Raw genomic sequence first — 144,179 nt, 5'->3', positions numbered from 1 at the left:
CCTTCGTGGGCAAGCCTAGAAGGAAGCGACTGAGGGAAGCGACTGAAGTGAAGCACATGGAATATTTTCCTTTCTAACAGCTGATACTGTCAGGGAGACTTCAAGGGAGAAGCACAGATAGACCACGGTTAAAATCCTTATTCCCTTGAAATCAAAGGGATTTTTACCATTGACTGCAGAGGAACCAGGATACTTTGAAAAAGACTGCAGACAGCAGTTAACCCAGGTACCTTCACTGACTGCTGCTGCTTTACACGAGCCGAGAACCTGCTCCTCGGCATCCCTGGGAGGACAGCGCCATTCTGCTGCTGTGCTAGTGCTGGGCATAGAGAGGGGGCTTTAAACCCAGAGCTCTCAATCCAATGCCTTTCACCAGTGCGAGGTTCACATTTTGTTGTGTTGGTTTCATATGAGCTTACAGGAGAATGAAACTGATAAAACTTCCAGCCACTTGGATTGCAGGAGCACAGGATAATATAACAAGTTAAATGAAACATTAGGAGAAACAGAAAGCACTTTAGAAAACATGCTCTGCCTCTTTAACATTTCAAATTTTTCTTTTAACATAAAATTACAGTATAATATAAGAAAGGAATCCAGCATGATGCTTTATCACAATACTCGGGCAACTTTAACTCATCACAAGGGTTATTATAAGAAATAGAATTTACTGGTATGGACTTATATTCAATAGCACTCCTTCCCTTTTTAATGAAATGTCATTATTCCGATACAAATCCTTTCATTCTGCAACCCGCTCCCCCCTTCATCTCACTATATTTCATTTCCTGCAGTTACGTGATATTATTGCCTTTTTTTTCCACAGCTATTGATTTAGGTGTATATGGTTATTACAATGCAAAATAAAACAGTTCCCCCATCCATTCTACCTTGTACCATTGAACATTAACTTAATTTGTTTCAAATCTGCATTTGATTTGGCAAGGAAACCATTTATCTTTATGAAGAAAGCCCTCATAAAGTAAGGACTTCAGGAGATCACTGCTTTAAAAATTTAATAGCCTTGTGTCTTATACACTAGAAAAATGAATTAAACCTTCAAATATTATATGTCTCAATGTAACCTTTTTGCATTTCATACTATGTTTAATTTATTATACCTCAGGAAAAAAACTATATAAAACCTCACTAGATTTAGGACAATAGTTGGTTCTCAGTTTTGTTTTGGCTTGGGTTGGGTTTTTTTACGTTCTCTGACTAGAAGTCTATCAATACTGCACTAGCAGTTGGACATGGTTAGGCTGGAGGTGGTTATTACATATTTGATTGTGGTTTAGGTCTCCGCACTGGTGAGAATCATAAGCTCTGAAGCCAGCATCAAAACTGACCTTCTAACCTGTATGCAGGGTGCATTACCTTTAAGGATTATTTTTGTGGCATGAGCAAAGGATAAGCTTCCAGAGCCTAAAACAATCACAAACCAAATTAATTCTAAGTATTCTCATTGCAGATAAAATATGTAGATTGCAATCCAGTGTATGATGTCTTTTGCATGACTGGTGAAGGAATGAAGCAGGAAGAAGAAATATCCATGACTGCAATGGAAAAGTTCTGGTTTAGAGAAATAGCCACTGCATTACTAGGCTGGTGAACAACGTGAGCAACCAAGGGAAAATAATCAAGAGGGTTTGCAGGAGTGAAAATTGCTATAGGTATTTACGTCCCTTACTTCTTGGAAAAACTAGTATTTCACATTGCCACATAAATATAGTCACTCTGAATGTCTTTAAAAGAGTGGTTTTCCTTCTTTCAGCTTGTTTTTCCACTCTGAACAACAAGAGCTGTGCTAATCGCACTGATTCATTAATAATTCATGTTTGCATCATCACTGAAGACAACAAAACCGATTGCAGCCACACACCTAAACACCTTTCAGGACCTGGGCTGAAAGCCCCAGAATTACTGGCCATCTCTGCCGAGACAGAGTTAGATAAAGGTCTCCTTAAAACGCAGACCTGCTGGCCACTTGCACTGTAACCTCTATGTCAAACCTGCAGTAACTCATCAGCCAAACCTTGGAAGAGCTGCTGAACTTCAGCATGTGAATGCAACCATGCCCTAACGCAGTTCCTCCCCAGCTCTGCTTTTCCGTGTATTCAGAATTTACCTAGGGTCTTGAATCTCGAGCACAGGAGGCCAAATAAAGCGAGCCTACAATTCCCTACTCTTCTCTTCCACCCATTCTGCCCACTCATGCACCTCTTCTCCACCCTGCGCCCAGAACAAGCTTAGACAGAACGAAAATCAAGATTTTTGAGACTGGCTCCTAGGAAGGTCCGCTTCATGAATAAGATGCACAGTAAGAACAGGCATGGTGCACGCTATGAAGACAGGCAGCTAATGCGGCTTGGTCTGGTTGAGAATGACACTAAACGTAACTCTAAATTAGCAACGCAGAAATGCAACAAAAGGCTCTCTTTCAAATCAGGGACTAGAAGTCAGTGGAAGTGTTACAAAAATTAGACACTTAGAGGAGGAACTATAAAGGTAAATACCTACCTTTAGGCAGGCTGACCTTAGGAAACTGAGATGAAAGATACAGTCTTAAAATGCCATTCAAAATATAAATGTTTTACTACCATTCTGAAGGATTATTATCAAATGAATTTGTTTTATGTTAGGAGAACTGTCAGTAGTGAAAAAATGATAGTCATAAGATACCTAGAAACAGGAAACAGCTTCAAGCAGAAAGGCAGAAAGAACCAAAGAAAACAGAAGAAAAGTATCTCGAAGGACTCCTTAAGGACAGCAACGAAGTGAAGGGAAGGGGGCAGTAAAACAGCTAGAAGTTGTGTAAGTAAGGAAAGAAGGAAGTCCATAATGTTCGAATCTAAAATAAATTCACCATCAAGACAACCTCCATCAGCCTGTATCACTGTATTATTGAGCTATATTCTTTGATATACCTCAGTTTTATTGATTTTACAACTTTAAAGCAAACATCAGATACTAAAAATACATTGGATAAGTCTCATTACAAATCTCCCTATCTGTATCGTAGAACACTCTTAAGCTGCATTTAGCAGGCAACCTGGAGAGAGCCGATATCCTGTGTACACATACTAGAGACATGACTGTATCTGCCCATTTCTTCCCAGTAGATAAAAAAGGGCAATTTTTACTGGATGATCTCTAGAAACAGAATCAGAGCACAGCATTGTGCTTAGTCAGCTCTTACAAAGAATTCCCAGTTTCCGGAAGAATAAGTAGCATTCTAAGTTAGGGGGTCCAATTTGGCACTATATAAGAGGGGAGGGGTTTCCTTTCCATTTTCTCTTTAGACAACAGCAGTAAACTACAAAACTCTCTGCTAAAATGTATGATCTTTGGAGAATGCTAATTGACCTACTAAAGTTGGCTTATTTTATTCGATGAAATTTGCTTATCACAGGCCTCTAGGTGCTTTACATAAACAATATAAATGAAAATAATGAAGAGACCAAATACCTAAGTGACAATGGGGACTACATCAATAGCTGTCTGCCCAACTGAATACAGCTCAGAAGAAACTGTATTATAGCATCTGATCATCTCAGAAGAGGGAACTTCCCCCCCCTTCAGGGCTTTGTTTTATTTCTAAGCACAGGGGGATTTGTTAGTTTGAGGCAGATCAGGTCTATCCGCCCCTTGTAGACTGCAGAGCATGTTAGTTCTTTGTGAATATGAATTTGTGTAGAATCGATGCCATCCTGTGGGTGTGGGAGGCAGATATACAGGGAGAGCAGATTACTGGGATGAGAATGGTACATTGCCAGGATGGACTTCTCCACCGGGGTGGCTGCTTTGAGATTATATGAAGAGTAAAGCCATTGAGCTCACAGGTACCAAGATCTGTGGACTTCCTGCTCTTTCACAGGCACGTGGGGCAGGCAGACCAGCAGCGGCAGTTATCCCTGATCTAATGCATCTTCCAAAGTACAAAATTCCTCCCAAGATATCCTGAAATATATTGTTTCTTTTTTTTTGGGGGGGGGAGGGGGAGGGGGAGTTGTTTTGCTGTGCCTTAAGTCTGGGGAAAATTTTGCCCAGGATGAAGCTAAGACATCATCTTCTCATGGAAAAGCTCAGCCGGCACCGATTTTCCCTCTAGGTCACCCCAAGTCATAACAGAAGTCTTGGATGCAGGAACACCGGCAGGATCTGGGAGCAAGTCAGTCACCTGATGTGAGTCACAGTAACACTTGAGGGATATAAATTAGGAAATCGTAAATGCAATATTGACATAAGCAGACTAGACTTAGCTGGCTAGCCAGCCAGCAAAACAAAGTTCAGAACAACCTAATTCACCCAGTGGTTCAGGCAGTTTCACTGTTCACTCCGAGCCTGCCAGGTCCAGGCTGCTGGTGGGCTTACATCCAGGTTGCATGGGTCTACAGCCCCCTTGTCTCATGAGGGTAGTTCTGAAATACCAACTGCCAATGCTATGTCAGGTAAACAAAGGTAAGAGTATCTGCTGATTCTTTGGCCAGTGAAAACAAAGCAGAAACATGCTACAGAGGAAGATGACGCCTTCTGAGCAAGTCTGTAAAATAATGCCTGCTCTTTATATACTTCATACAGCTCGGGAGAAGGTACATGGGGTCAGAAACATACTTCTGCATGGATTTGAAACTCTGGATGGGCAGAAGCCTTATTCAATCTTCTGATAACACAATCTGAAACACTCACAGTTGTAATTTCCTGTGGCACCTAAAATGTTTCCTGTTAATATTTTCCATGTTGTTGCTGTTTTTACAAAAAAAATCCGTTAAATATTAGCATTTTCAGATGGCAGAAGGAAAAAGTGAACATAACTCTTAGAGACACAAGCATATAAATACAGAAATAGATCTAAAACCAGATTTCTCAGCACTCTTTAAATTCTGTCACAGGGAACAGAACAAAACTCCAGGTCCAGCCTTCTGCTTTTCCTCACCCAGGGTTCAGATGTTGTAATTTGACCTCATTTCTAGTGAGAAGACACGCATCATTGCTGCAGTGCAATACAGATCATGCCCCTTTATTTTCTCATTGTATCCATGCTAATTCTACAGCTGCTTCCTCCTCCTATTAGCATGGCAAATAATAATCATACTATTACCTATAATGCTTGGAAAAGGCTTAGATTCCTTCTCTTGGAGGACAAAGATGTCTTGAATACATAGAGAGAGCTACTCTGTGCTCCTGCTATTGAAAGTTTTTAACTCAACGGGAGGTTTGAATGACAGGACACAGCTAAAGCAATAAAGTTAGAAACTAGCCAAAACCAGAATAAAATGAAAAGACCTGGGTTTTAGTCCTATGGTGGTTCTTGGCTATCCTCACAGATCCCATTTTGAAAGATTTAATCATCACCCACTTGGTGAGCAGCTAAAGGATGGGGGATGCCTGTAAAGAGAAGAGACCAGAACTATGCCAGTACAAGCGGGCCCAGCTTTCGCTCGGAGTTTTATTGCCCCAGGAAAACTAGAAAATGCCTTACCCATGTAGACAGCAGCAGCATACCCAGGAAAACAACTTCTATTATTATGTTGCTCTTTCTTTGTCCATGTTGCCCAGAGGGGAGAACCAGCTCTGACAGTATCAGTATTTGTTCGGCTACCCTGACTGCCTGGCCTAATTATTCAGCAAAAACATCGGGCTGATTCCTCATCTGGTAACTGTAACTCATTGACTGCCAGCCTCAGTGCAATGAAGTTAGGTATATTTATACCAGCCTAGCTCTGCCTGCCTCCCTGCCTAGCTCAATATCCAGCACAGGGTAGAGGATTTATGGAATGTGTTTTCAAAAGGCTTCTCTGATTAAGCAAGAAAAATACCGAATTGTACTCATTTGCAAGGCTGTACAATTAGCTGCTGAATGGGGTGCACAAATTAACATTTGCTCATGTATTTACCTATTTATGAACACATTTTCAGTAATAATGTCTACAGCTGTGGCCATAATTTCTGTACTCAGAGACCATGAATACTGGCAATCAAATGTCCATTTTGTACCCACAGGTCAAGTAAAGATCTCACGTGGGATCAAGGGATGCCTTCTGAGAGCTTGCGTGAGTACTCACTTATTCCAATGGAGAAAACGGTGGGTTAGTTGCGGTTCTTGTCAGCAATGTTACCTGAAGACAAGCAAACAAGACCGAAGATACAAATGTTTAACTACTGACAAGATTTCATCTACCTCTAATTTCATAAGGTTTTGCTGCAAATTGACCTACCTGATCCACGTCTTACAGGAACAGTGAAAAACATTCACTCTTGCAGGACAGCAGTATTCAGGATCTACCATAGACACTGCTCAGCTGAGTCAGAAATAAAACTTTCAAAGATCTTTGCAAACTCTCTGGTTGAAATTAAAAACAAAATTATGCTTATCATTTCAAATAAGAAAGTTGCTTTTTCTTTTTTTCTCTCTGAGACCATGCATGCAATTTTGGCTGTGTCATAAATGAGTCTGTAAAATTTTTAGCCAGACTTTTTTTAACAAGTGAATAAAAATGCTTAGTACCGTGGCCGTCCTGTGCTGGAAATACAGTGGCTGAAAAAACACTGTTTTAACAGGAACAAGCTATGACCCCCTTAGGTCACTCTGAATTGCATTGTCCTCCACGTACAGGGTCAATTAAACCAACAACACTATTTGTAGGATACAAGTGAGTCTCTGAATCCATCCCAAAACAAGGGACTCTTAACTTGTCCACCTTTTTTCCATAGCCACCTGCAGGTGTTTCTGTCAGTCGGAAGCGTAGCAAACCATGGGGCCATGCCTATTTGTGGATCAGTTCCTTAGAGCGTTATTACTGGGCTTTTCATATTTGCTATCACACACCCAGACCTTGCTATTTGTATCTCTTCATATTTTGATTATTTAGATGCAAATCCATGGCACATAATAAATTCCCCCTCGCTCGAAATGCAATTGATTTTAAAAGCATGTAAGCAAAAAACTAAGCGCTCAGAGTCTTTGCAAGTGTCCATGACATGAAAGACTTTAAGTGACTGTAAGCTATTTTCCTTGCTGTCAAGCTGCCAGATGATTTTTCCTGCCATTAATACATGCCTATACAGGCCAAACTAATGCTTGCCTTTTTGGACATATGTGAGGAAATAAACGTAATTACGAGCAAGATGTAATCACTATTGCTTTACTATTAAAGCTGCCGTATGCTCTAACGGTTTAGTTAACAATACATGCAGAAGAGTAGAATTGCTTGATGTTCTCAGAAAAGGGAAAAGAGAGGAAAAAAAGATAAATATGGCCTCTTTCATATTATATCTGTGAAAACACAACATTTAAATGCAGAATTTGACTTTCCAAATATCACACCAAAAACCTTTTAACGAAAACAGCAGGGAGAGAAAGCTCTTTAAACCATGATATTCTATGAAGGATTATGAAAATAGAGGTCATTGCAAGAAACAGAATTGCAAATACAACTTGAAAAGCTTCTCACATTTGTAAATACATCGAGGAGAATTTATTCCTCTCTGGTTTTGCTACCAGAGGATATTTACAGGTTCCCAAGGAAAAAGGAAGAAAAAAAATGACATCAAATTTGATATACTCTGTGTGGTGCAACATGCTGATGTGTAGTAGTAACACTCAACTGAGCTTCAAAGGAAATGAGTTTTCTAGGCTGGAGTTACACATTATGGACCCAATCCTGACAACACACGGAGCATTTCCTGCGAGCTTTTGTGTGCTCTCAGCTCTCGCTAGATGTGGAGACAGCTTTGGCTTTCTTTAGGTGCTGGAAAATGATCAGAAGAAATGAGACAAAAATGTAATACGCTTCAAAACAAGAGCTGAAATTTCTCTTTTTACAGAGTCTATCATGCTGGGGCCCTGGTCCTTCATTAGGGCTCAGGAGTGATAAAATAATAATAGTTATGATAGTCATAATAAGAAAGTGAATCTTGGTTTGTCTAATCAAATAGTCCCACACTCTGTACAATGAAGTTTCTTGCCTACTTAGCACAAGAAGGAAATTTACTTGGGCCACATTCACAGGCTTTTTGGCATCTCGTTGACACAGAAGTGGTGAATACATTCCCCAGCCTTTGGCTGACAGAAGTTATTAGTTTTGAGTGTCCCCGTTCAGTGAGGTTAGATTTTCAGCAAACCCTGAGCACCCACACCCTGAAAGTCAGTCCTTCTTCAAAGTGTAGGCTTTCTTATTTCGAAATAACTAAAAGCACTGTCACGTGTAGATGACAGGCATGCAGCCTCTTCAGATTTGAGCCACAGGAAGCGCTGTTTTGTGACGGACCCAGCTTGCAGGTTTAGTTTTCTATTCATGAGTGACAAATGAGTCCCACAAAATTCCGAGGGTCAGTTCCACCAGTACCCGGACTCTCAGATGATCAAGGCATAAAACTCCTGCAGAGTTCAACTAGATTATCTGAAACATTGGACAAATCTACACTGAATGACATGGCACCATGAAAATAAACTGCAATAGAGTGACACAAACCAGAATCAGCTTTCCCTGCCCAAACTTTTGGTGGATCCAAATGCTGATAAAGATCTCTCTCTGAAGTCTGCGACACCCTACAGGTGATAGTTGCCCACACAGAAAAACCAGTCCAAACACTGCTGACCTCTGCAAAAGGCTGTATTTAAGTCTGCCTTTTCCTCTGGTCTCTGTCACTCAGGCTACACAGTTTTGCTCACATGTGATAGGTACTTTACAGCCATAAGGTGGAACTCTTAGCGACCGATAACAACAAAGCTCTCAGTAGTTTTAACAGAATCAGGATTTCAACTCATGATTTCCTTCTGTACAAAAAATCAAGCAAAGACACAGCTCAACTTTTTGGTGCCCAGACATCTGATACCAATAATGCTTTTTTACTCTGTCCAAAACTATATTTAAATTACATTTCTGGCAGGTTTTGAGATGTGTGATATAGATCTCCTGCTATCACATCAGATGTAGTTTCCTTCAGAACTGTTCAACCAGATGTAAAATGTGAGAGATGTGAAAAGTAAAATAAAAAACATGCTCAGAGTAAAGTGTTTCTGGCATGTGGCTATTATATATGGAGGTTTTAGATATATATCTACACTCCAGCCATTTAAGGAGGTACACAGTACCATAACTCTATTGGAGCTGATTAGTGCCAGCTACTTGTGATCAGTAGGAATTCAAAAACCAAAGGCTGCCAAACACTAACAATTTATAAACTGTATGCCAGCAATGTGCTGCAACTGAATACTCTGCAGTGCACTTAATTTCAAAGTAGAGCCATATTTAGAACACTGAGGGGGGAAAAAGAAGCTAATATATCACGTCAGTATTTGATTTTCAACACTTAGAGCTGTGCCTCTTCTATTTCTTCCTGACAAAGAGAACCGGAGGGGCAGAGTGAATGGGATTCTTGCTAGGATGTCAAGCATCAATACACTCGCACAGACAACAGATACAGCTGTAAAGTAATTCTCCCTTTTCAAGCACAAAATTGTCTTGTACAAATCTCAGCAGCAAACGTATGCAGGTATAGATCTGAGCTACAAAGGAAGAGCGGTGAACAAATACTTTGGCTGCACAGGTGAGTCGAAGCACAGTGACACCTAGGCAGAATCAGCTGCACTCGCGGCACATTAGTGCCCTGATTGCGTCTCCTTCCCACGGACCGCATGCTCACTCGCACGACACTCACCACCGTCCGAGGAGCAAAGGAATTTAACCAACTGCATGCTTCTAAGGCAGAAGGGCAATGATTCTTCTGTCACTAGTATTATATCTTTGCAATTCCTTTTCAGTCCAAGGAAATCACTCCTGATTTATTGTACTGAGAGGAGAATCAGGCTGTGCCTGTTTCATCACACACCCACAAGTCCTCCAAACAGGGATTCCCATCTCACTAGGGACCAGGATTTTGCCTTTCCCTTGTGATTATGTGTCTGTTAACATCTCAAAGATGCTATCCTGTTTAGCGTCTTCTGCTAGCTACTACAGCTTGGGCCACAGTAAAAACGAATATAATTGTGTTCAGTGGCCAAATCAAGAGAGAAAAAAAAAGCCACAAAGCCACTTCAATCAGTCATCTGGAATCAGAAAAGACTTTTAAGAAAAAGAGCTGCTGAGAAAAAATTCTGCCCGCAGGAGAAGGAAGGGGGCTTTGGTGGATGTAACACCCTGACAGTGGCTCGGAGACGCAGAGATGGACACTACTGACAAATGGGCACAAAGAATTGCATCTGCTACCAAGTATAGAAGGCTTCTTCTATCATTCTTGCTCATCAAAGATACCCAAGGGATCTCCCTCATTTTAACTATGAACAAAAGACTTCCACAGTTCATCAAGCCCGAAAGCCTTACTGAATTGAACTGAGTCGGAAGCAGTGTTAAAAAAAATTCATTCATAATTCTTGCAGTTAGTCTATCTACACAGTGTTTTCTATAAGCACCTAAATCCCCTTAAGTAAACACAATATACTGAAAACCCTATGCCTAGCCAAGCCCTGTCACTGGTACGAGCAAGTTTAGGAGTCCAAGGAGACAAAAATGGTAATGAGATCTTTGACAACCTCGCTTCCTGATGCAAGGCACAGGGCACAGGAACCAAGCGAGCTGCCCACGCATGACTGAAGAGCAAGGAATGTGATAATTCCTGTCCTTGCTGACTTCTGGCAAGTGCTGCTTGGATATTTTAATATCACTGTAATTTGTAATTGTTCAAATTGATGTCATTCCAGTTAATGGAGCTATAAAAATGTACATGAGCTGAGGCTCACGGCTGCAAGACATGCCTGTAGGATGGAGCATGGGGATTTCGGTAAGGGGAGTTAAAGCAGCCTCCATGCTAGATACGGACAGATTTAAATCAGATCATTGTGATAAAGGTCTGAAAACGCTCAGGTAAGGATTTATATAGCTCCAAAAGTCAGGAGTCTTTCACACTGTCATCAACAGGGCAACGTCAAGCCTTCTGCACTGCATCCTGGACATAGCTAATGGGGGAGAACATCCCCTGAGCAGCTCGCCCAGTGCATCCAACAGTGAGGTAGTGTACCGAAAACAAAGTAAAATCTAGGATAATTCATAACCAAAAGTATTGCACATTCTTTGGGAAGCATACCTCATCCTTTGTACTCAGGAACAGTCATGGTACAGCCTGATTTACCCAAAGGGCCTTAACAGAAGCTGTGGAGTGTTGGCACACGTAGAGATTTCTCAGTGTATGTTTTATTTTCTGATCCCGCACTGAATTACCGCACCCCATTCACACATGCAGAGAATCTCAGATATCGTAAATATTTCATTAATACGGAATCTAGCTGTTCTAGCATATTGTACTGGAAAAGATCAGAACCTTATAAATTATGTTCAGTAGATGCCAGTTATGATCATTCACCCACATTTTTTGAGAAATACTATAATTTAAAAAAAACACAGAATTGATTCTAATGGCAAGTGACATTTTAGTTCAGCCACAATTACAATCAACCTGACTTATTCTTTGCATTAGTAGCAGCATATGAGCCTTAAGTTCATACAGGGTTAAGTTTGTCATCCTTGGAGATTTCTTAATGACCCTTGTTATCTAAACCCTGATTCATAACGGTGGCTGTGTATTGCGTTTTCAATGCACATCTTCAGACATATTAGGACATGAAGTGAACCTGACAGGAAGAAGAATATTTTCTTTCTCCTCCGAAATGCCCCAAGAGGGTTTTCTGCAGGTGACCTGCTCAGACCTTGGCTCTACATTAGAGTTATTGTCCTGAGAGAAGATTCAGTTAAAACACCCAATTCATTTCATATAGTGCTCTTCAGTTTATTCTTAGTGGCAGCTAACTTGTAAAATTTTATTATGGATTCTTCTTTGGTTTCCTTGATGGAAAACAATTATTCTATCATCAGTTCTAAATGCAGTTGCATAAATCTCTGACATACCATGGCAGACCCCCAGCTATTTTCCTCCCATTACTATTATCTGATAAAATGTTAATTTCTGCTTAAAAAGAAGTTCAAAATGTCCTTCTTAACATGGTATTACCATTGTACTAATTTAGATCTCACACTTCTAAATGGCTATGTTCAAATAGGTCTGATCACCCTAAAATAAGCCCTAGACTTCTGAATGCAACTTGTTGACCAAAAGACAACTCCTACTATTATTATTATTATTATTATCACTATCATTATCACAGCAGTATGATGTTGTATCAAATAAAAGCAGAGCTCACTGTGGTAGGCAATATACTAATGCTTGGTAAGAGTTCATCTGTACCTGAAACTGCTTATACTAGTAGTAGATAGAAAGACATAGTGCAAAAGAGACCTACCCTACAAAGGGGAACCGCAGCATAGAAAAAGATGCAACTTTTGTGGAAATGAACAAGCTACCTGTGAACAAGTAAATTTGTCTGCATAGCCTTGCGTGGACACCAGCTCACATCCCAGGCTCAGTGTGGACCTGCCGGTACAGCAGTGTCCCCACATTACTCGCTCTGCTTTCTCAACCAGCTGATGCAGCTGTGCTGCTTATGGAGCCAGCCTACCTAGAAGCACCTCAGATATTTCTGAAGCACTCACTTAATTATAGAGAGTAGGTGTACCCCACACGACTCAATGCGTTTGAGAAGGACTATGCTGCCACCTAGAACCAAATCTACTAAATCCTAGCTGAGAACAGCACTTCTATGCTTTCTTGGGCACACGCTTTCTTATCCAGTGGAATTTGCTTCACAATACCTGGGGAAAAATGTCAATGACAAGAGAGCTAAGCCCATACAATTTACTTGCATGTGTGTTTTGAGAAGATCATAGGGCATACTTGACCTTGAAATGTACTGCTGTGCAGGGTGTTTGGCACTGGGCTATTCTTTTCACTATAATAAAATTTTCAATGCTGTGACCTCACCCTAGTTTCTTGATATCACCCTCATGCCCGCTCACCAGTGACAACCCATCAACTGAAGCACAAATCTAAAGCCATCGTTCTCTCTTCCCTTGACACTGTCTGTTCTCTAAGGTAAGACAAATAAAACTGGATAAGGAATATATCTGCAACCTTTTAAATCTTCGAAAAAAAGATTAAAGGATTAGAAAAAAGAACCCAACAACCTGCAAGCTACCTGAGGCACAGCTGCTCAGAACTAAAGGTATTTTCAGAAGCACAGGACTTTGAGTTGGATAGGCTTATAATCTGGGCCAAAAAAGAGCATTTTTTGTGAGTTGTTAGGTACCCTTTCTCTTTAATACCCCCACACACGTTACAAGACTGATACACATGCAGCCACAATGAAACATTTCCCCTGATCTCAGCAGACTTCAGATAAGACGGGTCAGTGCCCACAGGAGGTTGAACCCAAGATATCTGCAGTGTTATGCAGCCCGTATTTGTATCATGAATTCTTTTAAAACACTGGGAAATAAGCATTTAAATTTAGGTTCGCCTCTCTTTCCAGAAATTTGCGGTTTCAAAGTTGTTTCTAGTTGAATTTTCTCTTGCAAAACGATCTGCCATCTACTGAAAAAGTCACAGGTTCTTACAGAGCCACTATCCATATATTTGCTACATATCAAGTGAAAGATCCAAACTACCAGCAATATTATACAGTTTCTTCAGTGCACTGAGCAGTCAGATTGCTCTGATGAGATGGCAGATGCAACCTAGGAAATTAAAGTAAAGCTAGTGCTGCAGATTTGTATTTAGACTTTGGTCGAAGGCACAAGGAACATTTGAGGCAGCTCTGTGCAAACCCCATTCACAGAGATCAGTCTTGTTTTGTACAAAGTTATCACGGTGGGGTTAAAGTCTGCTCAAAAAGCTTTATCTCCTGAAGGAAAAGGTACAGAACCTTAATTTTATTTAAAGCTGAGTAAAAAGTCCTAGGACATCCTTCAGGGTTTTTCTCACGCTAGCATATACACTTGAACATCAATTTGCAGGCATGCAGAATTGTATGATCCCCTGGAAATTAACACAGTAATGAATATTAACATGACAATTAATAATATACTTGAATGTGTCATGCCGTTGAGTGAGCCAGGAATGAACCAAATGTATTGTAGCAACTAACCCCCCACAGTTACAAGACAGAAATGAACAGCATTTTGTAATTATACACAGTGACATATTTCCTCATATCTATTGCCAAAAAAAAAATCACTTTTTGGAATTAAAAGAGAGAGCAGCAAATAGAAACAGCTATGTCATCAGTAATTGCAAACACGTTTTCAGCTCCAGCTTCTGATAACTATCCAAAGACGTGCTTTTAATTGGTAAAATTGACAAGTGTCCAAAAATAAAGGAGTCCTTAAGGGCCCTGCTCATTCCTCACAATTCAGATAGAAGAGTCAAGAGTGCCAGAGAATTAGGAAGCTTTGCAAGGAGATGGGAAAGAGCAAACGATCAGCACAACCCAAAAGTGAATAGGGCTGCTTGTGAAGAGGCTTTTTAGATGTTGCAGGACTCTACTGCCTTTGGCCCATGGGGCCTGATCACTTGCCCAGGAGAGGTGGACAACAGATTGACTTACAGTGTTTAAAATATAACCTCTTCTCGTGGGAGCGCTAAGATGATTGCTTACGACAAGCTAGCCTGTCTTCTTAACACAAGGGCTCTCCAGCACACAGCAAGAACAAGCTGGTGAAATCCAAAACACGTTTCTAGCTCATACAGATTCAGTGAACTAGCTTCCAGAGCTTTATAACTAAAAGATGTTTTTGCAGGGCATTAGTCGTGGGCACAGGGGAGAGCTGAGCCCAAGACCGAGTTTCACGAGCCTCAACGGTGGAGGGAGATGCTGACGATCCTACATGCAAACCCCCGCCCCACTCGCAGGCAAACCAAATGATGTAAATAAAATAAGGTCGACAAAATCTTATAAAGCATCAAAGGGAGGCTCTGCCAGATCCTCTCTGCAGCAAAAGAGATATTTCACCAGCCTGATCATGTTCGAACATTAATCCTTACTTAGCAAGGATTATGGCTTGATAACATCACAGGCAAGCAGGAAAGCAAGGTCCCTGCTCTGAAGTTTCTTATCTAAAGAAAGTCTGTCTTCCAAGTAACATACCATGCCCAGGTTAAACAATGAAGCCAGAAGAGGACTGCAGATCCTAGTCTCTGTGGATTTAGCAGGAATTAGGAGCGTGGATGCCTGGAATATTCTGAGTCTAGGGAAGTCAGAAAATTCTAAGTTCCTAAAAACCCAAAATATTTGCAGGACACGTACCACTTACGTGTAAAAAGAAAACAAAATACAAAAAACAAAAGAAAGGAAGAAAGAAAGCTTTGGTGGTAATATCCTTACTGCAAATTCCAGCTGAAACCAACCCAGGGCAGTTCTCTGCCAAAGAAATTACTCTTTTTTTATTTCACCTGGTTGAACAACCAGCTACAAAAAGCCTGTATGATCTACAAATTTTTTTCCTCTCACCAGACAGGCATATTCCATACATCAGCAAATCCCGCATCAATGCCTTGCCATTTACTGCCGAGGGATGTGGGAAAAGCAAGTTACAGGTGACTTTACAGGTCCTAACCTTTAGGTTCAAAGGCATGCTCTTATTCCTGCTCCCATGAAAGGAAATTACTCCCTGTGTTTAGCTGCCTCCAGTCTGCTTGTGGTGATTAAGCTACTAAAAACACTACACCCAAGGAATGCTTAATAAAGCTTTTGGGGGCCCAAGAGTTGCCATGGAGATAGCTTTGTGTACATCTCAAAGTATGTGTAAATATGTATTTGGACAGTTGTTAAAAACATGTATAATTTTTCCCAAACACCACAGCTCTTTCCAAAGATTATAGTTTAATCGCATAATGCATATTTAAAGATTTTTTAATAGTCTGTTTTATTTATAGTTATTTACTCAATAGAGTACATCAAGCCTTCAAAACCTTCTCGGGCAATTGTGCAAATGAAGTAGGCATTCACCCAGTTTTTAAAAACATATGTCATTTACTTGGTGGATCGATCTGAAGAGGTCATTACAATCAGACAGTGCACTCGGAAAGAGCAAGGCTTGAACATTACCTAGGAGGAGCTACTGTGATGCTACTGCACCCGCAGGGGACAACTCTGCTTTCAAGTGTAAATCCAAATCATGTCCACTAAACCAGTGTTCTTACTCTGGGCTTTTCTTTTTGGTAAATAGGAGCATAATTCAACTCCTTCTGTTCTGAAACAATGGAAGTTACAGAGGCAGGCAGTATCCGCTATTAATAAGATCTCCTATAATTCAATTCAAAATATAGCGTGCACATTTAATAAAGGCTCTCAGAAAGTTCTGTTACTCTCCACTTTAGCTGTTCTCTTTCACGTAAAATTGAAATCTCCCTTCTCAACTTTTACCTTGTGCTCAATGCAAACGTGATAATACATGCTGATAAAGAAAGAATCCTGCAAGTAGCACACCACAAGTTCTTCGAGCATCATTTACTTTGAGACATGCTTCCCATTGAGTAGACCAGTCACAAAAATCTGATTACTATTTCAGCACTGTCACAGCCCTTTTGGTACTAATCAGGTCATTTCATAACATCATACCTCAGTTTTCTCTCGCTGTGAAGTCCTTCATAATCTATTTCAGGATGTAAGGGCTCTCTGAAAACTACAAATGGTTGCGATTGGTTTTGGCATTGTTACTGCTGCTAAGCAAAGTTCCTTAAATATTCAAGCCAGTCTTTTGTCCTGTGCAGATACTACAACAGTACATCAGATACTATGGCATCACAAACAAAACTGGAAAATATTCAGAGCACTTAATAGATTTGCAGAGACTCAGACCTAAGAGTGTAAAGTGCATCAAATGATTTACCACAGGCCTATCTATATATCACAGATATCAAATTCAACTTTGAATGTGAGAAGGGAAAAAATGAGAGAGCTGAAATTCATATACTGTAATTAAATGGAAAACACATGCAAACTGTAGCAGAAAAATAATAGAAACATGAATTGTGTATATTGCATCTGTCTGTTATTATGGTAGGAGTGGCAATGATTAGTAGAAATAGGGTTGCAAAATGATTTCTTACATATTATCACTTCCTGTGCCCACAGGGTAACTGTAATAAAGGACGACTCACCCTTAGGCAAGGGTAAAGTCAGAAATCACTGTCCTTTCTACTGCGAAAGAGAAGCACTCAGTTGCACAGAAGCCTTGCCAGCAAAAGGAGGTACTGATTTATCATCCTTTGAAGGTACCAGCAACCAGTTCTGGAACTCTAGGCATATTCATTTGAGAGGAAGATGTCATTGCCAAGGACCTACAGCCTAGATTACCCCAGCAGACAAGAATCTGCCTCAGAATCATCATGCACAAGGGAGTAATGCTAAGAATGCCCTATAAGCCTTAAAATGTTGGCGTTGCTTGACTTTTGTGGACAGTACTATGCAAATTCAATGATGCATAAATCTTGGCTTCTACATATACAAGCAGTCTTGGAACTTGCCATTATTTATGCATATGAATGGCCCCACTGAGTGCAGTGAGAATATTCCCGTACTCAGCACTATTCATGAGTGTTTTGCCATGCCTTTTGACTTCTCAACCTCAGTTAATGTACATAGAGACAACGGGTGTCTCTCACGAGTCCTAGCACATATATAACTTCAACAGGTAGCAATCAGCCATTAATATAAAATTGTAACATGTTACTCTTCTGCTTTAACAGTTTAACCCTGAGGTCTTCCAGAGGCAGAACTTAACACGTTGCCTAAGACCACAAGGTAAACCAGTGGCAAGCTTGAGCTGGGAATCTGGGTGGAGGATCTCCCCCTTCCACCCAAGCCTGACTCACTGCAGCTTGCTGCAGTGGAAATATGAGGGGCCAGATCTTTGCTGGTTGATGCAAGCAATCCGTCCGGCTGCCTTCAACAAATGCGGAAAGAAGGAACCTTTGCTGGGGACATCTGCAGTCTGCTGCACTGAAGGGCCGGGTTAGGGCCACTGTTCACAGGGCATGGGGGTGGGCTGCGGTACCTGCGAGGGCTGTTTATGTGGCCGCACTGATTCCCAAAGCAGTCTGAGGGAGAGGAAGCTAAGCTGGCTTAAAGACTTGTCTGCTCCCTCCTGGTTCGAAGACATGCATCGCTGAGACATACTGCTGCAATGCTCAGCTATTGCCCAGTCCTTACTGGGCACGGCCATTAGCTTGGCTGCATTAACTTTACCAATACATACCCTGCTAGATTTTTTAATCCATTCTGCTGGGCTTGGGAAAGTTGCAGGGAAGAGGGTATTTTTCTGCAAACAGAATTTTTCTTAGGAGAAAGTCGGCTTTTGCTACTACAAATACAAGAGTAATAACAATATTTACAGGTCTGAGCAATAATGGAGATTTTGACAGATATTTTTTCCCCTTCATAAGCACACGGGGCCTAAGGCAAGGTTTTTCTTCATTTAGCAAAGAAAACGGAAGTTTGGGAGAAAAATTTCTAAAACCTGCATTGCCTCTCAAATTACACAACCTGCTAAAATATTTAGAGTATTCTTCCCCACAAACATTTCAAATGGATGAGAAAGAGGTTTGCCTTCATGACAGTTCACATCCTCTTGTGGGCCAAACTGATTCCTTTGGAAGCTCACTGAAGTCAAGGATATAGCAGCAGGGTTAAGGATGCTTACAATACACATTTTAGTGGTACCCACCTACCGTTCCTATCAGCCAGCTCAAGACTAAGATGAAAATGAAGACGCTAAGGCTTAGGTTGAGGAGACAACTAAGACAGTTATGAGTAACAGTCTAAAATCTATGGCAGAGGTGTGTGTTTACTTCCACCAGCTGCCTAGCTAGTAGGAAAAGACTTGAACTAAACAACAGTAACTCACATCGTTTTTCAACATTTCCTTAGAATAACATGTATTTTTGTAGCCTTTTTTTTTCCCCAGGTGCAGTAGTGAATGGCAATCATGCACTCTCATTCCACGACTAGTTATCTTCCTGTAAAGAACAAAGTGGCAAGTACTTACACACGGGTAGTAATGGGTCACCTAGTAGATAGGTCCTTGCTTTGCAAATCATCAGTCCAAAACCACTTTCACTTTCCTTCAGAACACCAAGAAAACTGCCTTCTAAACTGGAAACGGGAAATTTGCTTTCAACAACAGGCCTCAAGCACAGTTATGCAGCCAATCTGAGTTCATTAGCAATTGAATTAGAAGTTCACCTCAAGTCCAACTGAAAACAACTAAACACTCACTAGATCAAGTAAAAATGAAAGCAAAGAAGAAGCCACAGACGCAATCAACCATCCAAAATTAACCTATCACCTCTCAGGAAAATAACTGCTCTGTTAAAAACTTTCTCATGTTAGACCACTTGCTCTTCATAGTAATTATCATACAATGCTTTAATAAAAGAGTTTCTTTTTTTATTCTCTGATAGTCAAGCTGACACTTGACTTGGGACTGTTCTCAATTAAGAACTGTTTCTGCTCTCCAAAATGCCTTCTTGAACGCTTCTGATGTTCTGCATCAGAAAGAGGAGGGGGAATAAACTGGCAAACCATACCAGAGATGTGAGAACTGTGCTTGGGGAACAAGCAGGAACCCCTGGGACCTGCACTCTGAGCTCAACCAAAGCCAAGCTGCGCCGCAACGTAGGAAGTTTGGCCAACTTCCTAAAACCTACCAGCATGTTTCTTATTTATAGTAATTATTTTGAGGAACGCATTGATTTCAAATGGAAAACACAATTTTTAAGACAAATTATCAAAAAAGCAACGTTTTCACCTCCAGCTTCCTGGTACGATCTACCACGCTGCACTTCCCACATCCAACCCAGCAGGAGTCGGATCCCAAAGTCACACAGGCACCCTTTGAAAATCCTCTCTCCGATGACGGCATTTTCACAGACACGTTATGCGCACAGTGAGAACAAGCACTGGGCCTGCACCAGGAGGAAGCCCGGGCGGCCGGGAGCCTCTCGGCAGCGTTGGGAACCTCTCGGCAGTGCGGCGGCGCGCGGTGCGCTCCCTCGCACCTCCTCTGCTGCTGCTGCTGCGCCAAGGGGAAAGGTGAGGACACGGCAATGGAGGAGCAACTGCTCTTCCTTGCTTCAAAACACAGAACAGCGCCACTAATCATTCTTCATGCTTAAGTAACAGCCTCTTGTTGAAAAAGTCATAGTTTTATAAATGGTAATTGAAGATGCCTTCTGGTGTGCCTGTGAAGGAAACATTATTTTTCTTCTCCACAAGGACCACATTTTTGTAAGTGGCTTTTGTTTAGAGGATCCAACCTTGAGTATAAAAGGCTTCACTTTCAGGAGGACAAGCAGCTACAGGTCATATTGTATAACCTTCTAGCAACGTCTCTTAATATCAGCTTAGCTAAAACATGATATTTTAAGCTGAAAACCTCCCAATCTTTCATTTTAGACACTTTCTGCACAGTGCTAATCAGCAATTTTGAAAGAGGGGCTGGACTCACATAGCAAAACATTGTAAAATCAGTTAATCATTTTTTAATATATATATAAAAAATCTTGCTTAGTCCCTCGACATTCACTGAGCAAACCTGCCAGCGATGAATGAAACCAGTATTCTGGCACTCACTAAGAGGGTTGTTCCTCTATTTCTACGTCTCTTTTTCTTTTCACTCTTTGAACCACCCAGGGCTTTTAGCACTCCTCACTTACCTTCTCCCCAAATTAAGCCTTCTCTGAGTGCTAGCTGGAAGTGAAAACTGGTGACAGTTACAGCCCTGCCCACTCCAAAAACCCAGCGCAACTTGGGTGAGCCATGAGACGCCAAGTCACCACTCTGTCTAATTATAAACCCGAGGCAGATTAACCTTTGATGACTAAATTAATCTTCTAAATAAAATGAATATGCATCAGCCGGCAAATTAGGATTAAATGCTTAGTAGAATCTTTATGTGATCAAGCAGGTTTTGTGGTGCAGATGTTAACCATTAACATGAAGTAATAAAATCATTCTTTTTTCTTATAATAACACCTAACAATTCTAGAGCCACCTTTCATCTGAGAGTCTCAAAGGGTTTCATAAACATAATTAATTAACCCCCTCAGCATCTGAGACAAAAGTATAATAATATCCCTGTTCAACAATTGAAGAAACAGAGGTGTAGAAAAGTTATAAACGACAGACCAGATCATGCGCTATGTGTAACGTGGTATTTTATGCTTGGGGAAAAAAAAAAAAAACAGCCAAGTTTACATCGGCATCACTTCTTCACCCATGTTGCACTTCCGCCAGGACTGGAAGAGCAGCTTCTCTCGAAAGGCTCAACTACTACCACACGCTCACGTCCCCATCACCAAAAGACAGAGTGAATACAAGTACCACGTGGTGAGAGGCCAGCAGAAGGATGCGGGATATTGGCATCACTTTTCTCTGTCGCCCTATCCAGTCTCTAAGGTCAGGGTCTCCCAAGAAAGGCAATGAAATACGATGTATTTGTGCATTGCCTAGCCGCACTCCAGGTTACCTGCTAGTGGAGCAGAAACATTCTTACGGACCAGAACATTTTTTACTATAAAAAGTAATTGGATTTGTCCCAGTATTGACAAAATCACTGCACTTTCTAATCTGCTATTTCATTCTGAAATAAATTCTCAGCTAAGTTCTAATAATGGGGAGAAAAAGGCTTCCAAATTTCTCACAGTGAAGAAGAGACAATTTATAGTCTAGAGTCACTGATGATTTGGGGAGGAAGATGGGAGGGATAATCTTTTCTGAAGAAAAGTCTGCTGCTTCTTGATCTTTTTCTTGGGCACTGGGAACTACTAGCCCATTAAAGTATCTGTTCCTTGCACATATCGGCTACAGCAATTTAGTCACAAGAAGACCCATACGACAGCAATCCCATCTCTTTTTGACTGCTGCGAGAACAGTGGCTCCTGAAATAGGATTCCTATGGCTACAGGGAGCAAAACATTTGCATGGGGGTACCACTTCCATCTGGATCCTGGCACGCAGGGGAGATGTGGCCACAGTTCCTCCAGGCTCTCCTGGGAGAGCAGATGGTTTCTGCTGTCCCTCTTCTCTGTTCTGTCTTACAATGGAATATTCTTTTTCCGAGTGTTTTACAATGAGGAATTCAGGCACATGCATAAATCATGACTTTTCAACCTTCCCACCCCAATTTTAATTTCATTAGTTTCAACCATTATGAGCAACTAAACTCTAAAATTAAGTTTTAATTTGATCTACTTGAATTAAAAGGAATGTAAAAGTGTTACTGAGCTACCAACAGGCATGTGGGAATTCATGTTCATGACAATCCAATTTGTTGACATGTTTTGCTACACAAACACAGCAGTTTCTCCTACTATGTAAGTTTTTCTCCTGATGCAAACTAATCTGATGGTGTTAAATGGCCATTATTGTTAAAATCAATGGGTTCAAAAGGAACCAATGGATTTCTATTCACTTAAAAGGGTAGTGGATAAGTTCTTATGATCCTATCATAGAAGTTTAAATTTCTTGGTTTCTGAAAGCAAGCTTAAACCAGAAATTTACAGTTATTTTAGTATATTCATAGCGCATACATAATTTTGGTACATAAGAAACCTCCAAATATTAGACATTTAAAGGTATTTGTTGTTTTCATACCAGGGCTGCTAAAATCTGTAGGAAAAAAAAAAAAAAGGACTTTAATAAGCTTTGGATCAGACACATTATTACTATGAATGTAATTCTTGATACCTGTAACATCCTTGATATCTTGCAACATCCCAGGCCATGTGAGAAACTTGGGAAAGGTAATAAACATTTCTTCATCAACTTTATATTTTAAATTTACCATTTAAGACTTTAACTCTCCATAAAACTGCTTAAACATACATAACTTCAGGTTATTTAAATGTTTTATGATCTTCCTGAAATGATCAGCTAATTAAAATCACTTACCTAATTCAGTACCCTAAATTTAGCTTCCTTTATTTGGGAGGGACTGTATTTAACGTACAGGTCTTGTTCATTTTCTAAGAAAACCTTAATTTAGAAGAAAAAGCATGACTGCACACTGAGGAGGGGGATGTCTTCTAGGCTCCAAAGTTAAACTAGTGGTAATCATCAGCTACCGTGTATGACATGGAAACTATAATTAAGAAATAGGATTATTACAGAAATTTGGAATTATCAATTAAAAAGTAGTCAGTGCAGTCCCAAAAGGTCCTGTATGATTACCTGCGTTATCTGGGCTGTCACTTCCAATGTTGGTTTGAATCGCAAAGACCTCTAAGGGGTGCTCCGTGTGTCAAGTTAAATAAGTGAGATAACCTTAGCGGAAAAATGCAATGATACAAGCAGGTGCAAACACAACTGTTTCTAAGGAGAACAAAGATGTCAGCTTCAACCTGAATGTTATTGGCAGACCGTTCTTCCTTCCTACTGTACTTCTGAACTGCCTGACAGGACAATTCAATTTGTGGCTTTACCACAGTCTGATTGGTTACAAGGAGCAGAACCTCGGGGGCAGGAGAGGACACTGCAGCCCATTACAGTTTTTTCTTACTTATTATCTTTGCAGGCTTTGATTTTTCCCTCTTCAGAGATTCCTCAAGTTTAAGGCCAGAAAAGACCATCAAATTATCTAGTGTAACCCTGTGTATATCACAGGATATTAAGCTATACCCACTGACCCATCCTCTGTTAAACCCCTTCTCCTCCTTCCTGAACAACCTGCCGTAATACTGATGTACAACGTATCTCTACCATGAGGCAGTAAGTCAGAGTAGAAAAAATAAACAGTTTCTCCGACTAGCCTGTCTCTCCAAAACCCCAGCCACACCACAACGATTCTGTTGCTCATTCTAAAATTGAATAAAAAATTTGGTGTGCTTTGACGAATCAGATTTTGTTTCTTGGGTTGGTTGTTTCACTTCTTTACTGCTCTGGGCTCTAGCTGGGACTGGAAATAGAATGAATAGAAAATGTCACCTCATCACATTTTTGACCCGATTGGGGTAGACAGACCTTAAATATTTTGTATTCAGCAACAGAGGCTGGTTAAACCCATGTATGAACTCAGATGCAACCCAGTTAAAACGTAAGCTCTTCATCCACAGGCTGAAATTAAAACCCTAGCACTTTTCTAGCACTACGTAACTACTTCAAACCAGTATACACCAAGAAACCCAATATCCTCTTTACATCTCCAGGATCTGTCTATGCAGGAAAAGTTCTGACATTTACCAAAAACGGAGAAAAGGAAAACAACAATCCAAAATTTTTGATGCTGTCATTTAGGATGCAACTTGAAGACTCTCTCTTGATGCTGAAACAAAGACTACCGTCGACATAAGAATACTCTCAGATAGTCATTGTCTCCTCTTTTAAACTATGCTGACAGCACCAACACCATTGTTCAGTCTGGTATTGAGGAGTGCCAGTAACAGTGAAATACCGCACTGCATCATGCCAAATACAGCATGCATGAAAATACAGCACATATGAAAAACTCCGTGTTTCCCTGGACTTGCCCCCACGAGCATTCCAAAATGTGCACAACAAAACCACATGAAACTCAGATGATTTCAGATCATGTTACAAAGTCAAAACACAGAACAGATTCACAGAAAGATTTGCTAAGGTTCACCAACCTGTTGAGTGAACCTGGGCCCAGTTCCAAGCAAGTCTGGATTGATTAATGTTTTCTTTAAATCAGCATCACCTGATGCTCTTTACTACTGATGTGACTCTCAGCTTTTTCCTTCCTCTTTGAAATTTAGGATCAGTTTAAGTATGGAGCTCAAAATAGAACGTGTGGAATTCAGTTCTATCTACCCAATAATAGAAGAGTATGTAGCATTAATTACTACAAAGCATTAAATTTTGCAAAACCAGTATCCCAGCTGCCATTTTACTATTAACCCCTTGGTGAAGGCTTTTTTCAAACTGTTCATGTGTTTAAAAACAAAACAGTAAAGGAGCTGTTTCTTCCTTTCGGACACGGGACCAAATTGAGATGTACTCAGCTACAAGGAAGAGAACCTCTCTTCACTAATGGACCCTCTAAAATCAATGGAACTACTTATGGAGTAACATGCCATTACCCACCATGAGTAAGAGCTACTGTAAATAAGCTTTGGAAACTATATTTCAACTACAGTTGTGTGTGGTGGCTTGTAATATTCCAGCAATTGCTAAATATAAATAAATGAAATAAAGTGGGAGATAGCGATACTCTGATTTCTGTTAGCACTGACTATACATTTGTTCCAAGTGTCTGAGCAATCAGAAGACTATATAAATACCTTGCCATGCCTGTGGAATCCCATGCTAAATTATAATCCATCACTGAAGTAGACAGCCGCTTTTGAAGACATGCTAAAGAATTTTTGAGGTTGCATGTAATTCATTGCTACATTCTCAGCTTGCATGTTTGCTTCATCTAGCAGGAAGAAGTGGCTACATGGGGAGCAGTTGCATGCTGTAAATTTCACTTGAAATTTGCATCATATTAAGCAACTATTGACCAAGGACTCTGCAATTTATTGGCTGATTTATTATCTCCTTTCTACAGGAACTCTTCGTCGCTAACTTTTACCTTCAATAACGCTACCTTGACAGACAGCTTATCTGTATTTGTATCATTACTTCAAATCTACAAGAGTCTGACCCGGGTAAAACCATTCAGATAAAACAGGAGTCAGCCTGAATATGCCCTTACTACGCGCAAACAGGAACATGCATGTGTTGTGTATGAAAAAAATATTGCTTATCACATGGTTGGTTTATTTTCTCCATTTCTGACTCCTGGTTTCAGAAAAACAAAAAACTAATCAAAAAGGTAAAAAATTGCCAAAGTTTTTGTTGGAATAGAAAAGGAAAGGTAATATTGTAAGACAGACTGTTCCCTCAATTTCTTCTGGCCAATTTGTAGTCCCACCGGATTTGCACAAACTTTGAACAAGCACAGAGGCCTGGTACTGCTGACATGATCTCAACTCCTTTAGTCTTGTGAAATTCAACCACTGCTAGTTCATAGTCAGCTTTAGGAAAATACAGAGAAGATCAACCGAAAAGGAAAAAAGATTTAAAATCAACCGGATTCTTAAAGAGAAGCTTCACTAGCAACTGAAAAAGCCCCCAACACTTCACCAGGGAACTTTCTAGCAGCTTCACTTTTCCATTACTTGTTTGCGTTGCACTGAAGTCCATCCCCAGTGTCCTGAGTTCCTGCTTTTCCCTGTTACTACAGATTTAGATGTTGGTGCCCAATAACAACCTAAAAAAGGAATCCTTAATGTTCAGGCTGTAAATATGCCACTGGGTCCCATGAGCCTAAGATATGTCAAAGGAATGAAATGATGACCATGAAAGGGAACTCTCCATCTGTGTCTGCTTCGCAGAAGAACTCCGCAGGACTGACCTATGCACTGATGTGGCTGTCTACTATGGCTTTCTGCAAACTGTTCAATAACAGCAGGACTGCTGTTTAATCCTCTTACCAACCACTGACGTTATTTCATGTTCTGCTAATGTCAACCCATTTGCAGAAGAAAAACTAGCCTCTCTGGTAAGCCAATACAGAGAGCCAAATATTCAAAAACGGGTTTCTAGACTGCAGCTATAATTTTCCATGTATAATTTAAGAATGAGATTTTTTTTTTTTTTTGCCAGGGGAACAGTTTTGCATACCCTTATAACCTGAGTCTCATCTCAGTTTCACTTTTGAAAGTCAGGAGTAAAGGTGATGCAAGTGGAGGATCAGAGCCCACAGCCCAATGAAACTGATTTTTGTGATAGAAATATACAAGGCTATTTTGAGAATATACATCCTAAAGTGTTTAGAGGCAAAAATCTAAGTTACTTGGCTTTTTCAAGAACAAAAACTACATTAAAAATAGAGAGACAAGTGTGAGTTTTGAGAAGCTTCAGAAGTCTCTATATTTCTGCTTTAAGAACTTCCTGGCTTGTTTGTGCAATGTCTTTCCCTTTCATGTGAGTTTCCCATGGAGAGTTCGTGGCAATCATCTAAACAGACATGAGCAGGCTTTTCATATGTTGATTCCCAATTCAAAGTTCAACACTATAACACTCAAGATTATTGAAAAGGAAAGGGGAAAATGATTTGTCAATAGTAATAAAGATTATCTCTCTTTGTGATTTGCCTATGTATTTCCAGTGGGTCACAAGCAATGCTTGATCTTGAAGGAGAAGGATTCAAGGGAGTGGAAACTTTTTGTCTTTGGAAGGAACTAACATTTTTAATGCTGTACAACCATTCTTACCTCCCTTTGTAACCTTTCTGGGGGGTCACAATCCGTCCATGGAGAACTGATCATTGAATGTAACCATATGAGCCTTGTGCTTCCATTTGGGTCATGTCACTGCCTTCCGCTGGAGAAGTGGGTCTGAAACCAAAGCAGACACGCAGTTTGAAAGAACTGCCAAAAAGTAGAATATTTCAAAATCTGGAAGACTGGTTAACACCAATGTCCTATTCAGAATATTACACATCCCAGAAACTGGTTGAGGAAAGAATGTTTCTATATACAATATATGCAGGCTCCCACTATCACTTAATCCCTCTTCCATCTATGCCAAATTCCAGCTGCAGTCCGTACTCGCCTCCAAAGAACCGGAGCTAATAACAAAGTAACAGTCTTATCTATTGGCTCTTTCACCAGCATTTCACAACAGATATCATATGATTAGGTGTTAAGTGGGACTATTTGCACTTTTGCTTATGGCACATATAATTATGTAATTTTGTATAATGCCAAAATGACTGTTTAAGTAGCAGCTGCACAAAACAGAGGCATTGGTTGGACAGCACAGAAAATACAATCTTAAATAAAACCCACACCGTAAAAAATACACACATACATACACACACACACACACACACACAAATATATATATACCTTTATGACTTCTTAACCTAGAATGTTTTTGCAATTCAATCTAATGAATGGTTCTCAGGCAGGATTCTGCCTCTGCTCTTGCCTATGAAAGTTTTGCCAAGGACTGGCCCCGAGTCCTTACATTACAATTACCATGCACAACTTGTGGTTTGACAGATCCTTAAAATCTAATGGATAAAATGCTTTGAGTTTATGATCTCATCCCATCGGCTGCCGCTGGTGTTTGTCACCGAGCAGGCTGGCACTAGATGGCTCTGTCGGTGTTTCAGGTGAGGGAGAGCAGCATGTAGTTGTGCTCCCAGTTTGCTAATTCTTTAAAGCTCTCTCTGGAGAGGGGCAGAGTGGGAGAGGCAGGTGTAGGCAAACCCAATATCTCTCCCTGCCATAAAATACAGGGAGGAAGGTACGCTTCAGTTATTTGTATTATTTTTCAGAGGAGATGTGCCTAATTTCATGCCACAGTAACAGAACTTCCATGAATTTTAATCAAAGTCATCACAAAGTAACACAGTTAGTTAGAAATGTTGCTATATTTTAATATATGTCCATCTAACTATATGAGTAAGGTGGTGACAATGATAAGAGTTCGCCACAGACGTGCTCTGTAGAGGTCAAAAGGAGATCACCATTTGTTTAATTTAAATAAATCAATTTGTTAAACAAGGAGCTGCTGATATTATACAGTTGGAAGGTGGAGAGTAATGAAAGAGAATTATTTTTGTTTGCATAAATCATTTTCTTATTACTTGGGGATCAGGGTGGCATTGTTTGGGTTTCAGAAAGGAGGGCAAAAGAAGATAAGTACATCAATTTGGTGATCAGGGTTACATGGGATTTTGCTGCTGGGGCTGGAGAAAGGAAGGAAGATCATTATTTTTATTTAAATAAATCAATTTGTTGCAATCAGAGATCACACAGGGTTGTGCTGTTTGCAAGGAAGACATAGGAAATTCTCTTTTTATGGACAGTTAGTCGTAGAACAAATGTTCAGACACTCCTCTTATCAAATGGAGAAAGGACAAAAAACTTCAAAAACCCCAAAGCTGTGTTTTGATTTCTTTCATTTGAAAGATACTGTCTTTATACTGGTGTGATGGTCTACCATCTTCCACTGGTGTCCAGTTCGAGCTAAAATAACAAGAGTTGTTAAACTTTTAACAAACTGAATTAAGATCATATATATGTATGTGCGTGTGTGTGTGTGTGAGTGCACGTGTGCATGCGTATACGTGTGTACAGAAAACATATACATAGGTAGATAATTAGACAGATAGATAGACAGATAAGAGCTAATAAGGCCTAACCCTGTAAAAAGGCTTGTAGTTTGAGCCAATGACTGCTGCAACTAATGGAAACACTCTGATTGCCTTCCAAGGACATCAGATCAGTCCTCCAGTGTGCAATATTATCGAAATCAATGGCAGTTCTGTGCACATACACTTCAAGGGCCTGATATTTGTTGCTTCTTTTCTGAGGCAATTAATGAAGCTCTGTCTGTAATTTTAAAAGCCCTTCATGAACTGACTAGAAATCTACAGTCCTGAACATCAGTGAACTCATATGCAAAACTAATAGCTTCAGTATCACTGCCAAAAATTGACTAAGCTCTCTTTGTGCCTGCAAATGGGGTTCTGTAGGCAGTATCCTTCTCTCTGCCTTCAAGGGATAATCTCCTCTTACAAATAAAACAATTGTTTTATTTGCTCGTTGCGGTGGTTGCATGAGACTGCAGAAATGAATCTCACTGGCTTTGAATATTCCAAAGTCAATCAAGCAAGGATTTGGGGAGTAGGGTTTTTTTCAATCAACATGTGTTGCTATTCGCAAAACTAGTTGAAAAATGTATTTTCACAGGTTTGGATGTGATTCATGCAAACTAATAAGCAAACCATGACCATTCTTCTCACTATACACTATAAAAATGGCTTAAATGTAGTGTAAAAGTCAAAAATCTGTATCTGCAGGATCCAGGTGTTACATGTAATCCATATATTAACTTGCAGTGAAAAGGAGTAAACTAGTTCGCTCTTCAACAAATGAAACAATGTTTAAGTAAATACAGAAAATAGTGGGCCCCAACCATCCCCCTGTATGGCTTCTCAGCCAGTGGTGCAGTCCAGGGGATTAATTCATGTTTGTAACAAGGCTGTTAAATCTAACCAAACATCTTTATTTTTACAGTACGTTAAAGGAGCATTTTTATTTAGTGCAGTCATATATCTCCACATTATTTTGAAGTATGCTCCTTTATTGCTTTTATGTCTTCAGAATTGCCTGAGGAAAGCATCCTTTTCTCCCCGTGTTTCATTGTTGTTACCCTTGTAGAGTATAACATGCACAAACTTGATTATGATTAATTGAGGGCTCTGGCAAATTATGTTTTTATTCCTTTCCATCTAAGTCTTCCATCTGCTCAAGGAAAAAAAAAAAGGATATTTTACATTATAAGGACACTTAGGGCTTTCTGGGTAAATCATCAGAACAACTTCTTCAGCAGTAATGGCTAAAAGTGAAGGAAGCCTTCCTTAACTGGCGTTCTTGCTCTTACATCATCAACACCTTAATGTATCTCCCTCCTACATGCAAGGCTAAGAGAAGATGATAATGAGTCGAACTGCATTTGATCCAAAATTTTGCTGTAGAGCTGTAGAGCTGGAATTTCAAACTGAATCAAACCAGTTCAGAAGATTGCTCAATTAGATCCTACCACCAAAGAACCACTTATAGCAGGTAAATCCTCAACCTGCAAATACAAACACCTGTGTCCTTCGGCATAATGCATGTAACATCAGGCACACTATTTATACAAGGCTCTGTTGAAGTTCTTACCCAAGGTGGTGCAGCTGCATCTAGCAGCCCCATTAAGCCTGGTGCACCACATCAGATAAGGCCTTTCCTTCAGGCTGTGTGATTCAGAGACGTTTGCTTGCCATCCCCTGGAAACTAGCAAGCGAGGTTGGACTTGGCAGTCTGATCTTTTCTTAATAGGATGAATGACAGAAACAAGAAGTCATGCTTAACTTGTACAAATGCGAGGAGGGAAAGGCAGGGTGGTTTTTTTTTCCCCCACTTAAAGACAGCCTTGTTCTCTAGCTTCCTTAGTGCGCAGCATAGAGTGGTGCCTTTGACAGGAAAGTAAAATCATCGAGGAATTTGCTCCTCTGGGACCAAAAGAGTTGAAATAACAAAAACACAAACAATTTTAGCAACCAGAATGCAGATACAACTCAGTCTTTAAAAGGCAGATCTGGATAGCTGGTGGCATAGGGGCAGAGGTTTCAAATTTCCAGCAAGGTCAACATCAGTGGCATTTTTCTTGCTCCATCAACAGTGTGAATTGAGCTACAGGCCTTGGTCCAGGCCCCTATGACTAACACTCCAACTGACTAACACTACCCCGCTCTTCTGAACAATGGCTGAAAAAGACAGGTTAACTCAACACACCTTTCACTGAAGCGAACAGGGAGTACCAGTGTTACCCGCTACTTTGAGTCAGCTGCAAGGGTGACTCCCGCAGAAGGGGTAATAATCATCACCAGAGACATTAGCCTGAGTCTAATTGCCTACAAAGATTACGTTTGAGAGCTAACATGAAAGTTACTGAAACGTCTCAGCAGTGCACTAAAGATTATATGCTCTGCTAGTATCAGAGTAGAAGAAGGAAACCACTTGGTCTAACAGACATGGTTTGCATAGCAAAATCACAGCTATCTTGTGAATTCTGTGGAAAAGGCAACATGGATCGAGGGTCCTCCATGGCAGAGTGAACGAAGGATAGTGCAGTAGACGAATGCTGCATGCTTGGTAGTAGTGTTATTGCTAGTGGCATAGGAAACAATGACCAGCAGTTACAGAGAAAGATGTTCTATTAGTTAAATGCAAGAGTTTTATTCCTAGTTGAGCCATACTTGATGCTAGTCAAGTCACTTACGCAGTCTGTTCTCCAGGCTCACAAATTTGAGAGGCTGCATTTACCCACCACTGCACACGGACCTTAGTAAGAATGGTTCACCAGAGAGTAAAATTTTCCAGTGATAGGTATCCCCATTTCCTCCCGCGCTGACGCAGTTGTGCTAGAAGTAACAGGTCTCTTGTGACTTAACCTCTCCAAGAAGTAATCCATAGTCCTCCTGGCCCCAGCAGATCACACTGGAGATCTGGGGAGGAATCTGGCAACCAAGCCACTGGTGTTTGGGGTCAGAAAGCCCTGGGAGCAGCACTGGCTTACTCGGGGACGATTCTCGCTGCAGTGACCCGCTGCTGTCCTCCGCTCCCCTGGCTGCTCGCACATCATGTACACACATGGCGCAGGACTTAATGCAGTCTGCTAGGGAAAGCTCCGCATGAAGCCTCTTTAATTGGGCTTTGTGCGAGTGTGTGAATACCATCCCAATTCTTTCAGGGTACTGAGGGAAACATTAGAATGGCAGCACTGCAGAAATGGAAAATGCATTATCATCCATTGGCAGCAAATAATTTATTTGATATCCGCCATCCCCTTTTTTCCCTGCTGGCTGTATTTGTGACTGTATGTGAAATTAATTTTTGAAGAGCTTAGCTAATAATTATTGGTGAGAAGATCCTGTCAGTCTCTTAAGAGCAACAGGAAATGGTTACCGCTGACAGAGATCACGTCACATGACTATCCTATTTTTCTGATTTAATAAATATCAAACTTTATGCCTTTTAAGAGCATTGTGCAATATTTTTTATCTTCTGATTTAATATGGGAAATGATTGGTACGTGCCAAAACTATTCCTATTATATAAAAAGGCAAATTTTTCTCATTTCTTTTCAAGACAAGACTTTTTCAAATTAAAATTAATATGTGCACAGATTACATCTTCTCTTACACAAATCTATGCAAGATGCTATTTAGGGTGTGCCTTTTTTCCCAACCGCAAATTCTTCTAACATCAGATAAAAGAAATTTACTACCATATTCCTATTTTGTGTTCTTTTTGCCTGGTGGGAAAGTGTAAAGCAGACAGGTGACCCCCAAAAAACCTGCAGGAAATGGCCTTACATCAAGACACTTGGCAGCAACTCAGAAGACCTCTTGGCCCTCGCCAACTTTGCCAAAGATTTTCCTCACTGCCTTGAGCATATTTGCTTTCCTTCTTTGTGCCTCAGTTTCCTAACTGCAAAGCAAAAGGGACGGAAGGGTATAATGCTTCTTTCCCTCGCCTTTTTCTGTCTTGTCTGTTCATATTGCAAACTCTTTTGAGGCAAGTGTGATTATGCATTTAGCAGATGGGGGCTCCAAACTCAGCTGGAGCCTTTAGGCATTACTATAGTATAAATAACAATAATGATGATGGAGTGTTAAAATAGACAGAACTTGTTCTTTGTTCCCCCTAGTGTGACTAAAACGGTGGCTGGACTTATATATAACACCACCAGCTAGTTTATTTATGAGAGGATTTATCAGAAGTGGTTGAGTTTAATTTTCTTTAATTCGCACTTCATGAAAAATGGCAACTGTCTGATTTTAATCTATACGCCGACGACAGGGCTTCCCAGAAATAACAAAAATACCACACTGAAGGTAGGCACACAGTGCTGCTGCCAGAGTGCAGCACAGCCTGCCCGCGCCCCCCGCCTCGCGCCTCCACTCTGCCTTGTCTTTTCCAACAACATCTGCAAAGGCCAGAATCACTGCAGTAGCCGATAAATTATTAATGATAATAAAGAGAATTTCAGGAGTTCAAGGTCTCTCCTTGGCATGTTGATTCACGGAAAGAGTTAATCTATTGCTCTTAGATCGAGCCTTTTATTTTTTAGCCGAGTGATAGTTAGTTGTTAAGCTGCCTTCTTCCTTGGCTGGGAGGAGGCGGGAGTAGTTCTGAAAAAACTGTCATTTTTAAATAGGACAAACTCAAAAAGTTATATATAAATGTGCATTGACAATCCCGCAGATTATTACGGGGTGAAAAATAATAATAAAAGAGATGGCATTTCTTTTCAAACCAACAGGAAAATGATTCAAAAGCAGGGCAATCAATATCACACTGTGATCAACAGGAAATGCTAAGAATAACTGTATATCATGTGTGGCTTCAAATTTACAACCAGGACATATAATCTCATTGTAAGAAGAGAGTCAAGTTCAAGAACTTAGCCTCTACAGTAAAGCTCTCATTTTAACTAAAGAAGCTGAGGTCGACGGCCTCTCAAATGAAACAGATAAGGCGACATAGGGTTCTTGTCAGAAACAAATGTTATGTCTCTCCCTACTGAAAAGCTTAAAGATATTATCAGCAAAAGCCTAGTTGGGCCTGAAATGGGTCCCAGAGAAGTAATATTAACCAGGCTCCTGGCAGATCATTTATTTATCTCAAGCTAAATTCAATAAAGAGAGCCATATATAAGTGAGGGAAAATAATGCAGCTGCTAGTAATTTATCATTGGATGGAAAGTCATTGTTATCCTTATCTCTCCAATGATGTTCTATTTCCAACTGGTAATGAATTATGGGGCTTGCCACATCTTTACTATGTGACAGGTCAACACTACCTCAGGGCTACGGTACTGTATTTATGCAATCAACGGGGAGTTTGCTGAGAAAATATTGGCAGCCATTCGGTGAGAGTGACCCAGCGCTGGACGGCCTTATGATCGTTGCTGGTGGTCAGCGGGTATAATCACATTTCTACACTCCTTTAAAACAAAGATTTATCTGAATGCTTTAAAAGAATTTTTCACTCCGCTCTGTATAAAGCTGAGCGTGTGACGTGAGCTGCGGGACTGTTAATTAGAAAGCAGTCGGCTCATTTCAGCTGGCTCAGCCACCAAAGGGATCTTTTCTGTTCCTTTGTTGCGCTTACTAGAAGAATTTATTAAACCAAACTTCAGTACCGAGTTACCCAAAATTATTTGTGCCTGCGGCGTTCGGCACCAAGAGCAGAGGTTGGGTCAGGCTGCCGCGGAGATGTGAAGCCTGGCCGACACGCGGCTGCCGGCAGGAACACCGCCTCTCCCCGCGGCTCTGCCTCCTCCCGGCCACCGCGGCGCCGGCGAGGCAGCCAGCCATGGAGCGGCGCTCTCTAGTCTTCAGGCAGAACCGTCCCTTCCACACAGGCGCTTTGCAAGGGGGCAAGTTTCTGGAGCAGGCCCTTCCCCGCGCCCCGCCAGCACCGTCCACGCTTCCTCTCCTCACTCGCTCTCTCCATGGGGTTTGGTTTTCATTTTTCACAAGAAGGGCTGATGGGGCCTGAAAAAATTACTAAGAAATACAGGTTTTTAATTTCATATCAATTGAGGGGGACGGATAAATAACAGAAATGACTAAAAAAGGCAGCCTGATTTGAAAGAATTTCTCCTGAAAGAGAACAAAGAAAATTTCCAAGCACGCTGTTTTTCCAGAGAAAAAAACGATCGAGGACTAACAGGCCCTTTGTCAGTAAGAGTTACTAAAGGGGAAAAAAAAAAACATTTTGGCCAGACTTGGTTTCTAGAGGAGGCCATTTGATCTTCATACCATTTAATCCACATCCCCTCCTTGAGCCTTCTCCTCTACTGAGAAACAGGAGCATTTGTGGCCATGAACTGTTTGAAGAACCTGAAAAACTGTGATCATGTTTTTCAGTTAAAATTTCAAAAGGCAGAAAAATACATCTCCCTCAAGGCAGAGTAAGGACACATTTTGAAAAACAAAAGACAAGAAAGAAGAGAAGCAGCCGCCACGTTGACGGTGAGAGTCAGGACAGGCAGTATCGTGCTGCTTCTTTAGCCGTGCCACAAGCCGGCCGGATGAGAGGGGCCGCTGCTATTTAACTGGCAAACATCTCTGAAAGAGCACAACAGGACAGGATAGTACCCGTGTGACATCCAAACGATACAACGAGAGGAAAAGTAAACTGTCTTTTTCCATAATATCACAAAGGAAATTCTGAAACACTGGCCAGCTACAGTTCACTTATATAATGTTTTCGGTGACCTAAATCCTATTAACTAAGGTGGCTAAGATTAACTCAGATGAAAAAACAAACCTGCCTAGCTCTATCCATTGTTATATAATGAGCATGCTTCCTGGTTACAGAGACATACTGTGCCTTCTGGCACGCATGCATGTGTTAATATGTCTCTCTGGCTCTGTATGTTTAGGAAAGTCTTAGTAATGGAAAAACAAGGGTGTTGTAGGTGAAGGCTGAAGTCCTTTGGCAGAGCAGTGTGTGCAAGTTTGACCAGAGCCTGTTGGACTGTACTTCGGCCTAGCCTGTGGTATCAGTCTGTCAGCTCCACGAGCACTAACACTCATTCACAAAGATTCAGAAAGTCAATGAGAGCATTACCATATCCTGGAGTAAATACCGGCGCTTTCCCATATACCGCCTGAGATATAAATTCCATATGGTTCAGCTGCACCAGAAGGGGTCTTGCCCAGATCACATTAACATATGAGAGCTCTGATTCTTCCACAGTCAGTTAACTCAAGAGGTCATCTAGCTGATGCCAGGAAGATCTTGCCTTCCTTTTAATAGCTGAGAAAGTATGATGGATTTTTACAATTTAAACAAGTAATGTAAATAGCAAAAAATAAAAAATCTAGGTGTCATAACTCATATAAACCAAGATAATCCAGAGAAATATACCCTCTGAAATCAGCTATCGACTTCTGAGTCTATCATAGCCAGCAAGGAGCCTGCTACTTGTCAGATACTCTTTCTCATGTAGTTTCAAACACTGTCAAAACTGTGTAAAGCTTCTAGCTCCCAGGCCTTCTACTTACATACCAATCACTCAATCCACTTTTTAATTTCCATTGTTTGGAGTCCTATCCCAAAATTTTTAAAAGAAAAAAACAACAAAACCTAAAATATTGACTTAAAAGTACTTAGGTTTACAGAGGTACAGTCTGGTAAGAATGATGTATGTGTTTAATAATATGTTCCCTGGCTAATAAAATACTAGATTATTTTTGGACTACAGAATTTAAATGGAAGGAAGTTTAACCATTAGGAACCTGTTTACTATTACCAAGAGAATAGCCAGTTGGCAGGTCAATAGCTATCAGCAGAAATAAAGAACCACAGCAGCCACCTGTGCTTGAGGCTTGTCCCTGTTAGGAAAAAAATAAATGAAAGCGCAAAAATTGAAAAGTAAAGCTAGAGCATGCTGGGGTTTTTTCAGTTTAAAAGAAAGAAATAAAAGACTGATTGCTCTGGGACTACCGATTTCAGAGTTTAGCGCAAATGATAGCCAGTTCTTCCAGGCTGTTTAAGATGAAATGAGCAGCAAATACCTGTGTCAAACATATTCTCTAGATGAACAGCTGAACCTGAAGCACACTGAAATATCTCAGACAGGTTCTTTATGGCTTGAGGATTAGCTGTAAAAGGAAGTGTGCATGCAGGCATGTTTCCCCTTTCCTGTGTGAATAGTCCCACCATTGAGCCAGTTGGAGACCGGCCATCTAATGTTGAAAAGGCCAGTAGACACCTGTGTCAAGTGCATCCTTCCTTTAGCAGAAGGAAATAATTGGAGCCTTGAGAGAATTCTCGCTTATTGTCATTTGAGGGGTCAGATTGAATCACACCTGCGAGAGAGCACCCGGTGCATCCCACGCACTGAAAGACCTCGAGTAGAAGCGGGGTCCCATCAGCATCAGTGGGACTTCTGTTGGGGAATGTGATGATAAGGGGATCTGTTGCCATCAGTGAACAATTCTTAGAGGTACTGAAATCTTGTTCCTACACACTGTAAGACATACACCAATCCTGAAATTAAATGCAAGGGGGAGATGTTTTATCTAATTTCTTATTTCCACTTGAAGACTATTTTTCTTTCCTTTACCAGTTAGCTGTGGTCAATATACTTTTCTGTCCTAGAGTCTTCTTTGTGCACATATATAAGTATGCATAATAGTGCAATTTACATATCATTAAAACTAACTAACATCATTTGGTGATTCAGATATAGTGTAGTACAAGCACAGAGAATAACTGTATTAGTAAATGACACATTTTAATGGCAAGTACCTACAAACTATGTTAAATACGCCTTATCCAAGACACACAAAGATTATAGTCTCAGTATCAGCTAAATATTGAGATAACAGATATTTGCATGATGAATAAACCTACACAGGATCTTAATTTTTATTCTTTTAGTTCTTGCCAGTGAAACACCAAGCTATTAATAACACAAATGTGAATTCAGTTCAAGTTCAGATAGTTCAAAGAAGTTCCATTTTTCAGAAGGAAAGAATTTTTCATTTAGTAAAAACTGACATTAACAAAGCAGAAGAGATGCTTAAAATTATCAAAGAAAAACTTTACCATTGATCCAGCCAAAAATGGGGCTTAGAATTTTCTCAGAAATTTTTCTGTAACTGCAAATTGTCTATGATTTTGAGTTTTCATCGTGATTCAGGACAAAATTATTATTTAGGAAACCATTTGCTACGAGGCTTCCGTTTCAAGGGCTCTGCATGTTGCAAGATGCAGCAGCAGCCTTCTCAGAAAAACACAGCCGTGTTCCTGACCACCTCCTGGGGAAGGTTCCTAAAGGTCTGCTGAAGGCAAATGGCACTCTGCAAGTTTAATACCAGTTAGCCCATTTACAAGTTCACAGTGGCTTAACTGCTGTTACAGATATTAATGGCTAATCAATCACTATTGATGCAATTATTCTTGTGATCCACAAGCAAAGCCTTAGATAAATGGGCAAATATTAACTTAAGTTCCAGTTGATAAGGTATTCTTCACCATACTTGTTAGTATAGGCTTCCCTTCTGAACTTTGATAAGACATTTACGGATTAAAAAAAAGGGGGGGGGGGAAAGAACGATTAAGTGATCGCTGCTATGGGCAAGCTCCGTTTCATTATCACAGGACCTTAACCTGAACTTGACTGATGTTATATAACTTTTTGGTGCCCTACCCCCATTTGTACTGATTCCTATCAGAGAGAGCATGGGCCCCGGTATGGTGCCACCCGCACAGCTCTTTGTCTGCTTTCTGACCAAAAGAAACACTTCTTCCATGGTTCAAAACATGATGTTGCCTGAAGCGTGCTAGTTGCCAAAAATACTACTGCTGATGAGTCAGCAAAGGTTGAGGGCACTGCTCCACAGCTTGTGCCATGCGTTCCCATATCAAATAAGCATGAACAAGGTGAGGCTTCAATTTGAATACTGGGATCCCATTTATCAAAACAGAAATGAGGGGGGTGGACTCAATAGACTTTCAGAAGGACAAGCTCACAGGGAGTTTGACTGGACCACAAGATTCATTGTGGTCACAGTGAATTTTACAGGTCTAATTACACAGAGGTTGACTGCTGCACAGCTGATGTAGATCAAGACACCCCCGTTCACCTTGTGCAATGCACATCTTCTTAGAAAGCAAATTGTCAGCTTCTAGTTCTGTGCTGACTTATTAAACAACATCAGTTTTTTTCAACTTCACTACTTCCCAGAGTCAGGCCTTCAGGTATACAAATAAACACTTTAATTGCAAGGAAAATTGTATTTTTTTCATAACATATAGGAATTTCCCTGTAAATATTTTAAAGTAGGAACTCCAGCACCCAGGATGTCCTGTTTTAATGCACTATTTCTTTGAAATCCTGAAAATATTTGTGCACTGATTTCTAAGAAATAAATCTCAATATATGTAGGTCTTAGTCTAGATCGAGGTAATATACTGGAGTTGTGAAGGGAGAGACCATTATATTTTCCTTCCTCTTTTTGTACAGCCTAAATTCTATAAGCCAGATTACTGATCTGCAAGAACAAGGCAGGACTGGTAGTAAACTATCCAGGGCAAATTCCCCGTCACTTGAGTTTTTAAGTCAAGGTTGGATGTATTTCTAAACTATGTGCTCTAGCTCAACCACAAGCTCAATGCAGGAGTCACTGAGTGAAATCCTCTGGCTTACGGGAGTCAGCCAGGATGATTATAATGGTTCCTGCTGGTCTTAAAATTCTGTAATATAGGTGAAATAGAAACTATGGGTGAAATTCATCCAAGTGCAAAGCCCTATGATAAAACTTTAAATAGAATTTCAGCCAAAGTGCTTAGAAAGTCTTAGGCCACCCTGCATTCAGTGAGATCTTTAGGGAAAACCCCCTAAACTACACAGGGAGAAGAATAGCTATGTCAAGATTTATTAATGTTTTGTTTTGCATACTGTGAGAAGAAAAAACATTGCCCTCCGCCCCAGGGTCATGGCTGGAAGTAAAAGACCAGCTGGGACCTCCTGTGGAACACAAAGGAAACTTAACGTTTATCTGCCTTTGCTCTCACTGGTATTTGCTGGAGGAGCATTTAAAATGTGCATCTCCAAGAAAGAAACTCTACTGGCACTCTTTGGACCACTTAGCAAGTTTCAGAAGGGCTGGAGTCAGTGGTGGCTTTGCTACATACCCTACAGACTCACAGAATAGCCACTCTCTAGCAAATACTGCTACGGCGCCAGTGCAGGAGGACATGTACCTGGTAGCGTGGTAAGGGGAAAATCTGATCTGTGAGCCTACTAACGTCTTCATTTCAATAATGGGTATTGGAGAAAAAGATGTATTGAGGGAAATGCTGACTCTGCAACTCACTAATATAAATCATCTGTTGATGAGCAAAACACAAGAAATTGTCTTGAGAAATGGAGTAGTTTGGGTAGCACAGGATTTTAGCATACTGCATTTGGCCAAGGAATACTCATGGCTCCTGAAATGGACAGATGCCCACTGCTCCTGTTCCACGGATACGCGCTACCAGGTAAGTGGGCAGAGACTAGCCGCAAATACATTCACATACACTGTATGTGGGTATTAGTAAACACACGGGTTCCACCATAAAAGGATTATATGACTCCTCCATGGCATCTGGAATGAGTTATTATATCACCAAACAAAGGAAATTATGCAAAGATAGCCCCAGAGGCAGAATAACCATGATCCGCTCAAGCTTGTAAATACCGGCCAAAAACTTACTAGCCACAATTAATTACCTGCCTCTGCTCATTTTGTTAAATGATCAAAGTAATACATCCACTGATTGCACACGAATGTGACTATTTGCGCCAAGTCACATTTATATGGGAGCAGTGCAGGGCCAGATCCTGCAGTATTTGTCATTATTCACATACAGGTTACCTGACTGAAGGAATTATTTCTAATTATTTAACGTCAGGACTGAAGGATGCAGCCAAAGCTTTGCAATGCTACGGTGATAAGGATGCATAGCAGAGCAAGGGCAAAATCAGTTGTTCCTAGGTTTCTTCTTTTTCTCATCAGCTCACTGCCACACATGAAAATTTGTAAAATCCATTTCAGAATGACCAGACAAGGTCCTGGAAGTACCACAGTCAGTTCATCAGTGGGCTCTTCCAGGAACACTTCAGGAATTAGGATGGGAGCACATTACTTCCTTTCCCACAGGACAATGGCAGGGAATACAATAACCTTCGTTCTGAGAGACACTGGCGTGCATGATGCCTCATATGCTCTGTCAAACCAACAGCATTTGCCCCCTTTCTGCAACAGCTGCGCACAAACCATCATAGAAGCCTCAACTTACTTTCTCTCTTCATTTCTTCAGTACTGTGCAGTATTTTGTATCAGCACTGACTCATGCTGAGGCTCTTCAGAGTAAGTTTTGCCAGCTCCACCCCTCTCACACAGTTTTATTTCCCCCTTCAAAGCACACGTGGTCAGTTCGCCCCTCTGCACAACACAGCCAGAACAATGCATCTAACCCTCCTAGCCTTTGGCTGGCTACAACTACAACTATGCTATCGGCCCATCTGGAGGGGAGAACACAGAGCAACAAGGATACGAGTAGGGCTCGAGTCTTACGCCACTGAAGCCCTTTAGTAGTCTCCTCCTGCCTCAAGCAGGTTTTGGAGGCAGACCGCTAACATCCACCTTGGGCAAACCAGTCCATGCTTGCACACAATAAGGCAGAACTTTCACAGACTTTAGCAAATCTGGCCCACAGTTTTGCTCTCTGCATGAGAGCTTTGTGTACTCTTTCCTGACATGGTAAAAGGAAAGCCTAGCAATTAAGGTATGGAATAGGGTTTGCTGAGGAATTTGACAAAACATGTACAAAAGGAGCTATGCTTAGTGCCAGTGCAGATCCATTAAAAGGCATACATGAATATTTATGAAGTTTCCCTTTCTTTCAGGAATTGTTTGTTGCTCTATCTGATCATGCTACTTCTCTAGCTCCTAATATCTCTGGATAATGCTCTTGCAGTGCTCTTGATTTGTAATCACTCTTTATTCGGTGTGGAAGATGGATTTTTCCAATTCTGTGCTATTATATACCTTAGCATGGAAAGGATTAGATGTTTTTTTTCTTTTTCCTTTTAGTCCTTATTTAACTGCTTGTGAGCTTCAGGGATTTATATCCCAGTAGGTCTAATTCCAGGATTATAGGTATCTAGATAGCCAGTAAATCATTTAGTAGCATATAGGTTTGAGGCAACTCTGAATAACCCCTTCAGTTAGCTCTCTGGCTAAAAACTGAAGTTGGCTGGAAGTACTAGATTTGAGCGAGAGTGATAAAGTAATGCAGAATCACTAATTTAGAGTCTGATTCTACTTCCTTTAAAGTCACTGATAAAACTTATACTCGCTTCAGTGGGAATACGGCAAGGCCTTTAAATCCTATTGCTTTAGAAGCTTTCCTTTTTCCTAGCCAAATTCTAATCAAAGTCTCCTCCTTCTCTGATTTAAGGTTCAGCTCTCATTCCTGTAACTGTTGCATTTTTATTTAGATAAATACTGTCAGGTTGAGTTGACCTAAAATTTAGATTTATTAAAAATGAAGCAAAATGAGCAACATAAAGCTTTCTGTATTTATTTTTCTAAATTCCAGTGAAAACAGCTTCTCAGTTTAGACTTCAGTTTTCCTTGGCATCATCCACAGCCTGAACATTGCAGCGCTATGCTTGTACATGAAAACAAATAGGGGACAGAGGAAAGTGAAATTGAGTCATATTTTTTCCTTGTTTGGGCTTAGTGAAAAGTAAGCATGTGATATTAGAGATTAAAAGCAAATTTGGTCTCTTAGGATCTATGATTTGGAATAATTAAAAGCAATACTAATAGGAAAGATAAGGAAATCAGTGCTTTTAACTTTGTCTTTTAACTTGTTCATGTGCCTTTAAACATGGAATAGTTGAGTGAGAAAGACTTTGCCCTGGCAGAGTGCTTACTAAAACAAGGGCTCGGTGCCAGTTCTCACCAGGCGTGTCCAAGGGTTTGTCATTCTGCGTTTTAGGCAAGGCATTGTTCCACTGGCAGTTACAGCAGAAGCGCTGGAGATGTACAGGTGTTTCAAGGTCAGGCTGCTGTTTGGGTTTTGAGATGCAGGAGGTCATTAAATCCACCATTTAACGTATTTGTAAAACCAACTGACGCTCTCCGAGCAGTGTGAGAAGGCGGCTCTGCACCTGCTTGTTTTCGTGCAGTAGAGGACACCATGGAGCAAGAGACTGCTCAGTGATACAAACTGCAGCACGGAGGCCCCTACTGCACACGGGGAAAGAACCTGGTTGCTCCAACAGGGCCTGGAGGAGACCAGGCCTGCATCTGGGGTGGGGCAAGGTGATAAACCTCAGCATCCCTCCCACCCTTAAGGGTAGCTGCTCGCTCCTTTAAACTCTCTATACTGGGTGTGTCAGAGGTGGGGATCTAGAGGAACTGCCATAGCCAGAATTAACATGTGTTCCTTCTTCTGTAGAACAGATATAAAAAGGCCTTTCCAGACAGAGGCTTTCTGCCTGCATGAGTGTCAACACAGAGTTCATTTGAGGTTAAGTTGTGTGGTGAAGAGAAAGGTAAGGTTAGGTGAGGAGCCCTTCCCATTAAACCAGACTTGAAGGAAGGCCAGGACTGCAGGGCTGGATTAGGACTGGGCACATCGCAGCACATAGCGTGATGAATAAGATGCATCACCCCGAGAAGGCACGGAGTCTCAGGAAGGCACCTTGCATTTGCAACTCCCTTCCTTGTACAGGATGGGAAGGTGGGATGAGTGGTTTATAACTCCCTGCACTACCTGTCATCTGAGGCACTGGCGAGCAAGGAGAGCAGACAGTCACGGGTCTGCCTCTCTCTGTGTTCATCCTGCAAGGAGGGGTAAGGAAGCAGGCAGACCTGTTTACTGCGGCACACCGGGATCTACTGTCCAGGGAGCCAACACAGGGAACATTAGAGATGTCAGTAAGCTTATCCCTTTCCTGTGCAAGAGAGGAATGAGGTCTCCGTATAGCCTTCACTGACCACTTCCAGGTTTCGTGCAAACCTTTCCCTATCTGTGGCCACAGCATGTTCAGCTCGGTCCTTTCAGATTGGCTTGAGTTAGCTGACATATAAAAGAATGAACACTAAATATGGAGAAATAATGCAAGCCTTTGGTGCCATGTCATCCTGGTACACCCTTCATAAAATGTCATGTGTAACTAGACCCTGTCAACACATCTGCCTCAAACAGTGTGCAGGATCAGCAGTCTGCAGTTTCAGAAACAGGCAACATCTAAATCCACCACCAATTCAGTAACATCTCTGCCTGAATATGATAGATAAGGATTTCAGGAAAGCATGTCAAAGATAAAAGGAAAGCTACCCCCTTGCTCTTGTTTAATTTCCCTTCCAATTTCCTAAAAGGCCTGTTGTAGGACTGACTGTCACCAGAAAGATACAGAGCCCAATTTACAGCCATTGCACAGAACAGCAATAAGCAGTTGCAGTCTATAATTTTCAAGTAACACCACATTTATGAAAACTGCAACAATCCTTTTTGCTGTGATTTGTGGACTCTGGTGCCAGAAGAGCCAACCTCACTCTCATGTAACAGAGAGAAAGAAGTGAGTGAAAAAGAGAAAGAGAAACAAACTAGCTGCTGCCTCAGCATGTAGACTGCAAAATAAATAAAAAAATAGTCTTAAAAAGTGTTAATGAAATATCCGCTAAGAGTAGAAGGGAAGATTAGAGCTGACAAGTTGGCCACAGGGCCTTCTTCAAGCTCTTCCTGATAGAACTGAGACAAGATGACAAGTTGAGAAACTGAACTGTGTTGACATGGCCTGTATTTTCTTAAATTTCCTTTTAATTTATATTAATAAAATATCTGCAAAATAGAAAAGGATAAAATTCATACTTAGGCCTGTAGTACTGTGCAGTCCTTCTAAGCACTGGGACAAATGCAAGAGCAACTGGAATACCCGGAACAGACAATGTGTTTGTTATATTTACTGAGTAATCGCCTCTGATCTGAATGGAAAGAGTTCAGCATGAATTGGATGAGGCTCCAGATCATCCTGCAGCGTTTAGGGAGAGCTACTGCTACAACGGTCAACCAGAAAATACTGGGGCGAGGGTTTATTATCGATGTTTTTTTTGTTCAAAATACTATCAAAATCAGCAGAAAAAACTTGTAGTGGGTCTAATCTCATTCTAAAAACCAGCTGAATTCTGTCTGAATTGGGCATAAACTTGTGGCATTTGGGGAACATTCATGAAGAAATCAGGGGTGCTTTTATAAATGGCTGGACAGCAAGCAAGAGTTTCCTTCCCTTTTACCGTCCCAGCGTCAAAGGCAGACTTCCACATTACCACTATTCAGCTCACTCGGCGCTTCAGGCAACTTGAGCTGAAGTGTCTCCTTCTTCCCTCAGAAAAGCAGCTCCGTAACTAAATAAATGCTACCCCTGCCTTTAGCTTTGCTGTCTATGAATTTCTTTCCCAATTTGACTTTTGGGAACTGGGAGTTTTTCCCTAAATTGCTCAGCCTATGCAAAGGTAACATGAAAGATTTTTTCAATTACATCATTTCATGTTTATCATCATCATTACTATTATTATTATTGTCATGATCTCCGGTGTTTTAATCATTACCTAACCGAGATGTATAGTGCTGCACAGCACGTAGTCTGCTTTCACATTTCAAACGAGCCCAGCCACGCAGAGATTAGAGGTCCAACAAAGAGTTTATCATAAGTGCATCTAGTATTGTTTCTAATCACTGAACTGCACAAACACCAGTACAACAGAGCTGAAGGCTGGCAGGTCACAGAGGTATTCCTCATGCAGGGAGCTCACTAATAAGGATATTTCAGGCGAATGGGCTTTTATTAGCTTCAGCCCTATATTCAGTTTTATTGCTATTTTGATGCTTGCTCTACCTTCTCTGAGGGAGCAGTAAGAGCAAATCTTGATCCCCTGTGAGCACAGAGCATTTGAAAGGCAATAAAATAGGTCTGTCTTTGCCACATCAGAGACGGGTGGAAAACGAGGAAGAAGAGAGCAGGGTTTATACCCCCATAACTTGCTCTACCCTCCTTCACCTCAGCAGAGGAATGGAGTTCACTGCTAACCATGCCTAAAGGGATGACATTTCTGTGAGGGCCTTCTCATAGACCTGGATGTCGTTTTTGTGTCAGAAGGCACACTCAGCCATGGAGGGGCTGGCCTTTAAAAACTGAGAATCCTCTGGGCTTCTGAGGGAACCTACACGAGAGCTGGAGCTGGTGCCAGTTGAGCTCCTGCCTCGAGTCTGCAGGTCGGTGAAGGCTCAGCTCACAGGCCATTCACTTGTGCTTTTGGCCAGTTTCTGTTCAGTGACGTCTACAGAGATGGGAAATGTTTCTCTAAAAGCAGCCACGTATATGGGGTAAGCTGACCTAAGTACCGCGGAAGTCTAGGTGGATATCCTCTCTGTGCTACAACACCAGAATGCTCAGAGCTGCCAAGGGCAACATCAGCAGCAAGCCGGGGCAGCATGGCAATGGTGAGCGACTAGGCAGAAGAGCACGGCAGGAGCTCTCTAGCTCCCTAGTTTCAGTCCTTTTCTTACCTGACCAACCACGCTTCCTCAGACTAACAGGCGGGACTTTTAATGAAAGAAGTTATGTAAGGGCAGAAAGTTTGATTCACCAAGCCGCCACACTGGCAACACGTTTACACAACATCTCCACCCAAAATCAAGAGGTTTAACCTGCAGGGATAATTGTACCCCTTTGGCAAGGGCGGTAGAGAACATTTAAAAAGAAAATCAAAGCAGAGAAAAAGGGAATGCAACATCATTTTGGATAACTGGAGCAAAGAGGTAATACATACCTCAGTGTCACAGAGGAGATTGGCCAATGCAATATGCATTCATTCTTATCTCAGAATTGCATTTATCGAAGTAAACTGAGCTTAAGTTAAAAGCAAGCACATAAATCTTCTCTCATTGTCATCTCGCAACTCACAGCAGGTGTTAATTATATTATAGATCTTCCAGAAGTATGTATAGTAATTACCAGTTTCAGCCACATCATTAGACTTGCAAATACAGTTTGCTCTGTGCAAGTCTGTCAGGAGCAAAGCATTAGGATCAGACCAAAAATGGGGTAGGCCAGCACTCAAGAAACCAAGTAGGATTCCCTAACTGTACTGGACCTACTCTGATTTGCATTGCTTGAACACACCACCTTCTAAGACACACACAGGTTTACCCGCTGAACTCTTTCCGTTTTGGCTTGCTCACCCAAGCTAAAAGTTACTTCAGGCTTTCCTGACAGGCTAACTCATAGTGATTATCTGGATCTGAATTAGGCTCAAACTCAGTGTGTTGGAATTAGTGATCGCTCTCTTTAGATCTTTAAAATATTTCAGAAAGAAAAACTGATGTTATTGTCCTTAGACCAGGAGTAAGTTCAAGGCCTCTGGAGTTCTAGAGGAATCCTTGATACTGCATCCATCTGTGCATGAAGGGAAACATGTTTATCTTTGCCTTGTTTACTGTTACTTACAAAAAAAGGACAAAAATGAAATTTAGTTGAATAACCAGGGTGCGGTTATGCTAACCACTTTCTCCATAAACCACAACTGAAGATAAACAGTGCTACAAGACATAAATCTTAAGTATTATTTATATATACATACATACATAGGAAGAACCATGTGTATCACCAATTTGTTCTATTTGTTTGGATTTCATATCAACTGAGCTCTGACTGGAATTCTTAAACCAAGAGGAATTATGTGGGCAAACGACTGAAGTGCTGGCATCCACAGGAGAGTTTTTAAAAGCATGATGGGACTCATGAGCTGAACTTGCAATATGAAAAGTGATTTGAGCACTTCAGTACTTATGTATCACTGAAGGTCACCAAGATTTGGATCCTCAGTGACATAAGAAATTTTACAAATTTCAATCCCTTGTTAATGAAATGATAACGTATTCCTCTCTTACGTCCAAAATATTTTTCCATAGAAAATATAGAAGAACTAATATGTACCTATTCAGAATTAAACCCTCTTCAACATTACAGACCTAAATGCAATCATTACTCAAATCCAGGTTAGCTCAAAAGGGTGGTAGGAGGGCAATAGTGACTGACAGAGTAGACAAATAGTTTTTCTTCTAGTCCAGTCTGGGCATTGTAATATCATAACCTCTTCCCAGCTCAAGCACAGCCTGTTCTGTGAAGCCACAGTAATAAGACACAAGTACATATTTTTGTTGTGAATTATAATTTGCAAAACATTGTGACATCTTTACTGGAAAGGTTCTACGTACGTGCAAAGCCATATTATTAACGAGAATAAGCCATGCAGTCATTTAAACAAAGAAACCTTCATAGTGTTTTGCTGCTTCAAGGTCAGCTCTTGCAAAGTGCTGAGTTTCTTCCATTCTCATTCAGAATAAGAGTGGAAAACACTCTTTTGGGCCCAGCTGGATGGGCAAGGTTTAATGTGTAATATGCTCCTTGGGAAAAGTAACTAAAGAAGCGTTTCAAGATTAATATCCTATTTCCAGGCTTTTACACTACTCGGCAAACACTCAAATCTAAGAGTGAACCAAAGGAAAGATTAAAGAGCCAAGTGAACCAAAGGAAAGATTAAACAGCCAAAGGCCACAAACCTGTTTAAACTAGTACAGCGGGTTCAAAGTTTCCTCTAAGATCTTGGGCTATAGTTTCCAGATATCACAGAAGTACAAAATCTAGACAGTCCCACAGATAAGCTCCTATTTATTCTAGACGAACCAAAGAAATACAACAAATCACACCTTGGACCTTGTTCTTAGCCATAATTAGTACCTGATTATTTTGGTTACTCACTGAAAAGTGACTTCAGTATAACCTCTCAGAAGTTTTTAGGAGCAAAATGAACTGCAAAAAAGAGCTGCTGCTGGTATTGGGGAGAAGGAAGGTGGGAAAATACTTATGCCCCCTCATCAAAGTGAAAGTGCGTCCAAGAGCCTGCAGTAGTTGATATTCCCGTTCTCGCTGAAAACTTAGCGTGACTCCTATTGACTCCGGAGTTGGCAGGAGAGAGTGCTGGCAAACAGGAGTGTCAGGGTGAAAGAAAATAGAGAGAACAAAGAAGTAATAATGCAGAGTCCTTACTTACCCGTGCTTGGCATCTGCAACTCCCTGGTTGTTACACTATCTTGACATAGCACTGCTTTTAGTCCTGCCAATAGATGCAATTCAGATCCTTATGTTCAGAGTGAGATCCAACTTTTACCAATGCGCATGCCAACAGGAATCCTTCCTCTCTCTATAGCTGTCTGATGGGAACAAACATGGTCCATTTTGATGAAGGTGAACCACTTAACTGTTCTCCCTGAAATAAAGCACAGCAAAAGCTGCTTTTAGCATTCCAAAACTTAAGACACTGAGCCTAAGACAGAGTGAATGAAAACGGTGAAAGAATATAATCAGTATTTATTATGCTTCAGTAGCATACAGCTACTTCATATGTGACTGCTTCTCCAAAATGCCAGATACTGAACACAGGCTAGGGGTTTGCCCTAGAGAGCACAGAGTCTAAAAGACAAGAACAACTAGCAGCAGAGGTGGCAGAAAGCAGAGTAAGTTAAACTCAGCATTTTTTAAAAATCAGTTTCATCCTCCAAAGGAAAAATATAGACCAACTTTTTCCTTTCCTTAGCAAACATAAAAAAAACTTTTTCTCAGGTGGCAAAATACTTGGGAGTTATCTGATGTCCCTAGTTGATTAATTCCCGAAATCCTCCTCTATGCACTTAGCAAGATCTAGGTTATGACACCTTGTGTCAAACTACTTTCCTCCTGCCTGCAAGCCCTTTCCCATAAAAGAGAACCAGACTAACTTTGCTGATAGTCAAGGAAACCCAAAAGCTTTCGATAAGGTTGAAATCATCCCAGATCTGATGACTAGTATTTGCCATTCACAGTGAAACTCATGAGAACTTTTTTGACAGCTGACAAACAGTTGTCACAGCTGGGCAGGCTCAAATTCTGAAAAACGTGTGTTGAGCTTCAATACATTGACTGTAAGGTCATCAAGAAACCAGTTTAAAACAGGAAACAGCTCTAACCCCATGGATTATAAAGACTCCATATAACTATAACAGATGCTTACAGTAAATTCCATTATAAGGAACCAGCAGCTAGAGCTGTGAGCTCCTAAAAACAGGGGGTGTGTCACTTGATGCTCGGAATCAAGGACATGTCTTAAATAATAAATCAATACAAGTGAACTGGAATGCAGAAAGTATGAGACACTGTCATTATTTTAGCCAGGTCTGTGCTCCTCTGTAGAAATGTAATCCCGAGTAAAGCTTTATACTGTTACGTTCCACTGCACCATCCTGGAAGAAAGAGTTGTTATCACGTCAAGAGGTTGGTACTTAATGCTATATTCTCCAAGGATTGTCACTGACCTGTCTTCACCTGGTCTGGCTGAGCAAAGCAGGTAAACAGCCGCTGCCTCTCCCTAAGAGTGGCTCTTGCTGGCAGACTACTCCCAGTTCCGGAAAATAAATTGCAGACCATTATCAGCTCTTTTGGTAATTGCTACAGGATGGCAACTGAGAGTGCAATAAATCACAACATCATTGTACTAAGGCCTAAATGGTCTGGCACATTTTTGCTTAAGATGGTTAATACAGAAGTGGTATACACTGCAATGGTAGATCAAAATATCCTGTATATTGACTAACTTGCATGTGGGCTTCCCTGGAATTGCTCAAATTATTCACAATGTTTTAAACTACTAAAAATAACATTAGCTATGACAGTAACATTGTGCTTTTTAACTGAGTGAGAAGGGAATTCTTCAGCCTTTAAATATGTGAGCCTTGAACTCTGTACAAGGCATTATATTTATTATGGGAACATCATATATAATGATTGTGGGCTAAACCTTGGTGTCTTTTCATTGTTTGTATTCTATCTATAAAGCGAAAGTCCAGTGGCCAATTATATCTCAGTATTTACATGAATATCATAGAGTTTCCAGGAAAGTTTCTCATGCCCAGACAAAAAGGAGTCACCTGGGTCCAGGCAAAGTTCTCCAAAGTCCAATATAATACATGAAGTTCAAAACTCAGATGTTAAAAGAGGTAAGTTAAAAAAGTAGGCGCTTTCAAACGATCATTAGGTCATGTGAAAAGAAAAGGTTTGAAGGGATTTTCCTTGGGATATTCCAAGAACATGTATAATCCTAGGCGCTGCGCCAGTAGGATCCAGGCATATCAGCGAGGTGCAAGATAGGGAGGAGTTAGCAGTCTTGTTCAAAAAATATGCATTTAATGTTCAGCCAAGGAGCAACATTAACGGTACTTGTGGACTTGCCAAGGGCCCAGGGAAATGTGTAACGATGGAGTGGAGGGAAAGGAAATAAATAAAACTGAAGAGGGAAAATTATCCATAATAGAATTTTGTTTCTCCCTCTCGTTCCAGACCAGCTCATCAAAGCCAAAAGGTAATTCCACTCATTGCAGTATCTTACATCTTATTCAGATTTCATCCATGAATAAGCAACTGGATTTTTACCAGACAACTGGAAACCTACCAAAAACACAACCCTCTGACGTGCTAGCAAAGCTGGAATTAGATAAAACATTCATGAGAAAGACCCACAGATTTAGTGGATGTGACTTTCATAAATGCTGGTGTTCAGAAAGAGCAGCTTTATAGAAAACATTTGCCCCTAGTTTACTAGTCTCTGCTGGAATTAGTTTTAACTACCTCTGTATCAAATGCTTCAGTTTTTGGCTTGTATTAAACAGGTTAGGATGATTATAATCAAATTCTGATTGAAATACTATTAATGATCTGTCCTGGGAATATAAAGTATCATTTGTTTGGGTTGATGGCATCTCTGTGATGGAAGGCATATTTTCTTAATTGGATTCTTGGAGAAAGTACTGCAAAGTTTGTTCAGTTCATATTTAATCCAGACGGCCCTGTGTGCATGTGCATGGATGCAACTCCATGTCAAGGGGTCACAGAGCAGTACAACATCCGACCCACGCAGTGTGGCCCTCAGCGGGGAAAGCTAGGAAGGAGGAACCCGTCCTTTCATTCAGCCTCCTTACAACCGGGATCACGGACCTGCCGAAGACGCTGTCAAGACCAGCAGACAACTTGAGACAAGAGGCCACGGTGTTACAGCTGCCGGGCACACCCCGGCGGTCCCCGCCTGCGTACGCCAGCCTGTTCCCTCCCTGCATTTCAGCCAGGAGCATTTTTTCGGACCCTTGCACAGCAATGCAGCTCAGTCGCTGGAAAAAGCGTTAGATACTTTCTTTCCTGCTACTGTTCACTACTTTGTGCTTTGAAAACAGGTGGTACGAGCAGTATCTTACGAGCAGCACCGGGCATTCAGGATTTGCTCTGGCAATGAAAACAGTAGGCTCACTTATTTAAAACGCAGGGCAAAACACTGTTGCGCAGAGATCCCTATTTAATTGAGAGCTGACAGCTATTTACATCACCAAGCATTCAGCTGCACTGCTACTGCTCTTATGACAAGCCACGCAGCTTTGAACATTGGACAGATTACTTCCAAATCTTTTACACTTTGACAGTCTCCCTAATCATTCAGCAAATACATTGTGGAAGTCCCTGAACAGTATTTTCAAAACTGACAATTATACTGCTACCATCTTTACAACAGCTACGCCAGGGTGACTATTATTTTTGGAGTTGTTGAGGTTTTTTTGATTATTGAACAAAAAAAGAGGCTGCTGTTAGCATTCCTAACCCAGTAAGTCCTGCCGATTACACAGAGAAAGTGAAGAACTACTTGTGTTAGGAACAGTCAGTAACGGTGGCCCTTACGCTACCACCAATGTAAATGCAACTTCCGCTGCTACTGAGACCTAAGAGAATATAGTCAACCGTAGACTATTTGCTACCGCTTTCATATTTTTTCGATGTTATCATATTGCTCAAATTAAATGAAAAAAACGGCGGCAGAGTCGCGTGTCCAGTCTCAACTGAATTTACGGCATCAGAGAAAAAAATGTAAACATTCACAATTCACAGAACTTCTCTTTCTACAGAACATTTTGCTGATTGCAAAAATTATTGATTACATCAATAAAAAGGAAATTCTTATTTATCAGAGTGGATATTGGCAGGGGAATGCTAAAATAGCTTTGCTAGTTCCAGCACTGTCAGATATTTCAGTTTGCCAAATACCTATATTGATTTCTAAGTGTCTCCCTCCAGCACTCCTCTCCCACGGTGACCATCCTCACCAGCAGCGTTGTTGCTGAAAACCAACCTATTATGACAGTAGTTCAGCTACAGTCAGCGGTGTCTTTAGGCATTTGGCCTGTGTCCGAACTACAGAAGAGGTAGTCTTTCCTCAACCCAGTCTGGCCAAGTCTTGAAAGCCTCCTCAGATGGAGACTGCAAGTCTCCCTGGGGTGGGGTGGGGGGGGGGACCCATCCCAGCCCTGCACTGCTCTCTGAAATGCAGTGGGGCACCAGAGCAGTTGGATAGTTAGTAGTGGTGGCAGAATCAGACTTCTTAAAAATAGTCCAAACACATTTTCTTAGAACTGCAATCTACTAACACAAGAACTCTAATCTCTGAGCTGCATAGGGGACATGCTATTCCGTCGACAGTGATTGAAGTATTTATCATTTTACCACTTGTTTTCCTCGCGGCAGAGAATCATTTATCTGCAATGTCACCTGCAGAATGGCGGGTGTTGTCAGGAGACCAAAGTCCAGGATCAGGGTATGTAACAAACATTAACCACTTCATCCCACTTCACTAGGCACTACTTCAATTTCGTTATTATTAAGCCTGATTATTAATTTCCAACAGGCTGTAAATTAAAGAACAAGCAAACTTAGGTCACCTCCTGCAGGCAGAAGAGAGAGAAAGCTTTTTTATTTCGCAGTAGCATTGCTGTTCCTAAACCACGGCACTGTGCTTTTAGCACCTTGGAAGAGCAGAGTCCAGCAGAGTGCTGAAGCTATGCTGAAATGCCATCGGTTTTGCTAGCATCAGAGCATTACAGGAGTAGATTACCTTCTCACAGCCTGAATTCTGGGCTTGATATCAGGCTTCCCCATGCACGTGTACATTAGCCAGTACAATGCCGATGCTTCAGGAAATCAAATCAATGGCAATCAGAAATGATCAATTAGGTGCTTATCCAAATGTCTGCCCGCTTTAAGCAATCAGAACCAACCTTTGTACAGAAATGAAATTTTTTTTGTTATTATTCCTTGTAATCCCTTTCTGCAAAATGGGGTTTATGCAGACTACTGTTAAATACTGTGAGGGAAAGAGCATTTTATAAGTATAATATATTCTTTTTACTAACACAATCTGAGAGTTAAAGCATGTTTGAAAGGTTGTGTTTCACAATCCAGTCTATGCGATGAGTGATTAAGTTATATAGCCATAACAAACAGTAGTGATACATAAAATGTATTATATTCTGTACAGCCCTATTTGCTCTGCAAAAATCTCCATTTGGATTACAATGTACTCTAAACTACAGAGTAAATAAGTCTTGGCTACATCTTGAGGCCCAGCAGGGAGGAAGGTATCTTTTGCCACCCCAGCAGAGGAATGCTGTTTACGTCCAACTGGGCTGTCTTGGAGTCCTTGCAGCTTGAACACGAGGGCTGCAGTCAGACCACCTCAGTCTCTGCGCTCAGCGGTTTTCGTTGGATGACTGTAGGCAACTCCCTTCTCAACGCCAGGAGCTTTCAGCAGTGCTTAACTTTCCCAAAAGCGGTTAGGCCTCAGGGGCTTACACTGAATTTAGCCTACCTTTGTGGCTGCTTGCTGAGCAGCACGGAAATGGAACTCTGCTGTGTGTTCTCCTAAAGAAACAAGTCTGTGATTTCATTTTGGACTAATGGCGGATAAAGGACAATAGGCTCATTTGCTTTTAAGTTTTCTCCTCTCTTTTCTCCTTATGGGAAACTTCTGGTGAAATGACTCACAACACTGCAGTGGCTCAGCTCACCTTGACCTCTGTCAGTCTGCGCAGAAAGCATCAATTTATCAGTCACAGATGCTCTGTCGAACCAGACCATACCAGACCCACAATTCATCATCTACAGTATGCAGCGGAGTAAAGTTTTGCCTATGTATGAGCTCTTTCACCACAGCAGAAAGCTACAGTGCATATAACCCAAAACATTCAAGCTCCAGTCCATGCCGTATTTAAGACTAGGAACTTCAGAGTCAGTACTTGACACTGGGATAGATTCTCTCCTCTTGGTCCAAAATAGCTCAAATCAGTTGTTATTCCAAATATGCTGTAATTTTCTTCTTTGGAGGAAAGAAAAAGAGGCAGGAGTGTCTTCCAAAGAGAAGGAGTTATTAGGCAGAGTAAGATGTTTTTCTTCTTTTCACTTTGGTGTGCACCATTGAAATGACCACTACATTTTGTACTTAACCTTATATTATGTGCTATAAGGCGATGCCGGGCTTTCAGTAATTGTTATAAACCAGCCCATATAATTTAGATTTAGAGCCTAACATCTAGCACTCATTTTTGCCACAAATTATCTCTGTAAAAATGGGAGCTAGAACAAAAGCTTGATTGACAAGATATGATTCCTGTTCTCTGGAATGAAGCAGAGCACTCTGCCTCTCACCTGTGCACTCATGTTGGCTTTCTTCTCCATCCTCCCGTTTACTGTTTGGATTGGGATCTGAAGCGCAGAAGAGGCCCAAGTACATAAATGCAACCAGTTTAAACAAAAAACACAACAAAACAGGTTCGGCGCATAAACTGAGGTGTGTCTGTGCAATAAGCAGGCACCAGAATCGTCTGGTTCAGGCGACAACTGGAAAAGGAAAACAACTTGTTAAAGCATTACCCGAAGCAGAAGTTTCTAACTCCGTGCCAGGTGTGGTACATGTCTGAGCAACTCCTTTCAATTAAGTTATCATCCCAGAGATCCCTCGTGGGTGGTATGGCTCCGTACTGTCCTCAGTGTGGGCTAGATCTTCTACCACATGGTTTTGCACTAATTACTATCTTTGCTGTCAAATGCGTTCATCACGAAGTCATGCTTTCATCAGTGCAGCTCAGCACCCGCTCCTGTCAAGCAGGTACTGTAGACTGTGGAACCGGATGCCTCAGTGGCAGGGACCATCCAAAGCAGGCAAATATGCTCATCACAGCGCAGGCTATTCTAAATTCCCAAACTTTCTTTTCAGATCCCCTCATGAAACAGGCACATGTCATCAGTGATTGCATAAACCAGGAGATCCCAAGTGAAAGGCGCATTTTCTATGCGTTAGATGTCTAAAGTCAAGGACAGATTTTCCTAATAACTGCAGTACTCTCTGGCTACTAATTCCCCATCTATTAAAGGTGATGGCTAAATAATAGCCTTAGAAAACTGGAAGCCTTTCTGGCTGAATTAGCTTTTCTCTCCTGTTTCTAGCAACAAGTCTCCCTAAAAGATCAGCAATGAATCAATTTTACTTCTCTTCAGCAGAGAGCAAAGAAATTAGGTTTTCTGATTTCAACCTTCTTACAACGTCACAAACCCATAAGGCCCGCTGATCTCATAAGAATTTACCATATGGTCAAATTGGAACCTGAAAATGGGCTTATTTTCTGTTTAGTCTGAGTCCAAAGCTATACAATGACGTTTATGTTCAAGGTGCCTGAATCTGGAACCTCTCAAAATGTGAAGGGTTTAGGTCTGTACTTGTGGCTTTCTTTGCTGTTCCATTTCTAATAAAAAATAACTTTAAAAGTAAGGATTAACGATTTATGGGGTAGTAATCTATAAAAAGCTCTGCATCCAAGGCATTAGAAAGCAATATAAATTCTTTTGTGCAAATGTAAACGGCATTTAAATATAAGTAGGTATTATACCCAGTTGGTTAGATGGGGACAGCAAAAAGTCCCTGACTGGCTTTTCTGGGAATCAGATAGGCCCCTAAATCATTAACTTGGCATTAAATCATCTGACGGGTATATATAAATTGAGGGACTTACTCAAGGATGTCTTGCAGAACATAAGTAGTTCCTAGATGAATGACTCATAAGATCAAAGTCAAGGAAGACACCCATTTAATTAGGGAGGAAAATCTCGAGCAAATCTGTAATGACATCTTTGCCAGCGACAAAACCTTACTTGTGAGAAGTACAGTTTTATCTAGTTGTTCTGGAATACAATTGCCCCCAACTGTCCTAGAAAAATAGAAATGAAGCAGAAGAGCAGCTGATCTAGAAGTTCTCCTGCTAATTCCAGAACACGGCTACTACCAATAAATATTCAGAAGGTTTTTCTACAGTGCAAATTATCCAACAAAACAGGTTTGCAACCCAAATTGAGCCTTACGTAATTCAGCCTTTAAATTCCATGACAACTTTACCAGCTCTCCCACGTAGCTGGCAAAGCGGCCCACGTTCTCAGCACGGTTCAGTTCGGTAATTGCATGGTTGCTCTGTATCACAGATGATCTGTGTCTAGCATAGTATATTTTCTCATGACATAATCAATCATGCTATTACAGAACAACTCATCCTTGATGGCTTATTCAGCGCTAACCAGAAACCACAAAATTCTTTTGTCATTCAAAAATATGCAACTCTTCCTTTCCTCTCCAGACAGCCAATGTATTTCAGCTGATATCTGAGGCAGGGCAGTCAGAATCATGTTTGAATGGATTTTCAGAAATTAAAAAACGGAATGTATTCTTAAAGTCAATACCAAAAAAAAAAAAAAAAGCCATTTGTATTTCTGTGTTTTGCATGAACTAGGAAGTTGGGGATGTCTGCAGGGAGAAAATATTATTCATTCTATGAACTAATATTTCCTCTGTTGTAGCAATGAATTCAGTAGGTGTGTCTCCATTACGGAGTGGAAAAAATCATGGTCCCCTATACTTTACAGTGTGCTTTATTTTTATATCAGCTGACCTGATTTCAGTTCTTTATAACTGCATTTCCAAGATGTTGTTGCTGCCATTTTTAGTATCGTGGCAATTCAAAAGTGGCTATCAACACTGCTGAATTCACTAGCTGTATCTATATTGCCCATTTCATTTACTCCCCATTGCGACTTAAGATCTTGTTTTCCCGACAAGCCATCCTGCATCCATGCTGGACTGCCTCTAGATTTCCTCTGGAGCAGAAAAACTAGATTGTGCCTAAATCTCTGGAGTGATTTGGTGCTTCGATCTCTACAGAAGACAGAAGACACAAGAGCACGTTCACTACAAAGAGCTGCTTATAGTTCTCAGCGGATATCAATAAAGTCATCTGAAATCTACTGCAAAAGCTGGAGTTCAAGTTACCTGCAGTTTGACAACATCTAGTGCCTGACTGCTTATAACGTGACTATCTTCCTTGGATTTGGCTGCTAGTGATAATTTGGATTCTGCCATTGTTTTGATGTGAAAAAGACGGCAATGTAAACTCAAGTGTTACTTTCCTGTAATCTAATTAATTTTGTCATGCAATATACAAAGTTTTGTTTCCCTGAAGTAGCAGAAGTTAAATAAGGGAAGATGGTTTCTATAGACAAACTTTCGAGCCCTTCTCCAGGCAGCACTTAGCTCAGAAACTCTCTCTCAGCAATAAAGTACAGGTAGGACAAACAAGAGACTGGCACCAAGAAACAATCTGAGATATACATGGTCTAGCCGAAGAAGATAGGTGTTTCTGCGCTCTATGTCTCTTATCCTGTTCCCACCCACATCGACCGTGGTTTCTTTCAATCAGGAATGCCCGAGTTGCCCTCATCTAAAAATTGACAAACGTGGAAATCTGTTGCACTGGCTTTTCCTTCAAAAATCTGCTTACCACAGTTCCACATCCTTCACTAGAAAAATTGATCTGGGTTTTTCTAGACAAGTTGTAGCCTGAACGAGGGGCGATGTGATAGAATTGCAGTGAACTGTCAACTGTCTGGTCAGAGCACGTTTCACGTCTAGCCACTGTCACCAACGCCAGCAAGGGAAGAGGAGAATCTCAGCGGTGTACCAGACAGCAGGATGAGGACAACTGAAACAGGACTAGAATATAACCTGTGCCAAGCTTGAATGCAGATCACTGGGATCCTTTCCACCTGCTTTTTCAGCCTTGACTCTCTCTCCCCACTGTAAAGTAAGGAGAAGTGAAGATGAAAAAAAGTAAGAGAACAAAGACAGGTATATCAGACAATGCAGGGAGTGACAAGGGAGTGCAAAGAGAATGGTATCTATGGGGAAAAAAAAAAGACATGGGACTGTAATGAAAGTAATTTGTATCTTTTCCTTAACCTTCCTGTACTTATCCAGTAGGAACCTCTGCTTTTTTATGCTTTGTTCAAAACAGAGGTACGACTATCCTGACCATTTTCCTTTTTATTATTGCTTCCTCTCAATTTTACAGTTAAAAATCAAGAAAATACATATAACATATCTAAACTTAGACAGATAAAATAGGTTTGCCAATTACCATGTTGTACGTGAAAGCCTAGCATCCCACAAACATAAAAAAGAAAATAAAAAATAGTTATCTGTTACCCTAATTGAAGGTGTGTAATTAGCAAAGCTAGTATGCAAACACTTTCTCTGCTCAAGTCACTGTGGGTATATGGATGTATGACATCTCTAATAAGAAGCTGAGCATCCAGCCACTAAGATGCTCCTATAAGCTGCACCACAATCCTCTTAAGGATTTAGGGAAATCAGAAGCTCAGCTTTGCCATCTGTGGCTTAATAAATATTTTCTTCAGAGATTTTGTGACTTGTTTTAGCGACCAAGAAAATAGTCGTGCAGAAATTTTTGAGATGTGGTATTACCACAGAGATCCTTTTGCTCTTTCCTTTTCTTCCTAGTCCCCAGGGAACTCCGAGGAGCAATTACCATCCTTGACCCAGATCTCTCACATCCTCAGCCCTGAGGAATGTGATATATGCTTTGCGACCAAGTGGAAATTTCTGTATATGACTCAAAGGATCATTTGCCATTTTTGCTCTACAGCAATAGAAACACTACTTTTACCACTACTGTTTAAGCAGCCTCAGGAGACAGAAAGCATTTATACACCTTCGTAGTTTCATTACCACATTCAGCGGTGGGGCCTCATCCAATACTTCCGCCACTAAGGAATTCAAGTTTTGCTTGCCATTAACTGTGCTACTGATCTTCCCAAGCTCTGAAGCTTCAGAACTATCCAAATCTGGCTTAGGATAAAGGAAATCAGAAGAAGTTGGTCTGCTTCTAAATTCATCAAGTACAAATTAAGGAAATAAAGATGAATGGCATTACCCTCTGGAGCTTTAGATGAAGATAAAGAGGGCTTGCACAGGCCAAAGGATGTTAGCATAAAAGGTGCTGATATTTAAGTAGATCTAAGGCAGCCAGCCTCCTAGGGAATTCTAGAAAAAGTCAATGATTTCCAATACTTTTAAAAGAATCGGGAAAAAGAGAAAGAGGAGTATATCAATCAATATATAATAACACATGGAAACAAAATATTGTTGCATTACCCTAAGTGGAAAGGGTAGCAGAGAGCCAGAGAACTTGACTTCTACTCTTGATTTTGCCACTGATCTGGTGGATGATGTTGCTGAAGTAACTGTCTCCTTCTGAGCCACAGATTCCCTTCACATACGTGTGCTTCAGATGTAATTGAGCTAAAACCTCTCTCTTACTTATGTTTCATACTTTGAGGGGTTTCGATTTCTGCTGCAGCTGTTAAGTTATAATATAAAAATGAATGAAAAACTGAATGGAAACTATAAAGTGTTGGCTGGGTTGTTTTGATTCTTTAACGGCTTCGAAAGTGCTAGTAGTTATATAACAGCTCTGGTCTCAGATATGGATCCTGGGCTTGCGCATGCATAGTTTTTGCATGTGTTTTCATGACAACAGCACTACACAGAAGAGGCTATATTTTAACTTGAAAACACATTGCAGTCAGATTTTCCAGGTACTGCACTTGGCACATGCATATCTGAACAAGCACATCTGCATCTATTCCAAGGAAGTGTTTTGTGAGTGGAAATATGCATGGATAAAAGCTGTCCATAAGATATTTCAGAAGTCTTTCCTTCCTAAGGAGCCGTGTCCTAGATTCCTCTGTATTACCATAGAGCAAAGGGAAGAAAACAAATGATGTTCCTTTGAATAATTTGCTCTAGGAGCAGATCTGTCCTTGTCAAACTAATGCACCTCAGTCTATAATTGTCAACTTTAAGGAATGATTGAGAGAAGCCATTTATTTAATTTGAAACAAGCATTTTGCTGTTGAAAGCAGGCCACAAGAAGGGGCAGATGTGCAAATCAGCTGGTCAAGCCAATGCATGCAAAGAACAGCATTTCTAATTTGCATATCCAAATAGATAATTCTGACAGTTTCTAGGTGCAGCTATGTGAACTGCACACGCAATCATGGTAATTGCATGCAGGAATTGGATGCAAACCGCACAGCTAATTTGATTTTTAAAAGGGAGTAATCTTGCAACACTGTATACAGCGGAATCAAACAATAATTACAACGTGCTTTTCAAACCCTTTAGAACAAATTCAGTGTTTCCATGCAGTTGTGCTAAATATTTTTCAACTGTCAGTGTGCCCGCACATTGATATGATGAAACCTTTTTTTTAAATCATCAGGAGAGATGGATGAATTTCATTTGTTTGACAGCATGCTTGTACAGTACTTCTAAATGAACAGTATCATCAACAACAGCAGCTTGTATCACTGGTGTAAGGAGCGCGGATCTCTCACAGAGCTCTTATCAGATCCATAAATGCATTAGAGAATGTGGTGAGAAGTCAATGGAATTGGAGCAGTTTGCTACGAAGGCCCCAACTGAGACTGGGCATTTTGCCTGGGATGGCAAACTGAGGATTACGGGCTTTATAGGACATGTTAACTCCACTCAAATGCAAACATTAGCATGATTAAAATTTAGCAAACTATGATGTACAACCCCTTGGGCAAAATCCAGTAGACACAGCTGTATTTATAGGTTGATACAAAGAAGATCTGTCAGACCTAACAGCAATTCAGTAATACAGAGGACAGAGAGAAGTTTGAGATCTCTTACAGCTATTCGGTGCTAGGAATCTTGATCTACTGCAGCATATCTTTCCCTTAACTACTCCCTTTGGCAGCTTTGACAATACAGTTACTACGCTGGTCCATTTTTCCTACGGATCAATGCATCAGCAACTATAATTACACTCACAGGAGAAAACAGCATCGTTCTTTCAAAGAGCAGGTGCCTACACAGCTATTGAGATCATTTTAAGACCTTGGCTGAGGGCTGCATTTCATTGGCCTTTGCTGATAATGAGGACAAAAGAAATTTGGAAACAATGAGAAAGATTAATGGATATGAAGGTACTACAGTCTAGAATGGCTGCAGAGAATCACATTCAATGAAATGCTTCACTAGCGCCGAAGGCACTGAAAGAAGTGTAAATGAGGCTTTAGTATCATCCAGGAAAATCAGAACTTCTGCAACCAGTTTTCTGTAGCAGGAAGAAATCTGTAACTTTGGTCTCTGGGGAAAAAAAAAAAACAATTGAGACATACTAGTTGTGAAATATACCTTCCCCCTCTTTTCTCCAAATAAATCAATTTTACTGCATTGCTTATGGTCTAGAGAAAGGCAGGAAACACACCTGGGAATAATGATGGACAGTAGCCTTGTGACAACAAATTATGAGCTACCTGTAGCCTAAAGAAAATCATTTGTAGGATAGTCACCTTGTCCTGAATCAATGACAGGAAAAGAGAATCCTCAGTGTTGCTCGTCCAAAGAAGCAAAGATTTCTTCCAATCACGCTTTAGATACAGTTGTATAGCTCCTTGCTGCTACAGCCTTGTAGAACTAAGCTGTTTGAAGCAAGAGTAGCCATCACGACTTCTTATCTAAATTAGGAATAAGCTTTTGGATTGGCCAAAAGGCTAATGAGTTGGAGTACTTCGAAATCTCTTTGAGTAGCATTGGCTGGACAGCAGTGCGTTTGATCTCTGCTTCATCACTCCACAGCACCCTTTGATAAACCCGACACTTAAATTTTCATCTGCACTGTGAGCCTAACTCACAAAGGTTTTTTAGGAAGAAATATATGAAGTAATAATTCATGTATCTCAAATACACCAGAAAGCTGCTGCATCAAACTCTAATCCATTCCTGTGAGTCCCTTTTACACTTGTTCTTCTTACATCTGAGCTTTTCATGACTGATAATGCTGGGTAATAAGTGGGCCTGTGGCCTGCCCAGAGTGTAAATGAGTGCATGAAAACTAGGAGGAACGAGGTTCCCACTAGTCTAAATAGCAACCTATCACATCTGTCTTTCATGTACTTCCCAAAGGCAAGCTTGGTGCTTCTCTTCCTCCTCTGATGAAAGGAACATTACCAGAAAAAGGGTTGTTATTCTTGTGTGGATACTGAGTCTTCTGCATCTGTGTTCTGCAGGGTCGGACTGTGCTGCAGGCCGAGAGGAGAGTAAAAGAGCTGTCCTGGAAGTATCTTTGCCTCCTGCCGAGTCTCAGACAGGGATGGACAGGCACCTGTGCTGCAGTGGCACTAGAATGCAGCTTTCTCCCTGAGATGCAGGGCTGCAAAACATTTTATATGTTAAATTGCATCTTATATGGTTGTCACCACTGTTTATTGGCTTTTTTTCTTTTCACATAGCAAGGCAGCAGTGAAAGCAGTGCTGCAGTGCTGTGCTTGGATGTCTAAGTTCATTGTTCATTTAGTGTAAACAGGTATTAAGAGCAACAAGAAAAAAACAGTGGTGGAGCTTTCCGCCTAGAGAAGCAGGAGCCAGGTGCATTGCTGCTGACAGTGACGACAAACAAATACTGGAAATATGCTGCACTTCAACTAGTACGAATATTTAGGAATAGGCTCAAATGGCCTTAGCCATACTGAGCAGCATCCTACACGTTCCTTGGAGCCAGGGGTGTGCTCAAGGAGTAAGAAACACCTGTACGTCAGTAAGTATATGAAAAACTATTAGTAGTATTTAAAGTTCAGATTCTGGCACTCCTATTTATACAGGTTAGTACACATGCCAGAAGAAGTTTAATTTGTTTCAGTGGGGTTTCTGAGAGACTAAGGAAGACCCAGACAGAAATGAGAGTGGCGTAATCTAGCGTCCATATACTATGGAAATACACATGATACTTGATTGTGCAGCATAACATTGCTATAGCTTAACTTGCTGTTGTTCTCCCCTTTTGGCAGGTGATAATCTCAGGCTAACGACTTCACTCTAAAACAGAATGATGCATCATTTTACTAGAATATGGCAGTAATTACAAAACTATATCAAGTAATAAAAACTACACTCAACAGTAAAAAAACCTAAAAGAGAGATTGCCAGGATAAAGGTAAGGTCCATACTTTTATATATATATATTTTTATATATACACACACACACACACACACAAATACATATATATACACACACATACATAGGCATCTGCATGCATATGCAAAAATGAGGAACGAGGTCCACTTGCCACCCCTGTTGCTCTTTTACCAACTTTACAGCAACTCTTTAAAACAGCAGGAAATCGAGAGCCCTTCTGAACGGAAAAGTTAACGTGTGGTGTAGACTAGAGCGATGGCAGCTCACTCTAATCAATATGACAGGGGATCTGCGAAAGCCATTTTCTCCCAGAACTGGAGAAGCCACTGGTGCGTCCGAGGCGCTCTGGCCAATGTTCAGAGGATACCCTGCGAACTTATAGATTCAAATGCGGGCAGCGGCCAGGCAGCTGCTCAAGGCCCGAAAAGAGCTGCTGCATCAGACGCGAGCAAAGCCTCACTTGATCCTCTGCTGGCAGTGCTAGCAAAGCTGGTAGGATGTTTCTAAATGTTTTTCCCCCTCCAATGTTTTTTTTTTTCCCCCCTCCAATCATGAAAACGTGTGTAAAGAAGGAACAGCGTCACTGCATCTGATGCAAGGTCTGTGTAGCTAGTACCCTGTCTCTGACCAGATACTGCCAAAAAAAGGAGGTGAATGCCCTGGGAAGCTGACCTGGGACAACGAACCCATCTGCCCCACAGAAACAGCTCCTTCTGGTCTCTGATAGCTAGAGATTTTGTCAAAAGCGGCCTGAATTCCCTTACCTAACACAGTGATTATGGCAACTCATACCACTTGCAGCTGAATCTCGGTACAAAAAACTTCTCGTGTCAACACATTTCATCACTTAGGTGATGTCTGGGGCTTCTGGTGTGTAAGTAAAAGCAGCCATAGGCAGTGAGAGCTAATCTACCGAGAGAAGTGGCCTGTGAAGCACTGACTGGGAAGCCTGTGCTTTTATTTCCGAGAGGAAGCACTCGTCGTTCGGGGGCTGCACCATCCACAAAGCAGGCAGTGCAAAAGCTGAAAAACCTGACTCTCTGGGACAGTCACAGGAGGCAACAACAGTGAGAAACTTTGGACATGCGACAGTGAATCTGAGGAATCTTGTTTCCTTGGTAGCTAGGTTTCTCCATTATACTTTCAATCAAAGATATGCTTTCTTCAGCGCCCCAGAGCTCCCAGACCATGAGCTCAACTCCCAAAGCTTCTGGCATGCTCTCCACCCCGCAAAGGATTCAGCAGGGAGGGTCACCTAGGCTGAGCCCCTTCTTTCTGGAAAGCAGATACGTGTTGCTCTAATACACGTAACTATAACTGTATCTTATGTACAAGCACTTCATCACGCAGCACTTGCAGGGTCTCATTCTGCGTTTCTTATTTCATTCTATTCACTTGACTGTTGTTTTTAAATATTTTGAATAAGCTTCAGAGGCTGACTTATTCGTAAGGGAAAAAGAGCCAAAGAGACTCTCCCTCTCCAGTTGCAGTGTGAGCCAGATGGCCACATTTTAACCATTTCTCTTAAATCAAAAAAACAATTGCAAGTCAAAATATATGGGGGCAGACACGTCAGCTGGTGCAAAGAGCCCTAGCTCTACTGACTTTGGGGAGGCAGGCAAATTTATAGCGGGTGGGCCATTCCCTTACTCTATGTTGCAACCTCTAGTGATTTTATTGAGTCTTGCAATAGCTAATGGTTTTTTAAAGTGTTGCTTAAATCAAGAGACTGCAGGAGAACCTAAGCTTGGGGGTGGGTTGTGTTGTTTTTGGTTTTTTTTAAGTTTGAATTTCTAGTCCACATGGCAGCAGAGAAAAACCGGAAAATGTTAAGTGAACACTACTACATGAAAAGGGCTGTCAATTTTTAACAAATCTCAAAATCCTTACTCTTTTTATTCCTGACATGTTTTTCTTATTTTTGAGAGGTAAGCAAATATTAGCAGTTGAGTAATAGCATAAATTCAAATGGAACAAATAATAAAGAAATCTCTAAGAACATGCTCTCCTAATTGTCTCGGAAACTTTAACAAAACACAAAGAAAGGATATTGTAGCTGGTAAAGTGCTATCCCAGGTGAAATTCAGAGGCAACTTCACTATCATTAGCAGGCTGAAATGGTGGTAAGGATGTAGCAATAAGACCTGTCTTCCTTTTAGAAAGGAAAACAATTTTTCTCCTGTGATTCACAGAAGACTCTGTTACCCCCTTGACCGGCTATTTGTGCTGTACAGATGGGATATGGGAAGGCAGGTGTTGTGCTTAATCTTTGCAGCTTCTTAAATACAAGCAATACTTAAATACAGGCAAATCAAGAACAGGAAGGGCAGCCTTTGAAAACTGATTAGTTGAAATGCATAGGAGCAACACGAAAACATGCTTGCACTGCTCTGCTTAGCAGCTCTCTTGCAAAGACAATGCTTATGATAGGATGTGAAGTTCCCTAGGCAAGGATCACCTTCTTTCCTTTTTTTCTTGTTTTTGTTTTTACCTCTGCCCACCTGACTGTACAGCAACTCATGCAATGGAGTCTCATCCAGGACTGGGGCTTCAAAGTACTATCATAATACAGATAAAACGTATCAAAAAGGACGAAATTCACCAACACGCACACATCAGAATAGCATGCAATAGGCTGAAAGACAGACTTGCTCTTTCCTCACTTTGATTTTTTCTTCTCTCCAAAAACTAAATTAAAATGGTGGAATACAATGCTCCTTTCTGTCCTAAAAATACACAGTGCATCATAAAAAAGTAACGTGCAATCAGCCTCTTGATGTTTCTAAGGTAGCAGCAGGAACTGATACTGCCCAGAGCAGCAATGAGTTTTTGAGCCCCACACATGGGAAGAGAAACTGAAACAAGGGATATATGGAAAATTCATTAGAAGAAACCTATGTGGAGACAAAACATTTTCAGCATATCTCAAGAGGTCCAAGCACAGCATGTTAATGTTTGTGACAGAAGTCAGTCAGTCTCCGAGCTTATGTAATTTTGTCTTGGTAAAAGAATATGAGATGTTAGAATAATCACTTGTATTTTTCCTGACTAACTGTCCTTAGCAGCTTCTCTTAAAAGTAGCTGGTTTTAATTTGTAGAATGAGGGTGGGCATGGCTTAACATTTATACGACTCTAATTGAGTGCATTTCCCTTGCAGAGAACAATAACATGACATTTGTTTCTTAGAAGTTTTTAAATGAGATGTTTTGACTTTAGCTGGTAAATTTCTGGAGTGTTTTTTTTTCCTAAGTCCTTTGCTTTTACAGTGTAACTAAACCCAAAATGTTTGCACCGTTAAGATGAAAGATGACACGGCCCAAAGGCGAACACACAGGAGCATCTATCAGGTGCTTGGCTCTGCTGCTGGTTTTTACTGCGTGCTCCGCCAGCAAGTCTTAGCACCTTTCTCTGCTTCTGTTTCCTTACCTGTAAAACTGAGATAACGATACTCACCCTCTTTGTTAAAAGCTTTGACGTCTTTTTGATACAAAAGTGCTATGCAGGACTTAATCGAATACAAACGTAAATGCTTAGATACCTCTGTCTCATTAGAAATAAAGAAGAATTGATGGGGGAGAAATAAAATCCTTTGTCTCAAGGGATTTGGGGTGATTTTTGGTTTCCAGTCTCTGTTTGATTCTCTTTACCTTCCAGAATCGTCTGCAACATCTGCTGAAGTGGCACAATTCGAATGGAGAGGTTCCATCTCATCGCAATTTTGACCTGATGCAGAACTGTCAATGTCTGGTGTTTTCAAAGGAAACGATTTTTTCTGAGTGCAGTGCCAGGAATAATCTCCTGCTCTTTGACTCAATCTGTAAGCCCACAGGGTTATGTATTTATTTACTTATTTATTTTGATGTCTCCGAAACAGCAAAGCATGTTGCCTCTACGAGACTGCATGCTGTAAACCAGTGGAAGCAAACAAACCGCAATTGTTAATGTTAATTGGTCTAACTTTACCATGTCATTTTCAATTTTTTTCAAAATGGAAATTAAAAAGGGTTGGAAAAAAAGCTGTGATTTTGTCATAAGCAATCCAGTTAGTGAACTGAAGGGTTTTGATTGTCCAGAGCTTTACACAACCAATGCACCACACAAAGTCACATCAGTCTGTCTGCCCAAGCTCCCTCAGACTTGTCTGTACAGACCTACGTTTCTACGCGCAGCAATCACACAGGCCTCTGGGTGTGTATATGCATGTACAGAAAGGCCATGCTATCGCGCCTATCTTGTACCGCACATGCATTGCACAGACCTTTGAAAATGTACATGCTGAAATGTCAGTGTGCTGGTAAGCTCACAAAGAGCTCAGAACCAAATAATGAAGAGAATTTTGCTATTTCATTTACAATTGATATGGCGGTTGCTCTGTGGAAAGCTTATACAGTGAAAACCCAACAAGCACAGTATCTTGCAGACCTGAGAAGTTCATACAATATAAAAATCATTTCAACTCACCCACCCTCCAGCATGAAGGCAGAATTACATCCCCACAGCACTGTGCCGAGTGTGTTCCCCAACCTGAATTTACAAGACTCAGGGGAGAATGTTCCAGCCTAAATGATCTCATTCATTCAGGAAGTTTTCATTAATATCCTGCTTCAATTTTCCAGTGATACTTTCAGTTGCATTATTCTTAGCAATCCCTTAATAAAGCTCTGTATCTTTTTTCTAATGCCACGGTGTTTATGCCCTTTACATTCCTACACACTGTCTCTAATCATTCATATCCTTGCCTCAGCTTCAGCAGTTCTCAGAGAGACCGAGCCGCTGTCACTTGGATGTACATAAACACATCCACGCACGTACACAGAAACCTGCTGGTTTTCTCTGAACTTCCACTCAGTCTTGTCTGGAGGTGCCCACAATGGAACGTACGTTCTGGCCATTTGTCCATCCTCTACAGTTGTATTTAGCTTCACTGTCCACTCAACTTCCCAATTTACTGCCATCTAAAAATCCTGTTAGTACAGCCTTCTTTCAAGTCATTACCAGTAGCTAAGAATAAACATAAATCCCATCCTGGTGCAGACCTCTGCCAGATACCTCCCCCAAGCATGATATGTTGCTGCTAATAATCATCCTTCAGCCAGTTTGCAATCCTTGTGACACAGTGTTTATACCCAAACCAATGTGTAAACTTGTTTTGCAAGCAGGAATGTCACAAGAAACCACATCAAATGCATTACTAAAATCCAAATCATTAGTAGATCCAGCAAATTGCCTTTTATCCATTGATTTTGTAATTCTGTTTTCTAAAAGAAGTTTGCAAAATCTATTTTCTATTCTTTCTTTGCTGCTAAGCCTCATTTTTTCCACAGTGGTTCCCTTTTTCCATTCCTGCACTCTCCTTTTCTCAAGCTGAGATACTCCCAGGACCTTTCATTAATTAGTTAGGAAGACAAGTTTTGTCATAATTTACCCTGCATCACAAAAGCCAACGATAAATTCACTGTTCGTTGCAGCTGCAGAGCAGATGTGGCCCTGAACACTGTGATTTTTGTTCTCATCACATAATATGAGACACAATTTTTAGGCAAATATATAGGCCAACAGCATCAGACTATGATACCTGAAATACTTCAGTATTTCTACTTTGGGAACAGGATTTAGTTACAGCAATCCCAATACTGGGAGGTGGCAAAGGGTGGGACTTTTAGAATATGTTCTTGCTAACGGCAGCAAGTCACGTAAAAGCAGTTTCAGGCTTGTATGCTGACCTTGGGGCTCACAATTAGCCACCAGCTTCCCTGGAATCACGTAAGACTTCTGGCACAGATGGGATGAAATTGAAGTCAGATACCATAAAGGTAGCCTGTTTACTCTCTCCAAGTTTACTAGATAAGAGGCACCCAAACCCTCCTGGAAGAAGACTGAGTTACTGACAGCTTGAAGTCTTCTGGCTCCATATACAGAGCAGGAGACTACATAACCCCCAGTGATGATGCGTTCGCAGAAGCAGAATGATCGGAGCTTGCCACTGAGATCATTCAAGGCCACACATTTTGACCTTTTTGATGGAAAAAGAAAACTTGTGATTACAGGAGAGGAGGAAAACAGGCAGGAAGAGGTCGTCAGGTTTGGAACTGGGTAAAAAAGATTACACACTGCCAGAGAAGACTCAAGCTCCCAAATCCAACAGAAGTGAAAGTTACGCACCTCTGAAGCATACAGCATTCTGCCTGGAAATCAAACATGGAGAAATGGAAAAAAGGATATGCACAGGCGGCATGATCATATGGCCAACATATGGAAATCAAACGGAATAGCTACCGGTCTTTAAGTTCCATCAGAACAATAGATTGAAGAACAGTAAGAGACCTCTTTCTCATCCTATTTACTTCCCTAGACACCCAGCTGCTTCCCAGCCCTCACAGCACATGTAGCACTTACCGTCTCTCAGGCATGTGCCACTTTTGCCTTCTAGGAAGTCTCAGACTCTTCCATAAGTACTATAACTACTTGCTTGAGAATAACCACATAAGCAGCAGCAGATAAAAGGGGAAAGGCAATAGAGGCATCAGCACCCAATTTCCTGAAAAAAAAAAAAAACTGGCAACATCCTCACCATCAACGCTGGGCTGCCTCTTAGAGCCAGACAGGAAGAGCAGCATGTGAGCACTGTACACACACACACACACACACACACACACACACACGGCGTGTATTTAACCATACACATATAAAAGCCTGTTGAAATCAAAACATATCTTAAGCCTAGGCAAAACATGTTAATTAAGGGAAACATATTTTCATCATTAATACATTGCATGATGTACCCAAGAGCATGACACACTCCTGTGGCATGTTCTTCTCTTCTCCCTGGGTGAGCATTTGTATATTTCCCCAGAAGCAGAATTTGACACATGTGATTCAGGAACAGAAATAAATTTGCATTGGATGTCTACAGCAAACAGATGTGTAAAACATCTGCCAAGAAGCTACGAGAAAGTTACTTCTGCTCCAGGACATAATAACCTAAGCACCTCTCCTTAGAACGATACTTGTCTTTTGTGAAAAAGAAGACGTCATACTATGGGTTGTATTTCTAATTGTATGGGAAATACTCACAGAACGGATGAGGTTGGAAGGGAGCTCTGGAGATCATCTAGTTTAACACTCTGCTCAAGCAGGGTCACCCTACAGCAGGTTGCCAAGGATCATGTCCCATCAAATTTCAAACAACTCCACGGATGGGGACTCCACTACCTCTCTGGACAGCCTATTCCAGTGTGCAACCACCCACACAGTAAAAATGTGGTTTGTGATGTTCAAATGGAATTTTCTGTATTTCAATTCGTACCCATTGCCTCTTGTCCTTTCACTGGGCACCACTGAGCAGAATCTGGTTCCATCTTCTTTACTCCACTCATACTCTCCATCAGATGTTTGTACTCACTGATAAGACCCCCCCCCCCAGCCTTCCCTTCTCCACGCTGAACAATCCTAGCTCTCTTAGCCTCTCCTCCGATGAGAGATGCTCCAATCCCTTTGCCATCCTTATGGCCCTTCGCTGAACTTGCTCCAGTGAGTCCACATCTTTCTTTCGCTGCAGAACTCAGCACTGGACATAGCACCAGATGTGGCCTCACCACTGCTGAGCAGAGGGGAATGATCACCTCCCTCAACCTGGCAGCCCTCCTGCTAATGCAGCCCAGGGTACCTTCTTTGCTGCAAGGGCACATTGCTGGCTCATGTTCAACTTGTCCACCAGGACCCCCAGGTCCTTCTCTGAGACTTCTCTGGCTTCTGAGTAGCTCTGGGGTACATGGAAATGGTTTTCAAATCAGCACATGTAAGCCCAGGCACATAAAGCCGTATCAGGCATCAAAATAAAAGTGAGTTGCTATTCCAAGACACTACAGCTCCCAATGGAGAAAAGTGGAAGTGTTATGATTAAAGCCCTATTTCATGTCTCAAGGCTGCCTGCAGCAGAGCCTTCATCATCAAATTGTGTATAAACGGAGTCTCTGTAAGATGCTACATTTCAACTAAACTCTAATAAGAACCACTCAAGAGAAAAGTGCATTTCCTTCTAGTTTATTCCTTGGGTTTCAATTGTGATAAGTTACAAACCTATTCTAAGACAGATACAGTGCAACGCTGGGGCACGCACGCAGCTCTATGATAACTCATCCTAACACAGTGATCTATAAGGAAGGTTATGCTGCATTATACATGAGAATATCAGTTTCTCTGTGAATGGACCCCCACTGCCACGTGCTGGGAGGTATGAATTAGACGTGATGAACACAATAAAGCCAAGACATCAGTGTTTAGGATATCTTTTTACAAAGCACTTGCCTGTCCCTGCACTTAGAAGATGTATCTGCATCCAGTCCCTTATTAACTATAATATGCCTTGATCATACTTGAACTCTCTCGTTAAGGTGAATAGCACAAATGGAAAAAATAAGATATTGCTGCTGAGCCCAATTCCTGGCCCCTGGGGTGCCTACTTGTACAAGATGGTTACAGAATGTAAATGCAGCAATGAGCATTACAGAAATGCTTATGGATGAGGAAACGATATCATGAATTGTGTTATGTCAAGTGAGTCCCTATTTATAAACAGACAAAAAGCTTCTTGGTGTGTACGTAAGTGATGGGAAGCAGGAAATTGTTCACTGTACAAATGAGTGCAAAATATGATAAAAAGAAACTGCAGGGCTCTCAGGAAGAATAATGTATGTGCCATTATCATTATGGCACAAAGGACACTAGTGCATTCCCTGGAAACGAGCTGCAGAGAACCTGTGCTGACCCTTTCTGAATCCTGTGGGAGGCTGCGCGCTTGGTATGCTGGTTTTGGGGTAAGTCTTTGGAAGATGCTGGAGTTTCTCACCAACTGCATGATCAAAGCCAGGGGCTTGTGCATTTAAGGCAGGTATGGCAGAAGCAACAACTGAGAATCCTGAATTGAATGCACCAGCTATTGCTCTCAGAGAGGTTCATATTCTCACAGCACCTGGAAAGCCCTGGCTGGAAGGGCACAAGAAGGGCAGAGGCAGGCACTGCAGAGAGCAGCTCAGGCTTGTCACTGGGGGAGCTATCTGCACTATGAACAAAATAAGACAGAGACTCTGCACGGAAGGTGCCTGTTTTTTTTCTAGCGGTTTGTAACATCACCCCCTTTATTCTCTAGGTAAATGCCATGGTATGCCTAGAAACTCCATACCACCCCTTTATTCATGTTTTCCCAACCCTGCAATGAAATCATGCAGTCAACGCTTGGGACAAGACTCTTGGAAGAACAGCATTCAAGTAAAGCTGTATACAAGGGGGTCAGATACCAGGGTAGAAACTTGCACTGAGCACGAGCTTTCAGGATGTGCCAGAAAGCTGCAAGGCTGAGAGCCAGTGTCCAGACTCAATATGGACTCCTCACGCTTAAAAATCTCAATTTGTTGAGAGCCACATGTGAACTGACTAGTTGCTGCCATAGCATCCATTCACTGCTGCCTACAATCTGTACAGAGCACCATGGGCTTTAAGGAGAGCTGAGGCCACTGCTTTTCCATCAACACCATGTTGGAGATGCATGTCATGGTGGCTGTGTCTGCATGCTGACAGAGAGCAGCTATTTTTTGGAGGCTGAAAGACCCTTATACGGAGGAAATCTCCAAGAAAGAATCAAAGTCAAGTCACTGTCAAAGACTATAGCGCCTTCACGTCTGCTGTACAGGCAGGTACACACACATCTAGGTTAATATTTCCACGGATGCTGATGGGACTTGGAAATCCAGTCTCCCTTAAAAGGTGCACTCCAGGGAAGTACTGCAACTGTAGAGCTGCACAGAGCACTCCAGGTGTAAACACGGGACAGTGGGTAAGACACTACGTTTGCCATGCTGCATATATTTGTTGCTTTCTGGCATTGCTTTAATAGGAGCCACTATAAAGACAGCACTCAGCGCCACTGATTTGTTTCTATTGCGCTCTCCTAACCTTGCCAGTCTTTCAGTTTAGGACTACAGCAGTGAGTAGATTATCCCTTCTGAAATAGTAACAAAAAGCCATGACTTTCTGACCTCTTATCTCACAGACCCTTACCTTTTGTGCTTCCAGTTATGCCTTGGGAAAGGATGAGGAGCAGATGGATACCGAGGAATTTAGCACATTATTAGTATTTTTTTTAACCTAAGGGCAAGGAACAAAACAAGTGAGCTAAGTGCTCTGAAGTACAGCGCTTAACTTCGTCTCCTGATCTCCGAAACGAGCACTTTAAAGGCTGGCGCTACCGTTTGATACCTGCTGCTGCTAAGGGAATGCATAATGATAAAACCACCAGCTAAGCTCTTACATCATTTTACAATCAGGCATCTCAAAACCTGTTTATCTGATCAGCACCAAATTCTGTCAGAGCGTTGACATGTGCATTTCTAAATAATTTCAGTATGTCAACCTGAATAGACACACAGAATCAGAGAGTTAATTATCTTTGACAACTTTGCCAGCTAATTTCCTATTTATATGTACCAAACTAGGGGCCTCTTTTATCCTGCCTTGTCACAAAGAGTTTATCAATCAAATCAAGGCCTAAAATTGGCTGCCAAGGCGGTCTGCCAACCCAAAGGGGAGTTTATCCGTTTGAAATCTTTCCGACTACCTAATGACAGCAACATTGACATGAAACATAATAGGCATTGTTTTTTGTTGTTGCTTCTGCCCCCCCTCCCCTTTTCTTTCTCCGCTCAAAGAGGACATAGCCTCTCCGGGATAACACGGTAGGTCTCTCGCCTCCGACTCCCCCACCGACCCCATCCGCTGCTCCCTGAACACGCCTGCGCCTGGATGCAGCTGTCAGGACCTGACCGGGGATGCAAGCGCTTCACCTCCGGATTTCAGCTGACAGGACCTGCCAGCCTCGGCTCCATCCCTGTCTGCGCCAATTCGGGCACCTTCGCTCAGCCACCGGAGCCACGGCAGGAGCTGCCCGCGCCTGCTGACAGGCATGAGGTGGCGGTGGTTTGCGTGCATGTTGTCACCACTTTTCTTTGACAGGCAGTTATGTTTTACTTTAATAGCCATATATCTTCTCTCGGGTTCCCTTGAACGGGGTGGAATTTTACAAGGATACCAAGAGGTTGTCACTTCGCCGGCGCCTGCCGCCGTTCCTCCTTATCGGGGAACGTCCTCCGTACACACATCCTGCAAAAACGCAGCCACATCCCATGGAGAAGAAAACAGAAGGAAGCACGATCCCTTCTGATACACTGCGGGGATTTTCTGTCTTGCTGCAGGGGCGGGGGGGAAAAGGCCACCCGGGCATGAGGGGCTGAGTCCTGCTCACCACTCCCCATCAGCTAGGCAATTCCTCTCGGGAAACTAAGAACGAGGAGGAGTTTCTTCTAGGACCAGGATGACACAGCAGTTCATCTCAGCTACAGCTGGAAGTGCTACGATTCTTCGCACATAATGCTGGTAATCACTCCTACCACCCTAAGCAATTAAAAAAAACTGGACAGAATTCCCTTTAAAAAGTTGAATTGTTGCTTAGACAGTCAGCACTCCCGGGCCAGACCACATACGGAGGATGATTTACTATAGCAGAAAGAGACAAAAACACGGGGCCTTTTGCATTCTTAGAGATGGGGCCATTCCTTTCCCATGAATGCCTCATAGAGCCTTGGCCGTGCGCCGGAGATCCACAGCAGATGAAGTGGCTGTGCTGGTGCTTTCCCTGGCCTCTGAGTGTCGAGCCACTCTCGCACCTCATGGCTGCTCCCCCTGAATTCAGCCAAAGAGAGAGAAAAGTTTAACATGTCACTAACCTCTTCCATCTGCAAGCAAGTACCTTTCGTCTTTAGAGGAAGACTCCCCTTCCTCTTTCCCACCTTCTACTCCAAAAGTTATCTCATTTCATTCAACTTTCAGAATATGGCAGGCACTGCATAAGTCTGCTCCTCTAGCTGGAAGAGCAACTCGAGCAACTATATTCATCCTAAAGTTGAAGTAAGCGTTCAAGGTATGCATCCTACCCCTTACAGGATGAGGTCTCACAGTAGGTACAAAGCATCTGGAATGAAGCGCCTCGTTGTAATGAGGTCTTGAAAGGAGATTTTATCTTATTTTATTACTTATTATCTAAAAGAAGAGGTGAGAGGGGGAAGAATGACTGGCAGATTCTTTAATGTCACCCACAAGCCTCAAGGGCCCAATTAATCAGGAAATATGTTTGGCTTCTGGACTTCAGCTGCCCATTCCCTGGGGCTTCTGCAGTGCAGGGGCTGGACACATGTTACTTGCTCACGCTCTAAGAAACTATATTTGCATGGGGAGTGATACCTGCTAGTCCAGAATTAAGATGTCAAGACCTTCTCTCATTCAAATGCCAGCGCTCTCAGCTAGCGTGTGTTCAGAGGGGACCCAAAACCAGTACAACAGCTGGGTTCATAACCTTCATCATTTTCATGAGAGCCTGCGTGAAGATCAGCTGTCTGGGTAACGCTCTAGAATAGGAAACAGGAGAAGGTGCATTCTTGCACCTTCCTAGATTTTCCGTGAATATTAGAAAGTGAATCGCCATCAAATAATTCTCATGATCAAAAAAGATCTCATGAACCCATGAAACTGATGTCTGAATCAGACAAGGTCCCGTTCAGAGCTGCTGAGTCAGAGGGGAAAGTTCACTCTCCTTTGAAGCCAATGACAAAACTACAGCAGAAAAAGAACTACAGCAGGAAAAGTATTTCTCTCCAAATCCATAGGCCAGCAGTGGCCTTAAAAGCCGAGCTGGTTTCTTTGGAAACAATGGACATCAACTGAAAAGTTTATTAAGCCTTGTCATCTGGTTTGTCTGTTCTTAAGATTTGGAATTTTTCAAAGATGACTGCAAAAACTAGTCATCTTCGCACCATTTAAAGACTAGCTTCTACTCACAGAAAACACTCTGGCAGCCCAGAGGTACTTGTCTCTTATTTGCCCTGGGACACACAAATAAACTTTTAATCTGTTCCTTGTTCCGAGGAATAAATACTTCAGATGGTAAAACCCAGTGACTGCTGGACTGCTTTGATCTACTTAAGCAAATCCCTATTCCAAGCTCCCACTGCCCACAGAATGGCATATTTTCGGGAGGGGTGGCTCAGGGCCAGGCATACACAGAGACAGGAATATTCAGAAAGATTCACCGGGTACTGGGAGACTTCCAGTGACAGGTCTCACACTATCTCTACCAGAACAAAAAAACAGCTCATGACACAGCTAAGGGAGTGAGAGTGTGGGCTAACGTCGCCCGCCCAATGGCCGTTATTTTTATTTTCTTGTCTTTGGAAGAGGAATGCTCAAAAATATTTTTAAATATGGAGTGAAAAGACTGTGCCCAGACCCTAGAGGACAATCCTGGATGATTAATATTGATGCCTTGGTTGCCAGTTGTCCTGTTAGCGCTGTGAAGGGCTCTTCATACTTAGTGAAGGATTGCGAAGGTTTCACCGAATGCACACAAAACATGCCGGGCAGAAACAATGAAAAGCAAAGTTCTTATCTTTCTACTGCATTAATAAAGCTACTGTAGCAATAGTGCAAGGTCTCATGCCAGACAACCAATTCTCAGCAGGGAACTTACATAAAAAGCAGGAGATCACTTCTGGATGCTGCCTCTGCCGAGACTCCCAGCACACTCCGTTCGGGATGCAGATGCTTATCCAGTAGAAGCTGGACAGAGATCAGCAATTCATTTCACATTAGCCGCTACTGAGCATCAGTCATTACCACCAGCACAGTCCAGATTTGAGCCAGTGACCTACGGGTGAAAGGCTGCAACTTCCCAAGCCAGTAATCATTGAGTTTTGACACGGCCAATTATTCAAAAACAGTCACTCAAAGCTCAATTAAAATTTCAGTAACTTAACCTTTTCTTTGCTTCTCCTTTGTCTCCCACACATCCTGCTCCCCAGTCTAAATAAACTGAACACTTTGTCACTGCACTATATAATTCTGCATTCAAACTGTCAGGACCTACCATAGTCACCTCTGTCGCTGTCTCTGCCAATGCCAGGGCACTCACTCAGGCCTCCCAACAGTATTAAAGTACTCTCCCTGACAGACACTTTGATAACAGCACCAAGCACATGCACTGAGGCAAATTCCTTCTGACAGCATTCACTCAACAAGCCAAAAACTAAAGAGACGCATAGATTTGTTTTAGTTACCTCGCTTGTGTGATAGATGTTATAATTAACTCTCGGTCTAATACTGAAAAGCTATTGTTAAGTTTCATGGCCTTTGAAGATTCACATTTGTAGCAGCAAACCTCTCAAATGAACACATTTAGCAATGACTGCATTTTTCAGTGATTTTTTTTAATGTTGCCAAACAGCGGCATTGAATATTTATAGAGCTCCTGTTAAAAAATTACACATATCATTGCTTGTTTTTGCTTTGATCTAGAATTTATTGTCTATGGAGGAAAAAAAGACAGACGCCTCCCCCCCACCTCCTCACTCTCGTACATCTCCAGTGCGTGTTGACTGCTTTCGACGTTGGGTAGAGGCAGGTCATCTCAGATTCCCGTACAAATCTAATTAAATTAATGCAACCTCTTGGACAACACAGAATCATTATTGCGGCAACCATTCTAATATTTATCACATCTATGCAGTCATCAATCAGGAACTGAATGCTTAGTCTCCCACTCTGCATTCACCATAATGGATCTAGTTGCAATTTTTTCTCCCCAGTAAGAGTTAATTACTACAGGCAGAGAGCCCCGGCCTGACTCTGCACGGACGCGTCCATCTCCTATATTGCTAGTAGAGCCTGCGCTGCAGCTCACCAAGCAGGTACTCCTGCCGAAGAGCAAATCCCTCTCGGGACCTCTGGGAGCGGCAAAGAGCAGGGACTGACCCAAGGCCGGCAATGGCGCCGACGGCGAGCTGCTCGGTTGGGCAAACCACTGGCTTAGGAGATGGCTCAAGCCAGCAGCACTACCAACCTCCATGTGATATGCAGTGAGATCCCAGTAGCGAGGGAGTACAGAAAGCAGCAAATAAAAGGGTATAAGTTTATGTCAAGACAGGTCTCTCTCTACAGCTGCTTTAACTTCCATCTATTTAGAGTCCCCTAGAAACTCCTACTAACATATAATTTGCAACACCTTTAGATTTCACCTTTGAATTCAGCCCAGTAGGTAACTTTCTAACAGGGTCGTGGACTTCTCCCATTTGTGAGAATGCACGGGGATGAAGCACATCTTCGCTCAGAACGCACGCTTTTCACACTGTTCCGTTTCTGAAAGGCAGCCCTTATGAGAATGTCTCAGACTGATGGAAAACAGCTAAACTAATCCACTCTGCATGTGCTGATACTGCCATATCCATTGCCTAAACAGTTGTTCTTTCCTTTTCTTCTTCGAACACGGAAGGAATCACTTACTCTGCATTGCCACCTCCCAGGAAAATGATAGTGGAAAAAAAGGGGTCCAAACATTGCCTGGTTCCCCAAACACCTCACAGGTACCAGCATGTCAAAGGCCACATTTGCTATCACCTCTTGCTAATGTTCTAGAAAGAACAGCAGGAACTCGACCTTTAAGGCAGCCAAAAAGCGTTTATCAATCATAGCAGGATGCAAAGAAAGCAGCTATGCAACTGGCAGCTTTAGCTTTGTGATTTTGGAAAAAAAGAAGAAAACGAATTTGCTCTCTTGCAATTGGACTTTACTTCTCACTACCAGGTCTGCCCATTTAGATTGCAAGGTCTGAATCCTTCCCATAATTACCTTCACAATTCTCTGATTGCCCTTAGCTCTCTAAGGTTTTTCATAGCAACAGTGACAAAACGAAGACACAACCAGCCTGCCTTAGAGTGATGACAGCCTGGCATTTTAAACCTTTTGACCACACACTGCACATTTTTCCTATAGAGCTACTGAGAATGTGAAAAGAAATGACACTTTTTCTGGACCATCTCCATGTAATCAGTTATTTAAATTATCTTATTGTAATGATTTTTTGTTTAATCCTAAGATTGATTTTATATGAAGACCTGTCACTATCCTTTTAGCAGAGCGCAACACATTTTACTAATTACTGTAGCCCTCTGGACTATCTTAAGCACAGACAGATGAAATATAAGCAAGGATTGATGACAGAGTTGGCATTCTCTTGTCTTATGTTGCAGTTAGTTGAGGTGCTGTCATTTTGATTACAAACGTGGCACTGGAGTTGAGGGTACCACATTGCCGTAATAAATACCGTGCCAACGTTTCTGCTGAGAAACGATTCTTTTGGGGTCTGCTCTGTAACTTTCTCGTAAGCATTTCCTGAAGTTCAGCAGAGAAGTTGAAAAGAACGTTAATTTCAAATAATAACAACAACAATAATAAAACATTTCAGCTCCTTTAAAGCTACAAGAGTATTAAGAAACACAAGTTAAGTAGTTTTATGAAGCTTCAATTTTTATAACTTTTCGGGGGTCCTGGTATAATACTTAAAGTTCTTTTTTTAATGTACATTTACATAAAATGCACAATACTTGCTTAAATTTGAATTTACACAAGAGACCAGAACATCTTTGAGTTACTCCTCTGCTTTATCATGCAAATTTCTTTTATTTATCCTACAAACATTCTTAGGGATAAATAATATACATTTTAAAATCATATATTATACTTCAAATATATGTGCAATGTTAAAGAGAATAAAGACTGCGGATTAGGTTTTCTGGGCCAGTGTAAATTCAGAGACTTCATTAACTCCAATAACGTTTCTTCAGATTTACAGTGGAACCTTTAAGATGTGATTGTGGATTCTTTACCAATTATGACCTAAGATAGAAACGTTCATTATATCCCTTCTAGGATGCAACTTACTGATATGTATTGCATTTAGTCTAAAAATGCTGCATTAACACTTAGCGCTCTTCAGAGGCCTTGGCCTCACCAACAACTGGAGCAGCGACCAGCAGCTGCCTCCACTTAGCACCCTGGTTAGGGTGAGGGAGAAGACTGAGGGCTAGTGGTAACACACTTTTACCAACGGGGATGTCCCCTGAAACCAGGAAATTCTCTGCTCAGAGCCTAGAGATGACCAGGATACAGTCTCTTTGCATTCAGTGGCAAAAAACAGCCATCACACAACAAATAAAAACAAATAAACTTATCTAAAGGTCTACTTTTGGTATTGAAACCCCCTTAGCATTTGTTGCAAATGTACTTCATTAATATTTAGTCATTTCCTAAGATGCTTGCTACTGTAGATGTTTGGAATTTGCTATTCTGCTGCTGGATCACTCGCTCTCTCACCTTCGCATACAGAGGCAGAAAACAACCCCCCCCACCACCCCCGAACAGGCATCATTTGATTTTTAAGGTGCAGATTTTTGACTACCAGACCTCATTTAAACCAGTGAAAGCAGCTACTTCTGTGACAATTTGTGACATTATTTCTTCTTGGACATCCCTCTGACTCGCATTAGATTTCTTTTTTTGCCAGCATTTGTGAAATTACTCATCCTTTTACTTCTTTCCCTTCTAACATAATGTCTGAGCTGGGAGTTGCTGGGATTCTTGTTAACTTTGGGTCTGTTTGCTCTTTTTTTTCAAACAATTATTAACTATTTCTGTGACTCTGGTCAATGTTGTATGCTTTTCCTGGTTTTAAGTTGAGCTGCCTCTTAGAGTAACTATTAGATAAGGGGAAGTTTCTTTGTTTTATATCACTGGCTAGTAAAGCAAAAAATTACGAAGGACTTACTGTACCAGCTGCTCACTAGCTGGGAACTTAGTTGACAACCCACAATGCTCATGATGATCAACGACGAATTCAAGAGGAATCTGTCAAGTTCCCTCTTAAAATCTACGATTATTTTTGCCCCCTTGGTACTTCTTCCCCTTACAATGAAAATATCGCCAACTCAGGAACTGCAGGTCACCATCTAGCCTGGTCTTGTTTCACTATGCCTTTCACCCGGCAGTTTAGGCAGTTCAGGGCATTGTTTCTTGCTTATGTACTTTTTTTTTTTCTTTTTTTCTTTTTTGCAATTAATTAAAAGCAGTTCTGGTGAAGCATTAGTGGCTGATGTTATCCAAATGTAAGAAATACTGCCTGCTTCCCTGAGATTCAAAAGGGTGGTAAAGAGGTTGTTGCTGCACAGGTTAATGATTAAGCTTCATCAGCTTTGAGCAGCTTTTTAGCATACTTAATTTTAAATTAAAACCATTTGCGACCTATGTCTCACAGTGAATCAAGAGGCCAATGACATCTGCTTGAGCTCCACTAACATAGTAGGTTTAAACACAAGTAATGTGAGAGATTTCATATGTGACTGAAAACAAAGCTAAACATTTAAGCAAAGCTATACATTTCCTTCTCTTAATCCTAATACCGCCAATTTAAAAAATCTAGATCTCATCAGCAGCTTTGTAACAGTCATTTTGGGAAAACTGCACAAATCCATTTTGACCCTGCAAAATACAACTTCTTTTAGGAATTGCTTCTATTTAACACACAGCACCAGCTTCAGGATAAAGCAGGCATATTGTAATAAGCCCTGTTAGATGAGATGTAAATGGGCTGCAGGTCCACCCTGGATTTTCCACCACTTGAATGACCAAGAATAAACTATATGGAATATGGGACAGGGCTTCAGGGAAAGAGTAAACCAAAGTAAATAGTAAACCAAAGCAGTAATGAGGGCACCAAAAGATTGTACCTTTAGCCTCCTCGCAGCACAACATCACTGAGCCAAGTCCTACCCGCAGTGCATGCAGAGCCCTCCCATCCCCAGCGTATCATTTGCTGGAATTAAAGATAGAACCCATGTGATTGCTAAGTAATCCAGCCTTTGGCTGCTGAGTCAAATTACATCTTGGTACCTGTCTGCCAAAAGTCATACTCTACCCCCCTTCCCATTTTTTTCTCTACCCCATATTTTAACCTCTGCCCTAATGCCCTATTGCTACGTAAGTATATATAATTTTTAACAGAGTTCACTATTAGAAGATCTTAATAAACTCAGCCTACAAATCCCTTTGCTTACTTCTTGTTCACTGCTCTGAAGTGGACCCCTCTGCCATCCCCTTCAAATTATATTCCTTCCTTAGCACTTATATCTTGAGCGCTTCTTCAAGCCGCTTGAGTGGTATGATCCTGCCCCTGCTGATCCAACAGAAAATCTTGCAAATGATTTCAATGGAGCCCAGATTTCACCCTAAACTGCCCAGACTGAGGACTAGTAGCACCAGATAAGAATTGGGCATGTCTCTTTATCACTGGTCTATCTCAGAAAATGATAGTTAGTTATCACAGTCTCCTTAAAGCACATAATGGAAGACTCGAGGCCAATTTATAGCCAGCTACCGAAAATATCCTTCAAGAAATCGCCCTAGGAGAGAACCTCAAGCGCTTTCAGGACTCCTACGTGTGATCTTCTTGAGAAGTCTGTTTCCTAGCACCATAAGGGAGTGCTGAGAGCACATCAAGAGGAGTAAGAAACAGCATAATGGAGATCATGTCAAAGCTGTATGAATAAACATTGTTATATATTTAGACAGTGTACAGCGCAAACAAGGCACTAGAGAAACACGGGCAGTGAGGGAAAGGAATAACAATGCTCGCAGTGTTCGTTTTTTGAAATAAAAATATCACGGTTATTTTGGGTAGGATTTTCGGTGCCTAACATGAACAGTGGGGCTCTGGAAAGTGTTCTCATGCTGGCAAAGCAATAAAAAAAGAGAAGAGAATTCAGAAAATAGACTCTTACAATGACAAGGGGTAAATCTGACACCCAGCAGTTTTCTTTAGTCAGTCTCTAGTAAGTCATCAGAATCTGAAACCAGTGAGGAAAGACCTTTTACTTTCTTTTTCTTTCTTCTCCAGAATCATAACTGATGGACGAGAACTGAGTACCAACCAGGCTGAGGAGGGAAAGAGTCTGAAGTGGCAGGGGATGCGATCAACAATGCGCATCGTTCCCAAGAATAGAATGAAAGATCTGTATCTCTTCCTTCTGAAGAATGGAACTATATTAAGTGGAACAAGTGGTACAAATTTCTTTCTTTGAACCAGTACACAGACTGACGGAGCTCTCTTTCATTCCCTGAGTCATGGCAAATGCTGCTTGCTGTACAACTGAAAAACACTTCTTCCTGACTTTGTAGCATTCAAGGCCAGATATCTAAAATGAAAGAGAAGAAAGGAAAAATGATACTTCTCCCATACCTTTCTCCATTTAGAATAACCACATATAAGGAAATACTCTTTTGTTTTTCCTGTCTCCCGAAAACATGTACCCTTACACATATAGGTTTCTGGGATGAGCAGAAGCTCAGAATTTGACAGAATCTGTTGCTGAAAACTCTAAAACACACTTAGATTTGATCCCAACACCTTGCCTGTCATTTCCACGGTGATTCTTCTCTAATTACATACATAAAAAACTGAGAAATCCAAGCTGAGACGGATTCTCATGCCGCTTTAGTCATTGCTCATTTCTCCACTCTATTTTTGTCTCTTTCTTCTGGCACACTCACAGTGTACATAAATACGTGCATGATGCCAGTGGCTCAGGAGGCTCCTACAGCTTGAAAGGCCTCCAAGGGCAGCCTGCCAGCTGCCGCATTCCCCTGTCCGTTCCCACCTACGGCTCAGCAGGGAAGTGCCCCTCTCACATGAGCGGCACGTGGCAGGTGGGATCACGAAGCAGGAGAATACGGGACAACGTCCATATGTGGGACATGGATCTACCTGCTGGCAGCCCCGTTTCTGAACTTGAAGAGAGGATGTTCGTGTGCCTGCTGGGACAAATGGTGCTGCCCAGATCAGAGAAAGTTTGTCAAGTGGTGTCTGGATCCAGATCATAGAGATGGATATGCTTTGCATCCTGAAGATGGAGCAAAGAAAGGAGCACATAAGGGGAGAGAAGAGGGAAGGGATGAAGATTTGAGTGCCATGGAACAGTGAACCCAATCTTGACCTAGGAAGCTGGGAAACATGTGGCTCTGGGCCACAAGACAACTTTGAAATGCAGTTCTTAGGGGTTCATGTACCTCTGTATCAGTGCTCACAACTCAAGGGCCTAGGAGAGGAACTTCACAGCTTTAGATGTGCTCTCTAAGTGGAAGTGTAAAAAAAATTCATATGCTACAGAAAACTGACACACTCAGTAGATTAAGTACATTTATGGAGGAATAGGATTCTTCACCTCCAAATCTATAGGCTTTTCCTCTCATCTGGTAAATGCAGATCTAGAGCCAAAAGGAGTGAAAAACAGATATCAAACTATTTGAGAAGCTGCATAAAGCAGATAAGAGCCTTGGAGAATTTAAAGTAACTCAGTTACTTATTTGTTTGCTTGGAAAGAGTCTTACGAACAGCTTCGCACTAATGTGTACTTTTGACTCATTGCACGCCCTGAACCAAAGTGTTTCCTTTTTAATAATAATAACCAACAGCAATAAACAACACTGCTCACTATCCTATCTCCCAGATGACCAACATCAAATACGACAATGAAACCTGACTTCCAGGAACGTTACGAATCACATCCTCAGCTGCTCTAAGTCAGAATAGTTCTATAGCTTCCAAGAGAGTTGCACTGATTTTTATCACCTAAGAATCTGACCTTTGTAACACAATATACACAAAGGAAATCCAACATTATATCAGATAACTAGTTAACCAGCCCTCTGTTTTTCTCTCTTATATCCTGTCTCTTCAATTGCTGCAAGCAATTAAGTGCCCACCACTTGTTTGAACAACTAAACCAAAATAATTACAAATGCATGTTACACTACAACAACTGCATATTAACAAAGGCTTGGGGCCAATTAATCATTACACCATCAATATCTAATTTGCATAAAGCTATTCTCTTTAAAGACTCCATGTTTGGGGTGACAGGGTTACCTCATCGATTATGTAAATTCCCCATCAAGCTTTACAGAAGCAGTCAAAGGAAATAAAAAGGCCTGTCTGCTTCTAGGCAAGTCATCAACCTACAGCCAGGAGGCAAGACAAAATTAAAAAAAAAAAAGAGAGAAAAGAAAAGAAAAGGAAAAAAGGGGAAAAGAGCAGAGCAGAGCAGAGCAGAGCAGAGCAGAGCAGAGCAGAGGAATGACATAGACTTTAGTTTTAAAAGGCTGGACTACAGGTCAGGCAGGGGAGAATAAAGATGCAAAACCCAAATTCAGAGCATGTCAATTAAGCAAGCACTGGTGGACTGACTTCTACACAGCCATGTCATCACAACCCCAATAAAACAGAGGGCTCAAAATTAATGTTACCACTTTCTGCATTACCTAGAGCTTCCTCAAAGATGCACCTCAAGAGGAGATATTTGCCTCTTCTGGAAAACCAAAGTCCCACAATCACAACTGGCAATAATACACACCCACCAACAAAACAATGAATTCCCTTTATGGTCTGGGATATTCATTTTCCGGGAGGTCTTCTCTGGAGGAACACTGGCTTCTTAACCTTGCTTCTTGAGTCATATAAGGAATTCTCACTCTTACCGTGGGCAACAATCCTAATTGCAATATTTTTCCACAAGGAAATTTGCACAGCTGAACTGTGAATTTAACCAGGCCAGGAGCTCTAACCGCTTCGGCTTGGCTCTGCAGAAGAAGCCAAGGGGCCCGTTCCGCCGCATACAGCCCCCGGCACCCCAAAGCCAGGGCCCCGGCACACCTCTGGGGTGCAAATCAGCTGCTGAGACAGAGGGCAGAAGGAGCAAGGAGACTCAGCACCTGGGAACAAATAGCAATGAAATAAGCAGGCCTCCTTTCTTTCCTATGAGAAAAGAAAGGCACAGCCAGCAGATTTATCTTGCCCCAGAGTTAGAGAACAAGCCTCTTACCCGAAGACGGGAAACCTTCACCTTGAAAAGCTAGTGTTCCCCGTGGCTGCATGCTTTTAGTATTGCAGTGTGGTGGAGAACAAGATAATAAAGCGAGTCCAGGGTTTCCACTATCCAAAGTACACATACGTAGAGAAAAGAGACCAAATATTTGGAAATTCCAAATAGCAAGAGTCTAAGCTCAGAAAGCCACCTAGCAGGGAAAGCAGAAGACTTTCCACGGTATGTACTGCAAAAAGGCATTAGATTGTAGCATATATTATACCTGCAATGTACTCCATACTCTATTCTCCATGGAGGGCTTTTCAACACCAAAATGGGGGACAAGGGGAAGAGATGGGAGTTTAAAGTGCAAGCTGCACTCTCTGCTCCAAAAAGCACACTATGCTGATTCAAAAACAACATTTTCAAAAATGCCTGTGGGTAAATTTGAGCTGCCCACAGCTCCCCAGGGGCAGTCGAACTTGCTGTCGAGCCATTTATGTGGATTTCAGTCAAATTCTAATTTTAGTGTTCATTAAACATTGGTAATTCCCAAGCCAATCCCTGCATCACCTAGTATACATAATACCTCTACAATATAGGTCACCTCAGCTTAGAAAACATACACAGACATCAAAGTGCAACCATTCCATTATAAGTATTAACTTCATAAATAATTATGAACTTCATAATTCTTTACAACATGCTGTATAATCATAAATGTTTAAAAAACATTTACAACAGGCAGCGGGGCGGGTGGGTGTGTATACACATAACATGCGTGTATACACCCACACACGTACATACATTAGGGAGCAAGACCTGTCTGAGTACGCATGTATATATCTACCTGAGGCACATGGAAGGATGCCTGCCTGACACTCAGGCCCCTGAGGAATAAAACTGGTCTCTGCTTCAACCAGAAAGCCTCAAACCTGCTGTCCTGATACGGATTCACAGCTTCTCCTTATTCTCTAGGTAGCTCTTCTGTGCAAGGGGGTCCTACCCAGGCCCATTTGCCACAGAGACTGATGGTTTCAAGTTCCTTTGAGGTACTAGGTCTGAGGTAGGATCTGACAGCAAATCTGTGAGCACCTATATGGTTTGGTGCTTATGGAAGCTCTCCACAGAGATGCGTGCGTTACAGCCATATCTTTCCTTCCCCGTCTTCCCTTACCACCTCCAGCAAGGTGACGAAGAGACTGCAGGGCAAACATGCCACTCTGTGCCTGTAACAAAACATAGCACTTCCTTTGCATGTCGCAGAGAAGGTAAATACATTTTTACATTTTTTTCAGGTGCTGCAATTGAGGCATAGAGAGACTTGTGCTTTCAGAAGCTGCCCTACAATTTGAAAAGGGGATCGCTCTCTATTTCTACCGTAATGAAGTAGAAAGGAAAGACTTCAGCACTGTGCTGGATTATGCCAGAACTCATAAAATAACTAAAACTGGACAATTACGACAGACCAGACAAGTCCGACACAAAGCAAGGAAGAAGCTACAACACTGTGAGTAGGGACTGTACTGAAACGAACCCTGCAAAAGGATTCACTTCCCAGAGGACAGAGATAATTCTTTCACCTTGCAAACCCCCAATCTCTGAAGGAAGCCGGCTTGGCGGGCTTCCTAGCAGCCACGTTATACAGCTCCAAAGGCTGAGGGATACTCAATACACACTGAAGGTATTTCCCCAGATGTAACATTTGGTTTTGCTGCCATAGACAGCACGCAGATGATGCTTTTGCAAATACATGTGGCAAACGGTAGGTTATGTCCAGCTTTATCAGAGAAAACGCCCTTTCTCAGAAAGGAAATGTTCAGTAAAAGAAAAAGCCTTGATTTTCTGTCTTCAGATCTGAGACTAGAGGGTGGAAAAAAGAGAGAAAGGAGCAAGGATGTTTTAGGCTAGGAAATAGAGAGACTGGAAGATGCAATGCAAAGCAGTCTGGGCTGAGACTTTCAAGTACTCACCCAAAGGTAAAGCAGCTATATCTAGATGTAAGCTCTTGGGTAAGTTCTCAAAGGCACAGAAGGCAGTGAGGCACTTCTGGAAATCTGTTTTAGCTGCCTTTTCAGTTTTGAAAGCCAAAGCTTTGCAGGTCACACTGAGGATAGCCTTGATACATAGATGACAAGAAGTCACCCTGCCTTCTAATCCTACCTCAGCCATGAATATCTCACGACAGCCCTATCCTTCCACTGGGGCTTTCACCCTGGCTTCCCCCAATATAAAAATGTGATCATTTTCTACAGCACAGGAGGCACAATGAAGCTTAAAGGACTGCAAAGTGCTTTGAGGTCCTCAAGAGATAGCCACAGACCACAAAGCATAAGTGAGCAATTTATTATTAAACACTGTGATTGCATCAGAAGGATGGACATCTCAGGTGAACTTCAGAGAATTACAAAGATGCTATCTTGAAGCAAGACAGTGGTTGAGTGGGAACAAATATACCTCAGAGCAATAATTAAACCTAGCCCTTTTTTGACAACTTGAAAGGTGGCCCTAACAGCCAGCTGCCAGCGCAGGGCCAGCCTGAACACCCACATAGCACACCTGCCCTGGTCTCCTGCAGCCATCTCTGTGAGTCAGGGTCACCATATGTGAGTGGGGGACTCTGCATTGCCTGACTCACCAGGCACACAGCTCAAAGTCGCTTCACAGTGAGCCATTTGGGTATACGTACAGTGCTCGAGCCCAGCTGACTTCTTCAGACGGCCCCGGAGAAGCCTCTCAAAAATAATGCTCCGTACGAATCAATTATTGTTTCCTTTGCACAACATCTGTTACTAATCTAATAGGAGCATGTTAAATACACACCCTTGAACAGAGTTAACATGAGAAAGTGGATTAAATATAGTTGGATTGCTTGCATTTTAACAGCTCCATAGCTAATGTTTATGGGCTGTTGGCTTTCTTTTTATTAATTTATATTGATTTTAAGGGCCCCGAAAAGCCAAGCCTGATAGAACGAGCTAGAGCCAAGCAAAGCACCAATCAGCAGCAGGCACACATCCCCATGTAGCGCTGCCGGGGGGAACTCATTTGCAGTAAGCAACACACCTGCTATGCTGCTGCCAGGTCCCTTAACACGAGCCTGTTTCTCAAGCCAAAGCATTCATTACCTTTCCACAAGGTGAGCCAGCAGCAACCTAGAGACCAGGTTGTGGCTACTCTGCTTCTCTCAGTCATGGCCTAATCTAAGAGAGTTTTAACTTCCTTCTGCTTGCAAGAATTCAACTGCACTTGTTTGCAAGAACCCAACCTAGAAACATGCAAGTCTCTACTTGGGATACATAAAAACAATGCACTATTCAAAGAACACAGCAGAAAAAGAAGAGCAATACATTACTGAGCAAGAATCTGCCCCTTCCATTCACAAAATTCTGCACTGAGAGCCGTTCCCACAGAAAGTCTGGAGCTGGTTCACTGCAAACTGCTTTCTATCATCTAGAAACAAACCCAGCCCGTCATTCCACCTCCTTCCTCCCGCAGCCTTTTGTTCAGCTGGTCACTTATATAACCTCGCCGTTCCTCGGCAGTTTCAGGCCAATCGCTGCTGCTCAGTACAGCTGACTCTTAGCTCTTCTCCAGCCTTACTCAGGAAACTGCAGTGGGATTGATTATTTGGGATGGGATTTCAACCCCTCATGCTCCTTGCTAGGTCACATGCTGTGGTTTATTTATATCTACTTCTGTCATCCTAAAGACAAGTGGAAATTTGTCAATCACCATCCTAGGGCAGTCACACAGGAGCAAGAATAGAGTCAAACGTAAAGGACGTTTTCAGGTTTCTTTCTGTCCTGGCCCCTATTTGTCCTGAATCTTGGTACTTTAGCATAGTTATCGGCTAAACCAATCTTGTCACATGCACCAGAACAAAGAATATAAACAGAAAGTTGTAACTGATACTGAGACCATCACTAACTAGATCAGAAAGATGTGATTAGGAAAGAAGGATCCAGTGGGTAAAATGTGGCTCCAAGAAGGGAAAGCAGCTACTTATAGATACCAAGCATATATAAATAAAATTGATAAAATTGAGGAAAAGAGTTGTAATTTGATATAAATGAGAAACTAAAAATTGCAGAAAAATGATAAAAGCATTAAAAGGATATAAGGAAAAGGCTATGGTCAGCAGAATTATCAGCAATGAGAATTTATTTTCAGTACATTAAAAACACATGGACTCTTAAGAATGAAATGGAAAGATGCTGAAAAAGGCAGATATGGTCACCAAGCCTTGTTCAAGGCTGTAAGATGCACAAACAGTGGCAAATCGACAAATAATCACCAAACATCACTCGGAAAGTGAAAAAAAAAATTAAGCTGTGCTAATTAGTATGTGTTGAAATGTCACCTTCCATACAAGAAGGGGCCAGCTGATTTTAAGCAGGTCTCCTCACATCAGCATGTGGTGCACCCTTTCAGGCTACGAAGCGTTTGCAGAAGTACCTTCTCTTTATTAATTTGTATGAACCCTACCACCTCACAAGCCGTGTCTTTATAGGGACTGTGAGCCAATGCTAACAGAACGCCTGAAAAATAAAGCTCCTGGGAAATCCAGGGTATCTTTCTGATCCAGTTGTGTGATTACGTGTAGTTCATTCTATCTCTCAGTTTACCAGTCTGTAAAATGAGGATAATCAACATCCTCATTCGGAAGGTTTCTAAAGTTAGGGGAGTGTCTGAGATGCTCTGATGACTGGCACTTTAAGAGTGCTATGCACATTGTGATACATTATCTAAACCACCTTTCTCAAGAAAGAAGGATTTCCCCATGACATGCAAGCACAGCAAACGTTTCATAGCACTTCAAGAACAAAAAAGAGCAGGAAAAACTCTGTCGAGGCCAATAAGATTTTCAAGAAAACCAAAGGAGATCATGCCCCAGAGCTCCTGACTTGTCAGTGGGAAGTAGGAACCTACATCTCTTGGAAAAGCTCAGCTTAACTATTTCTTAGTTTTGACCCAATGAATTGTGAAATTAAAAAAAAAAAATCCCTATTTCAGTTCCTATCATCTCTGCTTCTCTCCCTTGATGGCAGGCCAATACTCAAATCATTTAATTCCATTAAAACATATACCTCGTTTCTACTTTTACAAAGCCGTGAAATCTGTGGTCTTCACAGGGCAAAACTGGCTGTTCCCTTTGTAATAGGGCCTCTATTGCGTGCAGACACTAGATCCAAGTCACAAGATCCCCCTTATACAGCGGACAGTCATTGGGTTCCCGTGTTGTAAGCACTAGCTCGAAGATTAAAGTTGGCTTACGGAAGATGAAGTTTTGCGTGCTGGTACATGCAGCGCTAGAAAGCTACAACTTCCATAAGACTCCCTGGCAGTCAGGTAGAAACAGATTACACCTCACATGGATCCAAAACATCCTTCGGTTTTAAAAATCACAAACTCAGCAAGTCTAGGTGGAAACAAAATACTTCATTTGCTTTCCCCAAAGGAGGAAGAATATCTTTTGGCAATAATCAAATCTCCTCTCAGAAAATTCCCTAACTAATGTGTTCTATCCAAAAATTATGTATATATAAATATGGTAGAAAGTTCCAGCTGTAATTGCATGCCTAGCGGGATGCTGCCTGCACTTGCCACTTGCCTATTCCGTACCCATTCTCAGACGCACAAAACCAAAGCGAATTGCACTAACACTGACAAACATTCATTTTGGCAGTTCCAAAATACATCATCTTGACTTGGGCAAGATTCTGCCGGGATAAGTTCACAGGGGACTCACATTCCATCTCATGGCTGATAAGAAAATTATGTACTTCTTCCTTTCTCTCTCTGAAACTTAGTGATTAGGGCTCATATCTCAGATGTGGAAGACACAGGTTTAATTCTCATCTCTGCAAGAGTCACAGTACAGATTCACCTTACAAGCGACTGTTTAATTCTTGGACATTCTCGGGTTACGGTCTGTCAGAATCCCCTTTTTAATACTGATGAAGCAACTCTACCTAGTTGAAATAGCAAGTATACAATGCATAAAACTGTACTGCGCTTTTACAATGTACGTGTACAGATGCCATTGTAAAGCGAGTGTGAAATGCTATAGTGCTGGAATCATATTCTCCTTCATTTCTGCAATGTGAAGTCAAGAGACTTAGGAAACTATTCTTACCTTGAAAATGCAAAAAGTACTAAGATCTCTGTGCTAATAAGCACATAACCTTATGTGCCAAAGCTGAAAAAAGACCCCAAAACACCACAGCCCCTCTGCACAAACACACTTGCATGCATTGCCACTAATGAAATCCCACTAACCTCCCCGTGGATTTAGAAAAAGGGTCATGCCTTTCCCATACCGATTCAAAAGTTTCCGTACCTCGCAAGTGGCTATTTTCCACCTCCTGTGACCTTGAGAAGCAGCATTCCCTGAGGGCATGCCAATAGTTGTAAAACAGGGAGTGCAAGAGGAAATGGATACGGATAGAAGGAAAGCAATTCTGTTGTCCTTTCACACACTCTCAGTGGGACATTGAATGTGTTTGAATGCGATCCATCAAGACATTGATCCCTCGGGGAAGTGGAGATGTGTAAGGAAACTTCAAGCGCTTTCTAACCAGACCTACCTACAGGAGAATGTACTGAGCGGTAGAGTAAGAAGATACCTATACCATCAATAGTCCCATGTCACGGGACAAGTCACAGCGGAGGTGAGGGGAAATCAGATGTGTTCTGGGGCTCTAGAGGTTATATGTTCACTTGGAACAATCTCTCCTTGAAACCTAATGAGCAAACCGCTCTCTGCGGTGCTCTCTAACTACACCCTGCGTCAAAATCAGTTGCAGGAAAATGGGAATGCAATATAGAACAATACCTTTTTAGAAAACATTTTAGAGGAAACACTACAGAGACTATTAAATTTTAAAGCTGCCAAACTCCATAATTAAACAAAAAATGCGTGATTAACTGTAAGAATTTTTTGCTTAGGTTTAAGATCCAAAGAATTAAATCAAAATCCTTAAAAGCCATTGCTCAATGAAGGAAATGCACGAGCTGGCCCTAGCAGTGAAGTCTGTCACCAACACAGGCTTTATCCAGCTTAAGCCACTTCATTCTTTGATCAGAAAAGAGAAAAGAGTGGCTTGAGTGGGTTTACTTCCGAAGGCTGGTAAATGTCTCAGCTAGGACAACTGCACGCTCTGAGCTCGTCTCAGGAGTTATCCTGTTTTCGCTCTTCCCCCGTCTAAACCCAGGGGCCTGATCTTGCACAGGGTCCTGCCAAGTACCAGGAGTTACTCTCAAGTCAGTAGGGCTAATCACAGCACTAACCAGCACACACTCGGGGCTAGCTGGGAAGTTTTCTCCGAGAGGCAACACGTAGAAAAGTAGAGATACAGTTTCCCTCATTTGCTGCAACCTTCATTCCTCACCTTCCCCCGACCCACCACGCAACGTCCACTTCAGGGTACTTCCTCTGCCTTGTTCCCACATACAAGTACCCCTGGCTCATCCTCAGAGCAGCCACACACGGCTCGGGGGAGCCCAAAGCCAGCAAAAGCCATTGCTGCCACACTGCTATCATGCCAGCATGGGCAACAGCAGATGTAAAAGAATGACGTTCTCGATGCTACGTGAGGCGCAGCAATCCATCCCAATAGCACACGACGTCTCAGTGCATAGTCCTATCCGGAGTGCCTTGCCAGAGTACTGAGTAAGGTGCCGAACCAGACTTAATTGCCACTAATTGCACTGCAGGGCCAAGGACTGAAGCCCCCCAAAAGCCAATTTCTCTCCCATCCACACCGTGACCTGGCACTGTCGACTCAGGGGACTGAGAGGAGCCCCAGCATTTAACCCAAAGAGATCAATGGCAAACCCCGTCCACTCTTAATGGTGATAGATTGGGTCATCCTTAGGAAGGAGTGCTTGGAGGATCACACTCACATTTGGCATTTATTTTCTAAAGAGGGATTTATTTAAAGTGAAGCTAAACATTGTACGTTGTCGCTTTGTGTGTTTAGCTTCGCAAGGCTTGATTTTGTGCCTTGCACCCCCCTCACACCCCCTTTGTCTGAGGGATTATTTTTGGTGATACAGGTCTTTGGTGATGCAGTTTTGGATTTAATTCAGATCTAAGTTTGATTGGTTAATTCATCAGTTAGGTTTGTAAAGAATCTGGAAACCAATGGAGCCTCTAACCATGAAAAAATGTGACACTGCTCTTTGATTACCAGCTGGGATCTCCAAGCTCTTTTGGCCTACAAAGTGACAGTTTTTCAAAATATACAGCAACTAATATTTCATTTCAGCTGGCAGGACTCCATAAAATGGTTTGGACCTTACAGTGCACTTAAATCCTTTGATAAACAGACTGTATAGATTGAGCAGATGGTGGTTCAGGAGTTCAAAATGCTCAGGTTTCCAGCTGAACATACAATAACCTGTAGGCAGATGCAGAATAACATCTGAACAGGTTGAAACTGTGTCTGGGATGTTCTGTTCTACTTGTTAAATGCCAAGGGAGAGCTGGTCTGACACAGGAACATGGGATCCGTGGAGACAATCCATTTCTATGGGAGAAAGCGTCCAGTCCTCAGCCGGCACCAGCAGCTGCATCCTCACATGGCCCTTTTTACAAGGCAGCCTAGTTCCGTCTTAATGGTAGTTGGCTATTGCAACTCTGTCACTTCATTTGGAAGGCTGCATCGAATCTCATTGCTCTAGGGGACAGATACTGACATTTAATCTACAGTTCAAGTGAATTTACAATGAAACTGAAGCTTTAACCTTACCTCTTCACCTTTCAAAGGGAGAGATCTGGGGGAAGACAAGTCACACTCATGTGAAAGAAAGCCAAGAGCAGCATGGCTTCCAAGCTGAGGTGTAGAGTTAGAAAAGAAGCCAAATTCTGCCGGCTGCCACTGCTGGATGCATACGGCCCTGAGCCATGGCTCCCCGTGGAGCCTACAACTCCATGCTTTCCAAGAGTACAAAGTTCAAATACATTTTGCACTGGTGTGAGAGGTCTGCAAAGCTCACCTCAAGCACACACTCCTCCAGTGATTTCCCTTTCCAGGCTATTAATGACCCCTTGGGAAATGCGACTGGCTGGGCAAAAAGAAGATGCTGAGACACCCATTCGTGCCCACAATAAATTACATTTTTCCCCTGGCTTGTAGTTACTAAATTCTGGTGCTTTTCCTAAAGGAAGCTACCAGGGTGGCACCCGGAACATTTTCAAAGGGAAAAGCTGAAAACCTTGCACAAATTGGGACTATTTGGTCTTAAAATCCCTCACTCTTTTGAGTTGTCTTCTTTAAGTTGATGGATCTGCTTCCTGAGTTTGTATCAGTTACAGAAGGAAAGAATACCAATTCACAACGAAACTTCCTGGCAACAGTCGCAAAGGAGAAGGGAAAAATGGACTTTTCCTCCTTATGGAGTTGGATTTTGACTAGCAGTTAGAGCAGTTATAGTGCCCGGCGGAAAAGCAGTTCTGGAATCGTATCACCATAATGCAAAAAAATACTAACTCAGGCTTAGTAACTGTATGATTTACTGATGCTCTTTTAAAAAATGGGGAGGAAAAAAGGGTCGCGCACACACACACACACACACATCTGCAGAGTCCCATGATGCAATCTGGAAAAGACTCAGTAAGATTCTGAAAAAAGGCCACATTTGAGGCACTTTACACAGATCTTCTCCTCAGAGTTGAGTTTCAAGACATTCAGCAAGGTATCCCTACCTAAATGCCAAATTGAGCCTTACTTCTAAAACAGAGGCTTTCTGTGACGCCCTGGCATCTCTCTCACATCCTATATGCTCAATAAATTCAAGTCCTCAGTAAAGCCTAGGACATCAGCCTTGAATGGCTGATGCATCAACAGTAGGGGTCTGATCCTGTTCCTGCTAGTGTTCAGGCCATCAGCCTAAGCAGGAATATTGGTGTGGGACTTTGATTAAAAAAAAAAAATAAATAGAATCTTGCTTCCAGTGGTCCTTCTTTCTTTTCTTAAATCAGCTAATACGAAAGGCTTTTTGTTTTCTCTACCTACCCCTCCCCAAAAAAGAACGTTTGTGAAAACGAACGTTTCCAGAAATTAAATGGCAAGTTGTGCTATTTTTAGGGGGTTAGATGACAGGAGGCATCACATTTGAAAGTACTCACTTGATCAAAGAGCCCTAAAAGGATTCAGTAGCACTGAGAACTATATATCAAATAGGATTATGATAGAATTAAGGGACTGAGCCATTTATAACTTAGGGCAGTCTCCCTCTTTGAAGCCTGCCTTGGTAATTGATCCATTTTTCTATAAACCAGAACCATAGCATTGCATTAAAAATCTGTATCTATTCCAAAACTATTAGCTTTGTACAAGATAATCAGGGGAAAAGGTAACATTTGTATATGACACTAGAATTTTCACTTGAAAAAGAAAACAGTCATGACATCTAAATAGAGAAAACATTTTTTTATCAGTATTACCGTGTCCAACAAATTCTCTTCTGCAGCATGTCAAAGCACCAGTTGTGCATTATGAAAACAAATCGCACAATAAAAGTGGAAACTATTGTTTTTACGTTACGTAAATAATTGAAAATGACATGAACGCATCAGTGGCATTTATTTTACTTCTTGGGACATTCACATAGTGCTGAGAGGAAATCTGAAGACACATATGCAAATCAATCCAGATGCTCTTACTCACGCAAGTAATCTTTGTTTGTGGGAACACTCTCCCTGGGAGAAATCCTGGCCCAGTTCAAGTCAATGGCAAAACTCCTATCAACTTCAAAAGCACCTACTGACATCAGCAGAACAATTGAAGCCATGGCTCCCAACACCCATCAGGGGTCTGTGGGATCTAGACCTCAAACTTGAGGCACACATAAGGGCTTGATTTTACATTGCTTATCATCGGGGATGCCGTCTAGCCACTTGTAAGGGGCAAAAAAGGATGCTGCTGATCTCTTCCCACTTTGCAAATGATGGTGCTGAATTGTAAAGCAGTAAGTAGGAAGCAGCAGAGTTGAGATCTCCAGCCATGTCAGTACTGTAAGAAATGTAGTCAGAAATTGTTTAGGGGAAAAAAAAAAAAAAGAAATCCTAAGCTTCTGATAACTTATATGTCAGCCAACGTGATCTCATTTGAATGCACGCTGGCTTTCAAGAAGGGTCCAGCAAGCTCAAATTCTGAGTGGAAACAAACGACGTAAAGAAAGGTTTGTCATGCCATCACCATGCAGATGCTAAACCATGCAATCCACAAGCCACACAGGCAAATCCACAAAGACTTGAAGACAGGGTATTATATCACCCTTCCCTCCAGTTCCACCCCTTCACTGGACACTAAATATAAACATTCAGTATATTTACTTATGAAAGATTTGAAAATAATCAAAACAACTTTGGAGAAAAATATACTGTGGTACAGAGCTAAAGTACTTTTTGACCACAACCAGCCTGATAGGCGGCAAGCTAAACATATGGAAGAATTGAAATTCAAAACTAAAGGTTTGCTTGGCATTAAAGCATCCCTTATACTTGTTAATTTATTAGAATCATTAGCATAACTGAAAGAAGAGAAGGAATAATTCCAAGCTCCAGACTCCAAAACCCACTGCACTTATTAAAGCACTATCTACAGTCAAGTCAGGTTTTTGCTGAATTTAGTGGATGAAAGCACTGCCCATCTATCCAGCTTATCCTACAGCAGACAGATCCTACCTTTTCAGATGATGCAGATATAAATAGGACTAATGTTAGCATATCTGAAATTCAGAGAATATTTTCACCACCTAATATAGCTACTAGAAAAAGAGGTAAGAGCCTAACTTGTTTCGGCACTTCAGTTTATCCTCTGCTGGCACCGACCGCTCCCCACTGACGGTAACAGGAGCCTGAGAAACCTAAGTTCAGGGTTAGCAACATAAATATCCGCTCCTTCATCTCTGTATGTGGCTTCCTCACAGGAAGTTATCACTGCAATTAAATCTATGATACTATCTAGACGCACGTCTACATGCATGGACGTACGAACATGTGAGACAGAGCACTACACAGTTCTCTTATGGGAGTATGCACCCACTTAAATGCATACTCGCTTACATTTTCACAGAACTTTTATTAGGGAATACCCTTGGTACGATTTAGTCCGTTATATGGGGAGTATCTCATAGCTCCTTTACCTAAAGTGACCGGGGCTGTGCTGGAGAAGCATATTTTCTCCTGCTATTAATAGAAAGTGTGCCTGGTAAATTCCTAGCTGTTTCTGCACATATATTTTATGCAAGCCCACAGTCATGCATGCACACACATATAGATATGGGAGAACCTTTGTGAGGTGGTAAGGACAGACGCAGACTAAACCAGAGATTAACGGCAACTGCAGATTAACTGCAGCTTTAAATGCCACCAAAAGGAGTTTGTTTTCCATTCTAAATTGTAGTTTACTGTCTTCAGAGTTAAATTGCTTTGGCACCAAAGACTATAAGAGTTTTCTCCAGTGAATTAAATGGGTGCAGAAATAAGATATTAGAAGATAGCCAAGAACCTACCCAGTGTGTATTCAGATGGAGATGGGGCCATTTCACAGCAGGAAAAAACGTATCTTATACTTCAATATCTTCTTTCATAATATGTTCCACCTCTGGTTTTCTAATGGGAAAACACACACACGCACACATACTTTAAACATACTGAAATCTGAGTCATTTTGTGGCCTCTGTGAAGGACTAAATATACCTAAACTGAAAAACAAAAAGGAAATTTTGAATCTTAAAATTCCTTCTGGGCATTTCTAATGTTGGAAAAAAGGGAGGCTTCAGGTCAAACAATACACAAAATTGAGGTTTTCTTCATCAGTGACTACTTATTATTCACTTGGGTTCCTAGCCAAATTAATCCTGGAAGCCGGTAAAACCCACTCAAGTTCACAGACTCACAGCGCAAATGAATTTTTCTCCCTTACATACTCAGGGGGCAAACAAACACCATCACACCTTGTATTGATTTCTTTGATTAATTTCCCATTTATGCCCCATTCTGAGGGTTTAAGAGGGATATATGAGATTCACAGCATTTTTACTGTCCCCTTAAATAGGGTTAATTTCTCCCTTCCTGCATACTACTACACAAAATTATGAAAACAATCCATTTTTAACTATTAATTTCAGACACAGTTACCATAGGCTCCATCACAGCTAGCTGAATTACTCTAGCAGATCCAATCTAAATCGAAATCAGCCCAAACCGTGCATTACATTTTGTCTACGTTCTTCCCATTTAAAAAAAATATTTACAGAAGCTTAGATTTCAACAGTATTTACAGCATTACAAAATAATGATTTCTGTCTGGCCAGTTCAGCCCAAATCATGAAATGCTGTTCAAAACATCACTGAAATTGGACAGTAAAGGTTAGCTGGTTAATTCCGTGACTTGCTTGTTTCTTTTAATCTTGTAAAATTAAGCCAAACTTCAGTTGGGGTTGTTTAGGGGTTGTTTTTGTTTGTTCGTTTTCTACAAAAGAGCTTTGGAAACAATGCAAACACATAAAGGGGGGAAAACAAGCTTGTTTTTTCTAAACTTCTTTCCTCCAAGCTTTCCGTAGCAGAAGCAATTCCCACAGTGTGAGCACCAAATCCCCACGAACTGCTTTAAACCGAGCTGGATAAATAGTTCCCACGTTAGCCCACGTGAAGCACCTGTGGCCAGGGACCCGGTGACACCACGCGAGCACACAAGAGCAGGGCTCCCACAACACTTCTTCAGCATACGCAGAGATTTGGGGTGAAAACCTAGTCCCAGAAAAACTAAATGAGAGATTTGCCTTTGATTTCCGTGAACTCATGGATATGCCTCTTCAGTGACCTTAGTCCACATTTAATGGGCCAACGTAAGGTTTTGTGCACTGATATCCAACACAAGCAGTATGAAAATGGAAGCATTGTGGAGGCCTGCTACTGTGGCAAAGCTGATGCAAATAGCTGGGGAACGCTGTTATTACACTACGCGCAATGACGCTATCACCTGGAGACTCCAATTAACAGCATGGTCTCATTGCACAGTCCTTGCTTCAAAGAGAGTTTGATTTAAATAGACAAGGCAGGTAACTGAAGCCTAAGGATATACACTGTACAACGGAGAAATGAGGCAAAAGTAATTAAGTGACTTGACCAGGATCATACAGAAAATCTTTGGCTGAGCCAGACGCTGCTTCCCATTGCGCTTAGCCCTTGCCTGGAGCCGTAATTACAAGAGCGTTCTTCTGCTCCGACCTCAGCCGGGCTACCAGCGCACGCGCACGTCAAAGGCCTGGCTCCCGTCCCTTCGCCCCGGCAAACGCTGCTCCGCCGCGGGAGTCAGACAGGAGAACAGAGAATATAGAGTAGATCCAAGACAACGTGACTCTCTCTACGTGTCTCTAGTGACTGCATGTTCGCAGGAAGCCTGCTAAACGTTACTAGCAGTGTGCGGGCAAATGCAGCCTCAGAAACAGAAACCGAAGCTTGAAGCTGCCAACGTTGTAAATGACCAGGACCTGCTGTAATTTCAAGAAAAGAAGGAATAAAAGTGGGAGTTTCAATAATAAAATTTCCTCTTTCTGTTAAGATTACATTAGAATATACCTGACGTGTTTCTTACACCAGTTTTATCTTTTCAAGTTGCCTTTGATCCAGTCTGTGAGTTATGCCAAGTAAACTTAATTGAAAGATAAAAATACTTTTTTCTCGTCCTTCTTATAAGCGCAACAGAGAAAAAATTCAATATAGCTTGTTGTTATAATTAATATGAATTACTGCACTGGAAAATCAGGTAGCACCAGAGCATCAGCTAGCAGAAATGGCCATACTTCCACTAACACTAATGCAGCTGAGCTCTTCCCCAAAATGCCCGGCAAATACAACAAAACCAGACCTGTCATGAGAAAGCCAGTAGTCGCAAGGAGAACTGAACAATATAAATAGCACAGGGCCTAACAGCTCTCAGCTCCTACAAACTTTCCTTTTTCTTACTGGGAACTTTCTCACAGTGGATAGGACAAACGTCTGTGGAGCAGCGGGTTCAGAGAGATCCACCAAGAGGTAAACGCTTTTAGCCTTCTATCGCCTACGAACTCAGCACGAATTAATTCACAAATTCAATTTTTTGACACCTTTAATTGAAATAAATGTGCTGCCCAGTGTGGGGATCTCCCACTTTCAGACAAAATACTTCCTCTCTTGGCTACTGCTCACTAAAAATGAAGTCCTGTTAATGGCAGGGTGTTACGCACAGTTTTATGGCTGAGCTAGTCAGGAAAAGACAAGCTTTGCAACATGTCAACCAACTGTGAAGAATGATAATCTAATATCATAATTTAGCTTTGCCCCCTGCAAGCTATACTGACAAAAAACTGCGTTTAAAACTGTCCACGGAAGTATCTCCACCAGGCTGGGTTTGAGCACACGTTAATTTGCTTGAGTTGGAGAGGAGTAGTGAAACTGAGACGATTTCCACCTAAGCTTTTCTCGGTAAGTTATTAGTCCCCATATGTCCTTTCTCTTCAGGCTTTGCAAACTTCAGCCCATCAGGAGGCTGAAGGGCCTCACCCCTGATTACATAGGTCAATTATGATCCAAGGTCTGGATATCCCGAGCGCGCAGTATCACGCGTTCAGCGTCCGCCAGGCCGCTGAGCACAGGAGTGGTTATCTGTGACCAGAAGGAGAACTGCACATATTAAGGATTTACACTGAGGCAGCAAGCCGCCTAGGAGATGTGTTACGTTTTTTTAAGCAAGTAAGTCATTATGAATGAAAGGCGAAGACTACAGATTAATTATCCAACTTACTCTTCCACTGCGCTTAGCGAGATTATAACTGTGACTCTTGCAGAAAGGGGACACTGCAGTATAATTGTCTTAAAAGCTCTCCGTAGCTTAGTGAGATTTAGCCTGTAAGTGTGATAAATCTGCATCAAACAGAAGCAGAGAGGGTACCACGCCGAGCTCAGGTAGCGTGTGGTGCCTCGCTACCCTGGCTGAGGTGCTGTCAGCATGGAACAGGGCTAAGAAGGAGAGATCCCGTGATGATATTAGTTTTGGATGTTGAAGGCAAAGCCAGTCTGACTGATTAATGCTGCTGATTTAACGTTAGTATTTAGACTTAGCGTATTTTAGGGCTATCCTTTACTCAAGCTTCTGAAAGCAGGAACTGCATAAAAATGTTCACATTTTCCTAGCAGGCAATTTTTCTAAGATTTATTGTGACATTACGGTTTGTTTATCGACTGATTCATAAAGGAACGGAAATTAGCACATCGCTGCCCCCGACACCTATACCCAGTGCCAGGCTAATACTTCGACACGTCATCAGGTGAGCTGGAAGCATAAATTCCTTCAAAACTGAATACAAGCGAAATTGCCTCCAAACTTTTTGGATTAATATTATTTGCAAGAGGAACAATTACTCAATTTTTTAGGCACAGATATTTAATACTTTTTGATTCTAGTGACTATCAGAGAAGAACCTACCATATTTTCCCTGAGATCCAGGCAACCTTCACTGCCGTGTTGCCGAGTTTTCTTTGAGACTAAAGCACGTCTCTTTTATTTTACTACGCTCCTGCTATTACAAATGTTTCATAATTGCCACGAACTCCCTGAAATCAGTTGTTTCTACAATTAATGACTGATTACACACAGCATTAACCATTGTAGGCAACAGTTCATTAAGTACCAACATCAGACAGTATGAAAGGACCCAGGTTTAATTCAATCAGCCTACTCTACAGAACTACACAAGTAGGTTGTTGGGGGAGGTGGGGGTTGTGTGTGCATGTGTGTACACGTGCAAACATTCCTGAACTTTAAGAAAGCTCCCAATCCTGATCGAAATCAAATTGAGAATGGGCTTAACCAATCTCCCAGATCTGAACTACCCGAAACACTTCTGACGAATTCTGCAGCTCAGACCGATCTGAAGGTTTCCCTGTAAACGGGCTACGCCAGCTGATTTACAGTCTCCTGCAATAAGACAGCTGTGGGGTAATGGTCAAAAATTTTCCTAGGAGGAATTATTTCATAGTGTTTATTTCTGAAGAAGAACACTGATTAAAAATATATTGTAACTACTCCAGGTAGGACAGCTGAGAGAAGTATGTCAGGTGTACGTGTCCTTTAGACCATGACCCAGATTCATCGAGTAATAGCACATAATTTGTTGCATATCATCCCTGCTAGCAATTCAGGAAGCGGAGGAAATGCTGTATCTACATACCTTTCACTTATTGACCTGGGTGTAAGCGGGTCCAAAAAGATAGCGACAGCAGCTAGTAAAAAAGGAATCGAACAACATTCATTGACAGAATTCACCAGTCCCCATGGACTGGCTGCAATTGGCAGCAGCTTCTCAGTTTCAATATCCAAATATAGTAAGGTAATCACAGAGCTGATATATCCACAGTCCAGTCCCCACTCATCAGCATTTTCTTCTTTTCTTTTTTACCAGACTAATACCAAAGAGGAGTTCAGTGGCAGAAATAAAAGAAGGAAGAATAACACAAACAATAATCAAAAATAATTTTTTTAAGAGGAAGAAATAAAGGCTGTATTTAAGCATCCTGAAGTCAGCAGAAAGATTTCTGCTGACCTCTCAGGGGGTCAGATCAGCCTCTTAAAGATGTTACTAAATGCCTAAAGAAATGCTTCAAACCATTTATGATACAATCTTTTCCTAAAGAGAGTTTTTGCAGAGAAATCTTGTGTGCTGTCTAGGTGGAACTGCTAGCCTGGCTGTGAATCCAATGTCATCTTCAAAAGTCCTAAGGAGCCTCTCTCAGGCTGCGCTGAGTTACTACAGATGCCTCTTCATCCGGAATAAAATCATAATAAAAAGCTTGTTCACCATACGGTTCAGTACAGTCTTCCAAATACTTCATTAGTCTTTAAGACCTTGACATCATACACTGCCCAAACACGAGCCTTTCCAAGGTCCTAGGGAAACCTCGGAACGACTTTTTAAGTAGTAATAAGCTACCTATTAAGTACGTGACATGGATGAAAAGTACAGAACTAAACCTCTTTCTTAACAAGGGAAAGCGTTATGAACCCACAGATCTGTAAGCCAGTCTGGGCTGTATCACTCTCTTAGCATAAACACTTCCATTTCACACCACATACACCTTGGACCCAGAACTCAAACAAAACGCTTTCAATTCTCTTTAAGTAGAACAATAAATAGGGGAAAGAACCTTTTACAACCAATAGTTTTCTCTCCAATAGCTCTCACATACATTAAACAATTCTTTTGCAGAACACGTGCATTCATCTCCACGGTACGCTGCTCTCCCCCACCCAATCATTGATTAGTAACGAGAAGAAAAACGCAGCACTGCATGATCTCTGCAGTTTGGTAAAAGACATTGAAATGAATGAATCCCACAACACCAAGTACAGACAAGAGCAGGTAACAACTTTAACGGGGCTGCCACGTTTGTCTTTGGGGTACTTCTTCAGTGTGTGCGGAAAGCAAATTGTTAGACTACTATATACCATGCTGTAGGCACATTTGAAAGTCCTGTTGCCCCTAAAGCGGCTGTTCAGAAATCAGAGGCAGAGGCCATGGACTTGCTGAATTCCTCATTAAAATCTCTGTGATCAAAATAACTCCTCTCAGACAGCAGCTAACATGATATAAAAGCAGGAAACCGGGCGTTTGATTCCACAAAGGGGGGGAAGAGTAAAATCAGCTTGGGAACATTACTAGGGCATTCCATGTTTTTGAATACTTAGATTTGCTATAAATTTATCCAAATTTATTAAGCCTTTTAAAGCCGTCATTCCAAAAAGTGACACACACTCAAGAGAGAGATAAAAGCCTAATTTTCAGATTTAGACATTATATTAGGTTTTATTGTATGGAAGCTGTAGAAACAGGGATGCGTTTTCCAGCTTTTTTACTAATCACAACCGTATATAACCACGATTACCTGGCAAGCCTGGATGTACATTATTACAAAGCTCTCTCCGACTCATGCACAGCTACAAACCATGGCGAGCAGTCGGAGCAGTTTCATACCGCTGGCCCCGCAGGCGGAGGGCGGGCGGGCGACCTTGTTAAGGATGCAAACGACCTCCGGCCGAACGCGCTGCACCGAGCTGCCATGCTGCAAGGAAGGCGCAAGCACGGCTAGATTTCTGCTTCCGCCCCAATCTTTAAGCGTTAGCTGCTCTTGCTTTAAATATTTATAGGGGATGCAGGAAATGTGGTTTGAATGTAATGGAAGGGAAGAGATGGTGAGAAACTCCTTCCCTCCAACTTCTGTTTCACTTTAATCCCTGGTTGCTAGAAGTCAAGAATTCTGATACACTACGTAGCGCTAACAGCGGGGGCTTTAGATCTAGCAGGCTCTGGGCCCCTTAGCATAGGGTTAAATGTCAAAAGCAGAGGAAGAAGCTGTCTGTAGTGAATGTGAATTAAGTTTTCCCTTTCTCAGCAAACCAGAAAAGCTATTTGCCACCAGAAAAAACAGCAACTGCTGTATTACTGCATGACAATACATAATGTCTGCTCCAAGACATTATAGTGGATAATCATTACTACTAAGTCTGCAGTACCACCTATGAAAGAAATCCAGTGAATCATCAGCACTATCTTTATTTCGAGTTACTTAAAATCTCACTTTGCCTTTCAAACAGTCCACTATTTCTCTCTCTCCGATTTCGGCCTTGCCAAATAAGACGCAAATAAAACACTGTTAACTATATCCCTCAATTATGATGTATCCTATTCTTATAATTAATCCCATTCATTACAGTGGAATCTCACATAATTATATACATACGCTAGCAAGTCAGTTAAGCTTGCTAGTTTAGAGTCAATAGCAACATTAGTCAATAATAACATTTCTTCCTCCTTACAAAGGGAGTATCTTTGTCCTGTGAGCTCAAGCTCCCCTTCGCAAAGGATATTATCTGCCTTGTCTGGGGGGAAAACTGAGGCTTTGAAAAGGTTACGTGGTTGTCCAAAACACCGAAGCGAGGGCTGGGAATAAAAATGAATCTTTCTGTTCTAGCAAAAGGACAGTTTTCTACATCTCAGAAACATTTTTTTTTAAAACAAACATACCCTGACCAGGCTTGACTCCAATATGGCTGCGTTAACGATGGCAGCGGAGCGAAGGGAACAGTAATTAAGGGGACTTTGCTGACTTGAAGCTAGCTGTGAGAAAAAGTGAGAAGGGGAGATGTCTTCACTCTGATTTGCTGATGGATTGGACAGGCCCAAGAACAACTGGGCATTAGTGATTTCTTCTTCAGATAGAGACTTGTTGTACCGACTTTTATAACCTGACTTTCTGGATACAAGCGTGAGGGTGTTTCCCTCTGGGAGTTTCGTCAGAGCCACAACACTGAGATGTCAGTTATGAAGGGCCAGGACTCCAGGGGAACGCTCCCTTTCTGTGGGCATTGGAGCAGCCCTCGGGACTCGATCTCAGCTGACTTCTTCCACATGTTGAAGATGGAGCTCAGGCTCGATTCCACAGCTCGCCCTTGCCTTTTTTTAAAAGGTGGAAAGGGGACTCCCAGGAAGATAACTGTGCCAGAGTTCTTCACGTCACCTCCACAATTACAAGACCCAACTGTGCTTTGGCTGATGATAAGAGTAAGGGAGGGTATTGGGGAAAAAAAGCTAAAAGATTACATGTGTGATAAATTTTTGTCTTGTCACAGCCACTAAACAAAGGCCTGCTCTGTTTCGTCCAGCTGCTGCTTGGAGAATCAAGAATGCCAGCATCTCCCTACACGTCATTTGCTCAAAAAGTGCAGCAGGAGGAAGCGTGTCTCAGGGTACCTGCTGCACATATTCTGGGCTGTAGGAAGGAGCAACTAAGCGAAGGCCAGCCAAAAATGGAAATAAAACAGTGCAAATTCTTTGAAGTAGTTTCTATTCTGCATAACTGGAATGAATTTTCACTTTTCCAGAACTTATTCACTAAGTAGTCTTTCAAATATTTTTGAACTTCTGAAATATCAAAAATGTATTTTCCTACTTTGTTCTTCTTCCCTTCTTTCCTTTAGTTTCATGCAAATTTAAATAATCTTTTCAAAAGGTTTGGAGTTTATTTTTCTGCTTGTTTTTTTTCCTAGGTCACAAGTAGTTTTTCTATCACCAAGCAAGTTTCAGACAATTTCAGGGTCAAAAAGAAAATTTTAAGTTAAGTTATCCTGAGAGCACCGGAACATAAGATTACCTTCCAACCCCTTGGGTCTCAAGAGTGACTTTCTGAGTGGATACTCCTGTGTCTAATGAGAGCTGTGTGCCCTAGAATTTTGTTTTCACAAAACTTTAAGGCATTTAACCTTGACACCCTTATTGTCTGGAAAATCTAGTGAAATAGGCCAAAAAATGAAAGTCACTGAGAAGGGAAGCAACAGCACACAAACACTAAAAAGTGATAAACAAGCCTTTAGGAAACCGAGATAAAAAGAAAAAGAAAGAAATGAAAAGCATATAGGTGAAAAAGGAACAAAAGAAAGAGGAAAATGCTGAATTCTGAAAATTATAAGTTCCATGGCAGGGGCTACAATTATTTTACTGAAAAAAACCCCAGCCTTTTATTGCACTAAACTTTATAAGTATGAATAAATGGAAATGATCTGAAACCCTAGAACTGCTCAGATCTTCTATAAATGGTGTTTTTGAGTCACAAAAAGCTGTGCAGCTTGTGATAACAAAGTACACGAGGTTACATGGTCTGCCTTTGTTTTGCATGAGAAATTTCGATAGAAGCTGGAGCTGCTCTTTATATCTGTCCTCTAATTAAGATACATAGCAATTCCACTTGGCCTGAAGTATACACATCAGAAGTACAGACATGTAGCATGTTAGAAACATTAAATAGGACAAGTTTTCTAAAAGTCTACAAAATGACACAGAAAAGAATACTCTGGCCAACTTTGACCTACCAGTGAGCTTTTATGTTACTATCTAAAAGCCTGATTCAAAGACCACTGCCGGCAACTGGAGTCCTCCCACTGGAGGCCTCAGCACCACTCAATCTGGCCCTGACTGCAAAGCACAGAAAATAGCCAGCATACAAAAGAGTTCATTTACTTTCACCTTTTGGGCATTTTTCTGCATGCCACTGCTTGTACTAAGCCTAGGAAAGTTGGAACATCACACAACTGGGTCACGAAGTGCCTGCATCAGATAAATTACAGAGCCTGCCACCTGGACACAAAGCAGAGCTCCAGGGGTCAGGGCTAACAAGATTATAAAGGCTGATGATGTATAAGTACAGAGAATGTTCCTCCAAATGCTTAATGACGTGAGTAACTGAACTTACACACGGAAATCCTTTGAGTAGCTTAAGCTGCAGCTGGGTCCCTCTCTAGCATTTGCAATTCGTAGGCACCATTGTGGACTGTTCATTTTCAACTATACATGTGTGAAGTGATGTCCGTTGCTGTTCTAGGCCGTTTAGCAAGGGAAAATCGCATGGTAAATCCAGGCTCTTTGGGATTGTAGCTCAAAGGGGTTTCCCAAGGATTTCCAGCGGAGAACAGATGCCTCGTACAGAGCATGCAGCGATTAGGCCTTGGCCTGGGGAAAACATTCAAGGTCTCTAAACTCCAGCGCAGGGTTTGCAGTTGCCTCCGTCAGCTTGCCAAGTGCCTTAGAGGGAACTACATTCCTGCAGTCTCGGTCTGCATTTATCAGGAAGGTGAGAGACAGCCTAGATCTGCTGGGGATGGGACAGGACATCACACAGTCGTTTGTATGCTGGTGTGACACATGATCCTGCCCTATGCAGCAGGGTGGAAGGGTGGAAGATTTGTCTCCCTCCTTCTGTTCTGGCTACACAATCCAGCTACACAAACTATCAAGGAAACACCACGCACAGCTCCACCAGTGCAAAGACTCTCCACGAGTTGCAAGCAGCTATGAGGGTTGTGCCCAGGCAAAGAGCAAGACCCTTAGGCATGAAGCAGATAAGAAAATGCTCCTGAAACAGAAACGTCCAATTCTGCTATGATGAGAATCACTGAGGAAAATAGTGGTAATGAAGTTAACCTGGAGATTTAGGAGCAGTCATTTTTGTCTTCTTTGAGGTTCAGGCAAAGGTAGGCAGTAAACCAAGGCTTCCTGATTTTAGTGCAGACAAAAATTTTCAGCCCTATGAGGAGTTGAGCGCTTACATTTTCTTCCAGGTGCCAATGTATCAAAGTATTTGCCTAATCAATCACAATTTTTTAGATTTTAGGAGCTGGCTCCTATTTTATCACCATTATATTAATAAGCACCATTAATATAAATTACAACTTCTTCCAGGGTCCATACCTTAGTGTTCTCCTTGTTTATTAGGCAAGGCTTTCTGTACACATCTATGCATAACCTGGGCCCTCCTTTTTAAAACCTCTGCCATCCAGGGAGCAGTGCTGTTTACCTCCTCACCTTGCTGACTATCTCACGTTTCATCCTCCCCCTAAACTCCCCTCTGCGCTAGAGAATTCTTTGAACTTTATCACTGCATTAGTTCCGGGGAAATTCACTTTTCAGAAGGAAAAACAAAAGGCAACAATTCATTTGGGGTCAAATGGAAATATTTAGTTGGTTGGTTTTTTTAAACTTTTTCTTCTAGTGTAGGGTCCCTGTTTTACTAACCAAAGCCACCTCAGGAAGATAAGAGTTTTGATCTGATAATGTCAAAATGAAGCATTTATAAAAGAAGCATATTATTTTCAAAAAATCTTTAAGTAAAATGTTTCAATTTTTTTATTTTGTTTCCCACCTGAAATTATGAGCTGAATTCAACCCCAGCTGTCAAGAGGAAAATGGGTTTTTTCTCTCTGGAAAAAACATTTTCAAAAAAAAAAGTAAAAAAAAGTTCTCCCAGGAGGTGCTTTGCCATGTCCAAAACCTAAATGACTTAAGGTATGGAAGGCCTTCCCACGTGACAGGAGTAAACTGCAAAGCTAAGACTGAGACTGACAAGAAGAGCAAACATGAGGTGATGGAACGCTCCTCTACAGCATTAGGCTTAAAATACATATTTTCCAGTGTACAGGCAGCACAACCCACCTGTTATGGGAACATAACCCTGCCTACTTGGAAGTTACAGCTCTTCACAATCCCTTGAAAGGCGTTTCTGATGAGGAAGATACCTTAGCTAATTATCACCTCCGAGAGGCAAGATAAGGACTGTGAGAAGAGCTAGATGGATGTCCTTCCATGGGGCATTTGGCCAGAGATAAGGAGCAAGATAAGTCTTCCTTCCCTCCCAGGTGAGTACGTTAGGAAAAGGCCCTGGGGATTACCACACGGCATTTCGAAATGGCATGGTTTGTTTGGTGGGACATAAAACAAGCCTCTAGGAAAACGCAACGAAGATAGACTGTGCTCGTTCCTGCAACTCTGTCACCCATCTCAGGAGAGGGGGTATTTAACGAAAGACAACTGCTCAGCTCCAGAGAACTACAGCTCCTAGCCCACCCTGGATACCGAGAATCGGGGCAGGGGAAGGACTGAAGAAAGGTTCTTACAAATCTGCGAGTGAAACAGCACCCAACACTGATCATTAGTGTTGTCATTCAAACTTCTTTCTGTTCTTTGAGCATTTGAGGTTGGCAACATGGCTTCCTGGGCGGGTAGAACCGCTCATTAATATAAGTGATGCATCTACTTTTCCACGTTGTGCAGAGCAAGCAAAATTAATCTTGATGGTGAGTTTGAGCTCGGAACTACAATGGAGACTGTACCTGACAGTAAGCTAAGCCAAATTTCCCTATTTTGTAAAATAGGTACGCTGTGAGATCATTAAGATGTCATCTCTTCTTCCGTTCATGCCTGCTCGAGTTTCACAGGTAAACAGAGAACTTTTTAATTCAAAAAAATCAACACCCGATATCCTGGCTATACTCTGCAGCCGACATTAATGAATAATAATTGACGTTATCAGTCTGCAACTACCCTTACTTTGCTCAGATGCTTAGCTAGTGGCATGGGCAATTATCTGGCAGTAATGACTGCTACATGGCAGGCTGCTGCCTCATCACACAGCTACCAGCCTTCTGGTCTAACGGGCATCCATTTCCAAACATAGCACCTGTCCTCTCAGGATAACACTAACAAATCTATACTTAGGTTATTACAGTATCCAGCCAAGTAAGAGATGAGACTTCTTCCAGATGCCTTGGTTATTCAGATACCTCAGTCTGGTAGTGTAACAACTTACCCGAACGGCATTCACCGGGACAAAAAAAGGCACATCTTTGGTCATACTGCTGCATCAGTTCTGTGGCGCTTGTAAACCTGCCTTCCCGACCTCCCGACAGCACGGGAAAATCGGACATTTTCACAGCAGTGGAAGAACTTATACAATTCTGTTTTATGTAGAATTCCCTTCCAGGCCCTAAGGAACTGCTTTTCCATTTTATTGTTGCCCTTTTCTCTTCACCCTGACCCGCCTCTGTATTCCCAAGCTGCTCAGCCTTTATCTGCGCGTAAAGAGGGCAGAGGCCTGCTACGGCGCGCACCGGTCTGCAGGGGCATTCCTGTCACACGACCGCTCTAGCACCGCTACAACTTGACAGCAATATCTGCCTGAAATATTATTACGGAGCACTCGCTACATATTAAAATGCACTCAATGGTGCGTTATCTGCAGAGAAGATAGAAAATAAGGAAAGGTCAATAATTAAATCTTTAAAAGCCCACAGCTTACAGGTTACCATCTGCGTTAAAGGTGGCAAATTCGCTTAAGAGTAGGTTGCTGTTATTTAGCTTAAAAAGCCCTGGATGCATAAATGTGTAAAGCCACAAGGTCAAACACGTTACACGCTGCTCACAGCATGGCCAAGATAAAGAAAGCCCCCACAACTTGGGGAGAGCACGCACACAAGTGGTCTAGTGAACTTCTTTAAGCTTGGCATTTAAAGAGTAAAAGTGCTTGGGGGAAAAAAAAAAAAAACTTCCTGGGAACAATTTTCTTATAGAAAGTCAATTTACCTGCCTACACAACCGTCCTTACATTTCTAACAGAGGCCTAAACGACTAGTGTTGACAGATTAAAATTTCTTTTAATTTTATAAGTTAAATACTTAGCTGGGCAGGAAAGCCAGATTTCTTAGACGCTTACTAGCTAGAGGCTGATAAACCAAACACTCTGCAAAAGGATGCCAAATCAGCAGTCTGATACAGATTTTCACTTCCATTTCCGCAGGGAGTTGGGTGCTCTCTCTTTTTTTTTTTTTTTTTTGGCCACTGATTCTTACTGCTGCTGCAGTGCCACATACTGCTTCCAGAGTTGTCCTATACCTGCAGCACAGCCCAATTTCAAATAAAACCAGCACCAGCCGTTCTGCTGATGTCAGTGGGCTCTGGATCACAGAAACCTGCACAGAATCCACTTCCTGACTACAGAATAAAGCTGCGAGACAGTAAATCTTCACAAGCCTCCACTCGATTCACACCTGTGCTCATTTAATTCTGCAGCTTCTGGTCCTGAATCATACACAAAGAGCCATGCACTACAAACGGCACGTAAACATGTGGTGGAAACATCATGACCCAGTGTCGTAAGTCATTCTTTTTACACAAATAGGATCCTAAATACCAACCGATTGTTAAAAGGGCACTTACCAAGGTTTATTAAGTACATAGAACATAAATCCATTTGGCATGTAATTAATTCAAAATTGCATGAGCACTAAGTGTGCAATTAAATCTGCAAAGAATGTTCAGGCCTTTAGTTGGCATTTACAAAGGAAGCGACCAGAAGTTTATTAGCTTGCAATTTATTGCTAAAATACTAGCAATTCATGAGTATGTTGATTGAAATCTAACTTGCTATCACTATATTGTTATAGGGCAATTAAAGGTCTAAACAACCCTTTCAAGTAAATTAAGAAACAATAGAAGTTTTATGCATTAATAAGAATGCTGTAAACCACACAACTAACAGGTCTTTTATTGACGTTCAACAAGTGTGCTTTTCCCAGCTGTGCTAAACCTTTTCAAATGCACTCTCCTACTTCAGCGATATGTTTCTAAACTCCAAGGAGACACTGGGGATCTGTTGGCAAAACTGCAGCACTGTCACCAGGTAAATACTGCATGGGACATCACACTGTGGGTTTTAACCCAAAAACACATTTTAGGAACTTTTCCAGTCAAAATCATAAAACGAGCAAAGCTCAGTGTAGGTGCTGAAACAGAACATAGTAAAACAGAGTGTGTAACTGATTCCTCTACCTAGAGAGTTCTCCTCTTGGACCCACAACTAGCAAATAATTTAGAAGAACGCTGTCGCACACATCTGGATCGACAGAGCCCTCTGGTGTTACCAGCCTGGTGCTCAGACGCGCTATACATGTCAGTAGTTGACCATTAGGTCCCTGAGCATAGGAGCATGCAGACACGCACTCGGAGGCCTGTGCAACAGACCTTATCTCTGGGGCTTCATGTTTTGCTTAGTATAAGAGTCATCACAATCAACACAACACTAGCTCAAAAGGAAAACACTAAATTCCAAATCTGTTAAATTTAGTGAAAATTGAGATTCAGATCCAGTCTTCATGGCCTTGAACTCTATTTACAACAAAGTAAACATTGACCCTGAACAGCCACAAATTTCTCAAAAATATACACACAGTATGAACTTGGAGACTAACCTATAGTCTGAGACTATTACTCAAATATATATACTATTCTGGCAGTACATTCCGTTTATGATTATTCTTTTATCTCTGTGAAACATAATCTGCCATAACAATGTCAAAACACAGCCACGTGCAGCACATATTTTGCTCCCACTTACAGTCTCCACACTGCGATTCTTTCCATGGGGGCTAAGAACCAGCACATCACTGTTGGCCATTTTGGTTTCCACATGCCAGTACTTTATGAGAGTTGGACCACTGTGCCCATGCTCTCCTGTAGTCATTGCACACGCCAGGAGCTCTTTTTGGGTTTCATATGCAGCAGCTGATTCAAGTAAAATTCATACAGATGACAGAGAAAGTCGTTTCCTTGCACCAGATCTAGACAGAACGCTGTTTTCCATCTATGGTTTCAGGAGTGTCAGGCTTCTCATTCTTTGCATTGCTTTGTTCCCAACATGAAATTTTGTGCTATCAGTGAAAATTAATCCCTCTACATTTTGCAGCAGAGCAAAAGGTTAGGAGGAATCATGGAAAGAGAGAAGAGATAACAAACTGTTCCAGGATTATCTTTTAGAGCTCAGAGTCAAGATCTGTTAAGAGGACTGAGAGCTTAGAAATGAGAAGAGGGGGAGAAAAAAAAAATGGAAGGAAGGAATTACTCCAACTCACAAACAGGACAATAAATTCATCTCTAAGATGCAGCCAACTTCCCTGGCAATCTCCTTTTCCTCACCGAGACTCCTTCCGGCCACAGGGGACAGCCTCTCATGCTTGCCCACAGCCAGTCGAATGGCTCAAGGTGCCCCAGCTCCTCCAAGCCCACCTTCAGCCTGACCCCAAAGATCAAAGGCAGAGGCTGTGCAAGCTGCTCAGCACCACTGAAGACCGCACACTGCTCCGCACAGGCTCCACCACCTCAGCAACATATCTTCAGTCATCTGTAGGATATACTACCTACACCATAGTATTACCTTACATATAATGTATTAGATTTTTTTTTGCAGCAACACTACAACAGTATTTGAAAGGCCGTAAGCGGACTGCTGCACTTGACAAATTACATTTCAGGTTGAACTCCAGGAACTGTTTCTGGTTACGCTGCATGGTCTGGTGCTGATCATACGATCGCTTTGGGGCAAAAGGATCGACTGGTACACAGTGTTTAAAATCTGCAGAAGACAGCTAGAGCTGGAGACTTTGTGCACAGACCAGTAAATCTGGAACCATTATACTTAAGAACATGCATTCTCTGACAAAATTCCACAATTAAATCCAAAACTGAGGGAAAAACATAGCAAAAGAAGGTAACGTGTAACAGTTTCCTTCTAGTTCTATTTTGGGGGATTGCTTGGATTTTGCTGTCCCCACCCCTCCCCTCCCCTTTTTTTTTTTTAAGAACTTCATCTTTTGCCTTGATCAGAGAATTTAGAGTTAAACACCATTTACATATTGAGGGGCTGTAGCAACTGTTAGTATTTCTCTTTAGAAAATCTGAATGCAAACATTACAGGTGACATTACTTTGAAGTTCTATTCTTAGTTCTCCAGGAGATGTTTAATGACATCAGAAAACATTATCCAAGGCAATAATACAATTAAGCCTACTTTAAAATCCCGGAACAAAAGATGCCCAGAACTAGTGAAATACAGCGTGCACATGTTCAGGATTGAGCATGCTGTTAGATCACCACGTTTACCTATGCGCTGGCGGGGGGCAATTCTGAACAGGCTCTAATTTTAATTTGTTTGTCGTTAACCTCACTGTAGACACCATTAGTGCCCTTCTGTGCATTCAGTTCACACATGGATTAATCTCATAATTTTTAAACAAACTAACAGTTAGCAGGCTAACTTAATAACAAGACACCATAGATATCAAAAGAGTTAGCAGACAAAGGCCATGCTGATTCCTTAGAAATAATAGGATTATATATGATGCAGTTGGCTTGAAACACAGAGCATTTTCCCTGCTCTGCCTGGGATTTTGAAGAGGTGCCTGAAGAGCAAACCAATGGGAGACACAAATTGTGGTGCTGTCCTAGCAAATTCCAGTTCCTATTTTAATACCTTCTTGCTTGCTTATGTTAAATTTTCAGTGTAAAATGACATTCAAATGCATTAAATGTGCAGAGGGAGGTTTAATCTCAGGGTGCTAATTTTAGCTGGGGTCCATATTACGCTTTGAGTAGCTGCATGCCAGGACAAGTAGCGTCTACTGAGCTTTCGTTTTACATATTAATACTGCTAATTTACATGCAATCTTCATTCAGTCCTGGCTTGGCCTTATTTTCTCAACCTCCACCTGTTCTTAAGCCACAGGGCGTTTGTCTCCGGTCTAGATTGATTGAACAGTGGGGGAAAAGTTGCTGGTGTTGTCCCATAGAGATGCCTAACCCTAGCAGATGTTGAAGAGGGGTTTATATGCACAAATATATTCATGAACAACAAGAGAGCAGGATTTACTGGTGCCTGCCACCGAGTCCTGAGTTATGACGAGGACTGCGTCAGTTGAGCTATTTTCAATGTTCTTTTGTTTCGGGTTGATTAGAAGTGCAGCGTGAACTGCGCAGCTCCCACTGGCAGCCTGATAAATACAGGTGCAGCAGCTCTGTTGATTGTCCTACCCTGCCCTCCCTTTCACTCCCTCTCCTTCAAAATGCATTTCCAAAACTGCTCCATTCATTCTCTAGTGAGGTCACCAGAGGAAATCAGAATTTACTGGAAGATCTTTCGTTTTCACAAGGCTATTTAGGGAAAGTAAGAGGAAAAAAAATCCCTTGGGAAAAATCTCATCTGAAAAAAACAGCATACCTGGAAAAAAAATCAAATACAAACATTGGGCGTGAATATACCAATATGCTACTAAATAAAAACAATCCTTAGAGTTTACATAGAGCTTTTGACTTTGCAAAGCAAACATTAACCAACTAGTTAAAGCTAACACACAAGCGCTGAGGTCAGCCATGCACTAAGCTGCTGCACTGTGAATCTGAACTAAGTCCATAGTCTTAAATCATAGTGGTTTAGATTTTTGGGTAGCACAGCTGACAGCAGAGCCTGGCCAATTAATTAAATACAAAAGATGTCCCAATCTTTTAAATGCAACTCTGTGTGTGCACGTACCCGCACAGCACCAAAAGAACCTGGGGACGTACATTTCTTCCTGGGGTCTTCAGATATCCAGGATGATTTTTCCACTGCTACGTTATTGCTACATTTCATAACGTGTAATGCTTTTAGAATTTGATCATCTCCACACACAAAAAAATCTTTGTAAGTAAACAGCGATGCTTTCAGAGTATCCATCACATCACCCCTGTTGAGGTTGCAGCTCTTTGGAGCGTGCCATTTCTTTTGCACCCAATGCTTAGTAGACCCAGGAAAAAAAAAAAAAATTCTCAAAAAGCAGCTTCCTGAACTTGGAAGGTTCCCGGCTCTAAAACAAACACGCTTCTATCTCTTTAAATCTGCTTCCTCATAACCACAAACATGTATGTTTTTCATAAAGCTCTGAAAATTGTACTGGGCCCAAGGGAAGGTACCAAGTGGAAACCCTGATATCTTGAGATTAGAACTCGACTAGTCCTGAGGTACAATGCGCTGTTTGTAACAATTATAATAATACACCTGTACTACCATTGTCAGTGTGGAGTAGCCACATGGGGTCTCATTAGTATTGTATTAGGACTGCATGGGGAAACGGATAATGGCCCATAATGAAAAATGCCAAATTTTCTATATAATAAAAATGAACTTGATTAATGAAAATCACTTTCAGGGAAAGAGTTACAGCGTTGTTAGAAATAAAAAATGATGTATTAATCCGACACTCTTACAGATGGTCCCAACCTCCTGACAACTGCTATTCATTTGAGATGCTATTAGCATGCATAATTATGCTAATTAAGTTGTAATTAAGCACCAATTCTTCAGAGGGCTTTTTTTGTCTATCATTTAATACAACTCAGCTTCAAAGAGTGCTTAAAGCTTTACACAGTGTTTCATGAGAAAGGGGTTCCCAAGTTTCTTAGTAAAGATAGAGCAGCTGAGCTGTGGAATAGGGCCTGTAATCTTTGTTTTGGTTAAAGGGAAACCAGTAAATAGAAGCAGGATCTGCCAATTGTTGATAAAATAATTAACACTTTCTGCTAAAATAGCACAGTTCATACTGGGACAATTATGAAAAGGAGAAAAATGGTATAATTATCAATGGAGCCAACACCAGTGGCCTATTATGGCTGCTACCCCTTAATTTGAAAAAAATAATTCATTGAAAAGTAGATTCCCGTAAATAATAATAATGGTTCTGATTCAGATACTCTTACTCATCATATACAGTCTCTCATTCCAAGACTACTCCTGCTGGCTTAATTTAAATAACAGAGCAAATTGCACTAGCTCAATTTAAATTGATCTGAAAAATCAATTTAGTTAAACCAGGGCCAATCTCAGTGCGAACACTCCTGCTTCATTTTAACTTACACCTGTTTCCAATTGATCAAGGATTTGATCCAATAAAGGAGTTGAGATAAAGCCACTCTTTTACTTCAGGGTTTGTACTGCTTTAAAGCAATTTTCCTGTTTAGAAAAGGTTTCACAGTGGGTAAGGGTGTCAAAATCAGATGGAAAACTAATAATCACCTTTGATAGCTCCTTTCTACATTTTAATTCAAATGTTTATTAAAACGAGAGAAATTTCTTGCAAGCAGAAACCCGAACCTCTGTTTGCAATTGCTGGCAAATGCTTTCCCTCCTCCTTTTTGGAAGCAGACCGAGCAGCGCTCTGAAAGCCGTATTCTTACAATTCCCCATCTCCCTTCCTTCTAGTAAAGCACATCTCTACTCTGCTATTCCAATATGAGCAAAACTCTGTCATATTAAGCCAGAGGAAGATTTTATTTTTAACTGATTCAGCTGATTTCTTGTCTTGTGAGCAGAGCTGAACTGGCAAACAGCTTCTTAAAAAAAAAAAAAAAAGCTTATGTTAAGAAATTAAACTATGTACTGTACGTGCAAGTTGACACTGTGAGTATCCAAGGCTTGGCCAATTTCCTGGGACCCAAATGTTTGGCTCTAATCCTCATTTAAGCAGCCTACAGGACCAAACAATTTTGCTTTCTCTTTTACTACAGCTCCCATCCCAAACATTAAATGCATTGTCAATAAAACTTAGATCAATGTGGTATGATTTGCCTCACATGGAATACTAAGTGCTATATATACAAGTACATAAAGATTTAAAAAAAAAAAACAAGTGGGGAACATGCATAGTAAAATCAAAAGTCTCTACACTAATCTTTGGATAAACACAACTGGTTGCTGTTAAGAACATGCCCTGGAGAGGATTATCTAAAATACTGTTATGCTGCTGACAACTTGGCTGTCTCTTTTTTTATTATTATATTCTTATTTAGTGCTCTACTCTATCATCTGTTGTAGTTTCAGATCAATCTTTACTTCTTAGTTAATTCAAGTTCTCAAACACTGGCCCAGTCATTTGGCTCAGATCTCAATTAAAGCTGTAAAACCAGAAAAGCCCACTTCTGACCAAGATATTTTTAACCTTTGGGGTCTTCAGGAACAAAAAAAAGCAAACTAGAGGTAGAAAATTTGGCTTTTTGTCCCAAAATAAACCATTAAAGTATAAAAGCAGGCTGAACTGCTTTGAACATAAAATCAATAAACTCCATTTAGTCAGATGCCAACTTAAAAAATCCCTTGAACAATGTCTGGAGCCAGATTTTCAAATTCCTGCATGAACAAGTTCATAGGCAAAATGTGCATAATTTCCATACGGAAGATTTTTCATACAATCCCATGCAATCATGTAGGGTCATTCACAGACTGAACCATATTGCAAGTTGCTACGCTTACAGACACGGGCCCGCATGTGTTGAAGTCTGAACATTAAGCGTGCTCACCTTTTTTTCAAAAGCAAATATAGGTACTTAAAATGACTACAGAAAAAGCCAATGAAACAGTAGAAAGTAGGCATGTTGGGCAGTTTAGCCCTGGTTATTCAGTATTTTGGTAAACAAAATAGCTACTTAAACAAAAACCACTGATCCCCCTAATACTAAATATAAAGATAGGCACAGTGAAGTAATCGGATGGTACTGGATTACAGATGGAAAAAGTACCTTTCAAATAAACTCCTGGAGTTTAAATTACTTAATAGTTAAGATATATAAGCTGTCTAAATGCTTATGTCACCTATGGAAAAAGGATTTGCAACACATATGACATATGTCTGAATGAAACAGAATATAGCAGAGCATATTTGCATGCTTCTAAATCAAAATATTTTGTGCATTTGTTTTCAGTCTGCATTATGTCAGCTATATTGAAAACTCCGCAAACAACATGAAACTAGTCCAAGGCTAACAAATGCAGGTTGCTCTTTCAATACAGATTGTATTAAACGATCATGTGTTCTCTGAATGTCAACCAACCATTGAGTATTGGCAAAAAGCAATTTCTTTAATAGCAAGGTTAATTGAAATACCATTGAAAGCTGATTTCTATTGCACAATGAAAATCAGTGACTTTATCTGAAAAATCCAATTGGCATTGAAAAAGGTTGCTCGCTGTTCATAAAACGATGAGAATAGTGACTGAACGAGTGAAATCATGGGTGGGGAAACCGAGCACGCAGGTTACGCTCCCGTTCTGTCATGGGCTCCCTGCGCAGCTTTGCTGCTCAAAGGCTCTTCACAGTTTGCTAAGCGTTTTGAGACTTTTGAGTGAACAGGTAAACATGAATATTCTCTACTGCAGGCAATGATAACTAATACTCATGTTAATTACGAGCTCACTAAAAATGTTACAAAACCATAGGAGATTTTAGATTCCCAAGCACCAGGAAAGCATATCTCAAAAAATTCAGCAATCTCAGTGAAGAAAACGTAGCAGACTCATGACTGCATGTTATAAGCCACCTTGTCTTCCTTTCCTTTCTAGTAAATATAGTATTTATTTTTAGTTTTGTCTGTATGATTCAAGCTATATTGCTCTTGCACTAGAACAAGAATTTCCAAAAGTAAAATCTAAAAAGATCAGGATGAATTCTGAGCTTGTAAGGAAATCTGAAACCAGTATTTTTTTTTTTCTTCCAGGATCTGGTTTACATACAAGAAAATGGATTCTCTAAAAAGGGCCCGGTCCCACCAAAGTCAATGAAAGTCTTTCCATTGCCTTTACTGGTGTTCAGATTAAGCTGTAGTGCCCACTGGCTCCTGGTTTAGGCAACACTAGAAAAACCTCTTGATTTGCTGTAGAATTTTGATCTCTGGACTCAAGCAGCAAATTAAGTTGTATATAAAAATACTTATTTTTAAGCCCCATCCCTTAAAAAAAGAAAAGAAAAAAGAGCCTGACTCTCCCAGAGACTATCTGGGAGTCCACAGTCCGGGCCCTCACATCTCAAAAAGTAGTAGAGATGGGCTCCCACATTACCTCTTTGCCCATTTTCTTCTTCTGCAAGAATCCCCTCTTGACTGTACTTGACAAAAAATGAAAGATAATTCAATTGGCTTTCTTTGAAGAACAAAGAGAAAACAATCTGGAGGCTGCTCTTTTTTTTTTTTATTTCTCCCTAGTGGAAAGGAAACAATGAGAAATGGTCTTTTGTTTTCTAGTGAACTCAAAAAGCATCACAGCTCATATTGTACAGACTGTGACACTTTCGAATCAGGCATTAAAGGCAGTAAACTCCTATGCAAGAAAGGAATGTGGATCGAGGGGGAAAGTCTGCAAGTGCTCCTTCCCCCAAACGCTGGCTCCATGCAGTAGAAAACTAGGGTGATAAAACCTGATTAGATTTTCTAAACAAAAGAATCAGATGCTTTTTAATGACTTATTTCGGGGCTGCCAAACTTGCAGAAGACACAAGGGATTGCATTTTAAGAATAAATGCTGATGTCACTATTGACAAACGCTACCTGAGTAGTGACATTGGCTGTTTCTTATGGGAGAGAATATTTCCAGTAATTTACTGGCTTTTGATAGTAATTGAAAAACTTTTTTCAGTTTATCATAAAACACAGAACAGGTGACATTAATATTCACTTTGAGCAAATCCGTCACTCTGATCATGTTTTTCTCTTCATTCCTGCCACTCAGTATTTATCAGTTTTACCAAAAATAAGGTTAACACTCACTCACTGGATAGTTTTTTCATAGTAAAGCCAGAATGAATTTTACTCACTAGAGCAGTAATTCCTGAATACACACATAAAGCCCCTAAAATTTTGATTAAGGGTATTTCATGTTCCCAGGACACTGGGACAGCATCACATGAGAAACTGGGAAAATTCCAGTGAAACAAGAACATATGGTTACTGTAAATAAAATAAATGTAGACACTGAAAAAAAAATGCTTCACAGGAATTGCACACAAAAATACTTTTGTCCATACCTTTCTAGGACACGTTCCCAAAGGATATCTTCTGAAAGAGCAACAAGTCTACTCTTAAAATTCCCAAGCAATGGTGCTTCTGCCCCCTCTTCTGATAGACTGGATTGATGAGCTTGCTGCACGCATTTAATTCACTGCTGTTTTCACTCATCAGTGCTTTAACAGTCACAACTTATCTGAATAATCCTCAAACAAAAATTCAAACACATGCTTTGTCCAGACACTGGCAGGACTGAGCATACTCAGACTTTTAAGGTACCAGATTAAACATGTTCAGAAGATTCATTCAGTTCAATAGCTACTTGATGCGTTTGGCAGTTGTGGACTGGTACTCTAGTGGATGAGAGAGTCTCCTTTTCACAGCTTGTATACCAGAAGGTATTCACAACTAGAACGGGGTCTGAGACTCCAGGTTACTAATATCTACACTGCTTATCTGCCTGGTTGTCTGATACTGAGCTAACTACTCAACCTCCTACAACCTTACTCTGTTCACCTATAAAACAGGGTCAGTTGAGAACATTAACAAATGACCACAATTTTTTTTTAATTGAATTTCTATAGTTTTAAGATATAAACTAACAAACAGTGGTATTTCTCTTAACCTAATAACCTAATAGATTGGTGACAACTTGCTTCCTTTTTAAAGCATCTTGCTTACATGAGTGTTTTATTTTCTAATTAATTCCTGGTGGTAAAGCACATTAAAGTCTTCAGATAAGCAGTCCTACGTAAATTCAAAGAATTAGGTATCTTGTTTCCTTTTGTAGAAGAGCATCCAAAACATGATAGCCCTTTGCCACGCACAAAGGCATAGCAGCTCTACCAAGTTTCCAAAGCAGACAAACGTCTAGATTCTTATTTTCTTCAGTTATATTTGCACACAAGGTAGGAAAAAGAAACCACATTAAACACTGCCAAGGGATCTTGACAATGAGAAGGAGTCAACTGAGTGATTCGCACAGAAAGCTCCAAACCATTCCTGCCACTTGACCTAAAATTAGCAGATCTGTCAAGTTTAAGAGTAAGGTTTCCTTGGCAGACAAAAAAAAACAAAAAACACCACCACCCACAACCCTTCTCTTCTTAGTCACCCCTTCAAGGAAAATCCTGAAGCCAGAATAAAGTTTGCACAGGGTTTTAGTTACAGTTAATGTATAAGCCAACAATGTTTACTCAATATTATATAGGCTTTGCAACACACCACGGCAGTAAATTAGCTTGATATATTAGTTCTGTGCTGAGAAAACGAGACTGTCTCCAAGATCTGTAAAGCACTGCAAGTATTTCCCTTGTGGTGCAAAGATGAGTTCAGGTCACAGCAATAAAATCGAGGCCAACGTGCTGCGCTGCACAGAGCAGACACAAACAAGCTCTGGGATCCTTGCTGCCCTCACGTACACATGAAAACACCCGCTGACCACCACAGTGGCAACACTTGCCAATCGTCAACATAGGCCTCTAGGTTTCTCCTCTCCTTTTCACCCTCAGACCTACCCCGAGTCAGTTCTCCAGGGAGGAAACACAGCCAAGTACCATGCCTGCTCTTTCTCGTCATTCCAATTTTCCCGAAAGATAATTTGTCTTCCGAAATGAAAAATCCCCAGTCTGCAATGGGAAAGGAGGATTAACAAGGTCAGTACAATCATTTGAAGCATCCCTTATGTTCCTGACCGTATCGTCCCACCTCAAGTTTCCTTGCACAGAACTGTTTCACCCATCAGCAATGCTTCCAGTCAGATCCTTGCTTAAAGGTAAGTGACACACAATGAGGCTGAGGAGTGAGGCCTTACCCCGACTTCTGGTGTAAACGGGAATGTCCTGGTATCTGCTCCTGTACATAACAGCTACCTGCTACAGGGATACCCTAGAGATTGCTTTGCTGTTGGTCCGCTCTGACAGGATAGAGATGGTAGTATTGCCTTTTCTTCTGCCGATTTGGGACTTAGCCTTGTCTAGAACTCAAAATACATCTCCAAGGCTGCAAATCCATATGCTGTGAACAGGGGGGAAGGGAGGGGCATTCATAATCTCACCAGTTCCCCTGGATTCAGGGGAAAAACAGGCTCCTGCAGAGGTCTGAGTAGAAGAGAAGCTGAACATAGCTGCTCTGCACTGCCCTGTAGAAAAGCTTCTCTCTCCTCACTAGAGGACCTGGTCCATGAATTTTGCCGGCTATGTTCTTACAGTGAAAAGATACCCCAAATGAACAAACAGTGTTTTCCAGAGGCTGTGTTAAATATTGCTCAGTTTCATTGTTATTAAATCTCTTGTAACTCCAAATAGAGCCACAACTGGTGACATAAGGCAGCTAATGCTCACCCTGCTGCAAAGGTTTTCACCAGATATGAATGATGCCCAGCCACGTGCTAAAAGTTCTTTACCTTTCTTCACAGACTGATCCTCTTAGCCAAAGAACAGTCCTCCAGATTTTTTATTTACTAGCACAGACATAGCCCAAAACACCCCTGCCAGACAGCTGTGCAACCTCTGGGACTAACTTCTCTCTTCTGCACTCCCTGCACTCCCCAGGCCAGGATGACAGACATGGGGGAAGTACCATCAGGACGCACTGCATGCCAGTTGTTCACCCTGGCAGCCGGTCTGACATTTGCTCTGACCAGTGGATGACTTGTGCAATGACTGGGCCTCGGGCTACTCTACAGCTGCAGAGGAAACTGGGACTTCCTAATCCAGAAGACCAAGACAGCAGGGGAAGTCATACAGCTACCCAGTTTACAGAGAAAATGCCCTATTGAGCATTTGTTTAATTCCTAAATAAAGAGGCAAGTATCAAAACCTGCAAACAGGTAAAGTAATAGATTCTGTAATTAATGTCCTGCTGTGCCTTGAAGTTCACAGGTGACCTCTGGAAAACCATTTCCGTGTTGTGTTCTTCTGATACCCACTGGCAACATGTGAATGTAATCTCTCCTTGGTGCACAACAATACTAAAGGGCTTAGAAAAGCAGCATCTGTAAAGTGTTTTGAATTCTTGAGTAGAAGGTATTCTGCAACAACCAAGTACTCTTAGCAAAGCTACAGTTTAAAGTATGCCACTATTTGCTGACAAAGAACCTTGTGTTACCTTCCTTTCTCATGCTCCTGGTTTGTCATGTGGGTATGAAGAGATGAAGGAAGGAACAGCTAGCTGTTCACTCAAAATCCAAGACCTTGGACTGAACAGTCACTTATCTCTACAGTTTAACCAGAAGACAGACAACATTAAAGCTAAATCAAACACAGATCATGTGATTCTCATTATTGTACAACGATAACAGAACAAACAAAAAGATATCTAGAAGGACACACAAATACTATAGCTTCCAAAGAAGTAAACTACGTATTTTGCCAAGTTTTGACATCTTTTCTATTGGTTGGACTATCTCTGGCACTATAACCAGGAACACAATAACACAGTTTTGACTGCCATCTTCAATTGCTTCAACAAATCAAATGGCATAAATCCATACCAGCAGTAGGCAACTTCTGCATCTCTGCATGAGATTTTTAATATTCTGAAGTACTGTATATATTATGCCACAGTCCTAGTGTCCCGAGGAAAAAAAGTATGTACGCTACAGGTATTAAGACTACCATTCAAACACACTTTACAATGACGGCTATCTTCAGCAAAAGCATACGCTTTGATTATATCCTACTGAAAGCTATCATTAGTGAGGCTGTAATAGCTCCTGTTTGACTACATATCTTGAAACATGCATCTGCCGAAAAAACAAATACTGCCAGATTCCTCCACGTTTCTATAGCACGAACTTAGTAAACACTAACGTAGCATTATTCAGAGGCAGAAATTTCATTAAGTCTGCTTACTCATTTAAATATGTGATCAACCACTGAGATTGAAAAGATTTGTCCTTCCTTTGCTTGTATTTCAAATCATGTTTTTAACTTATGACTTTTTATAAATGATTTAATTTTAACCACTCTCCACTCAAAACAGAAACAGCAGAAAATGAAAAATAGCTGGCTTATAATATCCTAGTGAAAAAACATTTATGAAAAATGTCTGCACTGCTAGAAACCTATTTGTCAAGGAACTTAGTGTAAAACAGTAGGGCCATCACAGTCAATTAGGACAAGTAGGATGTGCTGTCCTGTAGTGAAGTCAGGATTAATTAATTCTCTTGCCGTTACCCACATCTGGTACAGGCACAATAGGAATTTCAGGATTCTCGTGGAGGTTTCAGAAGTGGCAGAGGACTGCAACAAATATTAGGCCAGGATTCTCCTGAATGCACTTTCGGTTCCCGCTGAAGCTAAAGTCTGACAGGGACATTCCGCCTCTCTTAGCATGAATAGCTCTGAAAACAGAAGCTGAGATGACTACTGCTGTGGTAAGATCCACATGTAGAGAGCATAAAAGCTTCTGTCCCTGACTGCATACCTGTGGCGTTATGGGAATGCAGCAGGTTTCTATGGAAGATCCACTGGTTGTCTTCAACAACAGAACAGACCACGTAAGTTTGGGGGGGGGGGGGGGGGGGCTCCTTTTTTTTTTTTTTTTTAGATAAATCAAATCAGAGCAACTGCTCTCTTCAGAAGATACATGTGGACCTTGTTAATGATAGCAGATAAATGTTGGTAGCTAAAGCGAAAAACATGTGCCATCAGATCTTAACAGCATATGAAACAGTTTCATCTTGCACTATAATCTGGGGCACCATTCTTTTCATAGCGTGACCCTGAGCAGCACTCTTCTTGGTACTATTTGTACACCTGTCCTGGTAAAAATTTATTGCCTAGTCATTATTTAAACCATCAGCACTGTTCAGGAGAGAGGATTAAAGCATGTTAGCACAATATAAATAGTACTATTGCTAATAGCCTCCTGTCTTTTTCATCAGTGGAGAAAGTATCGTGTCTACTGTTTAAGGCAAACAAGGGTTGTTCAGGAAAAATAAGCTCCGGCCCTCCTAAAACAGGACTTAAATGCCTAAGCAAGTAAATTTAGAGTCAAGGAGGACACAGAGAGGGGTGATCAGAACACTGGATAAACATCCTAGAAATGGTCACCTGAAACTGCACTGAGGGGCATATCTTTCCCTCACAGGGCTCACCATGACAGCACTAAAAAGCTAGCAGTTGCAGAGGATACTCCCTTAAAGATCGCGCAAGGAAAATTTCTGTTTGTTTAGGTATTATAAACTGATCTTAACTAAGTCCTCCTCGCAAATCACAGTGTAGAGCAGAAATAAGTAAACTTACCTTCTCTATTCCAAAACGCCAAGAAAATTTCACTGAATACTGCTACAAAGCCAAAAATGCATTCAAAAAATGAGACGTTTTGGCAATTGAATTATATTCCCTACAAGTAAATACGCAAATAGAAGAAAAATGATAAAAGAAAAATAAAATCAAATGAAGAAGTTACCTTTTTCTTGCAGTTCTGGGGAGATTATTATTTGAGTTCAGCTGATCACAGCACCTTGCAAGGTCCTCAGAGCTTGTTTCTGCAAAGAAATTCATATGGGGTTTTCAGTTTATCGTACTAGAGTACTCCTCAAAAGTACATGCATAGAGTGGCTTTGTGCAAAACTGCTCATTGACCTAGGAGTGGAGAAAATACCTCACGTTACCATTCACTTCTGCAAATAACAGAAAACTAAGTAGGGATGGTGACTTCCCACTTTTATTTTCACATGTATTATCTTCTTGCTTTGAAGGGCACCAAGCTCACCCACACAGGATGGTAGGGTGATATACTATGCCCTCACACACAAAGTTACCACACCAACTTCCTCATGTAGACAAGCCCACAGTATGATCTCCTTAGTGATATGCACAGAAGGTCTGAGTAGAGCAGGCCCGAATTTGCAATTCTTGAATTCAGTGGCAAAATTTGTAGGCCTCAGTGACTCTCCAACAGCTTTCATTTTGCTAATTAGAAGAATCATCTCTGTAGGATCATGGAGAGAAGGGAGGGAAGGAGCAGGGAGAGGGGGAAGCTCTGGCTTTGGGAAGGTTCTTCCCAAAGTACCACCCTCCTCAACTGTTCTTTTCTCCTGATGTAGAGCAATTCATACGACTTCTACTAGTATCATTCAGGATTTCTTAATATGCACTTAGGAATAAATGAACCCTTATTCATTAAATGCTGGGATACAGGAATCCTAAATTTATTGTTTGTCTCTCCTCCAAGCTGTAGACATCAACAAAAGAAAGCTTTCATTTATCTTGTATGCCAGGAGGCAGTTAGCTAGGCCCTGGTTAGCACTCTAGATCTTGTGCTCACATCTGCTCTGGGCAGCCTTGGTGAAACCTGAATTACACTCCAGACCCAAAAGAGGAAATCCGACTGCTCCTTTTAAATCCTTCCATGTGCAGCTGTCACAGGAAGTATACAGCAAGTGATGCAAATTTTAATAACTAGCTCACAACAGATTCGGAGAAAGTAAGACGCTATATATCTTGATTAACTGTAGCACAGTTGTATGTACTTACTATTTCACATGTATACTGCACTAGTATCCAGAGAGGCGTTTCTCCAGCTCTGAAACTGACCTAAGGTATTTCAGGTAGACATTACTGGAAACAGGTTTTCCATTTGTTTAATAACCTCTCTAATTCTGGGATTACTATAAAGTGTTCATAAAAGCTGAAATCTACTGATAATTGATATTATTATGCAATAACATAATCATTATTCGCTTCTAAACTACCTTTCTCCTTGATTATATAAATAGCAATAATTTATCAAATGATAGTTGCTTCCCTGCTTATAGCTAACTTTACACATACTATAACTACTATACATACACATACTATAACTATAACAGGGCAAGTTTCAGTTACTACTCTCTACCTATTTTTATCTGCTTTATGTACTTTTTTAATATACACCCTAAGTCATCCTACCAAAAAGTATATTTGAGAAGACAGACACTGCAAGGGCAAAGGCCACTCAAGAAAGAACATTAAGTTTAACGTCCTTTTGAGGGGACCCGCTTAATTAAAAGATGACCTTCATTACATGAGGTTGCATAAAATATCATTTCAATGGAGTACTTCGGGAAACTTTCTCTGACTGTGACAGTGTTGCCAAAATCTAATTAGAGATTCATCTAGTCGCATATATCAATGTTATTGTCTGTCAGGCAGCCACAATGTATCATGCTTAGAGTGGAATTTTAACTGTCTAAATCAGTCTGTCTAAACAGCATAAAATAGGAAACAAATCAAAAGACCAGTTAAAATCCTAAAAGTGACACATTTATTATAAAATACCATTTGTTGTATTAACGGGTTCAAGAGTAGGGAGATGGAGCCAGGTATGTCAGAGCTGTGATGAGGTTACCGCTAATATAGGAGACATCCCTCTTCAGCCCATGTAACTGCGAGGACTCAACAGGCTGTGTGCCCTTCTTTCATCAGCATCCCAGCACGGCTTTAGGAGGCAAGAGCTGTCAGATTCCTGGGCCGTGTATGTGCTACCAAACACGATTTTAGAAATCATCATGTATACATTACAGTGTCAGCCTAACTTCACCTCAGTCGCTGTGTCTCTTCTCAAGGGGGGGGGGGGGGGGGGGAGACCGTGTACCAGAGCTCCTCACGTCTTCACAGTTGCCTACATATCTTGCAAAACAGCGCAGCTCGTCCAGGCCCATTTACAAACTGTGCCTTAATTTTCAATGCTTTTATTCTCATTTTTGCAATCTTTCATTTCTAACTTTGTCCAATATTTCCTTTTTAGAAGACATTACTTTATTACTTTAATCACCCTCCCCAACCATTCAAAAAGTAACCACGTTCTTCTGTGATGCAGCAGCTGGAAACCACACTTCGGAGAATGCTAGAATTGCTCAAAAAATATTGAATTAGGTGGGGTTGAAAGAGTAAGTATCACTCAGGGTTGAAAAGAAACAAAGTTGCCTGTAACACAGAACCTCTATTCTTTAATTGTCCCAACAGTCTTGTCCAAACTGACAGTGGAAAGGAGTGTGTGTCCTGTCTCAGCTCCGGCCATTGGTATCCGTGGCCAGTGCTTGAGCCAGGGCTCACGTCCTGGTGCACATCATCACTTCTGCTCGCTCCCTGTTCAGCTCCGGCATCCTGCCGGGCCGATATCCTGCTGGGCCGACATCCCCACTACATCTACTAGTTCACTTCTACGCTCTCTTTGCGGGTAAGCCAAGCAGTTACATCCAAGAGGAAACCTGGCCATGGCCGTTTGCTCTAAGGTTCGCTTCCAACAGCGTGGCTGCAAGCCACCATTTCTTCTACCACTACTGCTCCAGCAAGCCTTGCACCTCCAATGCACCTGCACACCCTCTGTCATGCAAAACACACCCTCAAAGCGATGCTATGAAAATACCTCCCTGGACTCTGCAAGATGGAAAACAGCAATTGAAAGTATTTTTCCTAGCTGAGACCAGAAATCACCTCTACAGGAGCTTCTCACCACTTTTTCCCCAACAGAGAGCTGGAGCCGCTAAGGAGTCGCTTGAGCCCAGAGATCATCTTCATAGGTGCTGCTCATTAGCTCCATACCTAAGAGACAATAACAAGAGCACCTTCTCCCACTGAGGTCACTGCCTGAGGCGTAATAACTTTCTTTTAACCTGCTCCTGGAGCAGAGCAGGAGCATTCATACACATAGTCACAGCTGAGAGCTAGCAGGTTCCCCATCCACACAAGTCCCGCTACCATCTCCCAGCCAAGACACATGCCTCAGTGTCTTACTGTGGACCCCACTTTATAGATCAGGAGGCTGGCTGGCCCAAATCCCATTTTTAAGGCTATATTAGATATAGTACTGTCGTGCTCCCCTCATCATTTCTTGTTTTCTCACTCTCTCTGCATCCCTTTGTTTGTTCATTTCTTCATCCATGAGGTTGGGGACCATTTTTACAGTATGTTTGTTCAGTGCTACACACTATGCAGATCTAATCTATGCTTGTAACACCTAAGCACTACTGTATTATGACTTAATAAATGTTAACATACACATGTGGCAGAAAATTGACAGAACTATTGAAAAACAGTGTTTACTGGCTGTTTTCAAGCTCCTGACAGAACCCACTTTTTTCCCCCCTCTCTTTAATAAATAAGGGTTAGAAACTTAAAAGTCTCACTATTGAAAGTTTTAAAGAAGGGAATTGCTTATCTATCTAGGAGACACAAATATTCACTGACCATCCCCATCGCTACTCCAAGAGAAGACTTATGTTGAACACAGACCCAGAAACCCCACTGAATTAGATGGGAAGATCATCTGCGGGAGGAAAGTACCATCAGCCTCCTGCCACCTAAACTCTGAGGCTGCCCGTCACTCACATGGCGTTTCACTCAAACAGTCACAGCAAGGAAGAATTTTGGTTCCTGAAACTGAAAACTAAGTGGTTATCATGGCTGAAAGGCCTATATTTTAAAGGAAAACATTCATTCTTATGCAATGACATGTCATGAATTTTGCATGAGGCATAGCACTTGGTGTCAGAAACTATATCAGCTCCAGCTAGGGGGACAATGATACATATGTTTGTACAAAACACATAATATGTTTTATTTAAAGTGTGCCATAAATATTTTTGCCCTGAAGCAGGGTTTAAAATGAGCTCCGCAATGTGTCACAACCAAATGTATGTTCAGAAAGGCAAAAGAGGTGCATCTATCCCTAAATGTCTAACTTCATCTACAAGAATTGCTGGATATTCACTTGATAAAGCTGCCACTCCATTCTGAGATGGCTGATCCTAACAGTAAAACACACACGGTCACATCTTCTGCCATGGCTCACAATTTATGCATCAAACCTTTTCTCCCTGAAGAGCCTGAAGAAACCCAGTACGCTATGAGCAAAGTAGCAATTCATACTACAGATTACAGATGCATGACATTCAATGCTATTCAATACGAGAAAGAAATTAGTGGTCTGGCCTATAAACAACGAGGGTCTTAGCAGCCGCAATATCTGTCACCTTGGCAAATCCCAGGACCTACTCAGATAGTTATGCTTTGCTTTGTTAGGGTCAATACATCTGGGCCAGAAGCAGAAGTAGCTAAACAGTGTCTCAACAAGAGCTGTCCTTGAAGCGATGCGTCTCTGTTCAACTACTGCCTTCAAGTGCCTATTGTAATTGTATTTATGTCCTTACTCAAGCAGATAATGGAGCATTTGGATCCTGGAACTGCTCTCGATTATGGGGCACATAACTTCAGGCCAGCTTGTGGAGCTGTGTCATTACTGGAGATCTGTTCAGCAGAAATAATTGAAAAGAATAATTCAACCACTGGGACGTCACATCCATTTATAGCACTTCGCTATCTCTAGGTAGATCACTGATTGAGCAAGGAGACTGTGTTCCTTCCTTCAGCTCTGGGGTGAGATTTGAACGTGCACATATGTACACACACAAATACATACATGCCATGAGCAAAGCAGGGAACAAAGCCAAAAGAGCTCAAGGCAGCCTGCCATTAGAGTTGCACTCCATTTAGCACTAAGTCACTCTTAATAAATCAGAGGTGTCTGTCTCCTCCTTTCTCCAAGAAAGTTTTTAAATGATTCCAAAATCCTAACCGGCTAGCTAGCCCCTAAGCAGGGAGCTGCACAAGGCACATATAGGCTATGTGTTTTCCAGTCCCTCACTTCAGAAATATTAAAGTCCACACAAACACACAAAAGCAAAATAACAAATAGATACAATGATAACATTTAGGAACTATTAGTGTGTTCACAGTTGCAAATGAAGCCAGATTTTCAACTGTGGCCAACCATTTAATTTCAGGGGTCCATTTTCCATTTTTTTGCATAGGTTCAGGTTTTGCAAGTCGACTGAAATCCGTGAGAGCTGCAGGCCTCGTGCCAGTGATCTCGGCCCCCCTCTATCGCTGAGGGAGTGCTGGATGTCACTTAACATGAGCTACCAAAACATATCATCAGAAATCAATGATGAATGCTAAAAAGCTACGTATGCACTTGTATTTTCCACTAATAAAAAGGCTTAGAAATTCTCTCCTTTCATACCTGTCCCCAGCCAATATATATTTGTCTGAGCCATCATTACCTAGTTTGATAAGCACTGGAAGAAGAATTTAGTGCACAGTGATTTAGAATTACCCAAATGCCGTCACTAGGAGTGAAGCTTACTGCTGGTACATTGGAGTTCAGACCTGCTGTCCTAGACATAAGAGCATACAAAGCCATTAATGTCAGAAACAGCAGCAATTTATGTAAAGTAAGATTACAGACTGAAAAAAACCACAAAACCGCAAAAGCTAGTACAAAACCTGACAGCAAAAGGCTGACAGGGTTCTGACACTCCAATATCAGTTTGGAATGAAGAACTGTTTACAGGAACTCCAGGGGCCGAATCCCACACTCAGCAATGCCCGACGAGAAAATTGTAGGAACTCACAACAGGGTACGGCGGATTTGTCCTGTTCGACAGCAGGAGGAGAATTCAGTTTTTAAAGCACACAGCACAGAAGATCCTAGAAAGGATGCACATTGCTCTGTTTTGTCATGCAGCATTCCTCCAGACTCTGAAGCGTCGTCTTATTCAATCAATGGCCGTCTTTCCTTTGACCTCAATAGAGGTTGGACTGGACCCACAGGGGAATCAATCCCATAGGTAGTAAAACAAATGAAGGCAATGGATTTCTTCATGAGCTAGTCACCAACAGAATTAAGCCAATCAGATAGTATCACACAATGATTTAAAATTCAAAATAAAGTCTTCCTTCTCCTTAACCCACACTGCTCTTCTTCAGGTACACAGACATTAAAGATCTGAGCCTCATTTAGGGCAAGGAGAAGGCTAAATACTACAGTCCCTGTATTTTTGTATTTTATAACCTAATAACGCTTTTCTCTAGGTGGAGACTAACTGAATAAAATGAATATTCACATCATTGTGAATTGTAGCTCAGATAGGTCTTTAAAAAAAAAAAAACTTGTATTTGTATTTTTGATGTGCAACCTAATTAGACCAGAGCATCTTTAATTAAGTGTGTCAGCCCCAGTGGAAGCCACAGAGTTCAACGCTAATAAAGCTGATAAGGTTTTTATTTTTCAGACTTAGTTTATTTAATGCCTCATCCATGTTAAGCCAATCTGTAACATATGGGCAGTTCTCCCACTACGGATTTATCGTTTGGGTGTTTCTTTTTGTGAATTAATGCAATCAAACTCCTGCCAGTGTTAATTATTTTTCTCCAAGAGCAAATCCCAGAATTGAAAACACACACACACCTGTTATTTGCTGCATAAGCCATAGCAAAACAACAGAGAAATAATTTAAAAAATGCTGGGAGAAGCCAGAGTGTCTCTGGATTGTATGAGTGAGCTTTGGAAAAAGTTCAAGAAAGTAGTATTATATATCTGAACTTAAAAGACAGTCATCAGATTTGCAGCAAATTCCAACTGTATATTCATGTAGAACGTGACAATTATTTAAAGATTTAGCCTTTAAAGCCTTTAAAGATTTCTCATTTGTAATACCTTTACTTAAAAGGAGAGCATGGGAAGAAAGCTAACCAACTATTGGAACAAATATTAAAGTCATGAGGCAAATTATTTATGTTTTAGAATACTAAAACCAAAACTTTTTCTTCTGAAAAGGCATACTTTGGTTCAAACACAAGTAACAGCACTCATTAGGCGAAAATGTATAGCTTGCATTGTGCGAGATGTCGTAGATGGTTATTGCGGCATTTATATCTATGTAGGGATCTTCCAGCAACACATCTCTGGGCAATGCAATGGTCATGTTGGATTCTCGCAGAGAATCAGTAGCTTTTTGAAATCTCAGTCTCTCTCTCTCTCTCTCTCTCTACTGTCTAGGCCATGAGACGGGGAGCATTAGGTACTAAACCTGAACCCGATTTCATTGTGTTTGGATTTTCAACAAGTCATTGATCATTTTCATGGCTCATTTGTACAGATTAATTGGTTAATATCTATGGAGTGGTTTGGAGCTGGAAAGTACTAACGCTCTGTTCTCGGTCCTGATAATCCTTTGCTGCTTGGAGTGCTGTCTTGTTCTCTTGGCTCCAGGCTCTCCATCACTGTTTTAAATCTCTTCTGTTCCATACTTCTTCCCTTTGCAAGCCAGCTAATTACTATCATACATAACAAAGGAAATGCCCCTTTTTAAGGGGGAGATGAACTAATAGGACTTTCCGATTCTAATTTTTGGCATTCCTTGGCATACTAGTAATACTACTGAAAGAAATGCAACTGTTCACTGCTTTAAACCCTTGGCAAGGGTTCATGCGCATGATGTACCAAATGATGCCAGCCTCATCTTCCTGCATCTCCGGCAATGAGCAGGTGACTGTTCTGCCAGGGCTGCCATCCCTGAGGGTGCCTGCAGAGTCACCACATCTTACTTAAATTCCTTCAGAGGGCTGGCTCAGTTCTTCTGAGGCACACAGGAGGTTAACCAAATCTAAGGAACTTATTTCTTTCATGATCACTACATGCTTTTGCTAAAAAAGGCAGTACCTTTCTATGTTCCTTCCTTAACCTTGTGGCCACATTGCTACTCATTACTCCTGTCCTTTTTTCCCTAACTACTCATCCATGTCCAGTTACCATCAGCTGCACATCCTGCTTGTTGTACATGCTGTTCACTGACATGAGCTCCTTGTAGCAGGGACCTTGTTCTCGTAGGTGTACACAGAACATCCAACACCCTCCCTAGGGCTGTAAAACAACAAATAAATGACTAGTATGAACTCCGCAAGTCCATGATCTCTCTGCTCCCACAGCTTTGCCAGGTCACACAGATTTCATTGCCCTTCTCCGTCCTTTCAGGAACTTACTTGCAAGCATCAAATGGCTGGTATTGACATACAGCCTAGCAGCAATTTATTTAGGCTTGCTGCTGTTACTAACAGTCCTATTTTCCCCTTTTGTGTTACAACAGCCTGTCAATAAAACAAGTTGTCCAGAAAACATTCAAATCCAGGTCTGTCCCCACTGATGTTTTATGGAAACCCCACTGCAACATCCTACCCTGACTTCTGTCATTGCTCTGAGATGTGTCGCACCCTGGTATTTAAATGCTTTGACTGATTCAGCTGCTGGTCTTCAGAGCGCTTCACACCTGCTTTCTTTACTTCAGTTGCAGAGCTCCCAAAGGAGAAGAAAAAGCATGTCTGGTTTTCAGACCCAAACAGGATCCCATCTTAGATGTAAATTCTATCTTTAACCTCTCCTTCTAGGTTTTGCACCTGCTTGCACATGGGAAATCAAGTGCAGTCCTCAGGCAGAAGTGTCACGTGCTTTTTTAAAAATTCTTTTAACTATTTCAATGATTACGCAGAGAAATCTAATTTCTGGGTGCATACAAATACGAACTGCTGTCATGAGAGAGGGAGCTGTGTGAGTTTGCTCTCCTCTGAACCTGGAACTCACTACTGCAACAGAACTGGGCTCACACAGATTATTTGCTGCTACTGTTTTAATAGCAGAGGTATTACTATACCTCTTCTTATTTGTCTCAGGGACTTTAAAGCAAAGCAGCTGAAAAAGTAAGTGCAACTACAAGGATAAAAAACAGAATAAGGAGAACATGACAGCTGTCTTAAACCGTGATTTAACCATCTCCATGACCTTTGCCATCTCCCTTTGGAGTTCTGCTTTTTACAGTTCAAAGACACTGGGAAAAGAGGAGCTATTTTATTTTGCTCTGCCATTAGTCACCCCTAAAATGAGAATGTTGCTTTAGAAATTGTCTTTTAGAGGTTTCTGATTAGCTTCACAATGCCACTAAAAAACTGATATATCTATATATTACATATATATCTCTCTATAATTTTTATTTAAGACTCTATCCTGCAAAACATTTAAGTATTGGCTTCATTTAACATTGAAGTACTGTTTACAGTTATGTTTTAGTGAATATTTTCCGATAGGTTCTGAGAAACATAAGGACAATGTTGTAATGTGAAAATAATTTGAGGATTCACGATGAAGAGTTCCACTGAAGGACAGTGAGAGCTTAGGCTACCAACTCACGCTTTTGAAAAACGTTCCCTCAAAGCTTCTGAAAAATCACTGAAGATGAAAGCTCGCACAACAGTAATAATACCTGCCCCTCTGCCCCTTCTCCACCATGCAGGAGGTGTTTAATGAATCCAGCTACAAATCACACGGAGAACTTCCTGGTAAGTACCTTTTTAAAACTCTATCTTATATGTCTGACCTGTCCCCTCCCAACCTAGGGGACATTTGGGGGGGGGGGGGGGCAGGCACAGACACAACTACTTGTCAATTCATGATAGCTTATCCAAACTAAGGGCTGAGTGGCCTCCCAGGCACACCAGATGCACCTATGACAATCCCCATCTTCACCCTTTCCCTTTCACCCACGCTTGCTTTGAAGAGCGCAGCTCCGAGGGGCACTAGAAAGCAGCGTAAACCATGACTTGATCTTCTGATTCTGTTCCCTGCGCACAAAATCCTTACGGAAACAGAAGGGAAGGAGGGCATTCAGGCTTTTGCAAGTATTAAGAGTTCCCAGCTGTGCTTTTTTTTTTTTTTTTTTTTTTTTTTGTCTGCTGAATAGCCCTGCAGCACAAGCTTCAGACTAGCCCTGCAGCTGGTCTCAAGCAGGGATCTCACAGGTCACGTGAGCAAGGAAAAGTGCCAAGAAAAACACCCAGCCCTGAACTATGTACAACTGCACAACAGAGCAAAACCATGGATCCTGTCACACTGCACAGCACACTTCAAGCTGTGTCAGTGGAAACCCTGAAACAGAACCCAACTAGAGGACAACGCAAACCTGTTCGTTCTCAGTCTCATCATTCTCCTGCAAACAGGGATCCAGACAGCTGTTTAACAACAAACCGGGCTTCCCAGCATAGCCTTGCTGTCCAATATGCTTCTGAGCATAGGGATCCTCCTCCTTTGTTGTTGGTGCTCATAAATGAAAGGCTGCCATTTACCATATGGGCTGAGCCACAAAAATCCCACAAAGCCTGCAAAAAGAGTCTTATTTTGTATGGCATATAAATAAGCGTCTGAGTACTGAGGTCTCCTGGGCTCAGTCAGACCCTGTTTCCTACTTGATCTCAGAGTAGGAGATTCTGAGGTTTCATTTCTTGGCACCATACCATAGTTTGAGCCAGACAAAGCTTATCTCTATCTACATTACACTCTGATAGTCGTGCATCCATTAATCAAACAAATTAGGATTTAGCTGCTCGTATTAACTGTTTACTTGTCTAAGAGTGGCCTGTAGTTAGTTGTTTTTCATCACACTGCAGTTCCCCCTCTACATACACACTACCCACCCTTTTTCATTACGTGGTTACGTATTTAGGTTTACTGCACTTTCACACTGACAGCGTACCGCAGTTGGGAATCACATGAGTCACAAGATACTGTTCATCGAGCATTAGTGCTGCCATTAGTGTGGACAGTTCAAACTGGGCAAAACGCACATCTCATGCATAATTTAATGGACTTCATATAGCGAGTCAAAGACCTGTTACTACAAAAGCTTAAAAAATAGACTATTTCTTTGGAGGGTCATCACTGGGAGATACTGAAACTAAGACAATCACTCTGCAGTATTAGCAGTTGCCTTCACACACAGCAGCAAGAAGTAGGTTACACATCACCTTTGCCTTCACCTCTCTGAGATGCTGCACCAATACCCTGCAAAGTCTTCTTGAAGCTAAAAAGCCATCCTCTTCTTCCTTTGAAACCTCCTGTTTTTCCTTTAGAAAGCCTTTACTATCCAACTATCTCCAGGGCTTCTTGTTTTTGATCCTGATAGTTCCTATTTGGCTGAGACAGAATATAAAACTCCTCAGGGGACAGTCTTCTGCTTTATGATACATATTTTTGCTTGCTTGTTTGTTTAAAAAAAAAAAAGCCAAACTTCCACGCAGTTTAATAATCTATAAGAATAAATAAACCAAAACCCCATGCAGAGTTTACTGCCTAGATAAGAGGCACGATAGACAATCTACAAAAGTGAACAGGAACACTGTTTATTGATTCTACCTGAAAACTGCTGGTATTTAACAGTGATTGACACAACAGCAAAGTCTTTAAGATAGATGCATTCACGTTACTCTGTATGCAGTCTTCAGTCAAGACAGGCTGAATCACACCATTTAGATCTGAATCACTGCAAAGTTCAAAGGATTCAGCTTACATTCTGCCACACGTATCCAGGCTTTACCATGGAGGGTAGATCAGGTCGAGGTTCTGGGAACAGGAGGCCTTGTGTGCTCTGCCCAAGCTCTACTACAGACCTGCAGCACGGCCTTAGAAAACTTGCACCAATTTGTGTGCTTCTGTTCCTCCTTCCATGCTTTGTCCGTATTTGCTACGGACAGCACCCAAAACGATGGGGCTCGAGGCACAGCTGGCTGTTGCTGGAATAGTGGCATTACCAAAATTACAAATGCCTCCATCCACTCGTTTGATTTTCCAGACTGTTGCTTCCTCCTTCTTGTATTTCCAAAATTTTATCAAGACAAGTTGCACACTAAAAGTTATTGGCTAACTGCTTCTAGAAAGCTCAAGTATTTCTACTTAAAATGAAGGGACAGTAGAAGAGAGTAATTTGTGAGCTTTACATGGGATGATTCACACATTGTGGTCCAATTCTTTTGCTACTTTCCTAAATTAGTAATTCAAAGAAGGCAGGTTGGTCACCATCCGATCTCCCTTACTGGGAAATGTTCCAAATAGTGCAAGAGGAAGTTACTGATAGCCTGTGACACAAAGGTGTCAATTGTCATTGACTTACCCTATTTATTATATCCACGTTTCCCTTTCAAAAATGCTCCTATAAATCTCCCTAGGCTGCTCATGTGATGCTGCACTGAATTATCACCACACGCTTTCCTCCTCATCTCTTCCCATTACCACTCTGCTTGTACCCTCTGCCCTGACTGCCCTCTCAAATCAAGTGTTGCTTTAGCCTCTAGTACTTTACCTCTCCATTTAAATCCCCAAAGATACATATTTTCAAGCTGTAATGACCAGTTTACACCTAGAGACAGAATTTTCTAGTCAGGCTAGAGGTGTGACTATCAATAAAGAACTTGTGTATCACAACTTGCCTCTGAAACTGGTTCCCTGCAGGGACTTCACCATGCCACTTCGCATTCACCATCCCTACCCGTAAACACTACATACTAAAAACTTAACCATTACATATATTGGCAGTTAGTTGTAGCGGTGAAGCATGGACACACAGACCAGAAATTTCATGAGTCAGGTGCCTCCATGGATCATTATAGTACGGAGTAAGTTTTCCCAAATGCTGTCAATAAATTCCAGCTCATTTTTGAGAGGAAGTGGCAAAGAGCATTGTCCCAGGAAAAGTATCCAAGAAAAATGTGATTTTAGTATGAAAATTTCCCGCTGTGATGGTACTGATACACGGCTGGTCCGTGGCTGGATACTACACTTGCTCATTGAGTGTCTGTGCTTCCAGTGATCTGCTCCCTCTCTAAACAAAGCACTCTTTTTACTGTCTCAGTTTCCACTGTATTAAAGAGAGACAACTAGATTTAGCCTCTTTGAAAAATATTTTTAGAACAATAGGAAAAAACAGTAGGTGAGATCAGAGCACTAAAGAAAGACTTGCTGTATCAATTAAATTAGCATGGCTTGTCACTCTCCCTCTCCCCCCCAACAAAAAAAAAAAAAAGTCAAGAGAGTAAGACAGGACAAGACATGACCAAACTCCAATGACAAGGAGAAAAAGAAAGTGATAGCATTTTCAACAATTAAAATAACATTAGGAAAATGACAGCAGAGCATGTCCCAAGCTAAAGAAGTCCAAGAGAGAAAAAAACAGCTGTGATCTATAATCAAATGATAGGAGCAGGGAGGCATAATGTATAAATGTGTAATATAGTGTGTGCATTCACAGTGCATAGATTTTTTTCCCATTTAAATTATTACCTTACAGTAAGGCAATACTCTTCTTACCCGTCCATAGAGAAGGTTCATAAGGCTAATGTGAGTAATCACTTACGAGACCACTGGCCTCAACTTTAAATGAATGCGACTTAGATAATGATTTCTCTCCAGCTTCAAAGTCAAGACTCTTCAAAACAGCCAGCAGAAACAGTACAATAGATCTGTTTTGAAGACAGAAAACAAGAATCACTGTTCATGCACTTTTTTTTTGCAGTCTCCCAGCTGCCAGACCCATTCACATGAACAATGTTTGAAGTAAACTACCAGCCCCAGATCAAGTACACTTGATGTCAAAAGTGACTGGCTGAGGCAGACAAGTAATGCTTGGTGCCTGAACCCGACTCACAGAGGGGTTTAAGAAAAGATGAACTGGAATGCTGGTGCATGAAAAAAACATGAACCTGCCTCGCTGCAGCCATCAAATGGCTCTGGAATCCTTGGAACCAGTATTTCTTTGTACATAGGTAAAGATGGGCAACTGAAACCTGCCCTCAGTGAATGAAAGTCCTCGTAGGAAAGGGGTATTCATCCTTTTTTCTCGTCCCAGCCAGCTCTTGGCACCCTTTTGTTAATCTACAAAAAATGTTCAAGAGCTTTATGGGATTTTTTGCAGAGCAAGGAAGTTGATGCGAGTACACAATCACAGGAATCATTCAGAAAGAAGTGCAGGTTAGGAAGAAAGTACTACACAATGGTCAAGGAAGCTTTTCAACATAATTACAGCCACTTTCTGTGGTGCTGAACAGCAAAAACAAGACTGTTCCTGATACAGGGAAATACTGAATTTCAAGTTGAGTACTTCCCAGAGAAGGGAGATTACTGTGAAGTGGCAGGTCCTTTGCCTTTAGGTAGCAGCCCGGGATAGAAGCCTGTCCAAAGTACGCTAGACCTCAGAATGAGAAATTACAAGCACTTTGTCTTCCGAGTGACTTATTACGTTGCGTGAAAGTAGTGAAAAGCTCATGTTCTCTGTCCCAGACACTCCAGAGCAGGATGTTTTATCAAAGTGCTATGGAGTTTTCTTTCTGTGATTTATAACCTTATATATTCCCACATTTACTGAAAGACACTCTCAAAGTACATGGGCAGTCTTCAGTTTAACAAAAAGCAGATACTATTTAAACTAACTGCATTACCTGAACAATCTCCATCTTAAGAACAATGAAATCAAGGGAAAAGACAAAAGGTAAATCCTTTGCAACCAGAGGATAAAATGACCATCTCAAGTGTTTTTTTCAGATCTCACCACAATCCAGCAACAAGCAGCCACAACTTAGACTCAATTTGATAACTATCACTGAGGCTTTGATTTAAGCTCATCTGTGACCCAAAGATTAGTCCATCAGCTAAATATTAAACCAGAGGATACCCTTTCCTTGCGTAGCTCAGAAGTATAAAAACTTAGAACACAAAAAGCAATAACTTAATAGGGGAGTATCTACATGGAGACTGAACACGATGTGCTACAACAGGGAGGAAAAAAAAAAAGGCATCTCATCTTACTGTAAAGGTTGTTAAATGAAGTATTTCTTATCCCAAACCAAAATTACCTGAAAAGGGTATGCTATGAATTTTACTTTTGTTTTCATAATTAAGAATGAAAAAGAAAACAGGGAACAAAAATAAATTGAGACAATAAAAGAGAAGTCATTTTAAATGTAACGCCTCTGTATCTTTTGAGTTGTGCTGTTTTGGAGCAGTTAAGGTGTCGTCCCCTACCAGAGGGCATCACGTTTTATAGAACCAGAACATGCTATACGGCATAACTCTGAGCTTAAGGTTAACGAAGAATTAAATATCGCTTAGTAAAAGGCTCTTTAAAAAGTCATTATCATTATATGAGAGGGTTCACTTCTTACTCTGTTTGATGACAGGCAAAACAAATCGCTTCTAGACAATTATTAGTCAATATGTTTTAGAAAGGTTTTTCTAAGTTTGTGTCAAAGAACGTTTAAAGAAAATGAGGCATTTCTAAAGGAAACAAACGTTGGCCTTGTAAGTAACACAGCCTACACCAGCACCAGCTCTCATCCAACTGTGTGCCAGCCCCATGCCCAATCACTCAAGTGAATCATCTCTAC

This window comes from Struthio camelus, chromosome 10, assembly GCF_040807025.1.
Source record: "Struthio camelus isolate bStrCam1 chromosome 10, bStrCam1.hap1, whole genome shotgun sequence".
NCBI classification, from domain to species: Eukaryota; Metazoa; Chordata; class Aves; order Struthioniformes; family Struthionidae; genus Struthio; species Struthio camelus.
The sequence above is the reverse complement of the archived record's forward strand: the minus strand, read 5'-3'. Positions refer to the sequence as shown.